A 106,869-nucleotide genomic window follows, 5' to 3' on the forward strand; every position below is an offset into this window, starting at 1 on the left:
TTTCGGTTTTGTTTGGGTTTTTTTGGTTTTTTGGGGGTGGGGGTTTGTGGGGTTTTTTTGTTTGTTTGTTTTGGTTTTGGGGTTTTTTCAGTTGTTGTTGTTTTCTGTGGGCCTGGGGGAATGAAGAGTTTAAATCTAAACTTTCAATTTCTTAAAAGGTAAAAGTAGGCATATATGAGGAGCATGACTCCTGTTTATACCTCAAAGGCTTAAGCTTGTGCAGTAGTGTGAGCTTCAGGGCAAAGCACTGCTGTCTGCAGAATCGAGTTGGGTGTGGGCAGGCAGTAAGCAAATTACAAGACAGACCCTCCTGGCCAAGCTGGCTGTAATTTTTCATCGTGGTAACAGTTCCTTTTCAAAAACAAAGTCCGTGTTTCTGCCACAGTATTTGAGCAGGTTGTGTATGTGGTGAGCAGTCAATGCTTTGCTTTTCAGTAAGTTTACATAGCAAGTTTCTGCTCTGGGTTGAAGCCATCCTAATGCCCCAGGCTAGACTTGGGGAAGCTGCCTTTGCCCAGTTACTTTCTCAAATGTACTCCTGTCCCCTGCATCAGGGCTGGGGAGCAGAGGGGGATTTCTCTGCCCCTCCAGCTCTCTTCCTTCTGGCAATTGTTTCTCCTTCCTGAGGCCAGAATGTCAAGGCCTGGATTAGACAATAATCTTCCATCTTCTTCCTTCTGAATTCACCATGGCTTGCAGTTCATTCTACAGTTTTTGGTTCTGCCCAGATCCTTGCTGCAGTTGGAAAAGCAAATCATACCTAGCTGCTGTTGGAAATACATCCTCAGGTAGGGTAATCAAAGTCACATAGAAATGGTAGTACTTCATAAAAGATATTTATTTGATTAAAACAAGTTATATGACGGGGTTTGGGCAATTTTAGTCACAATATCGTATATCAAACAATGTGAAACTCAACACATTTTTGTTATTAGAAGCTGAATGTGGCATCATGGTTGCAAACATAGCACTGAAAACCTCCTCTGCATTTTTCAAATCATGGATGTATGCTCTAGACAAATTTCAGTTCTGTATTCTGTGGCATTGCTTGGCTGATAATGCAAAATAATTCCACCAAGTGCAGGAATTGTTTGGACTATGAACACATAACAGTGCTTACAACTGATCTTCTACGCAACCCATGACTGCTCACATATCTCTCCACCCCAGCCCAGATATAGATATGTCTAGTAAGGTAATATTTACACAGAGAAGCAGAGAAGGAGTAGGATTCTGCAGAATTTGGGGCCTGTTTTTTATCAGTCTGATTGTGAAGTCAGCCTGAAAATTGCTTCCATACTGACACTGGCTTTGCAGTTGGTAGTTATTTCATACATGGTACATATCGTACTTGCTATTTGGTCCGAGTTCATTTTTCTGTTGCTGATTCAGGAAGAAAAATTTAGTTACACTGTGTCAGGGGATGGAGTGTAAGAAAATAGTGCAGAAGGTAATCTCACCCATGAGGAGTTGCACCTGTACTAACCACCAAAGACTAGGAACAGGCCTGCCCTTAATAGGCCACAGCTGTGTCCAATAAGAAGAGTGCTACAAGAGAGTGGGTTAGCTGGTTCAAGAGTGGGTTGGAGTTTGTTGGCTGTACTGTGTAGAAGAGGGAGTCAGTGCTGTGAGGAGCTGCCCATGAGAAATCACCAAGAAGGTATAAAACTTTTGCAATAAGATGACGATTGGTGACCCCGATGTGATTCTGACATGATCCTGTGGTGGTTTGGGAAAAAGGACTTTAATATTAAAGTGCTGTGATCCCACGATGATTCAGGAGGATGACCACAGACCTAGGAGCAGTAAGATAGTGGAGCCAGGTGGACCAGGAGCCTAGGAGCTGAGCAGGCAGACCAAGAGCCCGAGATCCTAAAAATCCAGATGAGTTACAGCCAGGCAGACCTGGGAGCCTAGAAGTCTGGACAATGTATGAGACACCACCCCCAAGGAGAAGAGTGCTGGATATGAGGAGGGGATGCTACACCCTTTGCTTATTTGGTGCATTGGAGCAAGCCCCGTGCTCCCTGCCAAGGTACGGCCGCAGTCCAGAGGGGACCCAGGATGGTGCCCGGTTCCCCCTGATTGGCAGTGTGTGCAGCAGGACACAGGAGTGGCATCATAGAAGTGGCAAATGGCATGGCCACAGCAGTAGCCGGTGCCTCAGCACTAGCACGGCCCCTGAGGAGTAGAGGGGGAGGTTTGCTAAGTTGCTGCTACGTGAGCACTGGAACAAAAGCAACGTGGAGCTCTGAGAGGCAGAGTCAGAGCTGCCCAGACAACATGTAAGAGAAGCCTTCTAAACTGTATAGTGGCCACCTCCACAGTAACCCGATGTGATTGGGGCTGGGCTGTAGGGCGAGGTGCAGCCGGAGATGGAGCCCAGCATAGCTCTGAGAGCAGCAGGGGATGCTGCCTGGTCCAGACCTGACAGATTTTGACACCTGGAGTACAGGTGAGCCGCTGGGGACACAATGAGAAATAGCGTATCTAGTGAAGAACAGATTGTTTCATCTACATGGAAAACAGAGCAGGGCGGAGAGGCTTCCAGTGACCAACTAATACATCAAAAAACTGTAAAAGGAAGAAGAGAATTTTTAAAACAGCAGTGGGAGTTGGGGACAGAGTAGCTTTATCATTCAGTATGGTATATTTGTTTGCTGATGAAACGTGCATTTTGTTTTTTAATTGCAGCCATTTATCTTTGATTAGACATAAGTGTGAAAGTTTATATTCCATAAGCATAAGTACATTCGACAGATACTGGATCAATGTTGTTCAAGTCATATAGCTATTGATAAAATTATGTAACTGTTGATTTGTTACTAGCCCAATATATAGCCTTTAACTTATTCTTGTGAGTTGCCTTATAAAATTGTACAGCTATTGATATTGTCAATATTCTAGAAGTGTATGTATAAGAGTTTCTGATTATATTCAATGTAAGTTTGAGTACTGAATCAAGGTCAGTGCACAGGCACAATCTGAAGTTAAATAGAGATTACACAAAAGATGTTTGTACTGGGTTTAGTGTCTTTTGCAAAGGGCCCTACAGAAGATAGTAAGCACAACATTAGTTTATGAAAAGCCTTAGGTTGATGTTCTAGACTGTGAAAAGCAAAACTAAATAGTGAACTAAGAAATGTGTGTTCTTGCTGTGATGTGTTGCCTGAGCATTTGTATACTGTTAGTCCTAAGTGAGACATGAATATGTTATAATATTAATTTACTCAAACATATCTTTCTAGAGATGCTGCAACTTTGTAATTAAAAGAAAAGGGGGAATTGTGGAGGGATAGAATGTAAGAAAATAGTGCAGAAAGTAACCTCACCCCTGAGGAGTTGCAGCTGTACTAATCACCAAAGATTAGGAACAGGCCTGCCCTTAATAGGCCACAGCTGTGTCCAATAAGAAGCGTGCTACAAGAGAGTGGGTGAGCTGGTTGAGGAGAGACCTGGAGTTTGTTGGCTGTACTGTGAAGAAGGAGTCAGTGCTGCAAGGAGCTGCCCATGAGAAATCACTAAGAAGGTATGGAACTTTTGCAATAAGATGACAAGAACACTGGACAAATTCTTTTACTGATCAAGACTACGCAGAAATTAACTTAAAATCCTAGTCTGTGGGGTAAGAAGAACCAGATCAGTTGTTGTCTTTGGTTTGAAATCTTGCTTTCTGTAACTCAAAAACACTCAAAGGCTTGGCTCAAAGTTCACTCTACTCATAGTTTAAATTTTTTTGAGTTATTTGGTCGCTATTATAGTTGTTAATTCTGATGTTGCCTGGTAGTTACCCAGGAACAGTCCGCTTTTAGTTTTAAATGTGAGACTGGACCCTTCCAGTGTTGTACCCTCTAAGAGCACAGTGCATACAGTACTGTACTACATACCTTAGGTTCTTTTGATGGCTGGGTCATTTTCAACCGCAACATCGAAAGCAACAAGACCATAAAATGAAAAGCCTAAATAAAAGGTCACATTTTCATTTCCAGCAGGCACTGATTCATGATGGAGTGGCAAGACACGGAGTTCCTTCTTGTGTCCTCGTATAAATAAATTTCTGTCCTTGGACCAGCCAGAAACTCTTTTGAGATTGTCACGAATTTTGGGAATATTCCATACTGTTCCATGCTGCCACTTTGTTCTCCTCTCATCTAAGGATCCCACCATCAATTTGTCAATTTTAGTTTTGTGCACTATCTTACTTAAGCCATAACCCTTTCCCAGAAAAAAATGGGTGTAGATTCTTTTCTTTCTGGTAGGAACATCTTTCCTTTTGATGTCATATAAACGTTTCAGGGTTTGAAGGGCTGAAGTTAAAATTTCATCATTAATGGGATTAGGCTCTTTGTCTAATGCCTCATCTGGCCAGTACAGCAAGGTGAGCAAAAAATAGGCACTTGCTGGAAATTGTCTCTTTCCTTTGAAGAATCTTAGACTGAGCTCACGAAGAGGTGGCAGTGGAAGGAGTTTGGCTGATCCTGGTGCTAAGCAGGCTAATGTGATGTGGCACAAAATAAAATTGATCAAATCATTGTCCTCCAACCTGTTCCTCAGCGGGTTTTCTGGATAGAAACTAAGGATCTTTTCTAGCTTTTCAGCTGACCTGTTCTCTTTCTTATCTGTTAAGAAAGACAGGATATTGGTGACATTTCCTCCACCACTCCCATAAATACTCATCTGTCTCATGAGCTGAGTGTCAGGACCATTGCTGTCATCTATTAATGATGCTGAGATGAAGAATTTAGCGTATACAGCTGCTTGCTTCCTCAGCCATTTTCTGGGATTATGAATTTGTTCTTCCTTATCATCGTTTTCATCATCCTTCTCTTGATTTTTATCTGTTTGGAAGTAACTTAGTTCTTCTGAAATCCATTCCAGAGCATTGTACAGGTTCTGGCGCAAGCCTTTCAAGCGGGAATGAAGCCTTCCCCATGGTCTTTTTATGTCTTCAGGAATGTAATCTGTGGTGAGATATTTCACAAGCTCAGTATGGTCTCCCTCTAGATTTCTGTGGAATACAGGCAGTGTGGACAAAAATCGAAGAAGGCGAAAACCTACTTCTACTTCTCCAAAATAGCCAGCGTTGTTCATACTTTCACGTTCTTCCTTTGCTGCCTGTTGTGCAGCCCTGAAGCATTTCATAGCTTCAAGAGCAAGCAATATCTTCTCAGTGATCCTTTCAGGAGTATCTTCCTCTGTCATTTTATCCACAGTGAAACCAAACCATCTCCTGTAGACTTGACCTTCTGTATCCAAAATAAAAGAATCAGTTGGCAAATGTGATTTTGCAACCTTTGCCCAGTATTCAGCATCTTCAAATTTTTCATTGCTGTAATTTAGTCTGGCAAGCTGCTGGGCAAAAAAAGGATCTTTTCCAAGGAGTTCATATGCAGCTTTTAAAACAGCAATGGCTTTTTCACAGTCTTCAGCTTCACAGACTTGTTCAATGAATGGGGAGAAGAGAGTATCAGTATTGTCACCCCTGCTTCTTTTATCACGTCGAATAAACAGATGTCTGATAAACTTTATAAATTCTTTTTGTCCAAATCTGTTTTCAAAGAGCATCCTTTCCTGAAGAAGATTTGTTGCAAGTTGACTTAGTGATTGATTCCCTGAAAGCTGATGCAGAATTTCTTTTGCAACCAGGCAGTGGATTATCCGAATAGTTGAAATACAAGTGGTGCTTTCCTTTAGCTCAATAAAAATCATTCTTGCTTGTTCACTCAAGTGATATTTGAAATCGTATGCTCTTGCTTTACTCTCTGTATATGCCCCCAGGCCCAGAAAAGCCTCACAGTGTGACAGTGAAAGGTATGAGTTTGGTACATAGCAGTTGAGCAGAGCAATGTAACGCATCAAACAGGTGTCACGAGAGGAAGGGTCGATGCCTTGCAGGATGTGCTCAACCATGTCTGACACATATGTTTTATTGAACTCCTTACACATCAGCACAAACGTAAGTATAAATTCTGGCTCAGGATATTCCTCCTGCAGTTTCCCTAGTTTGGTGTTAAACAGATTTTTCTCTGACTCTGTCAGTTTGTGAGTGACAGCAACTGTGTCCTGTAGCGAAGCCTTGCAAAGCCTTTCAGGGTCATTGTATCGTCTACAGCATATGAGGATGAAGTAAGGCCTGGAGGAATTCATTTTCCTGGCTGCTACAGCCTCCATTAACTCACTCTGTAGTTCATCAAAGTACTCGTCATCGTAATCTTCGATCAGGAGCAGCACCGGAAAACAGTGAGTGATTTCCTTTTCTTCAAAATCTCTAAGGGCGAGCACATGATTACAAACAGTTGAGGGTGGATAGGAGGTCTTGATAACAGCACATCTAAAACGCTTTCTGCTTTTCCACAGAACCTGCCGTGCTATTGTGCTTCCACCACTTCCAGGATGGTGAAATATCTTTAGTTTAGCCACAGGATAATTGTGTCCACCTCCTCGTAAAATACCATCCAGCAGTTTGGTTGCCTCTGCACAGGCTTCACGTTCAATGATGTCCCCACAGAGTTTATTATCAGCAAGCCACAAGTTTTCCCACATGATTTTTCTCCCACGGTAAAAATCTTGTTCTATTTCTTGTTTTTGTTTTTCAGTCCAAAGATTTAATTTGATATCATCACATTGGTCAGCACAAAGGATTTCTAGGGAACACAATTTCTCTTCTTCCCGCAAGGGAAGTGTACACACACCTCCAGTGGAAGCTGGCAGGTGTCTGGGTTGGGCTGTAGAAGGCAGCATTGATTGGATGGTGGCATCTACGTGACTGAGCTTCATACCCACAATACTGCATTGTTCCAGGGTCTCAATGCTGCAGGATTCCTGAGCTAGAGTAGCCCACTTCCTGTAATTGTCTCTGGACTCTGCAATGCAGATGATGTACTCCATGCCATTCATCTCTGTATAGAATTCCTGAAAAGTGTCCACAAGTGGTTTCTGCACTGGTGACAGCAATAGAAAAAGCACAATGAAAGAGCGCTCTGGCAGAATTTCCTCACAGATACAATTAATTACTTTCTTTAGGTGTTTTTTTTTTGTTCTAATCCATGTATTTTCATCACAAGCTTTCTCATCTCCGAGGAAGTCGCTGCGCCCATTGCAGAATATCCAGCTGGTCTGATCAAATAGCTTCTGAGAGGGAGAATTATCAGTCTTCATTTCTTTGAAAAAATCCTCTAAGAAATAAGAACTTGTTTCATGGTGCTCTTTGTATTTGCTGTACAGCCCTGACACATTAGAATGTTCATCAAAGTCAAAGACACAGAAAATGTTCAAGTGCATTAAAAAGTTGATGTAGTTCAAATTATCCTGTTCACATCTGTTTGTGACAAGGATGTACCGTAGAGAATCATCCATGTAGCTTTTGCCATCATTTAATAGAATTGATAACTTTCTTCCTAAATCTTGAGGTATTTCTGTAGGTACTTGTGTGCTGGAGAGCTCAGCTCTTTGTCTTTGAGCATCCCTGTCTGGTATAGCTTGAATGAAAGCAGTGAGTTTGCTGCGCTGCACAGGCTCGGACTTCGCTCCCAGTCGCTGGTAGAGAGCTGGTTCTTTGGTCAGGATCACCTTCTGACTGCTTTCATTGTATTTTGGCAAATAAACTTCAAAACAATTGCTCTTTACCAAGCTGAATGTTGGTTCAATGTCAACCTCCACTACAAATCTTTGTTCTTGAGAGTCTTTTGAAATCACTTCAACAAACACAGGTGGGTGAATACATTTCCTTGCGATTTCTTGTAAATTATTGCAAAAGCACTTTTCTATATAATCCAGTGCATCAACAAAGTCTTCTCGGTTTTTGACCTTTATGCCAACGACCTGTCCGTGTTTCCAGCCCTTGTCCTCAACACTGTCCATGACACCAAAATGGATGGTGCCATTTGTTCGAATGTTCATGCAGGCTGAAGCAAATCTTATCACTTCAGAGGCAAATTTTGATTGCAGCTGATGTTTGTTCAGCTCTGCAGCAGTATCACAGGATTTGTATTCGTGGCAAGGAATGATTAAATCACAGACTCCTGATTCTGGAGCAAGAACTGTGTCCTTCACATACTTGAAATCAGTATCCTGACTTCTAAATGGCCGACAGTTTCTCACTTCTAAAACTTCATCAGCACTTGGAAGCTGGGATTTTTTGCTTCTTTTTGGCTTCTTGCCAGAAGTAGGAGCTGTGCTGTCACTGCTGGTGGTACCCACAGCACCAGAGCTGCCTCCACTCGCCGTGCCCTGAGCAGGGGCGTTGCTGGCTCTGCCTGGGCCTGTTTGTGCCTCCTTTCTGTCGGATGTTTTGCTGCTGGAGTCCTCAGCTTGCTGTGCATTGTCCTGGAGCTGCAGAAGTTCATTTCTGTTGTGGATTAAGATCTGGATTTGGCCTTGCTTCATTCCTATGTTTTTGAGGAAAGACTCATCCAGTTTCATTAATGCTGGACCTGTCACTTCTTCTGCATGTAGTTTATCTACATACTCCTTCTTGATTCCAGTAGATTCCAGCCAGCATTTGACGTGGTTCTCAACCCATTCTCTCACAGGTAATGTTTTGTAATCTAGACATTAAAATCATGTATTACTAATACAAACTAATGTTTGTTTGGCCACACTGAATGTTAGATCTTTTTCTTTCTACCAGTCACAGCAAGAGAGCAGGTCTTAAAAATGTCACTTCTGATGATAAAGTATCCATAAACTTAATCAGAAGCAGTTCTAAATGGTGCAAGACTAATAAATCAGCAAAGTAGGAAACTAGGAAGAAGACTTGGAAATGATCCTCAAAGGGTGTCAAGGAAATAACCCCAAATGTTTTTTGTGGGGAATAACAAGGTTTATGGGAATTGACAGGGCGGGATTCCCTAAACTGGATAGGTTTGGGTAGATCATTTACCACTTGAGTCTGATTATTTTGTCCTAAATAAAGATAGATAGCATCAATACAAACCCTAAGATGATAGGAGTACTAACTAGTTCCCCACTAGAGAGAAATCCTTCAAATGCAGATATGAAAAAGCAAATTGCTACATACAAAGTAGAAATTTTCTGAAAGCAATACATACCCATTGTCTTTGGTGAAGGAAATCCTGCTGTTAATGAACAAAACCCTAGAAGGGGGGAAAAGTAAGTCTTCAGATTTACAGTTCACATTCCTGTGATAGTTCAAGCTGACATTGGTGTTCTATTTTCCCAACTTCCTCCCCACCTTTTTGTCCATGGTCATTTCTGTACCTCTAAAGGCCTGTTCTTGCCAGCTGTGCTGCTGCTGTGTGCCTGTGTGAAGGCAGCTGCTCCTGCCTCTGACACACACGTGGATGTGAAAGAAGTAAGGGGTTGCTGTAGAGGTTTGTGCTGACAGCTGAGCGCAGCAGTTCCTTCTGTTACAAACTGGAGAAAAGGAGGCCCCTCACCACTGTATCCCCCAGGTTCTTATACTTTTTATTGCTTTTTCTCACTTTCCCTGCATTTAGTTCCTTCACACTTGCTTTTTCCCCTGCTCTTTTTTCATGGGTACACTCTCCCCTGCTTCTTCTCTTTTCCCATATCTGTTTTGCTGCTTACCAAAATTTCCAAGAAGCAGTTTGACTCACTGTCCAACCCAGCAGAAGGTTTTCTGTTCAGTGGGGTGTCCTCCCCTGTGTCATGGCATCCTTCCTGTGCCCAGCCTCCGTTCCAGGGGTTCAGAGATGGGTGGCAGCACGGACAGCCTGTTCTGTACTGCAGGAGGAATGGGTTTGTTATGAATGGAGTTCTATATGTCTCATGTAATAAACAACAAAATTTAATTTAGCAGCAATTTTAACTGACCAGCAATTTTATGTAAATGAATACAATCAAGTATATTAAATATAATCAAGCATATACAGAAATTTCACAGTGATTAATTAAGTATGATTAAGGTTCGTATAAAGCATAAGCAAAACCAGCTGAGGTACAGGGAGGCTTTCTCACCCTGCCTCACATATGAAACAAAGGAATCCAAACCCAACTTATCTACTGCATGCTAATACATATTCATCAGTATTTTCCTGTAAATCTCCTCCTATTTTCAAATATTGAAATCTATGTCACTGTACTGCCCAGCACATGCTCCAATTGTTGTTAGGGGGTCTCCTGGCTCTGGTGGTGTTTTCGGAGGAAGGCTCGCTGTCTCCCTCGCTGTCCCCTGAATAACCTTACAGGTTGCACATGCACAATAAGCCTTGTGTTATGTAAGTAAATATTATGTTCCAAATACTCCTTATTATTTCATAGATAAAACCACTACTTTAGATTCCATATCTGAAATCGCCCCAACTTTGCTCATCCCACGGCCAATTCTGCTTTGGGAATCGTCCCAGCTTTGTTCGTCCCAAGGCCAATTATGTTTTGGGATCTTGCTTATCTCAGGACTACAGCCTATATCCTGTTTTTTACATATAACATGTGCAAAGGGACCCATCCGCTTTGTAACACTAATCACATATACTTTTCCTTTTTATTTTATAACAATTATTTTCTAAAATATTGATATAGTTACAATATTGTTAGCAAGAATCATACCCATTAATCACAGGTTAAATACACCTGCTCAGTGTGACATTCACAGTCAGCAGTAACCAGCCACAGCCCGGTCACTGGGATCACAGTAAAAGGTGCACTGTGGTGGTGTTGCTGATTCTTCTCTTACTGTAGTGGGGAGACTCAATCCTCCGGTTTAGCCAGCTCCACCCTGCAGCTCGTGGTGCTAAAACAGTGCTCTCAGCAAGTGTCAAAGGAGCAGCCACCAGTGCAGCTGGTCGAGGTCTCCACAATTTCTGTAGGTGTAATGGTGGTGACTGGGGAAAGGAGAAAACTTGGCAGGAAGTGGGTTCAGCAGCAGGGGGTGGTTTGGGGAGATACCGCTCCGGGAGAACAGGGTATGCTGGAGAAAGCCAACAAGTGCACATTAACCCTTTCTGCATCCGGGCAGCCCTGTGGAAGCCTCGGCTGAGGCACAAACATGGCTGGAGCTCTGGTGTGAGCGGGAGGCTCTGAGAGGGGAACCTGTTACGGGACTGCCCTGATGTGCTGTAGGTGTAAGGCATCCCTCAGAGTAAGTGTAAACAGGCTGGTTATGAAAATGGTGAGAGACGGATTTCCACTGACGCTTGGTGCAGCCTTCCCCGAGAAAGGCGGCTAAAAATGTCCCTGAAATATTGATCTTTCAGTGCCTTTGGCCACGGCCCAGGGCTGGGCTTGTGCTGTGGAATCCCGTCCCGCCCTTGTCTCTGCCCCAGCCCGCGGTGACGTCAGGAAAGCGCTTCAGAACGAAGAGCCTTGCCTGGGAATCGAAACTGGAACGGAGGCTGAGCAGAGCTGGGCAAGGCTGGGGCAGCACGGCTGGAGGGGGCCTGCGGGTCCCTGATCCCTCCTGGATCTAGGAGCAGTCGGGGTTTGTGCTCCAGGGGGCACGGAGGGGGTGCAGCTGCGGGGCTGCGGGCAGAGCTGTCTGCGCCCCGCTCCCGCCTCTCCGAGCTCTCGCACAGTCCCGTGGGTGCTGCCGAGCAGCTCCCAGCCCTGTGGGGCGGCCGGGGGCACAGAACTGGGCGGGCAGTGGAGGCACAGGCTCACTTTTCGTTAAACCAGGTCCTAGTAAAGCAACCCGCCCTGCTGAGAATGAGCCCGCGGGGCGCAGCGCGCGGAGAGCTTACCTTGCAGAGGCCAGTGTCCCCAGTGCGGTCTGCCCGCAGTGAAAAGTTTCCAGAGGAGGAAGGGAGGGAAGGAGCTCCAAGACCTGTGGCGCCAGGCTCGGCACGGGCACACACACTGAGCGCTGTGGGTGTTCTGCAGCTCCTGCGCGTCTCTTGAAAATTCTTCAGGAAATAAAAACGGGGAAACTGCTTTAGACAAATATTGCTGGTTCGAGCTATCAAGTATCCACCCACTTCACAGCAGTGCTGCTGCTGATTGGTGCTGCTGCTACAAGTCCAATAGCCTTAGCCCCACCAAAAATAGGTGTCAAGATGGGTGTGGAATTTATTATTTCTTTGTTTTGTATTTTAAACTTTCAGATCCGTCTCACTGCCCTCTATATGAGCTACCTACTCACTCCAGGCCCCCTCACCAAGCAGTGGAGAGGTTGGGAGAGGCTCCTCGGCCCAGCCCTCTGTGCCACTGGGGCCCAGGAAGGCTGGGCTGCAGCAGAACTGTCTTAGTGGCTTTTGGTTTCCTGTAAATCACGTCATCAGTCACCAGCTCAGTTTCACCAAAACTAATTTATTTAGGGGTATTTCTTTAGCACACAGCAGCACAAAGTGCTGTCATTTTATCTCAGCTGTGCGTGCACCTGCCTCAGCCACCAGGCTGGAGGGGGCTGGTGCCTGGGGACTGTCAGAGTAACCAAGGAGGCTCTTGGGCCTTCAGGGAGGCTCCCCCCGACCTGAACAACTCCTGCAGCCGCTGTTGGGTCAGAGGGCAGGAGATGGTCTGAGCAGGCTCAAAACCAGGCACGTGTGCCTGCCCGAGGGCGGCAGGACCAGGCTGCCTCAGGCCTTGGCCCCTTCCCTGCTCAGCTCTGCCAGCACCAGCCCTGCTGCGTTCCCTGGCCACACAATGGCACTCAAAGCTGTGGGGTTTTAATCTGAGTCTTTATTTAGTAGATTTATAAAAGACCTTTACATGAGAAATATAAAAATATGAAATAGGCTTTGAATCTTTTTAGGTAAAATTACCATTATTTTTTCAAGCTTTAGAACATGTAACCTGCACAGTTTGGCATCTTAGGTCAATTGCTCTCACACATTGTAGAAGTAGGAAAAAAACATCGTGTAAAGTATCTCCAGAAAAATAGCTGTATGTACCCCATCATACATGGGGTATCACTAGCAATAATTTATTTAAGACACAATGGCACAGTCATACAAATTCTCACTTTCTAATTTCTCCTTTAATTAATTCCATTGAAAGATGCAGTATCACTTTCCACTTCCAGTTGTTATCTGATGATTAAATATAAACACAAAACTGATTAAGACTGATTTGGCATGCTTCATACTTGTACCATGTGGATTTGATACCACTTTGTAGTAAAAATTAAATAAATATAAATACATTAAATAAATATATTGTAAAAGAACACCCCAGTTACATTAGAATTCAGCATTTCTTCATCCTAGCACACATGACACTTTGTCACAGCTTCAGGGCCAGTGTAAAGAAATACTGCACCTTTAACCACACAGGCTCCCATGGATGGAATTACCAGCCCCCACACACAGGAAATGGGGTTCTACAGCTCTGTGGCACCCCTTAAACACTGCCCTGATCTCACTGCTCTGAGCAGATCTTGGCTCCTGTGGCTCTGTGCCTGGGGCCTTTTCTTAGTCCTTGAGGGACATTTGCAGTTGATGAGTCTCAGGCAGCTCCCAGCTGCCATTGCTGTTTGCTGCAGGTACTTGAGCAGATCTGTTCTCATATACTGGGAGATAAGTCAAGGATTGTTCAACCTGTTCTGCAAATACTGCACCTGTTCTGCTTCATATTAAACAACAAGACTTATTTTCAGAGTAGGAAAACCTTGAATTGATGTTTCAAGTCCGCATTTTTTAGAACTGTTTCTGCTCAAGTATAAGGGACTAACTTTCCAGAGTAGTACTGGTAAAACAGAAATGGTACTTTCATACCATTTTTAGGATAATCATCAATGATTCCCTTTACAATCACTGGGGTGTGCCTAATGTGGCAGCAGTGCAATGGCAGGTTCAGATAATTTGCTGCAACCAAAGGGCTCCTTTTGCACATCCCAGTCCTGAGTAATTATATGATTTCAATCACTGAATTTGATTTTTTTTGTTGTTGTTGTAAAACACATCTGTTACAAAATCACATACAGTACAGGGATATTGGGTGATGGTTAAATCCAGCTTTTGCTCTTCATGTCCACAGTCCTGAAAACTGCCTTGGAGTCAGTAACTCCATGCCAGGGTTCATCGCTTCACCACTCGTGCCCTGAGCTCCACCATCTCCTGATCCAGCACAGCCACAGGTACAAGGCACTTTTTGGAAGCTTGGTTTCTTCAGAGAGAGAGAATTCAGCTCTTTGATCCCACTTTTCCCTGCTAAGGGTAGGCCTGTGCTTGGAATGTTGGTCCCAGAGAAGAAAGCTCCATCCCTCTCCTCTCAAACCGTGTCTCCTGTAAGGCTCAGCTCTGCAGAGTCCTCAGCATAGTAATGTTGGAAGAGTCTTTCTTGGCAGCAGATGTGCATAGCGTGGTAGGTGTGCAGGAGCAGGCGAGGGAAACGAGCTGTGAAGTAACCCACAAAATCATCTGGGATGGAGCCCAGGGTCTCCTGCACTTCGGGAGGCAGTTCCCTGTAATGGTGCTTCTGTGGAGCAAAACAGAAGAGGGAAAAGCTCAGTCAGAAGGTTCTTTCAGAAGCCTCTTGTAAACAGAGCTGCTGGCGTTCCTGGACACAGTAACCTCCTACTGGACTCTTGTAAAGGAGCTCAGTACCTAAATCAGGGCCTGATACAGGCTGGCAACAACAGCAGCCAGAGGCAGGAAGCCAGAGTGCACGAGGAAAAGACTCCTTTACCTTATTTCTCATTGCCCTCAGAAGGTCCCGGACGGAGCCACCTTTATAGGATCTGAATTTTCGAAGATCTGCAAGAGAAACAAATTGTTTTGTGTGTTGTGATGCAGTTTTAGGTGCTGGGGTGTATGTCTGCAGCCACAGATCCTTGTAGGTGTGTTTCAGTACATAAACATGTACTTCCACCTAAAGAAACACTTTCCTCAGGCAAGTAACAGTGATGTACCAAAACTGAGACAGTGTTAGCCTTACTTTCCTGTCCCAGCAAACTGGGAACAGCAGGTAATTCCCACTCTGTCAAAGTGCTATCCCTTACCTGTCTGAAGAGGAACAGTGATGTGCTCTCTCCAGTCCATTTTCACCACTTCTCTTCCACCTCTTTCTAACTGCTTGACTATTGGACTGTCTAAAGATTCTTTCTCTATCCGGTCACTAACATCCTGGAAGAGACATTCAGATTATTTCTAGTTTTATTTCCAAGTTTTTCCCAGTATTTTCAAATTGCTGCTTCTGGCCCATTACAGCCTGTCCTGGTAGTGAAGTTAAAATTCCATTCCATGACAGCACTTGGGAATAGGATACAGAAGTTTCTGAGATTATTTGTTTCACCCTCTTCCAAAGCTCTTTTAGCACAGAGGAGAAGATAAGGCTGGAAAGGATCTCAAGCCCTCAGCCATTTCCCACCCCACATCGGGATTCAGTGCTTGTTCACTCCTGTCCTTGAAAACCCTCTTGGCCATGTTCTCTGTGGGTACTGCAGCTGTGGGTGCTGCTTCTCCCACCAAGTGACCTTGGTACCATCAGCTCTGGCCCCCTCTGACAGATCTGCTCTAAGACCAAGCCAATTGCTAAGGAGCCCCACCCTGTTTTACAACTGGGCTGCCTCGCTCCTCTCAGTAAGGCTGTGGATTCTGTGACCTCAGGCACAAAAGAGAGACTGAATTCAAGACCAGAAAAAGCCCTGAGAACTGAGAGGAGAGAAAAGGCCATCACAAACCTGAAAGAACTGGAGCTGTTTTTCTAGACTCCAAAAGAAGGGGTGTTTGAGCACACAGCTGGCAGATGGCCGTTTCTGAGGGTCCATGTTTATCATCTGCTCTATTAAATCGCGAGCGACAATGTCTTCTGCAAGGAAATTTACTTCTTTAGTTTTATTTTCTCTACGTTCTTAGGCTGTAGTAAAATGTAAAACTTTGTAATTTTATAATATTTTGTACTTCAGAAATTCATTATGGTCTCTACTTCCTCCTGTCCTGCTAGTCCAAGTGCTGCCCTCACAGATGTGCTGGGCAATCAACAGAAAGACTATTGAAGACTAAGAATATCAAAGTTCAGCTCTCTCTTTCTTTAAATACAGGAAATAACTTCACAGTCAAGACTACAGAGTTGCCCTGGGGCACTAACTCCAAGAACTGCAGGCCCTTTACTTCAGGAGGATCTGAGGAGTACAGCTACCAAGGTCACTGTGGGCCTTGGTCCTGTCACTGGTGCTGGTGTTTAGCAGCCTGGGCCCTCAGTGATCCCTGCAGTGCAGTCCTTACCGTGCCTCCCTGCCTCCAGAGCCTCCAGGCTGTATGCTCCCAGCAGGATGTTGGCTTGCCGCTGCAGGGACTTGCCAAAGGGATGGCCACCTTCAGACACCACGTAATAGAAGACACAGCCAGCTGAAAAGATGTCCACAGTGTATGTCTGCAAAGAAACAGCCTTCACTAGCACTGACATCTTTGCCCCTGAAAGCTCTGATTCTCACAGACGATTATTTTGCATCTGAGAGCAGAAGGAAATTTTCTGACTCGCAGATTTGAGCTGCAAGGCAGCCTGGGGGCCCAGGCACCAGGTGCTGCCTATTTTAGGGTCTGGCCCGGTCCTGGGCAGCCTGGGAAGGGTGAGCACTTACAGGGTTCTCTTTGCAGTCTTCACTCAGCATCTCTGGGGCGATCCAGCCCTCAGTGCCTGGCACGCCCGAGCGGCGGCTGAAGCTGTGCCTGCCCACTGCCAGCTTCTTGCACAGCCCAAAGTCTGAAATCATGGCCTTGACTTTCCCGTGAGCGTTGGGCATCGAGATGAGGATGTTGTGGGGCTTCAGGTCCCTGTGGACTGTTACAAACACCCACTTGTCCACTCAGGCAGTCCCAACAATCTTTGTAAATTTTTAAGTGGACCTTTTATAAGGCTGAACCACCATTGATGAAACCAAAGTCATAACTTCAAATGATTTTCATTGGTAATTTCATTTTTTTTTATTTCCACCATGTTTCATACAACTCCTATCTAAAAACTTCAGCACCCTGCACCAAGAGTAAGGACTTGCTTTAGTACTCCAGGGCTGCAGAATGTTGCAGGGACAGGGCCAGTGTCAAATCATAGAACCACAGAATGGTTTGGGTCCAAAGGGACCTCAAGGATCATCTCATTCCAACACCGCTGCCATAGGCAGGGTCACCGTCCAATAGGCCAGATGAACAGTACCAGATCAATTTCTCTTTATTTTACAGCTAAGAAAATGTAGTTCTCCATCCAGTCTTGAAAGGAGAGGTGTTCTTACCAATATTCAGGGAGTGCAGGTAAGCCAGCCCAGACGTTGTCTGCTGCAGGAGAGTGATGGGTTGTAAGCCATGGTGGCTGAAGACCTTCTGCTCAACATACTGCAACAGAGAACCAGGAGAGTCAGCCACAGCACTGCTTAGAAGCTGCATAAATAATAAATCCATGCACTTCACCCACTAAAAGATAAATGGATAAATTGTGCTATCTGGTAAGACACAGCAAAGAACTTTTTTTGGCTGAAGGTGACGATCTCTAAAGTCTCATTCAGAGCTAGAATTCTGTATAGGACTGTGCTCCAGAAAGAAGAACAGTCTTCAAAGTCTGCATGGTAGGAGAGGGAGGATGACTAGAGGGGAGTCCTTCACAAGAAGTTAAAAATCAAAGCACAGCAGCTTCTCTCCATAAATCAGTCCAGGGTTAGGGATGTCTTTCTACAGGTTTGGAAACTCCCCCGTTCTAGGAACATGGAATTGTCACAGAGGTGACAGTGGGAGTAAATGGAACCTCCCCTGTGTCAGGCACTTCAGCAGCTGAAGCCCAAGGGAAGGGAAGGCCTTGCAGGGAGAGGACGCTCCCAGGCCCGTGGGTCACCTCCTGCAGGGTGGCAGCGCAGAGCTCGATGGCGATGTACTGGAACTGCCGGTCCCGCTCCGTGCAGAAGTAGCGGATCACGTTTGGGTGCTCGTCGGACTCGCGCAGCAGCTGCACCTCCCGGTCTGCGAAGCTGAAGCACTCGGGGAGAATCCTCTTCACTGCCACATCACGGTTGTCAAAGGAGCCCCTGCAGCCAGGGAGGGAAGGCACAACAACCCCTCACACTCTGGAGCCACAGCACGTTCCGAAAACGTGACAACAGAAGCCATTGTAGAGGCCAATGAAAGCAATTCCTGTGCTGGAAACAGGTACATTTGGCCAGTAAACACTTCTTAGGGAAGGAAAGTAGTTTTTGCTGGTGAAGAAAATGCATGAAGATATTCCAGACACATGCAAAAAGTTTCTGTTCATAGTAGATGTGAGGGCTTTTATAAAAAAACAAATTAAAAGGACCTAATTCAAACAAAACATTGGTCTGTTTAGTGCACACATTCTTTTCTACCTGTAAACAATTGTCCCTTCAGCACCATGTCCCAATACATCTTTAGGGTTAAAGGAAATCTTGCCAACAATCACTCGGTTTGCTTCTTCATCTGAACAAGAAAAGAAAAACAAGCACTGGTTTAGGATGGGGCAAGGCAGCCTTTTACAACTGCACAGACCTTGGGGCCAGTCTGTAAAAGTCTTTTAGGTCATGTTCAAATTTAACACACATATGATCAAAAGAAATGAACATGTCCATGTTGGTACTTACTCTGAGTAGGCAAATAGTCTGTGGTGACCCAATGAGCCAACATCAAGAATCTAAACACATTTACACACACCTTATGGCTCATGGCTCTGAGAAATGAGTGGTTCTCAGCAGCCAAACTCTTTCTAAAAGTTGATCTTGCATTTAGGAAATACTGGCTGAGAGTAATGGAAGTGGGTTTAGTAGCCTTTGAAGGGACAATGAGTGCACAGGAAGACCAGGCAGGAAGGTTGTGCTGCCTAATCCCCATTTCTTGAGTCCAGTTAACCATCTTAATATGTGTTTTTATTTAAATGAGTATCTCCCTGGAATGGCTGCAAGTGACAGGAACACACTGCCCCGGGCAGCACAAGGCCACAGCTGGCTGTTACTGTAAAGCAACAATCCTGCTGAGGTGCAGGGCCCAGCCTGAATGGTTCTTTTCATCTTGCTGAGCTATGAAGTATCATCAATAACTGTTCTGCTGTACCATCACACAGAGTGGGGAATAGAAACACAATAAACCACACTGAGTCAACTTTACCTCCCTCTTCTTGCTCAGTGGAGAGGCAGCTCCCAACATCAGATGTGGAGATGTTGGAGTAGGCAGAGTGGTTGGAAGCTCGGGGGGACAGGTTTGGGGTGCTGGCAGCTGAGCTCTCTGTCCGGCCGTACGACGTGTCCAGGAAATCTGCCTCGGGCGGGAGCTCACCGGGAGCACCAAAGGGCAGCTTCTGCTGCTGCAAGAGCTGGATCTTCTCTTCCAGCTGATGCTGCCTCTGCTGCTGCTGGTGCACACTCTGTGAGAAAGGACCTCAGTGAAGATTTGGCAGTCAGGTCACGAAGGGAACGCTACAGCTTCTGGGGAGCTACTCCTAAAAGGTGGGAGCCAAACTCTCCTGCCCTGTCCCTGCCAACCACACAGGCTGGGGAACGTTCACTCACAATTTCTATTTCATTCTGGACTTCCATTGCCAAGATGAGAAATCACATGGCTTGGTTAAAAAAAGCTGTTTCTGGGTTGACCAGGAGTCTTTAAACCACAGAAGGATAAAGGCTTTGATTCAAAACTTGGAAAACCTGATGGTGGTTTCAGGTGAGGAAGAGAGGAGCAAAGCCAATAGTGCTGTGATCATATCCAAAAAGAGTAATACCTACAAGAACCACAACTGGTGGATGGAAAAGAAAACCTCTCTAGAGCTGGCACATATGGCCAGAGAAATCCCTGTTAAGTCAAACCCGTGCCTTTGCTCCCCAGTGCACATCTGTGAAGAGGGAAATATCCCTGGAGTGTGTCACTAACTCCTGTATCATTTCTGGGCTCTACAACATTCCTGATGCCCCCAACACTCAAAAGCACATCAAGCCAGGTCAGCATTACCATTGGGTAGGTGATGATAAAAGCCACCCAGCCCACAAGCAGGAAAGTGCTGAGGATGATCGTGGCCATGTCCTTCAGCATGGAGTCCACTGGAGCCTCTGGCCGCGGGATGGGCCGAGCAGGGGTCTCCTCCATCTCCTTTGGAGCAGCTGGAGGCCCTTCTGTTGAGGAACCTTCAACAATGTCAATGACCTGAGGCAAAGAAAGCTCTGTTAGCTCAGTATCTCTGTGGGTAATGAGGCATTCCTAGCCAGCCTTTCTGCTACATCATTTTTAGTCATTTCTAAACCTACCAAAGTCAAAGTTTGCATGTGGGGAAAACAATGCAGCAGAAAGCCCTAACTCTGAAACAAGGAATGACACTTCCTCATACCAGTGATTCTATGTGATAAGTACATGAACATCTGACACAAAAAATGTGAAGTAATTCCATGCATTTTCCTCCTGTATCCTTCCCCAACTTCCACTCCTTTATATTCTTTTCTCATGCAGTAAGAGAATTATTCTCATCACAAACCTCTTCAATTGTGGCTTTCTCAGAGTCAGCTGGAATCACATTTTCAGGCCTCTTTGGTAAGTTGCTTGGGAATTTCTCCAGGATCTTTGTGGGGGCAGACAATGGTGTTTCATGGTGCCCTTTAAATAAAACACATGTATTGAAACAGAAAGTTGTCCTTTTTTAGGAAAGATATTCTTGATTGCAGCAACTTTGCTGCAGAGTGAGAACATCACAAAACATGATGCTCATGTATAGAGCAGGAAAGAGAAAGGAGAGGGAAAATGGAGGGCAGAGGCCACTGAGAGCTGCAGGGGAACATGAACTGCTTCAGGGAACTGCCTGACATGCAGGAGAGAGGCTATTAGCAAGGAAAGGGATCATGGGAAGAGAAAGATGGCACCTTAAAAAACTGAAAGTTGCACACTGTCCCTGCCCCAGAGCTCCTGTCACATACATCACTCAATTATCACCAGTCATCACTTAAAACTGAACCTCAGACAGTTCCTCATTTTTGAAGCAAAATTATAAATGCACTGAAAATTCAATTCCAAAATTCAGAGACTTGGGACACACAGGACAGGCTGACAATTAATAAACATTACCTTCAGCCTCTGTGTTTTAATCCATTTACAAAATGGAGAAAACATGACTGTCTGATCCATATGATGAGGATTAAGGTAACAGCATGCACAATAAGAAATCCAAACAGACCCAAATACAGTATTTACAGTAAATGATAAATTACTATACTCCTCTCTGAGGGAGAGGGCAAATAAGGAATAAATCACTTTCCACACATGGAGCATTTCACCTCGTCACAGAATAAGGCAGGAGGAGCCTTGGGAAAAACAGAATGCAGGTGGATATATAACACATTATTTTATATGTAAATGGAGATAAATTAGACACTATTCCTAGAATTCAGTAGTAATGGCCAGGCAGGGCCTCCCACACCTATCAGCAGCCAGTCATTCCAGTAGTTGAGCTTGTGCTTTTCCTTCAGCCTGCCCGAAAACTTGACATCGGTGCTGGGCGTGATCACGCACTCGCCGCTGTCTTCAATGGTGACTCCTTCTGTTTTTGGACCCTCCAGCAAGGGAATGGCGCTGCCACGGGGCTGCCGAGAGATCCGTGTTACAATTACTGTTACTGTGACCTTAGAATATTTAAATAGGCAACTAAATTTAAAATCTGGAGGTCAAAATGGGTGGGCAAGCAAAGATTACTGGCAGCAAAGTCACTGTGAGTAAACACGGCCATTACGCCCTCAGCAGCTGCTGCCACAACCTTGGACATTGGACCTTTTCAGGGACATGCTGCCTGGGAGATGAGATTACTCTTTTTTTGTTTTCCCCTACAGTTAAGCAGGATCTGTATTGCCTACCTGGCAGCCACAATGAGCAAAACAGAACTATGAGCTGTCTGTGGGGAGTTACTTTGATGAACAAACCAGCAATTTTAACTTGAACCACAAAGCACCAACAATAGCAGTAACCTCAGGTCTGCTCCTGCTGAGCCTGCCTGGCCCAGTTCCTGGGGAGCTGCAGTTATTGCTTTGCAGCATTGGAAATGATCCTGGAAGTATGGTCATGTATTCTGTGGTTTTTAATTGTTTCAGGAAACAATTAATTTGCTATGCATTTGTTGATAAAAATCTAAAACTCCTCAAATTTCTGTAGATGTACAGTCTTCAGTGTTTTATTTTCTTTTTCAATTTAATATAATTTTATGCACAATTCCATTTCCAGCTTTCTTCCCAGCCCAGGAAAGCACTCATTTCAGAAAGACACTTCCCACCCAGCAGCTCCCCACTCACCACCACAGTGACTCCCTCGTGCACCATGGAGGGCGACGCGTACAAACTCGTGGAGTATTTCCCTACGTACAGGGTCGGGCTGCAGAAACACAGTCACTGTTAGCAGCAGGCAAATGGATGTGTTAACATCTCAGCTAAAACCTGGGCAGCACAGCCCTGCAGAACCAATGCAGGAGCTTCCCAAATCATCAGTATTTGTATCTTGAAAAGCCTCGATCTGTAAAATTATTTTAAGTACTGCTGTACTATGAAGTGCTTTTTTTAATTATGAAAGCATTGTCAGTTCATTATTCACAGCACCATCACTCATTTGACATAACTCATGTCCTATTTCTGCATTTTTCAATAAATGGCATTTGCCAAAATGCTGTGCACCATTTTTATAGTCTGAAAGGCTTCGCATTAGGAAAACCAATTTAATTCCTCATTGTGAGAAACTATTCAACACAGAACATCTGATAAAACTTAGGAATATACACTTCCCAAGTTTATAAGATTTTTGGTTTGGTCTCTGACCTTACAGACTAAAAGATCAAATATTATATAAAAGAACATCTGAAGAACCAGAAATGCTTTTATGCATTCTTTTCACCATGTTGCAACCTGTAGCACAAGCCTTAACTGTTGTGTTTAATGACAAAGCTGTCGAATGGACAGTGAGAAGGGCAGAGTCTCAGGCTCACGTTAGTTTGCTCTTGGTCTCTGTTTCCTTAGGGAAGGGATATTTCCACTTGGTGATGTGTCCAACCTCCCCGGACATGAAGGTCAGGTAGCGCAGGGTCTCGATGCCCACGTTGGTGTGCAGGACTTTCCTCAGCCCCTCTCGCTGCCAGATGTAAAAGGCCACCACGGGGGACGCGTAATTCTGGATCCACAGCACGTCCCCGGACTCGCTGTCCACGGTCACCACCAGCCCGTCCCCGTTGGACACAAAGTGGGACATTTCTGCAATGCACAAACGTGTGGAGCTTCCCTGGATTCTGTAGCTTTAACAATGCACAGGAAGGGCTCTGGAGTGCAGTCACCACCACACCTTTCACTGCACAGCAGCTGAGCAGCAAAGCCTTGGCCAGAACTGGGCAGACACAAGTCCAGCTGCCACTCAAGAGCATTGCAAGCAGGTTGTGCACCAGAGTTCAGATTTGCTGCCTCTCCTGCCATTTCTCACTGATTTTAAGGAATCACACCTTCAAGAGCTGCACCCTGCTGGACTCAGTTTACCTGAAGCTACCTAACAGGCTTTAGATATTGCAGTATGTGATGGATAAAAATGGACAGAAGTACGTGCACCACACAAAAAAATCAGAATATTTTTGCCTATATACAAAACTCCATTGCAGGAGGGAGAAAGCAATTAAATTCTTACTGTATTTTATGTCTTCATCAGGCAAAGTAGCTGCATAATCAAAATAGGTGGCATTCCATCGCAGCTCCTTCTTTTTGGTGTCATACATTGTGATTGTGTACTCTGTTAAAAGATATACAGTCTGTGAAGCAAAAAAACCTATGAGAGAATAGAATCAATCTTCTCAAATCTGAGACACTCCTCAAACACCACACAGCACTCACTGCTGTCAGCATCTCCTTTTTTCCCAACACTATCCCATGTAAAGGGACACACTGATAGAGAGGTTAAAGAACAAGTCTGTAACACTTATTCCTGTTTCTAGTCAGCACCTCCATGGTGTTGGTCTGACTTTACCAGATATTTAGCACACTGCACTTGTGATGTCAGTGGATCTGCTCTATTTCCATCTTCTTTAAACAGTTTTTTAAAAGCTGTATGTTACAGAACAAACAGTTCACAGCTGGTACTGGAATACATCATTAATTACAATACAAATGCCACCTTGTCAACAAAAAGAATAATGGACCTAATGCCAAAGTTTAAAAAACATTATCTCACTGCTGGTAAAGTTAATAATTGTTCTGTGTACAGTCTAAAATCATAATTCAGAGAAGTTTTTCCAAGAAATGAACTTGAAAACCTGAACTGACCACAGGGTCATTTGTTATGAGCCTAAACTTTAAAAATCAGAATTTTCTTTTAAACTACAGTAAAAAAAAGCATATGACCTGTTCTCCCAAGATACAGGAGGGATGTTGATGGGCAAAGACTTTCTGCAAAAGAGGAAGTCAAGGTCTGCTGTTTCTCCCCAGTCATGAGGTCAACCACGTACCAAATATCCTGCTTTTTACCTGAAATCATAATTGAAGTCACATTACCATTCAGTTGGGAAAACTGCACTTTCATTCAGCTTTTCAGTCTTTTTTTTTCTTTAGTAGACTCATGGACTTAGCACAAATAAAGCATTTTTAATAAAACAGTTTTTCACAGTCAGGCTTAAGTTTGTCATTTAGCACTACTGGCCAATCCCAAATACTGACCACAAACCCCAAACCCAAATACAATATTTAGAAGAGTAAGTAATATTGGCTGAATGATTTTTTCACATATAAAATCTAACAGAGCTCTGAGTGCAGCAGATCCCAGGAGCTCTCAGATGAGGAGACTGAAGTGCTCATGGTGATAGACAGGAGGTGGGAAAAAAAAAAGTGAGGGTCAACACCTTACGAATTGCTTAAGGATTGTAATCCAAACATCCCACTCAAGACTATATGAGCCATGGCCTTAGGAATTTCTTTGAAGTTAATACATGTATGGCATGTTTAGAAGCTTCAAATAAACATTTTTCTCTCATTTACTGGCAAGACTTGAAGTGGAGAACCAGAAGGAGCATTGGCCCTTCAGGAGATTTAAAAACTAAGCTCACTCTGATCTTCACATATTTTACTGTTGTGATAAGTAATAGCTGCCCTTTCTTCTCCTTTTCTCCTCCCAAATCCATTTGCAGTTAGAATGAGTCAGGACAGTGAGCAATAAGTTTATTATTTGTACTGTAAATGAACTGACTGTATGTCAGACAATGGAGGATGTCTAACTGTGGTGAAATGGGATTGCTAATTTTATTCTAATTATCAGGCAGTCAATGCCATTTATAATCATAAGAAGATTTTAAGTAGGAGTCATATTTTGTTGAGAGACTGCATCTCAAGAAACAAAAAATCCCCATACAGGCATCTCACTGCTAAGAAAAGGTGTTTATTCCTTCAGGAAAACCAATTGGTTTTAATCATTACACAGGAACTGCATTCTATATTAATCAGATTTTCTGTTATCAAAAGATTTATGAAAGATCATAATTAATACCCAAAATAAGGCCTATTTCCTTCAGTCTGTCTGGGAGTCTCTACATTTTGTAGTTGCTGAACATCTTGCAATGTAAAAGAGATAAAATTTGAGCTCACCCATGTACAGGATCCCATCAGAACTGCGACAGGGAGATGCCTGCACCAGCTCTGGGATAGTAAATGGAAGTTTCTAGGGGAAAAACAAACAAGCAATAATTGCATTGGTTATTTCTATTATTATAATACCTGAGAATTCAGCCAGAGTAAATACTAAAATATTTAACAATGCCCAAGTTCCTAAGGGAAATCATAGCAGCTGAGAAAAAAGTTCTTGTAGTAAGCCAAACATTTTATTTGAGTATCACCACAAAGTTTAAAAATGAAAGTCAAGCATTAAGCAGTAGCTGTGGCCTACATGGATTGGTGACTAATTTGAAAGGTTCAGCATTTTTGTTTGCTTACTAAATACTATAGAGCCCCTCTAAAGGGGTTAGCACCAAGCATTTATTAATCCTGCTTCTGGCAGATGGTTTTAGAAATGTGTTTGGGGAGAGTGACACATCTGATCAATGTTATTTTGGATATGCCTTCCCATCAAATCACACTGAGATTATTCAGAATTTGGATAACAAACCATAAATTTTATTTGTAATTATCATTATTTTAGCAAGTTACAGAAAATTCGTACATGGGGACAAGACGTGGTGTTGATATTTTCAAGTAGAAATCCCTTCCTGACAATCTCAAGGTGGCAACATTCTTCTCTAACAAAATAAAAGTATATTTTCCTTCTGCAAAGGCATGAGGTTGACTGGGGCATTTTTTAGGAGAGAATTTAAAAACATACTTACAGTCAAGCCTTCACTGTTCTTGCCACCAAGTGTGTACAAACTGCCATCATTTGGGTCTGGAAGAAATGCTGGCCTAGGATTTAAGCAGCAATTATAAATGATTAAAATGTACTGTGCTTCTCAGACAGCAGGAAAGAAACTGTGGTCACTGCTGGCTTTACAGAGAAGTTCATCTGACATTGAATTTTTTGAAGTTTAATTTATTAACTGTGAAAATTAAAAAATATAGGGAAGTTTCAGAACTGATAAAACCTAAGACCACTAATGTATTTGAATGCACAAAGATCCAAATGTGGCAGGCAATGACTCAGGTGAAAGCTTTTAAACTTAACCTACAAGCTCTTAAATGACACAGATTTAGAACAAACCTAAACAAAGAAACAAAACCAGAGAGCATAAGGAAGGCAGGAAACAATGAAAGAGTTTCCAGAATTAAGTAAACTTGAGAGGTAAAGGGATCCCTACACCCAAACTACACAAAGACCTCCAAACAAACTCAAACCCTACTGCCTATGGTTCTATCATCAAAAAAAGAAAGAATGTCACCACTGACTTCAGAGACAAAGTTCAAGTCCCAAATTTATTAGCTAAATGTGAGGTTGCTGCAGGGAGCAATCTGAATTCACAGCTCGAGGATGTCATTTGCAGATTCTGGTTGTGGTGGTGGTTGTAGTTTCCTGTGTTTCACTGGTTTAAGTCTCTGTTTGAGGGGGATAAGTACAGAATCCAGAATCAGCCCTGGCTCTGTCACTTCCCACCTGCCACCCCTGGCACAGTTCACAGCCCTGATGTCCAAACCCAGCAAGGGCTGCAGAGAACAGGCTGCAGACAGGATGTTTCTTCTCAGCTATTGTATGTAGCTAATTCTATCCTCTTATCTGTTCCCCATGCCACCTTAAATGGCATTCTGCAAGGTGTGCAGCTTGTCTAGAACACAGATGGGTTTGGTTAAAATTAAACCAAATTTTAAGACGTCAGTGGAAATCGAACAAGCTGTAAATGAGTCAAAGGAAATAGACTTACTCTTCCACATGGATCGGCACCTGGAGGACAGGATCTGCACACACAGAAAAAGAAAAAGTCAAAATCCTAGCAGTTCAATCCCTTGAACTCACCAGATACAGGATCAAGTCAGGCCTGCAACACCTTGCTCCTTTTAGAAAGGCTGAAAGTAAACTCTCAGCAGCCTCCTCTTGTTCCTGGAACTTGGTTCATAAAATGGGAAACTACAAAGCACTTGGGAAAGTCTTCTGAAGTCCTTTGTTCAGTTTTACCAACACTAAATAGCTCAAAATTACTGAGAGCTTACAGAATCACAGGATTTTCATTCCTGATGCCAGCACCACAGAAGTATCCTGATTTATAATACCTACTCTACAATTTCCAAGACAAACGTGTGTTTATTAATGGTATACTGGCAGAAAATACCTCAGAAGGCAAGAGGATGCAATCCTCTAAGTATCTCCACTTCCACAGGGAAAATCAAACTCCACTGGAAGGAGTCTGAGTAAGAAGATGACAAATGACCAAGCAAACAGTGTTTTTCACCTCTTCTGTCTCCATGCAAACATCATGATGCAACAGGAAGGAAATGAGAACAAAAACACTGATGTTTTGACAGCCTTTGACTGGGAAACTGGCACAGGTTGTGGGCAGCCTGAGTGTCCTGGGGTATCTGCAGAGCTAAGCAAGACAAGAACAGGAAATTCAGGGCTCAGTACCCAGGGCTCACAGAGTCTGTACCACTCTGCAGGGCATGGCACCACACCAGAGCTGGCAATGGCCTGCAAGGATGACCTGGTTTACATGGATTAAAAAATCATAACCCCCCAACCAAGCAAATCCCTGGCTGCAACACAGCTGAAAGCAGCAGCCACCCAAAGAAACACATTTAATGCCAGAGACAGAAAGAAAGCAGGAGATGAGGATAACAGTACAGTTATCTTTATTTCATTGATTTCTTCTTACAACAAACACTCTCAGAGCAGCTTTGTTCAGTATATAACTACATGTAATTTTTTTCTCTTCAAGCCTAAAAAATGTTCCAGGATACACTCCCAAAGATGTCAAAATAAATTCTATTTAATTCATTGAGAACCCAAACACACATCAAAGGCCATAAGAATAATTAACATTGGAACAAAGGAGCTTAGTGACTCATCTTCTGTATCTGTCTCTACAGACCAGGCTGCTTAGTCAGACCTTTTCTTGCATCAACTACATCAAGCAATGCATTTCTATCCCTTGTGTGAAGAAACTGGTTTCAGGATATGTTGGGAGGGACGCCCCTCTCATTGATTACATGTCAATTATTTCTCAGTGTTTGCTTGAAGTATTCCACAAGCTTTATAATATCTAATACAACACATGGTGAGTTACATCATCAGCTCTCCACCCCTAGGGAAAAACAAGAAAAAAGCAATTTTTGCCCATCATATACAGTGGATTGACTTGAGCTGAGCTGCTGGGTTGAACTACTAAAGGCAAACTGAGACCAAGTTTATGGACTCAGGGTATCCCTAAATCTGGGTGAAATGACCTAAAAGAAGAGAGACATTAAAATCCAAAGGCAAGAGGTTTTGTAATCACAAATGCTTCATGGGAAGGGAATGCTCAGTTTTGTGAAAGAAACAGCACCATGAATCAGAACAAGTGACACCTGGCTCAGAACAAGCACCACCTGGCTCAGTTAAGTAAGATTTAATGCAAATGCTACAAGCATTGCTAAAGGCAAAAGCCAAATAAACTTTGTAAGTCTCTTGAAGAACTGATTACACAGAGAGTGTCTTACATGGTAAGAAAATAAACTCTCACCTGTGGTGCCAGTGATTATTGTGAGACAACAGCAGCTCCACCAGCAGCACTGGGGCAACTCCTTCCTATTCCTAAAAATGCCCTCAAATGATCACTAGGAGTAACAAAGCTGCACAACCTCTTTTTGAAGTGACTGCATATTTATTATTTCATTGTTAACAATGCAGATTTTCTATAAAATCACTTTCTAGTCAACCTGGGCTAAAGTTAAGACTAACTAACATAAATAGATTATTGTCAGAATAATCTTCAGAAACTTTTAATTTTAATTAGAGGACTATTTCTTCTCTGAATTAAATGGTGGTGTGAAGTTGTTAGATGAAATTACAGTGTAAAACTACTACAATCTGAATAAATCTCCAACTTTGCTAACTGCACTGTTAGTGGCAGGACACCTCAGCAGCCCAGCACAGACTGGGATTGCCTCAAATATCTCAGTATTTCAGGGGCTTTTCAAACACTGCCCAGGAAAACCTGAACAATTACAGGAAATTTCAAAGTAGATTATGTCTTCTAGCAACTGATCCTGGTTTGTCCTTGACATTTGCAGGAGAGCCTGGTTAGTAATGCTTCCCTAGAGCTCCTTCTCTCTCCTGAAAATACAGTGGGGAGTAGTAATACAGCAAAACATTTTTGGGCCAATAGCTTGGTTTTATTTAATTTTCTAAAACTGGGCAATCTATTTTTATCAACCAAAATAAAGCACTCCCCTCTGCTCCAGTTAAAGATCTGAGAATTTTTGCATGGTTTTATTGACCACACAGTATCACAACAGTGAAAGGACACACACACACACATCTCTATGTGCAATGATTATTTGCATTGAGCTTTTGTCCCTCAGCTTATATTTCTGAAAGCTGTTGGGAAAATGTCACTTAAAGCAGTTTCCAATGTCATCAATCAATGTCTTCTACACTTTAATAAACAATGCCAGAAGTCTCATGAATGTCTCTATGTTTTGCAGTGTTTTTCTGAAGCACTGCTGCGTATCAGATGACATGAAGGATTCTTATGGCAAATCTCAAGATATTCAGTGTGTACAGAAGCATCATTGTCATGAAAGTCCTTGAACTTCTCTTTAGTACCATGTCTTCAACATCATGTTCTTCTTCAGAAATGAAAAAATTCCTGCTTTTACTTGATTTCTTAGTAACTGAAACTCGATTTATGAGCAAAGATAAAAAAGTGGTAGATAGAACAGATTAAGAATTTATGACAAAGCAGCAACAATTTTTTAGGTACTTATTGGCACATGAGCCAAAACACTGATTATTCTGATGGCTTCCTGCACACTGAAGTGTTGTGTGTGAATTGTTAGAAAGCATTTATGGATTTCTGATTGATTTCCCCACATGAGGCTCTTCACAAGGATGAAGGAATTAGTTTTCTAAAGTGAAAGGAATGCTCCTGTCACTACTAGCACCATCCACCTGGAAAGACAGACTGTGGAAAGCCATTTTTCTACATTTTTAGTTACTGAGGTGATGTAAATTTTCTCATTTTCTTAACACTTTTATGATCTTGAACCCAGGTTGTGGCTCTGCAGAGACAGATCCTTTGAAGACAGACAATAAACTCTTCACATTCACTTTCGTGTGTTTTGGGACCTGTTCCAACCTCTATTTCAAAGTTTGTTTTGAAATAAGAACTTGCTCTGAGCTAAAAAGAGAATCTCAAGGTGAATTAATTGTTGCCAGTTCTTACAATAGTTTTCATGTGCTTGAACACAGAGCAGTAAAAGAGTGAGCCCTCTTGTGACTGAAGGCACCTTGTGCTCCACAAGGGCTCAAACAGAAAAAGCTCTTGCAAAAGTCAGAGTACTGAGTCCTCCTCTGCAGCTGCTCCCCACTCAAGTGTTGACATGCTGGGACTGCTCCACCTCACTTTCAAAACTGCCTGGCCTGCAGCTCCCTGTAGCTGGGAAAGTCCCTCTAACAGGCCTGATCTGCTCCAATACCAACAGCAGCAGTGACAACCACTGAACAAGGCAGAACTATTCTGTACTGGAATAAAAGCTGGACAGAAAATGTGATAAAACTGAAAAATACATCTCCCTCTCCTCAAGCTTCCATCCATGTAGCAGGGAAAAGCCAAATTCTTGCAAGGTCCTACAGAAAGCTTTTTCCACTTTCTATACTAAGAAAACAAATGTCAAAACAACTCTGGAGCATGGTGGGGGTGAGTTAGGAAGCAGGACACCATTCTGTAAATATCTCCAGTGCTGGAGAGAAGACTGAGTTTTCTATAGATATTTCCAATGGTTTCCAATTTTTTTTTTCCTGCAGCCTCCACTAAGACAGATTATGTTACTGATTCCTACATTAAAAACCTGCAATTCAGCACACACAAGCTTTAGCTTCCTGAACTGGTAACACAGCCTCTATTAGCAAAAAGTTGTAAAATAACCTTGTTAAGAAAAATAATTAAAATGAGATTGATCCTACATTATAAAGATTTATTCTAGAACTCCAAGTGTTTGTTTACAAGTACAGCAGTTATTAGAAATCTGTTAACATAATGTCTGCCCAGTAATTTGGTAAATTATTTGGCTCTATTCCACTTCCCCAAAACGAACATTTTGACCTGGCAGCAGGCAGATGTCCCAATCCAGCTTTGGTTGCATCATGGCCAGAATATATTTGTGAGTGGGCAGAAGTGTGTAACACATTTCAGATGGTTCTGACCCACACTTTGCATACATATATGGAAAAAAGCCTTATGAAACTGTACCCATACACTAAATAGAATGCATTTGACTTTTCTCCATATTTCACAAATAATGTAAAAAAATTAAGATAAATTTGCCTTTTGCCCAAACTCTGAGCATTTTTAACATACAAGATAAAGATAAAGATAAAGATAAAGTTGCATGTTGACATCACTGTAATGTGCCCTTAGAGCCAATGACTGGAAAGGAGAAGTGGGAGGCTGAAACAGTGACTAAGTCACTGCCCCACTGGGATGAGCTGGAAAAACGGTTTCCTGCCCTGAGGCCCTACCACAAGGTTTGGGCTAACGGGCCAATTTAAACCCATCCTCATCTGCTGTGCAGGGACTGCAAGTGAGGCTAGAGACACAAAGTGTGCTCTGAAATTTGCTGACAACAGTACTGTTCTACAACTGTTTTGTTTTGACAATCCTTATTAAGGTACAACTATGCACAAAGATATTATTTCTTGTGTGGGAAAAGCCACTGTTACTAAAGCAGGACCTACAGACCTCAGACTTGCTCTTTAAAATCTGTATATTGGATCCCATAGATAGATAGATAGAATCTTCATCCCTTTGTCTTATCATAAGAGCCCTCTAAAATCTACAGGTTATGAGTGAGGTGTTGGAAATCAAAACCTTTTAAATTGATTGTGGACCATCATTTTTTGACTGCTAGAAAGAACTGAAGATCATAACAAAATTTCTACTGGCTCTAAATGGGGATCCAAATCTGCACATATTAAATGTTTTTCTGGCAAAATACTTTGAATTAGTTCTTAAGGGAAAGCTTTTAAGGAGCTGGTGAATGAAAAAAAAAAAAAAGAGAGATCCTTTGAACAATGTAAGAGGACAGAGAGAAGAGAGGAACACCCTGCCCAAGAGTACAGCTTGAAACACTGCAGCCTTAGCATCTCAAATTCAATCTTGTGTTCAATAAACCCAGCTCTTGAGTTAACAGAGACATACAAGGTGAGTTTTACAAAGATGGGAGGGAACAGCATAGTCTTAAAATCACAGTCTTAAAGCTCACACTGATACCAGAACTGTGAAATGAAGTCTGACAGGAAGGAGGAAAGCTTTCTCCAGATTCTGCCTTGCCAACAGGTTCTCATGACCATCTCTTTCTCTGTCCACTTGCATTGAAACACAAATCTGAAGTGCTGCACCTCTGTACCTTTCAAAGAGGTCTGCAGGAGATGACAGCAGTTGTTTTATTTCCATCAGTTTTGGGAAAGAGGTTTCATCCTAAGGAACCTTAAAAAGGATGCTGAGTAAGTACCTTGCTAGTGGCAAGTGCAGAAAATGTGGGAGCCTACAGGAGCCTGTCCCACTGTCACTCAGGGCTGACAGCTCCTTGTATTGATCAGGGGTGGCACCAAGAGAAATGTGAAATGTGCTGTGAAATGTGAGCCACAGCCTTTCCAACGGGTGCCTTCAACAGCAGCTCTTTGTGTGGGGTCACAGCACAAGCAGAGGAATTACAGGGGAGGAGGTACATGGGTTTTTCTCTAAACTTTCCAACCATTTGCCAGCTTTCCAAGGCCCAGGAAATGAGCAGCAGGAGCTACCTGCTCACTGAAAAATCCTGAGAGCTGCCAGAGAACAAGACCCATTGAAGCCAAAAGGAAATGAAGATTTTAAGCACCCTCAACAAGTCCACAGTCTCATCACATATAACTGCAGGGACACAGCTTATTTCTGGCAGTGGAAAGTCCTATTCCTAACTGACCTAATTTTTTCCTGCTTTATGGGCAGCACAATTATTCTGACTGCCTTTCTTGCCAGCACTGCATGAAGGAAGGAAACCCAAACATGTTATTGTGGTGATAATCATTGGCTCATTTACTCCACACACCTAAGATAAGCTTCAGTGCTAAATGAAAACAAGCCACACATAGCAAGATATTCATGTTTGTTTAAGCACTGCCTGATAATGAACATGGCCTTGTTTTTTTTTTCCCTAATGAAAATAAAATGTACCTGAATTGCCCTTTGTTAAATACCTTGCTGCTCAAGTGCAGTAATAAAATGTTCCCTTCCTGGTGAGTGCCTCTGCAGTGCTCCAGGTGACCTCCACAACTTCTCAAAGCACCTGAGCTACGACACATGGCTTATCTGCTGTAATCAGGGTAAAATGGCACCTGCAAGAGCACGGCTTGCAGTGCAGGCCAGGCAGTCTCTGTTACAGCACCAGCATGTTGCTGACAGGCAGTGCACCCAACTACTGTGTTTATTCACTAATATTAATAATGAATTCTGCACTATTAGGTCTCTCCAGGGCTTCAGCAGAGAAAGCTGAATGGGCTTTCATTTGTTTCCAACACTGTCTTGTCTGTTGGGCCTCCCACCCACAGGGTGACCACCAACAAATACAGATTTGCAAAAATAAATAAACCCCCTCCCATTACAAATTCAGTCACCAATTTATATATAGGCCCTTGTTCCATGTCCACTTAACTCAGTTAACTCAGGAGGTACCTTGGAGCACTGATACCTCCCACTAATTCTTCTTTCATTGACCCCTGTGTGTTGCCCTATTACACAGAAATAAACTAAGGAGCAATAAGTGCTTTGCAAAAATTGAGGGAGCACAATTTTAAGATGCAGAAGTTAGCAGCAGAGAGGAAACAAGATGTTCCATAAAACCAGATTATCCAGTCTGGCAGTTCTACAGAACCAACAAGAGTTTTGCAACAATTCTTTTTTAAACAAGGGAAGTTCCTTGAGCAACACACTCTGATCCAGATCTTTTTTGTTACCAAAGTGTGTTCATTTCTTCTTCAAAAAACCTCTTGCCACTTATAAAGTGTGGCTGCAAAGCAATGCCAGTTGTGATACCCTTCTAGACTAGCACTGGGCAGGGTATGTTTGTGTCACTGGAATGACAAAGAGACCAGCAAGTTCTTCTTAGCCTACAGCAGCACTAAATTGGGAAGCTGACAACCTGCTTTTAGGCAGGGCTGTTCAGGAAAAGGAGGGGCTAAATTTAAACTGGAGATGGGAGAAGACCAAGATGCTTCAAGAAAACACTTGGCTTAGCCCCTTCTACTCTAAGAGCTACAAAAGCCTTTTTTGCTCATTTAAAAAGTTAACTTTTTGTCTGATAGATCTGCTTTCAAATACAAATGCCTTTACAAAGAACAACAACTGGTTGGTACTGCAGACACCAGATAGGCACGATCCATTTCCCACTACTTCAGCTCACCTACTAAACTGACAGGTTTAAAAACAGAGGACAGAATGATGCTGTCACTGACTCCTTCCACTTGACCCTTTAGTTTATTTCCAGAAGTGAAGGTGTTACTATCACCTCTGCCATACATAATCACAGAGCTAGTTCTGCTCTGTCTTGATGAAAAATTACAATTAAAATTACAAAATTACTTCCAGTCACTGAACAATGTTAAATTACTTTATACAAGTGCAGCTCTTTTATTTAAAAGACTGTGTGTTCCTAAACATCTGTTATAGAAAAATCCCTGAGGTTTGCACAATATGCACTGCACCAGAGAATGTGGGGTATTCCAGAGACAGAATCCTGCAATCCCTTTGCCATCAGTTCCACAAGCTGACACATCTGTTCTGTTCTATGCTTGCTTATATTGCAGTCATTCCCATAAAACATGACACCTACCAATTATACCACCACACCTTAAATATCCAGGGGAAAAAACCAACCAAACAAAACCCCCAAAACCCTAAAAACACCTCACATGGAAAATACCTACAAGTGAAATTATGAAGATGAACATGACTCTAGAAACACTGTAGCTTAATTCTGGAACAAGAGCAAAATTAAAAAAGAAAAGAGAGTATTTTCCAGATCTTACAACAGCTGGAATTGCCAATTAATTGGACTGTTATTTCTGCTATTGAGTAGAGGGCATCAGGACACCTCCTGCTCACCTTCTTTTAAAGTCCACTTGATTGCTCCTGTCCTCTTGCTGACAGCATGCAAACTTCCATCCAGTGTTGAAACAAACAACAGTGTTTCTGGCACAGTTACTGAGCTGCTGTTCTGGAAAAGAAAAACCAATAGGATGAGTATGATTATTTACTCCAGAGTTTACTCATAACTGTCAGATAGTACATGGGCTAGAACATCCCTTCTTTTAAATGGACAGACTGAACAATTTTCTTGCCCCTTTGAATTCAGTGATTTTTGGTTTAGTTAATTTGCTGTTAACACTGCAGATGTTACTGTGCTAAGTTCCTCTAGAAACAGACTGGGACATGCTTTAACTCCACCTCCATTTTCAATTTGATATCAAATCTTCTTGCACTAGAACTAGGAGAGACCAGAGGCAGGGCTGATCTAGGAAGGGACTGACAAAAAGAGCATGCAGTAAGTTATGAAGAGTGAGGAAGTTCAGAGCAGCTCAGAGAAGCCCCATGGCAATGCCAAAGGCATTCTCCTCCCAGGCACACAGAACCTGGGTCAGTCCTCTAGAAATGAAGGGACATTGGCTGGGTGGAACCTGGAGAAATACAGTGACCAATAGTCACTGTGGCTGACAGATGGAGCTGCAAGCACTGTCAGCTGCCTCTGAGAAAGGGCAAAATATTCAGGAGAGATGCAGTTTAAAGGCTGGAGAAGATCCATCCTGGTAAATCTTTTAATTGTGGTTTTATACCTCATGTGTCCCAATAGTGCCTTTCTGCAGTACAGAGTAAATAACACTGTTAAGGAATGGGACCCAGAAGCATGGGCACATCCTCAGGGATCTCTGAGAGAGCAGCTGGCTGCAGGGCTCAAGCCTCCATTTCCCACTGCCATCCATTCTGCCCTGGGGAGCAGTTTGGTGCCACTGTCCTTCCTCCAGCCCAAGCAGGTTTTGAGCTTGGCCCTTGTAGGAAAAGGAACTTTATTAAAAGGGCATCCCACAAACACCAAGGACTCAGAACTGTGCAATTATTGTGGGAACTGAGACTAAATCCAAGGTGTTCCATCACACAAAGCAGAGCAAACATGTTAATTTAATGCTTGCTCTTCTCTTCCTGCCTAAAGATGATCCCAGACACCCTAAGATTGACCCATTTCTGTTTTCCAGGGCTCAAGTTTTTGCTCAAGTAACTTTTCACTTGCAGGCTGTATCTGCATTGCTCATCTGTGTGACACCTGCCACGTTTCAAAGTTTCACAATTAAATATAGCTCTTAATCTACCACACAAAATGAAAATGTATTCATTTTACATAATTAATGTCTTCAATGACTTATTGTAAAAAACAATTACTGGTCACGTTAGAATTACTGCAAAGCAAAATACTTAATTGCCAAATTCAAATACAAGGAATAACTTTCTTTGAACAGCTATACATTTTAGTGCAATCCAACTAAAGCATTACACTTTCAGACAAAGCACAGAGCTAAAAGGATAATATAACAGTGCTAACTAGCCAACACTCAGGTTGCACCTATAAATATTGTACAAGCTTCTTTGCAGTTATAATCAGCTGGAGCACACAACTGTAAAACACACAGTGCAGAAAAAAATGGAAGTACAAGTCAACAGTATACCAACCATAGATCAGAAATAATTGCTGGAAGGCCAGAAAAAATGGGAGAAGTATCTTAACACATAAATATAATATTCATTACATGACATTGTTAAATTATGCAGGCTGCACAGCCATCTGCACTTAGATAAAATGTTTACATCTGGGATTAAACTTGGCAGTGTTTGTTCAAACAGGGACAGTGCATAACAGTAGCCCTATAAAAAAAGCACCTCAAGATGTTACTGATCAGAACTGAACTCACAGTACCTTTCAAGCCTAACAACCTGATGGAGTGTAAGAGCAGGGGGGCTCTGATGTAAAGTGAGGAGATCTCAGTCATCTGTATTATTACTTTTGTTAAACTATCATAGCCACTGTATCAAAGTAATTAATGAAAATTTTGTCCCCTAGGTACCACTTCATTTGTACCCAAAACTACACTTAGGATGGTGTACTTGATTAATCACCATTAGTCCAGTCTTCCTTAAACCAGCATTTAAAAAGCCAGAGTCACTAATTCTGCAGTGAGGGGAGAAGACACAGCCCATGCTCCACTATCACAACCCCTCAGGGCTGAAAACCATCCAGTTGTGAGGCTCAGTTTAGTAAACACAGTGAAACTGCACCTAGAGTGAAACAGTAAACTGAGCAAGAAAATACAACTGTTAAAGACAGGAAATTAAAACTATTCGAGTTCCTTTAAATTGCAGGTGGGAATTTGACACCCAGAAAGTAATGACTAGTGTTGAAGTTTAGTTGCAACTAAAATACAACATACAGCAAATCCACAACATTGTCTGCATATACAGGGTAAGATTGGTTTTCTAGGCTACTTCTTATTCTCTGTACAAGTCTTATCTTTTATCTTATCTTACAGCATCAGTATATTCTTCATAAACCATGCTCTCTTCCTGTCTTCTGATTAAGAAATAAATACATGTAACATTTTCACTAAACATCTGCCTGTAAAATAACCACCATGAGTATGGTTGGGTATCACATATCAGGAATACACAGTGTATAGAACTTTATTTGTTGTAGATTGTAGATTTAACACTTTCATATTTAACATTTGAATATTTATTTATTTATTGGGCCATCAAGGATACAGAGATTAAGGAATTAAATGTGAGCTCTGAAACTCTGATCAAAACATCAGTAACCAGTATTATCTTCCAGATTGTTGGTGTTTTAGCAGATTCCTAGGACTTGGGACCAAATAGAAAGTGCAAACATGCAAAGGGTTCCTCTGCACACTGCACTCAGAGCAGGAAAACATTTCTGTGCTTCCCTCCAGTCACAAGCTGAACAACAGAGAAAGAAAACCATAGCTGAAGAAGTGTTCCTGCAAGTTTCAGTGGAAAACCAAATGAACACCTGGCTGTTGCCTAGGCAGTTCTAGACAGTTCTCAGAAAGTTCTTAGACATGACCAAATCATGAAATCCCAACAGCTTTTTCTAAGCTTTTCAGTGTAAGACCCTTGGCGTGGGAGGGGAGAAGCACCACTTCCAGCTACCATCCCATGGTGTCTGGCATGGTGAACAGGGAGATGTGCACTCTCCTGGGGTGGCAAGGACTTGTGGCATGGTGAACAGGGAGATGTGCACTCTCCTGGGGTGCCATGGACTTGTGGCATGGTGAACAGGGAGATGTGCACTCTCCTGGGGTGCCATGGACTTGTGGCATGCTGAACAGGGAGATGTGCACTTTCCTGGGGTGCCATGGACTTGTGGCATGGTGAACAGGGAGATGTGCACTTTCCTGGGGTGCCATGGACTTGTGGCATGGTGAACAGGTGCCTGGCATGGTGAACAGGGAGATGTGCACTCTCCTGGGGTGGCAAGGACTTGTGGCATGGTGAACAGGGAGATGTGCACTCTCCTGGGGTGGCAAGGACTTGTGGCATGGTGAACAGGTGTCTGGCATGGTGAACAGGGAGATGTGCACTTTCCTGGGGTGCCATGGACTTGTGGCATGGTGAACAGGGAGATGTGCACTCTCCTGGGGTGGGAAGGACTTGTGGCATGGTGAACAGGGAGATGTGCACTCTCCTGGGGTGCCATGGACTTGTGGCATGGTGAACAGGGAGATGTGCACTCTCCTGGGGTGGGAAGGACTTGTGGCATGGTGAACAGGGAGATGTGCACTCTCCTGGGGTGCCATGGACTTGTGGCATGGTGAACAGGGAGATGTGCACTCTCCTGGGGTGCCATGGACTTGTGGCATTCACAGGCACCACGGGAACAGCACCCTGGAAGAGCCATCAGGTGTCTCCAGCCAGGGAAGCCACCTGCCCTGGGCCCAGTTCTGCTCCCTGGGAGAGAAACCAGCACTGCAGCCCTGGGGTTCCTGTGATGAGGAGATCCTGCCACATGCATCATCTCCCTGTAAAAGTCACAGCTTTTCTGATGGTCTTCCTCAAAGCCCTTCCCCCCACCAGCTCAGGTCTGTGTTTAAGTTTCACTTCTTCTGAAGGGCTTTCTTATATTCAGCTATCAAAGTCACATTGATGTGGTCACTGCAACCCTGTGTGTTGAAGATAACATCTCCTTTGGGGGAAAGACTGAATATAGGGCAGATTTCATTAGTTCTTCCCTTACTTCTAAATTTGTATTTGAACACAGATGAAATACATAAAATGCCATTATTAAAATCATCCATTCACTCATAATTTTCAAAGCACATGATACCATGCAGTTGACATTACCCAGCTCAGTAGCACACTGACCCTGGTGGAGCATTTGACGTAAATTTTAAAAAATCCCAATGACTCTGGAGATTTTGCTATGCAATATTGCTCATTTATTTTGCTCAGCATCTACAGTAATCACTTGGGGAAGGCTAGGGAGTTAGTATAATATGGAAACAAGGCTTTATTCTTTGAAATTTTATCAAGTGATAGAAAATTGAACAGATTATTTAAATAATTACTTGTGTTTCACCCAGACTGAAAAATTAAAAATACTTTCTCTTGGTTTTATTTGTGACTTTTATCAGTGGCTAGAGACTGAAGTATCAAAGTTGCAAATATTGAATAGATTTTATTTTGAACACAAAGCTTTGTAATTAATTTATTAATGGATTAATTAAAGCCTGGGATAAACACTGCAATTAAAAACTACAAAAATTATAAAAATCTGTATGTACAAGACACACCTGCTTTCATTTTTCTGTGAAATATGTAAGAGCTTTCTCCACCACAGAAAGACATCATAATCTCAGTGCAGAGACAGACTCTATAATAACACAGATCCTGTCCTCCCTCCCTGCAAGGGTGAGGTCCCAACTGTTGTGATGCAATGCAAATTCTTAAGAGACTTTTACCTCATATTGCAGTTCTATTTCTAGGAAGATACATCAACTGACTCCAAGAAAAATATGTCAGGACATGAAGCAACTAAGCAAAAATAACTTCATTTAGTGAACAAAGAAAATGAGACGGAAGGAAAACCTGGTTTGGTTCCTTCTTTCATTTCATCTAAAATTGCAACATCTATTTTAACACCTACCCTCTTTGGAATTCAGTAAGAGCTTCTCTGCCTTGACAGTCTGTACTCATAACAATCTTCCACATCAACAGTGATAAAAGGTTAACAATTTACCATAATTTGAAATTACACGGGTACTGCTTTAGAATTAATTTTAATAATTCAAAAGAGAAAATTTCAAGCTCTCATTGGATTCAAATATGACAAAAGTTTTAAAGCTGACTGCTAATAACCCATAACAGTCTAAAATTTGTGACTAAGCAGAAACCAGCATTTTTAAGCTAGAATAGAAATATACTATCTAAGAGAAAAAGAAATGATATATACTAGTTAAGGTCTCCCATAAGAATCTTCCCCTCAGTCCAGATCTACCATATCTTTAGATAAAATGTTTTAGAAATCCAAGTAACAAAATGACTCAAAACAATTCTGAAGGACCTGGCAGTCAAGTGAAGGTCAGTGAAAGCTGTAGAACAAGTTCTGGTGTGTGTGTGGTGCACTTCAGTGTCAAGGGTGAGAACATCTTCTTTCACCCCAATAGCTCCGATTTTTCTAAGGGTTAGCAAAGCTATGGCTTAGTTTGTTTTATTGTGTTAGAAGAAAACAGATTCCCATGGCAATAATTTTTTTATTAATTCATGTGCTTAAAACCACCATTTTTGAACCGAAGGCCACCAGGAAGGCACAAATCACACTGAAGTCAGTGGGACAAGCAGACAGACAACCAGGCCACTGAGCTCCTTGAGGTCACAGCTCTGCAAACTAGAAATACATTTTGCTGTGGGGGTGATACCACAAGAGGTTCTTCAAGTATGAATAAAGAACAGGAAAACACTTCCCAGTGAGCCCGGATGGGTGACAGTGTGTGCTGATTTCAAGAGCTGTTACTGATTTCATAGAAATAGTTGTGTGCTCACTAGTAAAGAAAACCGTGCCATGTCTTAGCAGGGAAATAATTTTCTTTTCTGAGTCTGAAGTAGGAATACATATGCACCAAACTTAATGTGTTGGATGGATGATAAATGATGGATGCTGTGCTAACTATAACAGACCTCTAATGCCTTGGATAATGCCTGGCTTACCAAACCAAAATGTTGACAAGATACAAATTATCACTCAAGGAAAAAAAAAACCAACCTGATATTCCTCACTCCATACTTAGCCTCATAAACATCAGGCTGTGCATTCCCATTTTACTCAAAAACTATTAAAAACCAGCCTCAGCACTGACAGCACCAGACACTATCCTCACAAGAACAAAAGGCCTATACCATAATTGATGCTACTGGAACCACAGCTGCTAAACCAATAAGGACGCAAAGCAAAATATTTTTAGACATTAGCACACACTGCAAGCACTTGGCATATTCATCACAGATAGCCTGTGAATCATTACCCTGGTTTTGACAGCTATCTCATTACACTGCCAGGCTACAGGCTAAAACTCCCTGTGCATGAGAACACCAGGCCATGAAGAAAGTCTTTGTAAAATTCAGTAAACTACTGGGGGGAGTTTTCCAGTATAACTAATAATGAAGTTAAGATACGAAAGAGAGTTGACAAAAATATGTTTTATCTTCTTTAGAAAGTGAAATCAAATCTGCAGATCTTTTAATCTTTAACTGAATTCTAACATATCTTTGTTAGGCATTTCTCATCACGCTGTAACCCAGTTCAGTGAGTTCTCATCCATACACCCATTCATACACCCACCCCTCCATGCAATGGAAAAACTGAGCAGTACAGGAGATCCACTCCAACTGTTCCTGCCTGGACTCACCTTGGAGTGGTCTCACCAGCTGAGCTTTCACATTTGATTCTCTGTATAGAACCCAAATGTATTTCAATAGCCACAAGAACACCAACAACCCAAATGACAGCAGAGTTATGAACACATCAAATTATACTCCAGGACAGAGTTGTCCATGATAATTTAGGTGTGCAAGACAAATATACATTTCCTTCCCCCACCAAAAAAACCTCTAAACCCTATTATACTATTTTTTGAGCAACTAAGGAGATCTGCAACTCAAAAAAATATTAATTAACTCAGTGCTTGAATATGTCCTCTGTAAACCTTCTGCTGTCTCACATGGGTTTTCACACCTATCAGTTCTCTGGCCAAACACCTCATGCTGAGATAAAGAACACACCAGAAGAAACAACACCTGGCTGAGGCCGGGCTTTTTCCATGTCAGGTGCTGCCTACACGGTGTAAGCCAGCACTGAAACCCGTCCCACCGGCTGCAGGAGGGGACAGAGCCATGCTCCAAATGCCACTTTAATCCCAGAGACGTTGGTATTCTTCAGTTGCACTGACTCCACAAACAAACACAGTTGGGAACATCCCAGGGCTCATAAAAACAAGGGATTTCTCATTCTAAAGAGAGCTGTAAATCATTACTGTATAATATTGATGGCAACAGTAATTTACTGACAGCTCTACTGCATTTCTCATTGTTCTATCTGAGATTTCACCTTTTTAATGTGCTCCCATTCATTGGAGGGCAGTTCCAAGAGCTGTAAACTGTGTCACCCAAACAGCAAAAACAGCATTTTCCTGTCTGTAAAGAAGAGTCAGGAAAGGAAGACCTTTATGAACTTATACAAACTAAAAAAGCAATATTAGAGGTGGGATATTAGGTAACAAAGAGTACATTTATCAGCCAAAGAATTTACAGAACAGCAGATCACCACCACTACTCTTAAAAGAAATCTACAGAAAAAACAATCTGCAAAATCTTTAGGCAACCTCATGTTTTCAAGTTACCTCAACACTGAAATTGTATGCCAGTCTTTCTCATGGGAGTTCATTATTCAAGTGACATGAATAGTTTTAAATAAGCCTCCACAGTTAAATGGGTTATTCACAGGTGAGATGACTGGGACTAAGTTCACAGGAATGAAAACTAATTCCAAAAAGCACCTGAACTACAGAATAGATTTCAACTTGGAGGTCATGGTGAGGATCTACAGCTTGCAGAGCAAAAAGACCAGGGTAAGAGCCAAGAAAAGGAACAGAAATGGAGAACTCAGACACTGATCTGAGGTGAGATGGCAGAGCAGGGAAACCAAGGGAAAAGGGAAATCTAGAGAAAAGATGGGCTGAATTCTACCAGGATATGAGTCCAGTCTCTTGTGATTATGCAAGTAAAATTATATAAAATTTAGCAATAATCTGTTGATTTCAAAACTATTTTAGGTATTTAAAAATATTTCTTAATGTTTTTATTCAGGGCTGTTTTTAAAACTCAGTGAGTTGCAAATCAGTATTTTCCTTGCAAAATCTGAAACCCAAACCTGTGAGCACCTGAGAAGACCTTAGTCCAGCCTTACAGGCCAGTCTAAGACAAACACATTAGCACTCTACAATAAAGATTGTAAAGTAATTTTTGTTGACAGCCTGCATTAATTTTTCCCAGTTTCCTAATGAAGTAACAAGACTAGGTATGTTGCCAGCTTAACTGCTAATGTGTTTACTTTACTTCTAAAGAAGGGGAGTGGAGTTATTATATCGCAGGTGAAAACCAAAACCTTCAGCTTTGCTTAACCTGAACTAGAACCCCATATATTACAGCAGCTTTTTCAGGTAACAATGAACAATCCATCAAAGAACAGAACCTAAAGCTTTCTTGTGCTACATGTGACTATAATGGAAACAGTGAATGCCAGATGGCCTTTTCATTGTCTCCTGATCTGGAGAACCTGCTAACAAGCACACCTTTCAGAAGTGAATATTTGAAGTTAGCTATCCATCTGAGTACACACACAGCACTGTAAAGTACACTGTTTAAAATTATTACCTCTGTAAAAATAATCTGCTCAGCACTCCATCTGCTTTGCACCAGTTTCCCTATTCCATGCACTTTTATTGCTCCACCTATTGCAATACCTTATAACCAACCTGGTTATTTCTTAAGAGGTTTCGTAGGGCAGTGACTCGTGCACTTTGTCTTCCACCTTGGAATTTAAAACTGTGGATTTGGATCCCAACCAACCACATGTATGTTAATGTATATTGCTGCATTTGCTCTGGAAACAGAATGATCAAAATGCCAAGACGGTATAGAAGGTATGTAGGCAGTCACACGTATTTGGTTTTCAATACATATCAATACAATGTATGGGTTTTTTTCCAGAAAAAAAACAAAACCCCATACTGATTAAGGGACAGAGCAGACTTTCTAGTATGTCTCACTGGTTCCCGACACATCTACATAGTTTCAGTTTACAAAAGTTTCTTTGTACTACTGTTTCAAAAGTTTTTCTGTGCTACTTTTTACAACTGTCTCGTGGGAAATGAACTGTTATTTTCATATTGCGAGGATTATGATATACACGTCCAGGTGACATGCCAGGTAGGGCTCAGCTGCAGGTACAGCTCTGTGGGCTGGGACAGCCTGTGGGGCTGCAGTCCCTCAGGGCTGCCTGCGCACACAGGGGCACACGGCGTTAGCGAAGTGGGCAGGAGGTGTGCTGGCTCTGCGGGCACCGCCGGGCTGCGGGCACCCCCGGCAAACCTTCGCTAACCCCGGCGGGACCCCCCCAGCTCTCCTCCCGCGGCCCTCCCCGTGCCCCGGCTGCCCCTGCCGTTCTCCGGCCCAGCGGGCCCGGGCTTACCGCGAGCCTCGGCGGGAGCGGGAGCAGCAGCAGCAGCAGCAGCGCGGCCAGGCTGAGGAGGAGGCGGCGGAGCGGCTCCATAGCTGCACCGCGGGGCCGCTCCCCCCCGCACGGCGCTGCCTCCGGAGCGGCGCGTCCGGCGCTCCCCGCGGCGGGCGGGGCGGGCTCAGGGACCGCCCGGCCGGGACACGCACGTCACCGCGGGCGGACGGGCCGCGCCGGGCACCGCGCTCAGGGACCGCCCGGGCAGCCGCCGGCCCGGGCCCGGGGGCGGCCAGAGATGTTCCGCGGGTTCGCGCCGCTGCCGGAGCCTCCCCGTTCGTGTGAGCCCCGACCGACCCGGCGCCGGGGCTCGGCTGGCAGCCCCATGGGGAGCCGCGGGGTGCGGTGGCAGCTGGCTACTGCTGCTTTGTTTTTATAAAAAAATACCCAAATCCAGGCAGCACCAGCCAGTCGCCTCCCTCCCCCGGCACCACCCTGCCCGGAATAACTGGGTGGTCAGGCACTGGAAGGGGCTGCCCGAGGGAAATAATGGAGTCACCGTACCTGGAGGTGTTTGAGGCATCTGGATCTGCCACTGGGTGATATTTAATGGTTTGGGGGCTACAGTGGCAGTGCTGGGTAGACAGCTGGATTTGATGATCTTAAAGGTCTCTTCCAACCTTGATGACTCTGTGATTCTTGTTTTCCTACGGATTTTGTATTTTCAGAACAGATCATGCCAAATGTATTTGGCATAGCTCCTGCCTTAGACAGACTTAGTTAACCCTGGGCCTTGCAAGGCCTTCAATAAATGCCAAAAAAAAAAAGCCCCTACATGCCCCTTTGAACCAAAAGACTGGTCCAGGCTCCTCTGAACAGATAAAAATAAACACAAAAAGTATTGAACCAGATGGAAGAAGCTTCAAACAGAAGAGAGTAAATTTAGAGTGCCTGGCAAAGGCCCAGCGTTCAGCCACCTATTTATATAACAAAGCCACTTTGTCCTTGTACATATTGTTTGCTTTTTAATGGTGATATCACTAATGGAGCTGCAGGGCACACGGAGTTCTGGGCATGCCATATGCACACACGAGCTCCCACAGTGAGCTGCCTTTGATGGTGGGCAGGAGATGTAATAATCACCCAGAATCACAGAATATCCTGCCCTGGAAGGGACTGAGGATCATCAAGTTCAACTCCTGCTCAGGACACCCCAGCAATCCCAATGCCTCAGAGCCTTGTCCAAATGACGACCTGACCTCTAAGTCTGAATACATAAAAATATACTGGAGCTACAAACCACACCGTGATTCCAGTTCTCTAATGCGCTACTTTATGGGGCCTTGACTTTTAAATATTTGTGCCGTGTGAGAGCAAGCAAATCCCTAAACACACTGTGTGTGCCATGGCAGCAGCACGCTGCTACATTAGAGGAGGAATTTATCAGTTGCTGCATAAATGCTGTAGTGCGTGAGATCCAAGCTGGAGTTATTTCACGCTAGTGTCTCCCATGGCCTCACAGGAGATTTACAAAAAATAAATAAAATAAAACCGGCTGAGGTAGGAGGGGAGCCGGGTGTCGGTGAGCACCCTCAGCTCCCAGCTGCTCCCCTCAGGAGCCACCTCAGCACCCACTCTGCCGGGGCCTCAGCTTTTATATTTTTAATACTGAGCCTTATTCTTCACAGCAACAAAGCGCTAGAGCAAACTAGAAAGAGAAGAGTACTACTGTTCCTGAAAAGGCAAAAAAGTCCCTCACACGGTGGGGGGCGACACGAAACCACCGCGCCCCCTCAGACCCCGCGCTTGACCTCCCTGTGCCGCCCCGCCCGCTGCCCTCACGCGGCTCCGCCCACCCTCGCGCGCAAGAGCAACAAGATCAGCACGTGACCCTGGATTCCAATCCTATTGGGCAAGACGAGGAGGGCGGGGCTAGGCTCTCTATAAAATACAGCGCGGCGAATTGTGGGTCCTTCTCTCTGCGTAGCCAGCGAGGTGAGTGCAGCGGCAGGAGCGGAGTGGGGCGGGTGGGGGGGCGGTGAGGCCGGGCCGCGGTGATGTCTCTTGACACGTGTTAGACTGCTGATATACGTGAAGCAAAACTACTTCTGAGCGCCCCGGCTGCCTCCACCCTGCGGGGCGGCCGGGGTGTAGGGCATCAATAACCTCCCCTTTATTCTCGGTGTTTTGCAGGTCCCTTGCGGCGGCCGGCGGCCGGGAGCGGCGGTAAATAAAGCTTGTGTCACTCAGAGCGTGTCCGGCTGGTTCTTCCGCGCGTGCCGCACTGCCTTTGACCCGGCGGTGCCCGCCTGGCGCCGCCGGCCAAGCAGCGGTGCTACAGCGAAGCGCTTGTTCATAACTGGTGCTGCTCGGCCCGACCCGGGCGGCGCTTTTAAAAGCAAGTGACATTTGTTCGCGAGTGCGTGTCACCCTCGCGGGGACACAGCGGCGGAGGGCGCGGGGCCTGCGGATCCTGCTGCCCGTCCTCCTGCATGGGGAGCCCGTTCCGGCCGGAGGGCGGTGCCATGCCCAAGCAGAGCCGGGTCACTACCGCGGTGCAATGCGACTGAACCCGCCGAGGCAACGGCTGCAGCTTTCCTTCAGTAGTTCAGGGTTTAGTTGTAAAAAGGATTTTAAAAACGGAACAAAAGCCCTGGGATTCCTGCGGAGCTCTTGCAGGAGTAGAGGAGCTGGGTGAACCAGCTTGGAGGCAGGAGAAATGAAACCAGGGCTGGGCGTCATTATGCACGTGGTGCAAAACACCTTAAAAAACTGCCGTGACTGAGCTGCGGCTTCTTAAGGGGGTACTCTCTCATACATGCCAACAGGGGGAGATACAGCACGTTCTGTCAGTACAAAAGACCTGTAACCACACAAGACCACACATACAGGAATCGGGCAGAGCCTAGCCTGACTGTAAGGGATCATTGAGCTCCCAGGGGCTCGTAAAGGTCGCAGAAGTGGATGCATGGCAGCTGTTTTGTAACTGCTGGTAATCCTTTCACAGTTTTACCAGGTATGCAAACATGTTCTTCGAGCATATTCCTCATATGAATACTAGCTGCTGTGATGAACTTGGGCAGTAGAAAAGTCTGCAAAACTAAGGGCACACTCATATTAGGAAGCTGCCTTTCTAATAAAGTTTTTGAAACAACTTGGACTAGATACTAGATTAATGCTGTAGAAATAAAATTTACTGATTTGTTTGACATGGGATAAATTTATTTAATAAAACAAAGCAAGCAGATTGTAGTTACCCACAGTTTATGAAGTGCAGTATGACAATCTTGTGTAATAAGTCTAAATCTGTTTACACATTAGTGCATCTAGTCCTTTGACTTTAGTTATTGCACATAGAAATTAACTCATATAAAAGACCTGCGTACAAGACATGCAGACTTCATGAAAGGCAAATAATGCCTACAAAATCAGCAACCCCAGAATATACACAGCCTGGAATGGTCAAGGAGGAGTTCAGGTAACAAATATAACTACTAATATTTCAATTAAAGGTAACCAAAATAGGTGTTCAAATATAGAATTAATTTTAAATATATTAAATGCTTTTGTTTCAGGCAAGGTGCTGTTTAAAAAACCTTCAATATAATAGCTTCGTTTAGAGATGGTAAATCATCAAGTTATACATGGAAATTTTGATTTACATCAAATGTGACAACACAACATACAAAAAATTTCTTAAAAAATTACTTTGAAAAAAAAAAAGAAAATCATGTTATAAAAGGAGAGCCAAAACTCACCTTCTTTGTAAACGAAAACATTTTCTGACGTCCATGAACAGTTGGCAACACTGAGTATCAGAAAAATATTAAGTGTTAAGGAGTGGATATGTAGTGTTCAAACCTTGAATTTACTGCATATATTTAGCCTTGATTCATTACACCTGACAAATAAAAAGCAGTTCCCCCTTCCCCTTTAGTTTTGGCCACTAATTAGCAGAAAGAGTCTTTAATCATGATCAGCTCAAACAACTGCAATGCTTGAATTCCTATGCCATAAAGTCCAAGAAACCAATGCATGGGGGTCAAAATCTGTCAGCCACAGCTGCTTCCACAAGCAGCAGGTGCTGTCGTGTCTGGGGCTGTAACTGAGGATCCAGGCCCATGCCTTGGGTGTAAACACAGTGCAATGGAAAAGACTCACAGCAATAAACTCCTGTCAGAAAGAACTGGGTGTTTCATCACAGCAAGAGGCTCTATGCACAGTTAGGTCACTACTGGAGATGTGCAGTGTTGACACTTGGTGTGTGTGCTCCTGTCTCTATAAACATTCAGAATTAATCAGAACCAAGGTGATTGTACCTCACTATAAGGCGGCTTGCTATGGTTTGGTCTCATGGCTTTACCAATTTTTTTCCTCACTTACAAAAATCTGACAGTCCCACCTTCACTGATAGTTGTGTGTTTTATGGCTAATTGCTTCCCAAAAAAAGCACAAGTTCTGTATGAAAAAAGTAATGTGTATACAGCACATTGAATCACAATATTACCTATACATCCAATTTACATTCTTTTATCCTGAAAGCATTTCATATTTCGATTGCTTGACACAAGCTATTGACTGCAGAAGTGAAAGAACATAAAACAGTTCATTCTACACCTCCAACTGCCTGAGAAAGAAAAATATTCTTCCAGTTTTATAAATTCATTCCTTATTTAGGATTTTTTCCATTTGGCACGCAGTTCCTTTGCTGCCAAACAACTTTTCAATGCTTTAATGCACATTAACATAGCATGAAAACAAGCTGAACAAAAGGTGCATCAACAAGCTCCTTGATCTGTTACATTTGAGTTCCTCCTCCCTCCCCACAAAGAACAGGTCACCTCAGCCTCCCAGTTAAAATCCTGATGGCAGCCAGTACAAAAATAAATCAACAGCTTAATGGAATGGAACTTCATGTAGCTGAAGTACACAGGAACAATAACCAGGCAAGTGAGCACACAGGAACGGGGAAAGGCAGTCCTTGGGAGGGGGGAGAGTGGCACAAGTTAAGGACAAGAACTACAGCACAGTTTATAAAACCATGAGAGTAACTTTTATAATACTGTAAACTGCAAGAGTCTTCACATGTCATGGTTGATCAGAGGCCTCCGTGCTCAGATCTTGAGGAGGGCACGTGGAGGAGCGGGGATCCATGGCTGAGTGCATTAAAGGAATATAGACATCATCCATGTTTGGCATGACAAAGATTTTCTGGGGAAAAGATGCAATGAAATGAAGTTACATTACATATGTCACTTGAAACCTTGGTTTTCCAATTTTAGTTTAAAAAATGCAACACATTTACAGAGAAAAGGTTCTCAAGCTCAGCATTGTTTGAGTCAGTGCAGTTCCCATTAACTGAAACCATTTTGTTGTGTTACAGTTGTAAATGAAACTCAGAAGTATTAAGATCTCTGCATATTTCATTCAATTAAAATGGGACTACAGGAAACATCACCAACTTTTCCTAACTGCTTTCTCAGCTCTTACCCATCCATATACTTTCAAAATGTACTTTCAGTAAAATAACTGATTTTGATTTCTGGTTGATTGTATAGTTTGGGGTCCAGAATCAAGCTGGTTACTATTCCTATCCTATATGTATTTGGAGAGGGCTTCTTCCTTTTTGCACTATGGTCAACATGATTTTTTTAAAAATTACTTTAAAGGAAGCAGTAAGAGGAAGTAGTGCCTTATCTGTTCTTAATTTTGGGTGAAAGTTTGGCCCCTTATCATTAAGAACATGTAGGACCATGTTCTTATTTGAGTACTGCAAATTTTACCATGGTACCTATTTCAAAGAAATATCATTTTTATCTCTAAAACAGATTTCCATCCTGATCTACATATGAGTCTTGAGACCATCCCAGCAGTCAGTTTCAGCTGAGCTCTCAACATCCATCCCACTGGCTGGGAGCAGTGGAGGACATGACTAGTGATAAATGAAATAGAGGACATGTGAAAATTAAACACCCCAAAACTATCATCAATGAAAGGAGAGTGTAGAGGAAACACACCTGGAACTCCTGTTCCAGTTTCCTTGCTATCCAGTCTGTGACATGAACCAGAGTCACTTCTCTCTCGCCAAGTTTTGGCCGCGCTTTTAACTCCAGGTAGGGAGGCCTTCGGAAGCCGTACCTGGGGAGAGAACACAGAGCAGGATTTACTACAGACACCCCAACAAAATAAGCACTTAACCCTGTAACAATTAGCTCTTAGTAAACAGTTCCTACCTCAGTTACAACTAATTTGTACTGCTCCTTGCCCAGAACCCACTTGTGTCGCTATAGGACACGAAAGGCCACAAGCGCACACCGCTGTTCTCAAGGTGAAGAAAAAAGGGAAGTTTATTTTCTGACTCCAACATTTATAGTTTTCCAAAAGTGACAGTGGATTGGAGGGTGACAGTGCCACCTCTCCAATGACACTGGACAAACCAACAGTCCATCAGCTTTCTCCTCCTCCACAAAGGAATGCAAAACAATGAGTTACTTACAGATAGAGTGTGAGAAAGTTCACTACAAGAATGTCAACATCAGAAGGCTTAGAAAATCTTAAAAAACCAGGGCGACACACTTGAGCCAGGCTTTACTTTTTTTTCTTAGCTGCAACCCCTCACATAGCACACCTGAAACATTGCCCAGCTCTGCTCTGAGCTCCTCTTACCATATTCTGTCAGTGGGTGGAGGTGGAATGTTAATCACTAGTGTTCCTCTGCACTCCTGTACTTCAACTGTTAGCAGCAATGGAGTATTGGAGACCTCTTCAATTTTTTTCTTAATAAACTCAGTCTCTGTTGCTTTCTGAAAGTATTTTGACTTCGTAATTTTATCCACAATTCTCATGATTTTACTTGTCCGATGTCCTCCAACATACCTTTAGATAGAGAATAGAAAAAGGACATCAAGATAATTTTCTTAAACCTAAGAAAATTATTCTTTGCTAAGACAGACATGGATCTTCTATTAAATCATTGAAGTTTTTTGATACAAAAATTCTGAACAGATATGTGGCCAAGCAGTTCATCCTAGGGCCTGCACCCAGCAGCTGTATTCTGTCAGCTACAGGTGTTTGGCAGAAACTCTGTTCAGTCTGAACACTCCTTCCCAGATGGCACTGGAAACACAACAATTTTTAAAACTGCAAATACACTTAGATCACGAATGCCAGCAAGATGGCATGAGAAGTGACAACTTTATTACCATTCCAAAAAAACCGTAGAGACACTGATACATTAAGATGTGCACAAATCATCAGCATGGAAGGCCCAACCATTGTGTCTGATTATTTAACTGTGTGTGCTGAACAAAAATGTTTTAATTTTAAAGTACTGTAGCATTTACAAGTATAAGTATGCTGAAAACGAAGAGGAAAACAGTTTTGGCAGTGGGTGGAATGATATTCCAAAAATGGTTAACTATGTCTGCAGAAAGTGGGCTTTTCCTGGCAATTGTGTTAGACAGCATTCCTGGCTTTTCAAACAGATGCTTTAAGAGCTGAATATGTTTTTTCTTACTCCTATCTCATGTTGGAAATACATACTCCAAAAATAGCACATTTGGTATTTTCCACACATTATATCATGTCTAATTGTGGCTCTTGGTGTTACATAGCAGAGATAACCTTCCTAAGGAAATGACATTTTCTTATCCAGGGCAAAAAAATAAAATTATTCTTACACAAACTTTTACAGTTTTGTTCTTAGCACAACATAAGACAAAAACTGTTCAGTGAAATAAAAAAAGAGAAAATATATTTTGACTTTGGGATTTTATACTAGCTGTATCTTTACCCAGAGAAAGAAGTTATTCTCCCACCAGATTCTATAGTGGTAGCAATGCAGATTTTTAATAGGTGTAAGAAATTTTTTTCAGTATTTTACATTAAGATTCTTCATTCTCCCTCTTTGTCCTCTTGAAAGAGTTCTTTATATGATCCATGAATTTCGAGAAGATACAAAATGCATCAATTGCAGTAATTCAAACAACTCCTCACACAATTTTCAGAAGTGTTCAGGAGTAAAATACTAAAATTCTCTGGAACATTTTGAATAAGTCATGAGTCTGCTGGTATATTCACTGTAAGAATCACTTGGATATGTTCAGACATAGAAAACATTGTGACTGTCTCAGACATTCTGGGCTCAGACATTCAGCTTTCTCATTGCATGGCATAATTGCAATCAGATGCAGAAAGCAAAAAATCAGAGCCACAGCCAAAACAAGGAATGATGTGGCATCACTGATGTTGGGAAATTTTCTTTGAAATCCATGCACAGCATCAGAGGGCAGTATTGCACAGCCCAGACACACAAAATCCTCAAGGGAAAAAAAAAAACCAACGAAACTAAGCAAGAAAAACAAGCTTGAGTAACAGTTGTTTTCTTAAAGAAAAGAAAATGGAACGATGTGAAGGTGTTTGCAGGAGTCTTAGGATGAGGGAAGAGACAAAAATGTTGACTCTGTTTCAGAAGGCCTGATTTATTATTTTATGGTATATATTATATTAACACTGTAGTAAAAGAATAGAAGAAAAGACTTCATCAGAATGCTAGCTAAGAATAGAAAAGGAATGAATAACAAAGGTTTGTGTCTCAGACAGAGAGTCCAAGCCAGCTGACTGTGATTGGCCATTAATTAGAAACAACTACATGAGACCAATCCCAGATGCACCTGTTTCATTCCACAGCAGCAGATAACCATTGGTTACATTTTGTTTTTGAGGCTTCTCAGCTTCTCAAGAGAAGAATCCTAAAGAAAGGATTTTTCATAAAATGTGTCTGTGACAGAACGCCAGCAATAAGGGATCAGCAGGATAAGCACAGGGGTAATACTGCATAGAGAGAATTTCAAGATTTCACACAAAATCCTGTTCTTGGCTCTGCTACCAGGCAGGACACGCTGGGGAAGGTCCCCAGAGCTTCTCTGGCCTCCCAGCAATCCAGCAGAGGAGGGATGGGAGGGGGGTGCCCAGGGCAGCTGGGACAAGTCCCTGCAGGGCTGGGGTGCACAGGGCTCCTCTGCTGCCCTGTGCCCTGGAAATGGGCAGCTGGGGCTGCTTCACTGCTTGGACAGCCTCACACTCTGCCATTCTGGGGGACAGAGAGCATCACAGCACTCACACCACCTATCAGCTGTGGGGGAGGGAAGGATTAACAAACAGCTCACCCTTCTCCTCCTGGGGTCAGCTGCTTCTCTCCTGCCAGCTCAGGAGCATCATCTTCCTCCGAAGAGCCGGCGCTGGAGGATTCCTCATCGCTGTCTGCAAGACAATACGCCCTTGGCCTGAAACTGAAACAAGGCAATTTCCAGGTCAAATGTAATATCCTTAAATAGCTATTCATGCTGTACAGCTTTGGCTGACATTACAGGTTTCTGGACTGTCCCCTCCCCTCTATTATAAATGTTATCTAAAAAGAACAAAACCAAAACCACTCTGAAGCCAGTCTGGCAGAACCAGCTTTCAAAACAGAAATCTGTTTTTCCCAGTGGAACATAATCCTTCATGAAAGAGGCTGGCACGGGGGTGGTATTCTACATACTTAAATCACATGTGGAGATTATTCAAAATACATTTGGAAGCATCTCTGTTGTTGCTCACGGTTTTTCATGAGTTGAGCAGAATTAGGATTGGACAAACCATTTTGTTTGAATGTCATGGGGGAAAAAAGTGAAGTAATAAACAAGTGTTGCCCTTGGGTACACAATACCACACAGTAGTGGCTAATTCCTAGACTTGAACTGTGGAAGATTTTATGTACACAGTCACAAGAAAAATTTCAAATCTTTTAAACGGATTTAAACGAGAGAAGGATACAGTGGATACACTTCAGAATTAACAGATCTTTACTGAATGCAAGAGCTTGAAACAGTTACACAACACAGCCTTGAAAAGTATATGGCTCTAGCCCTAGGGACTATACCCAGGAATATAATACTCTACAGCATGTTCAGAATACACTTTATAGCTGTGCCTTCTTTCTTTGTGTGTGTTCTTGGAAATGTATTTGAAGCATTAATAACCTCAGACAGGGCATGGACTGAGGCCACTGCCTGTTATTCTGTACACAGAACAAACTGGTGGTTACTGCATGAAGTCCTAATGTAAAGGGACAGTTCAGGTGCAGCTCACAGTGCACAAGACTCCTTCCCCACTGGAGCAATAATCCCAGGACCTGTCCATACTGAAGTGTTTCCTACCCAGGCTGTGGAATCACAACTGCAAACCTCTTCCTATCCAGAGCAGCATTTTGTACCTGCAGAGGAGTGAAGGAGCAAACCAAACTGAGCCACCTCCCTGAGGATGTGGGGGTGCTGCTGGGTGCTGCCTGTCACTGGCCCAAATAGCAACGCTGGAGCTGCTCCTCACAGAAATTCATGTTTTCAGGTCAGATTCAAACTGCACATTTTCCACCAGGGTGTGACCTCACTTCTCTTTCCTGTGCACTTTAGCATCCAGCTCAAATGCTCAGGGCATTCTCAGGTCTTTCAAAGGTGTCACCTTCTTACAAGGTGTTTTATTTCCTAGTTGAAGTGGTCCTATGAAGTGCCTCAAGCACCAAGTGGCTCAGACCAGAGGATTTCCTCGCATTAAACAAAGCAACAATAAATAAGCTTGAGTGAGATTTCAGGGAGCTCTGTATACAATGGACCATTTATATGACACAAACATTGGCAGAAAAAAATCACTTTGGAGCTACTGTATTGTTCCTGTAAAGATTGCACAATATTTTATGAATTGCCATTTGTCAGTTTGTTTTTATGTGGTTCAACAAAGCCAAAAGGACTGATGGGTTAAGAAGGTGCAGTAACTTTGAGTTAACCTGCCTGCTTCTGCCTCAACTCCTGTTTAGCAGCATCTGTAATGTATTACTTTTATAAAATTGGCAATTAAATAGTTTCTTATTCTTTCTGAGAGCAGCATTTTCCTGAGAGGGCATGCAAGACAGCATTACCAGACTGTCTCAGCACACTTCACTTCTATTTCAAACAGCAAGTGCAACAGTGACCCACTTGTCTTGCTTTACACTGACAACAGCCACAGACAGTTACACCCCAGAGCTCTCCTCTCTCTGGATGAGTAGGTGCCTTTCTCACACCACTTTGTGGTTACTGCATCTCAAGAGATGGTTTGTTCTGAGCTCCTAAGGGCCAGAAATGAGCTCAGCATCCAGCACACATCATTACTGACTACGTGACCGTGGATGAAAATACATGCAGAGTAATTTGATTTGTCACAGCAATTTTCAACTGATAATTTAAAAAGCCAGTAGAATTAAAATTAACTAACACATTGGAAGGCAGAGATGAGAATCAAACTGTTCTATACTTTTCAGTCCTTAATTTATTTAATATTCATTTTAAGGAAAAAAAAAAAAAACAAGCAACAAAAAAACCCTCATCCAAACTAGAATACATTAGATTGTTCTTTATGTAAAACTGCTACCTGGCCCTGAGCTTTGAAACATCCCAGCCCTGTGCAGGGAGCAATGCAGTCAATGCTGATACCTTCAAGTAACTGGTTGCTTGGCTACAGGCACTTAAATCTGCCTTGCTGGGCGCCTATAGCTCAGCCAGCAGCAACCTGATTTTTAAATATGAATCAGAGTGTTCACTAATTATTTCTGAGGCTGTTCCTGCACTGAACAGATATGAAAATACACAAAGAAAATCCTGAAGGGGTGGGGAAGAAAAGCAAGAATTTGATTTGTATAGACATTTCCTCCTCTATCCCACATTTTTAGGGCAGGCAGGATTAAGCAGATTTTGAAAAATTCACACCTACCAGTTATAGTGATGTAAATTCAGAAATATTTATTTCAAGCAGTGACAATGAGAATCTAGGTCGGTTTAAAATCCTCTGAATTTCTACCAGTGTATGAGATCATTCAGCCATTAGTTTTTTTCACATTTATTTTCTTGTCATGACTGCACTGAAATAGAGTGCTGCTGCAAGTATTACTTCAAGCTATCTCAGAATAAATGGTCAGAGCTATGACATAAGTATACAAAGCATCTACTATCTTAATTGTGAAAGACCATACCATTTTGTTCATAGCTAAACAAATGGCCAGGTTTAGAGACCATTTTCTTGATTTGTAGGCAGTGGCTGTACATTAAATCAGAGACTACCTACTGTTTAGGGCCTGCAGATTTAGGTACAAAGAGAATACAGATCAAAAAAAAAAAATTGGACATCAGAGCTGGGAGTGGATCCATCCAGGGATGGATATTTGATAGGTGCCACTCACTAGGTTAATAAAAATGGACAATGGATGACATTCAAACATGGCCAAAATGAGAGGGAAAACACAAATACAAAGGAGGTAAGTGACGTATGGTGTCTGCTAATTGGAAAAATCTACATAAGGCATTTCACTTAGGCACAGCAGGCAAACAGAAGGTGGCTATGAGGAAAAATCGAGACTAAAGCAGGGATGTGATTACTCCCACAATGCAATAAAGCTTTTGAAAAGGTCTTTACATAACAATTAGAGCCTGTTTATCTTGCAAATTGTTTACTACTCCATGGTTTCCAGCTGCAGCTGTACCATGCTGCAGTAGCCTGTTACACCTGTCTATCTCTATTTCTGCATGTGTTTATCTCCAGTATTTGAGTTTTTTCTGACTAAACCCTAAATCAAGCATAAGACAAAACTAAATTTTAGTCATAGGACATTTTAAAACCCAACTGAAATATATATATATAAAACAATTATACCACAGAAGCCTTTTATTAAAATTATTATCAATAGCATGACCAAACAATAAAGTTGCACAGAAAAGCCACATTCCACATCCACTTGGTATGAAACATCCCAAGAACTCCTTTCAATCTACTGCAGAGCCAGAGCTGCAAATACACAAGGAAAATCCCAGCTTTTCACAATGAAAGCCCCATTGCCATCCCTTACCCTTCCCTGCCGATCTCGCCAACCTTCAACGCCTCCCCAAGCGGCTCTTTACCAAGTTTGGTCAAGTTCATCTTGGTCTCCAGGGTCATTAGAAAAGATCCATTGTAGGACATTTCCAAATCAACCCAAAGTCCTATAATAAACAACAGAAAAAATGTCACTTGAAGAGCAATCACAAAGCAAGCTTTCTGATCACACTATGGAACAAAGCCAGATATAAATCCCAGCCACACTGAAAGAGAGTGGTGAGTACAGCTAAGGGTCTAAAAAAATACTGTGATTTACACACACCTAAACTTCTTAAGAGATGTAAAATGAGATAAAGGAAATAGAATACCATCAGGGATTCACTTCAAAACTATTTACAGCATTGCTCCAAGCCAAGCAGTAACGGGGACGCTCCTCTGCATCACTGACGCTGTCCAAGTGAAGCACAACTTGAAATCCCAGAGCAATATTTGCTTCTCTCACACCACAACCTGCTGCCCCTTGTTTTGCCAGTGGTTTATTGAAGATCTATGACAAGGTTCCCTCAGTAACTGAGCTACAGGCACTCTTTTATGATTCAGTGTAAACAGGGTCATTACTTACACAATTCTAGACGTGCAATATTAAGTTAAATCCTATTGTCTGTGCAATATTGCTTTTTACAATTTCCAAAAGAATTGTCTTGGGAATACCTTAACATTAGCTCAAGCCTTTTAAGTGATACCCTGCACCAAAGCAGCAGGAGGTTAGAAAACAGATGCCAATAAACACAGATTATACTTCTTCCTTTTTCAGATATTGCAGCTGCACAAAACATTCCCTCACCAGTACCTGGCAGATCAACCCATTCCACTTTTATTTACTTATTTGGAAGCAATTAATGGTGAATAAAACTGAAACCAGGACAAATTGTAACTACCCTTTGTGTTTTATTGTTCTAGAAAGTCACACTTTATCAGTTAAAGAACTATTGTTTTCTTTTCTGCAGAAACATATCCTTATCATAATCCCACCCACGTGTGGTAACAGAAACACAGGCAGCTCCCAAAGACCTGGTCCCTGGCACCCTGTGAGGTTACATGCAGGAAGCAGGATTAAGGCAAGCTGGTGCTTTAATAACCCAAATAACTCTTTTCCATCACATTTTTTTCTAACACTGTTCTAAAAACCAAACACAGGAACTCAAACACAAGCTTGTAAGGGTTTTTTTTTTTCTCTTTAGAGTAGGAAAGTATCAGTAAGATCATAAAAACCATGAAAACAGCTCAACAGACTTTTTGGACAATCAATGAGTCAGCAGAACTCAATCATCAATATAGTTTTAACAGTAGATCAAATTAAGCAAAGGATGCCATTACTGAGAGGGAAAATTCCTTCTGACCAGAAAATGTTCATACACTTTTTCCAGAGGGAAAAAGGGAGGGAGAGGGAGTGAAGAACTGGGCAGATGGTACAATTTATTCTGTTTTCTGGTTCCCTAGCCTTGACAGAATTACAGTAAAAGCCACAGCATATGCTGTCACCCAAGCAGGACTGTATTAAAAGAAACAAGACTTTTTTTCTAACATTGTCTGTAAACAAATTTAGCTCATTAGAGAAGGCATATAACAAAAAATGTATTTTCTTTGTAATCGAGCACTGGTAAAAAGAAGTATTGATGAAACAAAGCACATCACAGTTAGTAACTGCACTTTAGAGCCTCACAAAGGGCTACCCCCAATGACTGCCTCAAACACTTACTAATAAAAAAACCCCAGAAACTCAGAAGCATTCATTCTGGATAGTGCCCTGAAACTATAGAGCTTTTTCCCCCACATTTCCCAATAAACTAAGCCATTTACCCATAGGCCAACTTACCAAGAAATACATTTATTCTTATGAAAACAAGCATTTCCAATTATCATCCCCTTGTTTATGTCCTTTTAAGTATAATAAGAGAACAAGTTATTCCAGTAATGACTCATTGCAAGCTCTTTAAAACCCTAAGAGCTCACACATATGTTCACATGTTCACATTCAACAGTATGGAAGAAGTTAAAAGGATTAGAAAGCCTACCATAAATGTTTGCTTGTCACAGTTTAACTGAACAAGAAACTAAAGGAACTAATTGATCTCATTCCTGTTTCAGCAATTAATTGAAGCCAAGTGTTCAGCTCCTAAATCCCATCTCATGACTTAGAACTACAGTCCTTGGTTACAACTGAAGTTATGAGAACAGAGAAAAGAATTCAAAAAATGTTTAAATCAAGACAAAGGAAAACACACTGACAAGAATCCTGATTAAAAAGAAACTATGAAACCACTCCACAAGCCACACACACAAAGATTTTTAAAAGTTTTCCTTTGTTCTGTAACTCCAAATAAAACTTCTACCAATGGTGCAACCACTTAATGGAGAACACTGGAGGACTTCCTAAGTACTGTGGAGAACCTGCTGTGCCACACAGGAAGCATAAGACAAGAAGCAGCAATATGCTTTAGTTCCCCAAATACTGACTGCACTCCAGCTTATTCCACCTATTCAACTCTTATTTCTCTTAAAAAGACAGATTTTGTTCCTCATGACAGCCAAACAGTTTGCTCTTTTCAAACACGCTTTGTTTATAAAGCTCAGTGGAAAATAATCTTTGGAAAAGTTGAGAGCAGAACACCCAATGTTTTATAGATAAGGCTTTTCCCCACGGGGTTGCAAGTCTCAAGCTGATAAGGGCAAACAACAGCATTTGGATACAACAGGCAGCATTAACTAATGTATGTCCAAGAAGATTTTAATATTTCCCCAAAGTCTGCTTTGCTCAGATTTATGAGGGAAAGGTGAGCACTTACTGTCCTCATGCTTTTAGGCAGTGATTTGAATGGCACAAAGTTTTAGTATTAAACTTTATCAATCTCCTCCTAAAGTCCATGCATCTGGTATTCTTGCAAAGGTCAGGTGACACCACACCAGGTCTTCCAAGGAAATATTTCCCTTAAGGCCAATTAGAAATTTCTCCACATTGAGTGGAGAAACTCTGATAAAATTTAAAATTAAAACCTGCTCTGATTACATCTTAGATGGCATCTAGCTCTCCTCAACATGTAGAATAAATGCTTTTGAAGCTAAAAAGCATTATTCCAAGTTTTTACTTTTTGCAAGGCTACTTAAGTGACATGAGCATCCTCAAATATGTGACCATGTGCAAGCCAGAAGGAATAGAAAACAAACAGTTCTAATTCATGAGGCAGCAGTATGAAAGTCATCCAGCTTTAAAAAAAAGCTGTATTTAATATTAAGAACATAAAATGATCCTCTATTTTGAAGTTTATTTCCAAAACAACACTATTCCTGCTTTCCAAGTGATCACAATTATATTTTCTGAATCCCTATTTTCAGAACAGGGCAGCTTCTCTTGGAGAGACAAACCTGTTTTCTGCTATGGTCAGAATCAGATCTGTCCCAAGGAGATGTGCTTTGCCCTCTGCAGTCCCTGACAGTATCAGATAAGTGTCTGCATCTCTGTTGCATGCAAATTTTAGTTTAGTTCAGTAATTATTTCCTATGGAAAGACATGTTCACAGTTCCATATTTACAGAATTACATTTACACCAAGCCTGAGATAAAGACCCCTGAGTATCTCAGAATAAGCTGATATTACATGTACCTAAAACATGCACAAGATAAACAGATCAACATTCTGTTCTCAGATACAAAGGTAATACCAGCACCTGCTATTTTTGTATTTTACCTCTGTGATCAATAGAAGGTTTGAAGGCTTGAAGGATCTTGGGCACTGCTATCCCCATGTCAAGCTCAGTCAGAGTCAGCTCATTCATGAAGTAGGGCAGCTAGAAGGACAGAATATAAAAAATCAAATACTTGTTATGGAACTAGACATCAGTCTCCTGAGAGAAGAAAGCTCATTAAACTTAAGGAATGAACTGAACTGAAGTGTCACCAGTGAAAGAACACAAATATAATTACACAAAATTCTTACAATTCTAGAGTTTCACAGATGCTAGTTTCAGAACTTTTTAGGGAAAGACTGGGCATCTGAACTTATTTTTTAAATTATGCTGAAGTTTAGATGTTGACCTTAAACCATCAGCATGCTTTCTAGTCAAACTATGTAAAAAGCTCAAGAATGAAGTGTAAATCCTATTTCACTGTGAATAAAAATCAAAGACTTCTTTGGATTTTAACTTCATATATTTTATCACTGTTTTATCAACGTCTCAGCTTCTTTTATCTTTGGCAAATTCTTTCATAGAACATTACCTTTTAAATCTGTATCATAATTTTAGTAAAATAGAGGCACAGAAATCATGATTCAGGTATCTTACTCTTCTAATTGACAGAAAACATATCTCCTGTGAATAGACATTGCTTTAACACATCAAAAAATACACCCAGTCCCCACTGCCAGTCTTTCCACTTCAAAAGTTCCCAGTGAGATGTCTGGGTACCCTACTGTCACAATTGTGGAAGCAGACAGGGCAGATTCAGGCTACTGGTGATTTCCCAAAGCAAAGGCAGCACTATCTCACAGCTGGGGCTGGCAGCTAAATTTCTGAGCTTTTGTAAGCAAGACAACAACTTTGCATTTAGGAACAGGCAAACTCCTCCCCAGACACCAGGAGCTGCAGGCTGTGGTGAACTGCTGCTGTTCAGAGGGTTACAGGAGGCAAGGGGAAGACTGAGAAGTCACTCAAAAGCATCACTCCTCCTTTACCCTTGAGATGGGGCAGCTGATGGAAGCTGTGTCCTCTCACCCCACAGAGCTTTTTCCATAACTATTGCTCCCACTGATGACCTCCTGCAAGTAGTTTGTGTCTGAAGTTAACAGGAACACACTACAGTTGTGGTTCCATGATGTCCTCCACCTTAAAAGCAATCTACTATTTCCCAAAGCAATTTCCTCATTTATATGCAGTTCTATCTATCCCTAATGTAAATACAATAATACTTTAATTTTTACATAAAAATTTGACAGATACAAATAGCTAATCCAGCTGTAGATCATTTTAAACAGAAACAGCAAAGTTAACATGCATCAGAAACTGAAGAGCCATTCTTTAGCACATTTATTGTCTTTTACATCTAAGTGTGAAGTAAGTCTTTCTTGTACTATTTTAAAACTCAAAGACTATGTGTTTCACTTCCTTCAAAGGAAAGTATAATGCAAGTCTCCAGATCAGGTACCTTTATTTTGCTAAGTTTCATTTGGATCTTCTTTGACACTAGATCAGACCAATACTTCTCTCCTAAAAAATCCCAAAATATTCTTCCAAGCAGAGCGTTCACCCAGGCCTCCTGTTCTTCCTCTTCAGCTTCCACATTGGCATCTGGCAACTGAAAACATAAAGCAGATTATTCAGCTATAAATTCTATAAAATAAGGAGAGAAAAGGCCTGATTTATATGGGAAGTTCAGTGTTAAGAGCCTGGGTCAACCCAGAACACCAAAAGCTCAGCACAGGGAGCAGCTTTACAAATGCATCAGCTGTGCTGCCACGAGCCTGTCATCATCCTGACATGCAGCAGAGGGAATGAGACCACACAGATATAGATTGACCTCTGGCAATGAAATGAGAAAGTTGTGTGTAATTTAACCTCTGGCAGAAAAAGCAGATAAACCCAGAGTGGGCAGACTTATAAACTGTGTTTGCAGTAAGAGACACTCTCTCTTGCCAGTCAGATCTGGAAGAACAGGTACTCTACTCTTCATTTGTTTTATCAAAAAGTTGGAAAGCAAGACCCAACCTTACATTCTTAAATCAATTCAGAAACACCACAAATAGATGATAAACACAGTACAAGGAATCACACTCCTCCTTCCAGTGTTTGCATATAGGATCCAGGAAACTATATTGTCCCCTCTACTGCATTAAAGGTTTGTTTACAGTCCAAGATAATTCTGTCTTGGTTTCCCTGAGAATCATCTTGAAACACCTGGAAATATTATACATTCAGATGCTGCTTCACTGACTACACACACAAAAGCCAAGGCAGCTGAAATAATTCTGGGTGTGTACACACACTACCCCAAAAACCAGGAAGCTTCCATGAAGGAAACACAACATATTAATTGCCTGCACTGACAGAAGAATTCACCACCTGACATTATTGCAGGCAGAACTCCTGAAGCTAGCAGAAAGGCAGCACTTTCTAAGACAGGCAGGTGGATGCTGCAGCTCTGAACATCATCTCTTGGCAGGCACTGCTCACAAGGGCTGCAGCCAGGCTGTGCCAGGGCGAGGAGCCTCTGCTGTGACGCAGGTTCCCTGCCAGCACTGCTCAGCTATTTATAGCATGGCTCTGACACGTGCCACATTCAGCAGCAAATCCACCACAGCTTCAGGAGTGGTTGGGGGCTGGAATATGTTTTCCTGGGGGAACACAAGATGTGTTTATTCATACATTACACCATGGCCTCCTATTCCCTTTTCTGGTTGTATGAAAGTGGAAACAAAGATGCATGATATGAATTACCACTATTTTAAATAAAAAGTGGTCATGCTTAACATTAAAGATATGCTTATTATGAGTGTTGTACTTAGCATTAAGGTTCTGTTTACTGAGAGTGACTCAAATGCAGGCCAGGAGATCAAAGGATTAGGAAGAGCTACAGAAGCTGTCCACTGTTCCTTTGAAGCACAAGTTACCTTTTTCACAGCTGTAGGGCTGCTGTCTGCACTGACCACTGGGCTACCTGAAGGACTTTTCTTTTCTTGTGGAATACACTTTGCCATATAAATATTGTAGTCCAGAAGCATTTTCTGCCTCATGTTGCCAGCCAGGTCCTTGTGCTTTGGCTGGGATGTGATTTCTTCTGCGCTTCCCTTGCTGCTGCTCCGGCTGTGCGTGAGAACTCCAGACTGGCTATCAGTTCTGCTGTGTGCTGGCAGTACCCCTAAATACAAAGGAATAATACCTGTTAAACAGAGAACAATCTGACAGCCAAATCCCACAGTGTATCATCAAACTTTAAAGGAACATGTTTATTCCACAGATATTTCTCCTGAAAAAAGACCAGCATGGTGCTTTCTTATTTTAAAGGCTAAAAGCAAATTCTACTGCTGTGTGTTTAGGTGGTCCTAAACTCAAATTAGTCAGTATTTGCTATGATTCAGCACTCAGCAGGGTGTGGGACTGGAGGAGTCAGCTGATCAATAGCATATTTAAATATGGACACTCACATATGTATAACACATGGCAAAATTCCCAACAGCCCTGCTGGAGAATGCCTAAAATAACAGTCAGGTGATTGAAATGCACCTATGACTAGTGTTTTTTTTTTACTAATCTAATTATAGACTGTTACAATTAGAAGGACTGTGAAAAGCATGTAACTATTTGAATTTTAATTAGCTATTAATTTTGCATTTGCATTTCAAGAAGTTATGTCCCAGAAACAATACTGTTAACTAATTTTTAAAAAGCTTCTCAGAGAATAAAGGCAGAAAAGCATGAGTCATTCAGGTTTAAAATCATATCAGAGGATGGGTTTAAATTGATATTCCAACAATTGATACTATAGACTAATGTTTGTTGGTTCAGATAGATATATAGCTATTCATATATATATTCATGCAGGATGTTTCATTTAAACAGAGAAATGTGTTTTCTTGTGACACTAACCCATGAGAAAGCTCTATCCTTTACAGGGGACTAGAGTGGAAGGAAGGGTGGAGGAGGAAAAACAGGTGATGAGAGAACTGAGTCTAATACTGCAAATGTTGACACCAGTTCCAACATACAGAAAAAGATGAGACTGAACAATTCCTCCTTAAAAATATGACAGGAGTTATTACAGTCACTGAAAAACAGTGTGTAATAGTATTTGAAAGCATAGCGCCAAGAGGGAAAAAGTGGGGGTAAGGTGGCAATGGGAGGCCAAGGTAAGGAGAAGAGTATCTTTGGTATTATTTTTTTTTTTTGCTTGTAAAGATCACTGTGGCACCAGCAAAACATGACTTTGGTTTGTTTCTTTTAACAGACTTCTACAAGAATACAAAATCTGAGTACCTGGCTTGCTCCCACTGGGTGGCTTCTTTACTTCAGACTTGAGCTTTGATGCAAGAAGGAACCTTCTGAACCACTCCTCCTTCTCCCTCCCTGTCCTTCCAAAGAGGTAAAGCACTTGATCCTTTTGGCAAGTGGATTTCACTCCATCCTGAGGCTTCTTGGATTCCTCATTGTTCAAGTCCCCTTTCTCAGCAGGTTTCTCCTCTGCAGTCTCCTTCTCAGTCTGGGCCTTGGCCATGAAGTCCTCCTGTTTGGCCAGTTCAATGCAAATCGGGTATTTCTTATTCCAAATGCGTTTCCGTGCCAGGCTCTTAGGAACCAGGGAAATCTGAAGGACACATGAAAGGGTTAAATAAACTTACTTTTCACTTGTATCCTCCATGTTTCTATACTCAAGTAAAGAACACAAGAATGCAAGAGATAAAGATCCCACACTGAAGCTGCCAGTTTAACTGACTCAAAATTGCTGGATGTCCAACCCAGTGCTATCACTAAGTCTTTGGTGAGCCAAGCCTTGGAATTAAAACAAAGGCCATTTAAGCAGATTATACCACGTGGATTAGAAACTCTGTTTTCATTTACATGATCTTATTCTCATGGATTTGCAGAAATAATAGAAAACCCAAGAATTTTACTTCTGGGACCACAGGGAGATAAATAGATAAGATAAAATAATCAGAGTCCGAACTGAGTTTTGAACACAATTTTTCATGCCCACCTTATGAAATAGAGCTATTGAAGTTGGTGACAGCCACATCAAATACATAAGAGTCAAGCCATAAGACTGATTTGCAGATAATTATATTCTAAACTCAGTATATTTATATCAAATTAAGACAATGCAAGTGATTAGAGGAGTGGTTTTAAAAAAAGAGTTAAAAAATCTTGTGTGGGGGTGTGTACTCAGCAGTGTTCTCCAAAACCTCTGGGCAAGTACCTTGAAGAATAGGCATCCTTTGTTTATTACAGTCAGGGCACTTGGCCCTTCTGTAGTCAATTGGGGCTGGGTGGGGGGAAGTACTGGAAATTTTTCTAAGATACCATGGGGAACCACCATCAGTCAAGTGCTCCCACATGACAGCTTTACTTGTCTTCATGATGGGAAAACAAATCTGCAAAAGGCAGGAATCTAATTTTTTCTTTATCTTTTTCACTGTCTAAAGGAAGGCAGAGCTGACAGCACACTCCTTTCCCATACAGACTCAGAGCAAAGGAGGGAGGTTTTCCTCACTATTCCCTTAATCCCTCTCTCCCTCTCACTTCCAGTCAAGTGAAGTGTGGTTGCCTCCTACATCTGTACTGCCAAGGCCCTCGACTGATGCAGCACATTAAAAAAATCCATTCCCTTAATAATTAGGTATTGATGTATTATTTAAAACAATGCCAATGGAATCAACTTCACATGGCGACTCTTGACATATCTGAGGGAGGCAAACAACATGTAGGAACACTGTCCTAGCATTATTGTTGATGCACTCTTCCAACTGCAAAAACCCCCATCTCCTTCCCTGGGCTGGGGGCACCTGGAGCAGGTCACATTACAGACATTTCTCACTGTCCTCCTTCACATATTATGTACATTCCCTCTTTGAGTGAAATACAAATGTTCTCTCAGCTGCATTGGGGCAGAGACAACCACCAAAGATGAGGCATTTTGGTGTAACCTTCAGAACAGTCACTCATGCATTGGGAACAGGTCTCAGAGCTCCCATGAGTTAACTCTGCTCTCAACTGCCAGAGGAAAATCATGCCTTTCCCTTATTGTGTAAGTATGTACTTTCTTCCAAATCCTGCTCAATCTTCCTCCCCAGCACAATCTTTTGCAAGTTAGTCACGACAACAGTTTTGTTTAAATAATGACAAAACGTGAAAATAGAGGAATGAAAAAATAAAATTCAGAGTTAAAAAGAATTTGCAAAGTATTCTTTGTCAAAATCAGATATAAGTGAAACACTCACCTTGCTGTCTGTTAGTTCATAAATTTTTTGACTGACATATGTGACTTCAGGCTTTGGCTCATTGTACATAGCTCTTCTAGAAATATTTTTATTGGGTTTTGAAAGTCGTAGGGTGCTGCCTTCGAGTCGCACATAGACAGAGTGAGTCAACGTAGCATGGTACGTTTCTGGATCATAATTATAAATTTCATTCATCCATCCCTAGAGAAGAAGACACCGTTAACAGGCTTTTTAAGCTGCTGGAAAACCAAGTACAGTACATACCTAAAACTTTAAATTATTATCCAAGCTTTTGCCAAAGTTATTTCACTCGGTGGACAAACAGGCAATAAATGCCCTAAACGAGGTAGCACCAAACTAACAGAGCAGGAGGTGAGGATGAGATCTCAAGCATACCAGGAGTTTTTTCTGACTCAGTCACGTTGTTTATGTAGCACAGGGTGCTCTCACCTCCTCCCCAGAGCCATGGTGGGATCTGCAGATGCAGGATGCCAGAAGTGTAGGGGGATACAATATAAGAAATTAAAGGTAGTACAGAAAGTAATCTTACCCCTAAGGAGTTGCAGCTGACCCAATTATTAGAGATTAGGAACAGGCCTGACTTTAACAGGCCACAGCTATAGCCAATAAGAAGAAGAGTGTTATAAAAGAGTGGATTGGTTGGTTGAAAGGGAACTGGAGTTAGTTGGCTGTTGTGAGAAGTTTTTTATTATTTTTTTAATTATTATTTTTGTTGCAATATAATGACAGCAAGGAAGAGCCACAGGGCAGGAGAGCTGAGCAGCCCAGCAAGCTCAGACACTTTAATCACCCAGAGCCCAGGCAAACAGCCTGTGTGCTCACAGACAGCACTGATACTGTAATCACCACAATTAAGGACTCACTGGAAGACCACAAAGGAGTTTGCTTTCATGCACCATCACTGTTTGAGATCATTTAGCATGTTGTGTAACTGCTCAGCTACAACACGGGAGTCATACATGTGGATTAAAGTCAATTAATTTCTGTGCTGTAAAAGAAACACAAAACAAACCAGCCAGTCCTGCTGTAACAAGCCTCTAAGCGCTGACTCTGACCAGGGGGGTGATGTTGCTTCTCTTCTCCAGTATCTGATTACAGAAGTAGAGATGATAAATGGGGTAGAAGGTAGGCAGAATACTCATTCAAGGAGAAGTTTTCCTTCTCTTAACCTGCCATGCAACATTCTTTGATCTTGTTTTTATCTGCACATCAGAACCTTAAATTCAGTGTACTCAATATTCATCAATGTCAAAGTGAAGGGGAGCAGAAAGTCAAATGGCAACTTTACAAACACCTGTGTGATTACAGTGGGGGGAAGTGGGGAGAGCTGAATGAGCACCCCAGTATTTCTCAAAACAAAAAGTCTTAACTACCTCATGCAAAACATCCCTAAAATTACTGCAAGATTTCAACTTAAAGAAGTTTCCACCACACAAAGAAATGTAAAATTTACTTTTATGCTAATTTTCTTCAGTTTCAGTGCCACATAATTTCCCACAGTAGACAGCATACACTTTCTTAGGTGCCATAGTAACAGTGATATCTGTTTTGCTTACTCCAACATCTAGCTCCATTTCCACTACAAACCCTGAAAAAAACTAGATAAATTAGCATTTCTTTTATGTTCAGGAAAGATTAAGTCATTCATCTTTGCTCAGCTCCAAAGCAGATCATGTCTTTTATTAATAGAAATGCCTTTATCAGGACCTACTCTTTGAAGAAGCTTTATGGTTGTTTTTTTGCTTACAGTGGGTTATGCACAACTCCCAAATAGGAAATACAATGCACAAGGAAGAGTTTTCTACAAGCCATCAAACTGCACAGCAGGGATGACGTAGGTTTGAGGCACATCCCATCTCCTTCCTAGAAATTATTTAGCCAAGACATCTTTGAGCAGACAGCAATTAATTTTCAGCCAGGAACTCCAGCTGGACGTACTGAAGCACAAGAACATCACATGAGCTGCCCAAAGCCACCGTGTGCAGGAACTGCAATATCCATATGGCCCACAGATCTCTGGAGCAACTCCCACCTGCCCCCATCAGATCTCCAAGCTATTTCTAGCTCAGACAAAGTCTGGAGCCTGCAGCCAGGCAAATGTACAGATGGGAATTTGCTGCCTCAGAAGTTTCTTGCCTTCTCCTGGAAGGCCATTCAGCCAATACCACCCCAGCTGGCACAGAGCAAAGGGCTGCTTGGAGAGTGGGTCATTATGGGAAGCTTAGTCACATGAGCCCTTTCTCTAAGTCTAATAAGCTTTCTATTTTCAGTAGAAAGGCTGGAAACTTATGGGTACATGTGGTACCCAGGAAGGAAGGTCAGACTGCACCTGACATTCCTTTAACTGCCTGCTGGAGATGGAACTGTGATGAAAACAAGGAGTGATTTACCCATCAAAATCTTGACTTCCCTGTGCCAAAGTAAGTAAAAATCCCTCCTGCTTTTCTGACCCCTACCATGTGCCCAGGCCTGCCAGTTCAAACCAACTGATTAGCTGTACAGTCTGCCAAACACACAATTCTCACACCTGTTCACCCACAACCCAACAGAAGTGCAAACACAGCACAACCACCATGTTAGCAGCAACTGGAGAACCAAGCTCAGGTTTAAGTATTTGGGGTTTTATTTTCAGACAACAGTCAGGATAAAAGAGACAGAACATTACTACAATCCCTCCTTCTACACAAAATTTTAGTTTTCTAATTTCTAAGGATGAAGTTTCTTCTTTGCACTTAATTTTCATGTTATTTTGTTACAGAGATACACTGCATGGCTGACAGTAAAATGTTAATGCTTCACTAAATGGTGATTCTTTGCTCCATTAATGAATCTGAAAATCTGTGGCAACTGCAGGAATTTTATCTAACAGTGTTAAAGGAGGTAACACCACCACCTGCCTTCTCACTTCAGTAATCTTCAGTTCTCTAAGTTGTTTCACCTAGCTTAAAAAACACTGAGAAGTTTATCCAAGAAGCCCCTAGAGTCATTCCAAAGTTCCTGCACTTTAAGAACAATTTCAGCAGAATTACCTCTGCCTCTCTTTTTGCAAAACCAAGTGGGAACAAAAGACTCACAGCCCATGGAAACAGTTTTGCAATGCACCCAAACAGAGAAATTGTGTTACCATAACGTGCTAGCAACAGATAAATTCTCCCAAACTACTGAAGCAACAATGGATTTCCTTGTGTAGGAGAGGAGTGACTGTAGGATAGGTCTTCTCTGTTCCAGCAAAGTTGTTAAAATAAGAAATTTAGTAATTCTGGGAGGACAATGACCATAGTCATATGCCACTGTGCAGCTGCTGGCCATTTACACTGATCCTGTGATCTCCATTTCTAAAGGTCAGCAGTTGCTCCACACTCCCAGCTGAAAGCAGAACGTGCCTGACCACGGGGCTGCTCCTTGGGCTGGGCAGCACCACGGCTTTCCCAGCTCAGGTGCAGCTCCAACCCACAGCTGCTGCCACTGCTCCAGACCTGGGAACACTCGGCTCATGGGACATGGCAAAAAGAGCTTTAAAAACCCCCTCAGTTTAGTTTTCCATTCTCCTGACTCCAGGCTCCAAATATTTTATTCAAACTGCAGTTCAACAGAATAATTCATGTAAAAGGCCTTGTAGGTACCAACTTTTTAGTGTTACTTATTTAAGGTCTCAGGTGTGTTACAACATAACCTGAGAGGGGAGGATAGGGAGAACTGCAAAAGATCCTTATGAAGGACCCAGAGGGCTGGGGGCACCTAGCCTGGCCTGTGGGTAAAAATAAATTAAAATCATTACTTATGATACTTTCAAATACATAAATACAAGAATCACCAAATGCCACTTTCACAATACAAGCCCAAATCTGGATTAAAACTGTCCCTAAAGTTTCTTAGTGATATTAACTGGTTAATAGCCATTATTATTAAATTATATAATCAAATGCTTTAGCACCAAAATGTTTTCAAGACTGTTGATCACTCAAATCACACAATTGTATTACTACCCCTCTTACTACCACTATCTTATAATACTTCAATAGTATTTTGCTTCATAAATGAGGGGAAAATAGAATGCATTTCTTGAGCTTCTTTCACAGGGAATCCAAAGGCACAAAAAAGGTCTGAGGTAGGAGAAGCAACCATCACCTTAACTGGAAGAAACATTTGTCTGCCAGAGGCCACTCTCAAACATGAAATCCCTTGGATGGTGGTCAGGAATAGCACGCTGATAAAAAGCCTCCTCTTTCTGTACACTGTGGCTCAAAGCCTCCCATTTCTCCAGCAGGCACTGCCACTGTGTTCTCCTAAAAGTTCTTTCTAATAGAAAGGGTAAATATATAATTTCCATTTTAGCTGTTACTTAAAACCTTTCGTATCAGTCAGCACGACACAAGAGAATGCAGAGCTGAAGGGCCAAGAAGGAAGTTAGAAAAGACTAATGGATTAAAGAAGGAAAAAATGTGGGCAGGGAAAGAAAAATAAAAAGATAAGAAGGAAGCCAGAGAACTGAAAACGAAGGGAATAGGCAGATACAAAAACATGCAATGAAGATGCAGGGGTTTTGTGCATTTTCTGGCTGGAGGGATGTTCTTCCCCAGTACCAAGGACATTTGACTGAAGTAAGTACAGACACCTATGGAAACACACACTTACCAGCACAAGTGGCATTTACTTTTTCCCACTGGCAAGAACAGTTTTGTGGGAGACAATAATCTGTTCAAGTATTTCAGCAATTGCTGAGGGGAATTTTGCTCTAGTTTTTGAAACCTAGGAAATGCAAACTTCTCAAACAACGTTTACATGGGAAGAATGCACACATACTTGTACAAAAATAACTTGACAGCAGTTTGGCAGAATCCCAACTCTGGGAGCCCCATATGAAGGCATCTTACTCAGAGCATTTATCATAATTGCACAACAGCAGTCCAGGCCAGAATACCAGACCAACAAGTTCTGAAGAGAACATCTTTAAGCAAGAGCATCAGGTTTGATTTTCCTACATTCCCCTGATTTTTGTCACAGATTAAGTCTTGAGCTGCCTTTTCAGATCCCTTCCAGAGGATCTAAGCTGTCCAGTACTCATTTTGATAGATGCAAACAGAAGACAGTTGTCTGAAGTGGGAATAATAACTTGCAATCTGCTAAATCATATTACATCATGTTCCACTACAATATGGGCATTGAGCTGGTTTGTAAACTCCTGAAGCATTTACATATTAAAGACAATTACTTTGTGTTATGAGCACAAGAAATACTCATCAGGTCATAAAAACCATTAATCTACATTTATGCAGACTTCTCTGCACTGTTCATTTCTTGCCTACAGCCATTTTCATAAGATGTAAATCCTCAACAAAAGCATTAAAATATAGTTTAAATGTTCCTGAATAAGAGCTGACGTCTCAGAGACAGCCTAACACCAGCCGATAATGAACATCAGGATCTCTATCAGCTATCAAGTATGGAGGAAGGGTCTTGGCTCCAAACTGAAGTGAAAGTTTGTAACAATTTGTCCGTGGGAGTAGCAGGTAATTCAACTGGGCAGAGAGGAGTGCTCAGTCTGAATTCACTACAGCAAATAATAACCACAACTCGTCTCATTCACAAAAAAAAAAGGAACACCAAGGTAGAATAAGGGCTAGACATGCAATTACCACTGTTTATGCAACAAAAGTAATGTTTTATATTCTGTTTTTCTAACTTTTCAGTTACCTAAAGATACATGAAATTAGCCATCAATACATTATAGATTCTACAGTATATACCCATCTGAATTGAAACTCATGAAACCTTTGTGCTGTTACAATTGGGGATGCACCTTCAAAAAAGCTCAGTTGAATATTTACACAAATACAAAGAATGCCTCCACAAATACCCTGATCAGCATGTGCTATCAAGTGAAGGTTACACCACCAGCACTCAGAAATGCTTCTGCTGCACATCAGAAACCAGTAGATGTTTTATTGCTTGGAATTCTGCAATTGGGAAAATATTACTTGAATTCATCACAGATGGAGATTAGGAGGGCAGGACAGGGACCAGAGGCACTGAAGGAACAGAGGGGTTGGGTGGATCACAGCTGGACAGGCAGCAAAGTGGCACACAAAGTGACAGCAAACTTGAAATATCTCAGCAACAGCAACTGGAGGGCAGAGAGCAGGGAGGACAAACTTTCATTCAAAACCCAGCTCTCAGACACATTTTGCTGAACTGCAGTTCCTCCTCCCTTTTCAATTAGCTCATGTTTGAGGATGACCCATACGCTCTCCAACTCTACGCTCTACTTGAACACAATGCTTTTGTCTCTGCTTATGAACAGACCAGACAAATTACTGCCTAGACAAAATATCCCAGAAACAAAATACATCTCCCAAGACACAGCTTCAAGCACAAATGTTATTTTACACACTAAACTTTGACACTGCTTGCTCTCAGTATTTCAGTTGGATTGTTTCAAATCTATCAGCAAAGCCATTTGCCCTTTTACTTTGAAGAAATTCCATTTTCTACTAATCCCTAAAGACACCAAAGTCTTACATATTCTTGGATACTAAACCATTTGTGCCCCTGCCAAAGTGAGTTGACCCTAAAAAACTATTTACAAGTGGGGACATTTCAGCTCATTTACACCCTCAGGATAAATCTAGTTTACTCCTTCTACCCAAAATAATGCACACAGACACACACACAAAATGCCAGGACCTCACCTTCAGTATTTCAGGTTCTTTGATGTCCAGAGCTCCTGTATTCCATCGCTTTTTCATGCTTTTATGCAATTTGAGATACTCATGAGAACGTGGAATAAGAAGCCAAATCACACAGACAGCTACCATAAATCCAAGGGCCATTCCAAGTAAAAGTCCACTTAAATAGCCAGGGAGAGGGATAATAAGGTAAGCATAGACTAACAGTATTAATAAGTATAAAGTTTTCACTGGTATTTCAGACTGTTGCACATCCAGAGTATTTTCATCTTCGCTACTGAGCATAGTAACAGTTTCCTCAGTCATCTCAGGCTCCACCACAGTTTCAGCAGGTTTATCAGTTTTGCTTTCTTCCTCTAGCAAGAAAAAGTCTTCAGAATACAGTTCACAAAACTCCTCATCCTCCCTGCTCACTAGTGCAGACAACAAACATTTTTCAAGTACAAGTGAAGGTTTTGACCCCACATCCTTTGTGCTTGCAGACTGAGAGCTTTTGGTCTCCATCCCTTTTGCATGTTCTTCTGCCCCTCTTGAGTGATTGCTCTTAGTCAAGTTAAAGTCACCCCCAGAGAAATCCCCTTCAGAATCACACTCCTCTTCCTTAATGCTGTAGTTGTTATTGCTTTCCAAATGGCCATTCAAACTGGAAAGGTTTGAGAGTTCTGAAGCACTTGAAGATAAGGCTTTGGGCCTGTGGCTACTACTTTCATCACCCATTATTTTGCTGAGCAGCTGAAGAGGCTCATAAATTACCTCAGAAAGGCGTCTTTTCGTATCTTCAATTTTAGCCTCCATTTCAGGTACTTTAAAAAAGGAACGAGTGTCGGAGGGGGATGTTAATGGAGAGGAGGGGGCAGTTTTAGAATCACCACCTGTAGCTCGAGGTTGAGTGAACTGTTTGAACAGATGCAAGTTCAGTTTTGAGTCAGGTGGCCTGTAAGACACAGCTTCAGAGTCCTGTTTAGAAGTGTCTGTAGACAGAGATTTCACCAAGGTTTTCATTAAGTGTCTGTGTCGCATCGGTGGGGTGGGTTCTTTTGGTTCCACTTCTGTTGAAAAGGACTTGACTAACCCCTTAAAAGGCTTTGAACTAGAAACTGTGGATGAGCCACTAGAGCAGGCAACTGACCTGGAAGGGGATGACGATGGGGAAGACAGACTGGATTTCTGTTCCACAGGTGGTGCTGGTGCACCTGATGAGCCAAATGTGTGACACGAGTGTGACGATGGCGACAGGACCGGTGGCACTGCACTGAGTATTTGGGATGGGGAAGAAGAGTCCAACAGCTTCACAGTTTCTGCAGCTGGCAGAACTGCAGGCGATGAGGACAGCGGTGATGCAGAGTTGGCCATGTTAAGCGAGGTAGCTGGACCAAAAAGGTCATGGCCGGTATGCTCAAAGCAGAGGTCTTCCTTGGCTTCAAGTGCTGTTACAATGCTTTGGTCATCTAGTTCCTCATCAAGAAACTCTTTAAACTCCTCTTCCTCCTCTTCTTCCTCCTTCCCAAATGCAGAGAAATGAATTGTGATGGTTTCTCGGGAGACAGATCGTTGGACCTGCACTTTGGGTGTTGACTGCTTTGAGGACATTTCACCAGTTTTGTCTGCATGGCTACTGTTCCGACTTGTCATTGCAGGTTCCAGAGATGTGTCAGAGTCTGGCAAGAAAACACAACACCACGTTAAATGCACTTTCCCCCATTTCAAATATCCTTATTTTCAAGCATTAAGTCAAACACAATTTTATGTAGGAAAAAATCCCAAATCAACTTACACCAAAAAATAAAACAAGAAGCAGGAGAAGCCTATGCTGAAAATTACAGATGTAGGTTGCTGTGTGCTACATAAGATATTTCCACATACCACAAAATGGCAATATTAAAACATACCAGGCTGTTAAAATTATCTTCAAGTACCCTGAAATTACAGTTCATCTCTGAAGCACCACCTTTCTATTTTCCCTGCCAGATGTACCTCTGAGTTCCAGAGCCCCATCCCACCCCAACACACTGAAATATTTCACTCCTAACCCTTCTACATGCAATACTTAATGTTTTATACCTTATAAATAAAGAAAATTTGAAACTCAAAGCAGGGTCATAAATATGTAAAGGTCATAGTGTGGGGAGCACATTATTTAAGCATTTTATTGACCCATGAAAGTGAACTTAGCATATATTTACATGGAGAGGAAATAGCATGCAATTAAACCAAAGCACTGGCGACCATACACAGAGATGGACCAGGAATTACAGGATTAGCTCTGCCTCTCCAGCTGGGAGGCAGCACTTTATCTCCACTGCCAAGACATCAAGTTTACCACTTCAGTAACTGAATTATTTTTCAGAAGCTGTTAAAATGCTGTAATCAAACTGTCAAGCTGAATTAATGCGAGGCCTTTGCTGACGTTTAAAGAGCAGTTCAGAAGAATGATTATGTGGTGGTGAAGAAATTGCACTTCACAAACAGTTGTGATATCAGATTGTATTATCCAGCAAGCTGGTGCCACCTGCTCGGCATCATCATCCTGCTGAAGGTTGTAGCCCTTTCTACTTCCTAGCAGAGCTGCTCATGTAAACATTTTTTAACCTGTCACTAAACTAAGCTGGGTTAAACATTTTAAACCAGCAGATCTTTGCTATGCAGATTATTCAGAGCAAGTATCTGTCCACAACCTCCTACACACTACAGTTGTCCATTTTATGGCTCCTAAATTGCTGACAATTCCTTGCTTCTTCCAGCATTTGTGAACTTCCCCAGCAGGCTGTACAGAAGGGGCTGGATGTTAACCTGCTTCGTGCAAAGCCTTCAGAAATTCCATTTGCAGGGTTTGGTTGTTTGTTGTTTTAAGTCTCATTTCTGCTGCATATGACCTGAAGCCAGTTTGGGTTCAAACAACCAAAAGAAACATTCAGACCCTGATCAAGCTTTCACTTGACATCTCACCCTTGCTCAGATGACTGCTTAGGAAACAAAAATTCTTTCTAAAGGTCACTTCTGACTACAGCTTTTACCATGGAACAGTTTTCTTCTGTCCTCCCCAAAATCCATCTGACCCATCCAAGCAGCAGCATTAACAGAGTTCCTTTCAGTGATGGAATTGTGTCTCCAGCCCACCTGGGGCTCAGTAGGTTGCTCCCTTTCTTACTACATCTGTGGATCAAGTAGTTATTTACCCAAATATTAAGAACCCTCAGTTACCTGAGGTTTACATGTACAGTTATCAGTCACCTGTATGTATAACTTGGTGAGTGCTAAGGTTGCTAAGAAATCTGGTGTCTCATTTCCCTGTTGGATTAGCACACCTGGGAACCAGCAGCAGACAGAATCCATGCTTCTGTCTGCTGTCCACCACAGACATGGTTCTGTTTCACACAGGTCAGACTGCAAAATACCAGATTTTTTGGACAAACACACCCTAATTTATTTTGGAGAGGGGGAAAAAATACTACTGGACAAGATACCTATCCAACCTCATTTCCATAGTGCTGGGCCATCAGCTATCACACATGTTTAATATTTTGGCCCAGTTGTGAAACTGCAAAATGAAAACATCAAAATTTGAAAGTACAAAAACCCTACACATTTTCCAGGTCACTGAGCCATCACAGCTCAGTGATGGAAGGAAAGGAAGGAAAAAACAAAATAACATCAAAACCCCCCAAATGACAAAATCCCCCTTGCACACAATGCTGTTGGCATCAGTTTGACCCTTTCTCTTCTGCTGTTCAGCCTTAATCATTTATCAATAATCTAGGAAAGCAGGAGAAAAAGATTAGCAATTCCTCCCATCCCCCAACGGCATTTTCACTGTGGCATTTTGTATCAGCTAGAACTCCATGGGTTTGGATAGCTCTTTAGCACACTGTGTTTACACTGAACATTAATTAGCTGGTGTTTAAACACCAGTTGCCATGCTGTGCTAATGCAGTGCTAATGACCTGAAACAGATGAACTTCACTTGCACACACCAAATGTACTGAAAAGAGATTTTACTGCTTACTGAACAAGCAAGATTTTCCTAACATCATGATTAACTTAACAGAGAAAGGAAGGAAATTCTTGATTAACCAGTATTTGCCTATCTCAAGCACGTTACTGTACCACAAATTATGTCATATAAAAGAGCATGTTTTCAATCCATTCCTGAACACAATCTCTGTTTTACAGTAGAGGATTTGGGCTTTTGTTTTGTTTTTTCTTCTCAAAGCAGATGCTGAGAAGTTTTTCCTTGACAGGTCTTTCTGTAGTTGCTAGGTTTTGATAAAGCTACTTCATCAGGCTCTTGAACCATACATTTTCAACTCTTGTATCATTTTAACAGATTCACTTCTTACTCATTTCTGGCTACATTTTCCTCACTCATTTCCTTCCCCTACTCCTCAGCTCCTCTCCCAGCTGTTTGAAGACCTGATATTCTAGCCTCACTATCTGAAGTGGCACAATTCCAAACTGATTGTTTGCAGATTATATTGGTACTTGAAGATACACAGGTTCTCACTGGTCCTTCTTTTGAAGGCCACACTGTTCCCCATTCTCTGCCTGCCTCTTCAAGGTTTTTCTGTTGATTCTCAAGATGCAAGGTATCAGTTTTATTTATGTGGCAGGCAGATCTGAGTAACAGTCTTACATTCTCAGGCTTCCAATGATCCAAAAAATGAACTTCTACCCGGAAGGGAAGAAGGCTGCTCAGAAAATAATTCCTTTCCCCCAGAGGTTTGAATTTTGAATGCTGTTGCAGGGTGGAATGAGATAGCTGCCAACCAACTGCTGCCATTTCCACTTCTGACCTCAAGGCACTGCATCCCCATCTCCCACAGAAGAGCAGTTTATAATCCTCACCTACAGGCATTGCTTTTAAAGCTCCATCAACAGGAAGCCCTGAGCCAGGCAAACAGGGAGTGCAGCTGCCTGGGACAGACAACATTGCTCCCCCTGCCCTTTCCTGTGAGCAGGCAGGCAGCAGGGCTGGAGCTGAGGATGTCTCTGCCTGGGTGACAACACCGTGATGCACCTGGTGACAAACAGGGACACCCAGGGTGCGGGTTAGGCCATGGCACTCTAAGTGTCACTGCAGTAGCTGTGCTCCTTCCCTGGAATGACTGATTGGGAGTTCACAGGAAGAGCCAAGCACCCAGCAATGTGTGGGTGCCACATAAACACCCCCCTGTTCCCTTCTCCTGCAGGACAAACACACCCCAGAAAGCCCCTGCTCACAGCCCTGAGAAAACACACAGCCCATCCAAGAGCCTCAGACAATTACCCACCAACTTTACACAGCAAAGCAATTCTTTTCACATTAACAATGGAGAAAGTGATTGAAACAACAAAGCAGCAAACTAGGAACTAACTTAGAAGGTCAAAGTTGCATATACCACACTTAGTCATAATCATTTAGTTGGAGAAACAGGCTGGATTGGGTAACTAAATTCACATGTTTTGCAGCAGCCAACTACTCCCATCACATTGCTATTACTTATTACAACATCTTCATGAGGGGGAAACGGTACACAGCACACTGTATTAGCAAAATGCTTTCAGAAAAATGTGCAACAAGGTTCAACACTTGCATTTTTGTTGCTACTAAACACAGACCAAAAAAATGTGTTTTCCACAAAACAGAAATTCCTTTCCTCCTAAGTAAAGGAAAAGCCTCACAGGTTACTAAACAGCACTGCAATACTTTCCCCTGTATCTGTCAGTTGCACCAGAAGTCCAAGTCCTAAATGCTGTTTAGGAAACAATGAATTTCATTACTGATAATGCTACAGTTCAACTTCATGCAGATTGCCACAGCTGCTCACAGGAAAGATGTTTCTCACTGGTTATGCCTCTGTTTCCCCAGTAACCTTTCTGGGCCATCACTCATCCAACTGCTTTGGCAGACTGGGAAAAACACCCAGTTGTTCTTCAGGATTCATGGGGCCTTTTTTATCATTTTGGGTTACAGGACAGTAATTTTCAAGTGCCAGACTCAAAACTTCATACTCTAAATCTACCCTTCATTTGGCAGGAAGAAGCAGCAGTATTTTTGTTTTAGACAATCTCTGCAGCCTCCTTATGGAGTGAGAGATTTTATTTTAACAGAAAAAGGACCCCACTAACACATTACAGCCATGTTCCAAACCAGGCCAGCAGCACATTAAATCTCTCTCAGACAGGGAACACCTACACAAGGCAGTATGATCTGAAATTCATATTTTCTCCCAGAAATTCTAGATTCTGTTTGATTTACTAGAGACTCAAGCAGTATCTGCCTTCCAACACTGAGATATGTGGGAGAACTGCTGCAATTCTTTGTACTTCATTAAAATAAGTAACAGAGCTCTCAGCATCAGACACAATTTTCTGTTAAGAGCAAGAAGTCTTCATTTCAGGTCCTTCAAAACGAAGCACAATATTAGTGAAAAGTACTGCTTTGCCACAGAAGTAAAGCCAATTCCCATTTAGCCCAGAATGCCCTCCCTGAAGCAGAGAGCACAGCTGCTGGGACATTATCTGTCACATGGACTTCATCTCATTCAGCAGATCTATATCATAAGAGACAAAAAAAGGAAGGGATACAAAATGCAAAATTCAACGTTCGTTCCTATCCCCATTCAAATTTCTAATTATGATCAATTAAATTCCCCTGGCATCTCCATGAGTTAATGTATTCCATAGTTAACATCTATTGTTCCTTTTACATCCACTAGTCATTACTTTTAAATGAACTACAGAGCCAGGGTTGGTAATTACTATCACACAATAGCCCTGTGAAACCTTCCTGTCAGGGATCCAGTTACCCAGCCTGGATGGAGATAAGGCTTCAGAGCTCAGCTTCCATCAGGAACAAGAAGGAAGTTCCCTTCCCTTTCCAAGTTCATGCAACTGGATTTGAGATACAGAGGTGGGGGAAAAACAAAAGCAACAAAACCTGTTTTAAATCCAAGGGCAGAAATGACAAAGTTGATACCAACATCAAGTACTAAGACTGTGTTTTAAATGTGCTGAGCAGAAGCCAATCCCAGGTCATGGCCAAAACTGATGGTGCCACCCACCAGGGATCACAACACACACAGACAGCACATACCCTGAGAGAGAAACCCAGGTTAGCACAACGAAGCTGGTGAGAGCTAAAACATTCCAGCAGGAGCTCTCTGAGCACCATTAAAAAAACCCAAATATGTTTGTGAAAATGCTTTTAAGTTCAGAAAAATTTAAGTTAAATAATCTCCATTTAAGTATGCTTAGTTATACTTAAAAAGAGAATCCTAGGCAAAATGTTAAAGTCTTATCAATGAGATTATACATTTAATGAAAACTATAAACCTATCAAAGAGATGAGTAAGAGTCATTTTAAGTCCAGGACAGAAAAGTCAAGTAAAATTGCAATGGCAAATAAGGAGTCCTCAAAACTACTGGAATTTTGTTGCAGACAAAATTACTGGAATTTTGTTGCTGCTGCTGAGGTCCCCAAGCTCATCTTTACAACACTTCAAAAATAATCAAGCAAAAATTGTTTAATGTTAGCTAAGTGAGTGTATTCTATATGAACATTTTCCCCAAAGACCTAAGAAAGGTCAGCTACCACATTAGCTCCCCTGCCTTTACTGATAAAAGAATAATAATAATTATTTCCTATTCTCCTTCCATGACACACCACTTACCAAAAACTTTAACATTTTCACTACAGTCCCATTTTAACAAACACAGAAAGCTAAGCAGTTAAAGGTTCTCCAGAAACTCAGAAAAATCTAATTTCTTCTTATTTAATGTTTTTTTCTGAAGGCTGAAGCGAAGCAGTATTTTTAAGAAATCCAACACTTTCCCTAACAGAAGAAATAAAAGAAGTTTTTAGACAAAGCTCTGCTCTTTGGAACACATTCAAACTGCACCAGAGTATAATTATATTAAAGAACATTTACTCCCAGTTGGCACAATAAGAATGAATAAAAATTCTAGTACATACATAATACTTTCTCCATTCACATGTTCCCCTCCTATGAACTATATTCTTGTTTATTATTTGTAATTGCAAGCAACAGGTAGCACCTTTTCCTTCCAAAGCACTCCACAATGAACAGGTCAAAGGGACCTTTCATTAGTTTCTAGAACAAAATAAAATTGTAACCAACCACCACCATATCCCACCCTCTCACCCTCCACCACAGATTTTGGGGTTTTAGTCATTTCCTATAACAAATATTGCTGTCCTTAAAATTATGTTAAAATATGTGGTTTTTCCAGGTAGCTAGTTGCTGGCATCAAAATTACCTAAAAAATTAATTTGGCCATAAGTGAGAAGAGAAATGCCCCAGAAAAAGACAAGTTTACAGACCTAGATCTGAAATTTCTGCAGCGAGGGATTCAGAAATAGACACATTAAAACAAGGGCAAACTCAGGGCCAGCCTAAAGCCAGCCTTTCCCACCCTCCTCAAACTGCTGGGCTCTCAAAACCCAACAATGCTCTGACAGTTCTGAGCAATAAATACATAACTGCTGCATCTGCTCTCTGCTAAAAGGGAGGAGAGTCTACATCAGAATCTTGTGGTGCTGCACAAGTTCTACATCTCAGCAGAACATGTTGGATTTCTATAATAATAATAACGCATCAAAAGTCTACATGTAAAAAATGACACCCAGTGGAAAGGGTAAATGGTGAGGTTAAACTGTGCAGAATTGTAACTTGCTCTCTTATCTCAGTAAAAAAAAAAATCACCTCCTCATTAATCTGATAAAAGATTATCTAAAACCTCTGTGGATTTATCCACAGCTGAAAACTCTGCCCACATCTCTGATTAAATTAAAGGTCACTATGAAATCTTTAGGGGAAATTCTGACCGAGTGACTTAGAGAAAAGCCTGTTTCCAAATTAAGTACAAGAAGGTGCCCCGAATCCTAAATTAAAAAGGGCTTATCAGAATTGTCTTTCAGCCTCTTTTTTCCCAGTGCAAATGCACATCAATAGGTAGAACTGCCTACAGGTAGCACGTGAGTATTCAAAGACTTCTTCTTACATTTACATTCATTTCCTTAACAAAAAAATTACAGCACTAGCCACAGTACCTGCCAAGGTAAAACAACCATTACACACCTTCATATGAAATGATTTTTTAAAAATAAACAGGTTTGTCCACATGAGGCTGAACTCAGATACACAGAGGAGCAGCACCAATTAGTAACTCAACCTCTAGGTCCCCATGTAAAATGTACTTATGAGAGATTAGTAAAAAAGAAATGGAATCTACAGATTTACCCATAGATATCAAAAGACACCTTTTTTTATCAGGGGATTTTGAATGATCAATCAAATTTCATATTTCTTAGGTACAGCCTTCATTTTAATTTCATGTTCTGCAGAGGATTAGCATGCAAGGTGCCTCATGGCTTTTTAAGCTGACAGGACAAAACACAGTACACAATCATGGTCTCCTCAGGTCTCAGAGATGCTTTCAAAATTACAGAAGGGGATATTCTCTGGTGTTATTAAATAGCACTCAAGCTTTTAATACTTAGAAGTATTTAGTTTCAGACCTAGCACATCCCTAAGAAGCAAGGTAATAACTCTTCAAATAAAATAAACAATTAGCAAAAACAGGCAAAAATCTGCAGAGCAGGCAGCTGGCACAAACCGAAACAAGAACAACAAAGCAAAGCAAGGCTATTTTCAGAAAGCTTAAATTGTCTAGGGAAGGGAGGAGGGCTACATTGAACACAAATAAAGTATTCACACCTAACTAGAAGGGCAGTTGTACTTAAAACATGAGAATTAATTATCTGAAGGCAGCTGAAGTACAGAGCAAGCTGCAAACAGTAACATGGGGAGCTAACTGCTGTTAGAGGCACACTGATTACAGTTCTTCACCTCCTTGCATCTCAGCTACCCAAGGAAAAGTGTCTTTGATAAATGCAGAAAATGCATTTATGGCAGATCAGGATTTCTCAGAAGCTTCTGCAAGCATACTCCCCAGAAGGTCCAAAGGACAGGAAAGGTTAGGACAAGGCCAATAAACAGGACTTCAAAACATGCAAGTTTTTTTAAGAGTTGCCATCAAGTTTGAGTTAGGTGAGACAAAAGTAATTCAACCCAAAAGTCAAACTTCTCTGCAAAGTTTCTTTAAAATAATTGTTCCCAGCACCTAAGAGAGGCAGTCCTGCCAATCACTCCATGCCATGCAATGGTCTCTCCTGTCACTGGATTCCATGAAAAATGAATGGAGAAAGGTATTACCAGCATTTCCTGCTACCTGGAAACTACAAAAGAAACATAAATCAGCACCACAAGAACAGAAAAGCTCTTTGTGATCTAATTTTGGAAGAAAATGGACTAGAATTCCTGACTTCTCTGAGAGCCCTGTGCAGGTAATCATGTTATTTTTAGTTTCAGTATTATTAGGAGGGTTAGAAAAATTTTGCTCTGATTTACCTGACTGAAGAGCAGTGCTCACACAGATTATGGAACAAGATCATCAAGAGTCACTAACACCTAAAAGCAGCAACAGCAAAAGTGTGAACCACATTAATGCAGCTCTAGAATCACACATCTTCTAGCAAGAACTGTGCAGATATAAACTACTGATGACAGCTTCAGTGCACAAAATACTTCAACTTCTAATTCATAGAAAGATCCATAGAAGGGTAACAAAACAAACTCTAAAGAATCCTTGTGCTAAGAGTAGCCAGAAAATAAAATGTCAGATTTGGAATTGGCGAGTAGCAGACATTTCTCTCACTGCTTAAGGCAACACTCATCTCATTCAGATTTATGTTCAACTCAGATATCTAGAAACGAAAATGCAAAAGTTCAGCACCACTGTGGCTTTTCAGCTGGAGGACAGTGATGAGCACAGGGGAACATCCAAGACACTGAAATGGAACTCAGATGGCCCCAAACGACCTGAATTTTACCATGCTAAGAACAAAGCATTTTGCTTATTAAAAAAAGCCAAAAATCCAAGAAAACAAACAACACAAAACCACTGTAGACCCTCAATGAGCACAGATATTAAGTGAGGCTCAATATAAGCATTAGGACAGGCAACTCAGAGCTCCCCAGCTTCCCAACTGGCTGTCATGACATAAAGGCTCTGGGGAGATGTCAAAAGCCTCTAGAGCCTTGCAACTGTTACAAACATTTCAAATCCCTCAATGACTAATTTTGAATTAAAGAGTGGCTTAAGTATTTTATGATTAAAAACACTGGACTGTGAGACAGACACAAAAACACTCACTCAAGTGCACAGGACTGAAGCACCTATACAATTCCTAGTTATTCTATTACAGTACATTCTACTATTTCACAAAATCCACAAAAGCATTAAGGCAAAAAACAGTATGTGGCAAAAGCATTCCCACATGTGTTTTCATGTAAATACATTTTCTTAGTTTTCCCACAGTATTTATAACTCTGAGCATTTCAAGGTGTAAACTTATTGACTGACAGACATTGGCAAGAATTTCCCCTGGACTTTGTAATTCAGAACATGAAAGAGGCCTTGCCACAAACAGCACTGAAAGCAAAGGCAGCAGCTCCATCTGCATTCCCCTCTGTTTCTTGCATTACACACAGAAGAGAGCAGTACTCAATGAATCACTGAAATATATGAAAGCTTTCTGGTGGTTTGGTTTTGGGCAGCTTTTTGGTTTTTTTTCACGAGCAATGGAGGTAACTCCTATTTCTAACAGCTGCAATACACTTTAATTGCAACATCTGACAGGTCAATTACAGATTGCCTGACCTTAACAGCTGCTTTACAGGCCTGACTCCCATTGAAACCAACTGAGTCAGAAAATTATGAGCACCTCCCACAACATATTTTTTTTATGCCTAATTGCTAAGAAACCATGGGAGATAGATGGAAAAAAAATCCCCAGCTTTGCTGGCATTCTGAATTTAAATGATCATTTCACAGGAATGTAAAGGCACGTATTGCTCCTAAGGAGAAAGGAAGTCAGTACACTGAGAGGGTAAAGTGAGGTCCTTGGGCATATGGGGATCCTTCCCACTCTGTTTTTCTTCTCAAAATGTGGCACTGATAACAAGCCTGGAAGGATCATTTGTCATGTGAATACTCAAAACAAACAAACAAACAAAATAAGATTGGGAAGAACATAAACAGAGCTCTCCTCTCTTCTTTTTTCAGCAGCATGGATCTACCCCAACACAGTCATTCCCTGTGTGAACCAGGCCACCAGTGTGAAATTAAAGAAAAATAAAATTTTCCCTAAAAGGTTTAAGTTCATTAAAGGTTTTCTGAACTTTTCAGCACTCCTTGAGAAGTGCTCTCACCCATTACTCATTTTCTCTCAACATTTGCTCCTCTATGGTATAATTCAGTCATACCACACAGACACAGGTCCTTAACTTAGTGGAAGGCAGACCAGTACAATGGGACTTCTGTAAATGAAATCATTCCTCCAAAACTCTATTTCAGAGAAGCACATACTGAATTTTGACCAGCTACATAGGGAGCTGTAAAACACACACACAGATCTCACTTCTGAGAACATTAATCAGCAGAGCTGTCTGCAGGAATTTCATGACAACTCCACAAGCTGAAAAGTAAAAAAGTCAGCAGGTGGGTGTCTTGTAGCAATACACACCAAAATTCACCAGTTACCTGCTGAATCCACAGTGCAATATGAACAGCTTAAAAAAATTTTAGTGAATTTTTAAGAACTCCAGTTCTACTTTACATTCAAGCTGTATTAATGCAAACTCTCTGTTGTCATTCTCCTTTGGGGTTACTTCCTTGTAAAAAAAGAGCTAAAGTCTTCCCTTTCTTATCCTATATTTTTTACTCAAGAAAAAGGTGTCATCAGTGTAATTTGTCCAGGAAATGCCTTCAACACCATCAAAATTTCTACTACTGCATTTAGAAATAATTTCTACAGTCTCAACCAGCTAAAAAACAGTTAAGGGTGAATGCACTCCCCTCTATGTGGGTTACATTTTGTGCACACACATACACAGAAAGTGAAGTGTCATTAAAGCAGCTTCAAGGAAATTAATTTTAGGTCATCAATTTTAAGGTCTTGATTTGCTGGGAGATAAAAGAACAGCAAAAGCCACCAGATGGATTCAAAAGGGCAAAGGGAAATAAGTGTCTTTGAGCCATATCCTGCCTTGTCCAATTACAGAATTATGCAGGCAAGTCTAATTTCAGGCATGGGGCAATGTTCCTATATCCATGCTGAATTCATCCACCAGGCATTTGTTTACCAAAGAGAGCCAAGCTCTGAATTACAAGCACCATGAGCAGGTTTGTGGGTATGCACAGCACATACCCAGGGTGTGGGTGTGTAAACGAGGCTTTTAATTGCTCAGAGAGGTCAGGGCTGAGAAGCCAAGCAGGAGTGGCAGCTCAGGCTGTCTTCCAGGATAAGGTGACAAAATAGTGAGGACTGCAGGGTGAGGAAGGTGCTCCCATCCCTGCAGAGCTGCCTCTGCTGTGCTCTGCACAACAAAGGCTTCAGACAACATTGGTCACTCGTTTGGGGAAGCTGAACTGAGCAGTGCAAGTGGAAATGCACACATGGGATGGAAATCTCTCACCTCCACTCCCCACCACGAGCTCCTCTCTGTGCAAATGAGGAACAGCCTCCACACCCCCTCCAAAGCTCTCCCAGCTCCATGAAGGATCAGAAGTGTTATGCCAATAACATTCCCTTCTCCAGCAGCCCGAGATCAGAACAGAGCACACAAACCAGCATTGATCTGGCTGGGGTTATGGAGGAGGAGGCTCCAGGAGCCACTGATCACACCTCACCCATTTTTGTCCATAAAGACGTTTCCAGAGTAGTCAGTCCAAGGTATTTTCATTGGTAAATGCACTGCTTAGGGCAGCTGGATGGAAGAAGCAGACACATCCCGAGAAAGCAAAAAAAAACCACATCCCGAGAAAGCAAAACCACCATAGGGCAGCAACACTATTTACTCATTTTTATCATTTCAATTGTGAAGTTTTAACATGGAAGAAAGAATGATAGCTAGGATGTAGGCAGGATTTAAAAGTAAAACTGGAAAGTTGGCCCAACTCATCAGAAAAGCAAAAGTTCGTAAAATCTGTTTAATGCTCCAAAACCATTGCCAATCCACATCTTAAAGTTGCAGGACAAAAGAAATGGAGAGCCACACAACTGAATGTTTACACTTTTAAATATAACACACCTCTTAATGCACATTTTCAGACACTCAGAGTTTTCTGAAACTGTCAGGCACTGCTTTTGGCTTGCCTGAAATCTCTCAGCAGTGTTAAGGCTTCTGGGAACACTCAACCTGTTCTCAAAAAGGGAATGATAAAAGGGAATAAAGGGAATTACAAAACAGGAGAAAGTTTGTATGCACAGCTGGTCCGTTCTCCATCCACATCTCTTGCTACTCACTAAAAATAACATATAAATAGAAGAGTAACACTTTTTTCTTTTCTATAAAAAGACTTTAGTAAAGTTGTCACACATCTGCTCAGAAGGTTTATTCAAAACCTGGCAGAGTGTTTATTAACTAGCACGCTTCTGAACTGACAGACATTCAGGATTATCTCCCCCTTAGTTCTTTCCACTTCTCCTAATTCCTTTGTTTAATACTTCAAGTTAAGTTGAAAAGGAAGAAGTGTGGAAATGATTAGACAAAAAGAAATGCTACTGAGGAGGTCCTACAAAGATAAGCCTTATCAAACGTCACAGCAGCTCCAAACACGTCAAGAGTTGTACAGATCACTTCCATTTCCCACCAAAGTACATTTATTTATGTGACCAACCCCAAGTATTACACAAGAGTATGAGGAAAAAAGCGAAGCCACTCCAGGCAACAGGGATGACAGATACATATTAAGCAAGCAGAATGGCAAAGCCTGGCTTGGAAAGCACCCAGGGAGAATCTCCACCTTGCCCTGGCCACAGTGGGGCAGGGAGATGGGAACAAGCAGGGGGAGGTGCCAGCAGGCAGGGCTGTGGGAACGATGCTCTGCAATGCTCTGCTCCTGCAGGGCATCACTCCTTGGGATGGAGCCCTGGCACAGCCCAGCCAGGCAGGCTCTGGGTACCTGGGGGCTGCAGAGAACAAGGAGGCAGAACAGCTGCAGCTCCCAGGCAGGAGACAGCCAGCACAACTCGGGCAGCTTCCACTGCCTCTCCCTGTCACATGTTGGGTGACATTTCCTACCCAAGCTCCCACAACACAGGCGTGTGAGCACCACCAGCTCCTTCCCCACACAGAACCCTCATTCTTCCAGCCTGTCTGGGCTCATAAAAACAGTTTTCTTTTCTCAGCCTTAATGCTGACCTCCAGGGAAATAGCATGTTTTTACATATCTCTTTTTAATTTCAGATCAGTACTTTACTGCAGTCATGACAGGTCACATTCACATTTCACTCCTCTGCCATCTGCTTTGAAATTCCCAGTATCAAAGGAGTCCATAACTTGGTGCTTATAATTTTGCAGTCCTATTTTACAACAAAAGTGTAATTCAAACAAAACACATGAAATCCAGAGTAAGATTTAAAGTCTTGTAGCTCTGTCTTCTATTTCCACTAATAAAACCCAATATAGCAATTTTTTGGACCAAAGAGATCCTTTAAAAGAGCACTCCAATGCCTGAATAACTATTTTCATACTCCTGAAAGAGATCCTGTTCTAAGCTTGAGCATCCCATATTCTCACAGCTCCAGGAAAACAATTCTGCAGGCCAACAGCACAGTCACAGCACTAAGGGACATTCTCCTGCAATATTCCTGTCATCCAACACCAGCAGGGTCAGAGGGCACAACACTTTATAAACCACTGAGACACAGGGTAATGAATATTAAAGCCTGGTTCACACAACGATTCATTTCTGCTGCCCTCCTGGCCTTTATGGGGAAACACCACTGTTTACCATGTTTATTGATCTTCTGTTATCCATTGTCCATCAGTCCTCTTCCCTTTTAGAACCCCAACTGCACTGGGTATTGATTTGGACTTTGCACAGCAGAGTAACACACTTTACTGTCAGGAGAGGAGAGAGTTAACACAAATAGGAAAGATAATGAACAGAGAAGTGGGAGTTTTGAGGAGCAGAAAGGCAAATTCAGAGAATAAACCCTGTTTTATCATTATATTCTCATGTCCCTGCACAGACACTAACAATTGTCTTCAACAGAGACAACAGTACCCAGAGAATAAATATGACTGGTAAGTAACACAACACCCTGGAACTTCTCTCCTCCCAGAGGGTGAAGCAGGAAATAAAAACACCAGCAAAACTCACAGGGATTACTGCACACTGCAGGCACCTCAGTCACTCTGACCTACTCTACCATCAAAACTTGCTCCTCTGCTTCCTTTCCCTCACCACTTCCAACAGAAGCAAGATGGACCGTGGCTAACACAGGAAGTCTTCAAGCAAAGCCTCTCAGATGCTTCAATTGAGCAGTTCCAACTTAAGACACTTGGGTTTTATTTTTCAGAGATAATGGTCATCAAGGAGTCCATTAAAGGAAATGATGAAAGAGGCAGATTCTGCATTACTGAACTGGTCTGACTGGGAGTCCTGCACTACACTGGTTGCATTGTTACTGTGCTGACCAAGGAAAGGAGATTTTGCTCTGTACAGACTCAAACTCATGAAACCAAGTCAGCACAAGGCAGCTTCCAGGGCAAAACTCCAGTAAGGACTTGTGTTAAAGAGCATAAAAATCACCTTAAAAGACTTAAAATTCCATTTGTCAAGTATGTAAATACTTTAGGAGCTGTGATACACAAAGCTTGGCCCAAATCCAAGCAAATCCATTCACTCACAGCTCTTCTGAAGAGGATACTACTTCAGTGCTATCTCTGCAGGAGGTGAACCCTCATCCCTCACAATGCTCTGAGGAACAGGGCCTGAGGCTGCTGGGCAAGGATAAATCCTCCCAGCCAATGCACAACCTTCAGCTCTTGTTGTCTTTAGCTGGAAACGGGATTTTGATCAATTATTATTAACTTTCTGTCTTCAAACTTCTGTGCTTGCCATGTTAACAGAAGCTTCATAGAAGCGACCTCCAAGAAGAGATAATTCACCATTCTGTCAAGAACAGCTGATCATATATTTTTATGACATATTATTTGGGATTTTTGTCCAGCAGAGATGCTTGATTCACCACTTGCAGTACAAACCCCCCCCAAAACAAACCCTTTACTTTGTGAATCTGAACCATTTAGCACAATCCTCTACAATAAGGAGCAGTACACTTTTTTTTTTTGTATCAACAGTTCTGATATGATATTGTTCTCTCAGTAGCTCAGTGTTCCACCCTCCTCCGCCTTGAAAGCACAAGACATCCTTTCAAGTGTCCACTTTGCATTACTTAAAAATGTTCATGCCCTTTATCAGGCACATGTGGAACCCTTGTGCACTTCCAGAGTTGGTTTCTACTCTGAACACATCTCTTCTAATACAAAGTACACACTCATGACAGCTCACAGTATTAACTCTTATCTTTTTTTCTCTAATCTCTAAGCCTACATTACGCTCTCATTTTCCAGCATACATTGTCATCTGACTGTTTCATTTAGGGCAGTAAGGGTTTCTAGAACATGAGGCCTTTATTCATGGATAAATGTTTTAGAGCACACTGAATTAGCATTACTACTGTGGACATCTGATACCACAGTTTCTAGCTTACCAAAGAAAAATAATAAAAATCCAGAGATTTGAGGGACTTTTCCAAGCTCCAAGACTGTGTTTAAGACCAGAATTTAGTAACCCTCCCCTCCATTCTTTTGGAACCTAGTTTATCCTAATAAACATCCTTCATTGTCCTCAGCTCCCGGGCAGGTGTCAGTTACACTCTGCACACTCAGCACCACAATTTCTTCATCTCACGGGCAGAAACTGCTAAAGCTCAGCCCTGGAGAGCAGGACAGGGGAACATGTCCCTACCTATGGCCACTGCCATGCCTGTGCCTGGTCACCTTCACCCACACAATGGAACTCTGGTGGCCTTCCAGATGTGGTACAGGAGAAACTCTGATTTCATCACAGAGAATTGGTTGAGTTGGCACAAAAGGTAGGGGTAGAGCAGCACAGTCCCCAAATGGATCAACTAAAAAGCTCTTTGAATGCCACAATGCATCCTCAGTCCTCCAGCTCTGTGATTTTAAATGCATTTCAGTTATATTAGCCTTGTATTTGCTAAGTAAGTTTCATTAACTCCCATTACTTTGTTTACACACCTACCACAACAGAGAAATTACTGGCATTACCCATTATATCCAGGCTTCCTGCTCCACATTCTTTACTCTGAAAAACAACTGGATTAGAAGTTCTTTAGTTAGAAACAACTAAATATTTGGTATTTAAAGCTGGAAGTCTTAAGAGTTGTTATCACACAAAAAGAAGTATGTAATTAATACACACTATTGGGCCATGTCCTTCCTCAAGTTTTAACTTTGGATTTTTTTTTTTTCCTGAAATAGGTCATTTCAATAAGGTCTTTGCATGGACCAGAAGTGTTGTTCACAAGAGAAGCATTCAGCTTGCCAGTACAACTCCCAGGCTATATCATACCCCAGCAAACTCCAGTGTAAGACACCTCTGAGCACAGAATCAACTTCTTGGTCTTTTACTCAAGGGAGAAAGCACCTGCACTGCTTGAGAAACACCACCTCAAGCCTCAGCACCTACTTGGAGCACAATTAATGTGCCACCCACAACACAGCACCTCGTTGGATCAGCTCTGAAGTCAGAGTAGTAACCTCTCATAAATCATAAAACAGCATCACGTCAGAGTCTTTAAAAGTCAATTTTAACATCCCAAGTCACTAATTTATCATTTTACGCTTAAGGTAAAGTCCTTTTACCTCTCATTTAGCAAATTTTCAGTTCCAAGAAAATCAAAACAGAGAACTCACACTGCCTGAATTTTATTCAATTTAGGAATATTAAGTTATTTCAGCACTAAAATGACAACATCTTCTCGTAAAAATATACACCCCTGAAATTGCAACCCCTTATTTTTCCTGAGTTGCACAGGCAATATCATCTTAAAAGAGGAGTATGACAAAGCATCTTAACAGAAGATAATCTCACAGCACTGAAGACTTACGCTAATTTATCTTATGGTTATAATACTTAAGTGGCATACAAAAGTTTCAATTAACCTCCACTGTATACTTCATTTCCCAAAATTATGATCAGGAGCTCCTCAAGACATTTGCTGACAGACACAAATCACCAAGAAGTTCAGCACAAACATTCAGGAGGAACTTTAGCACACGCTGAAGAGACACAGTATACGGGTTTAGCCCCTGAACTGCAATGAAGATAACACAGATGACACTGAAAATTACAAGAGAAGCAGAAACCAAGGAGCCGACAGCTGGGGCAAGAGAGAGGAAACAATTTTAGTAGACAGGAAACCTCTCGCCTTTGGTGGCAAAAGCCAACTGAAAAATTTTCCCCCTGTTTCAGCAGAAGCGACCGCTGCCGCCTCCTCTGTCGTTTGTTTTTAAGGTGCCGCTCGTACTCCGGCAGCTCCTGCTCAGCGGCAGCCCCGGCTCGGCAAACCCGGCTCCCGCGCCGAGCAGCGGCGGCTCCATCCCGCCCAGCCCCGCACCGGCCCCGCTGCCCGCGGGCTCCCGGCTCTCCCCCGGCCGCCATCCGCGCTGCCCGGCCCCGGGAGCCGCCCGCGGCCCGGCCCGACCGCCGCCCTCGGCCCCTGCGCTCCTCCCTGCCCGCAGCCCGCGGGGACCGGCGGGCGCTGCCGGCCGCCCTCACGGCACTGCCCGGCCCCCACCTCAGCCGCGGCTCTCGGCACTGCCCGGCCCCCTCACCTCAGCCGCGGCTCTCGGCACTGCCCCAGCCCCTCGCCTCAGCCCCGGCTCATGGCACTGCCCGCTCCTGCCCGCGCCGGGCGGCGGCAGCGGCGGGGAGGCGGCGGCGCCGCCAATCCGGGCCCCGCGGGGGGACGGGCCTGCCCGAGCCGCCGCAGCGCCGGCCCGAGGGGCGGGACGGGGCGGGACGGAGCGGGGCGGGCGGGGGCGGGGACGAGGACAGGGACAGGGACAGGGACAGGGACTGGGGGATAGGGACAGGGGCACCCCTGGCAGCCGGAGCGGCCCTGTCCGTCCCTCGGGCGCTGCCGGTGTTCCAGCGGCCGGTGGTGGTGACGCTCAGAACGGCCCCCGGGGTGAGGAGCCGCTCGGGCCCGCGGCCGGCGCGGGTGCGGAGCTGCGGCCGCTCCCGGCTCCAGCCGCTCCCGGGCGTGCCGAGCCTCCCGCGCCCCGTGCGGGCCGCCCCGGTAATCCGCCCGTTCCAGGAACGCGGCGCTCGGTGCGGGTCTGTGGCACGGCTCGGTGCGGGGCATCGCCGGGGGAGCGGCTGCGGCAGGAAGCGTGTGCGCGACCAGGCACAGAGAAAGGAGCTGGTTGGGATCTAAACAGTGCAGAAAAGGCCAAAAATTATCGGCTCCCTCACCGAGCAGGCACTTATCCCAGGAAACCTGCCCTGGCAGAGGTCATTTTATTTACCCTTCATATTTCCCAATTTGCAGCAGACAGAGGAAAAAAAAAATTAATTCTCTGTGTCAAAAGGTTGTTTTCTCAATAATGGTCTTATGCAACAAATTACAGCCTTTCTACTGCTTTTACCCTTTACTTAATTGCTCTTGCCTTTGAAGGCAATTAATGATGACATTACAGCATTACACCGGGTCAGGCTGATGCTGGCCCAGGTTTCTTTAGTCAACCCTTGGGTTAATTTGGCTGTGCCAATTATCTTCTCTTTAATAATTTCAGTTTGAATTAAAACATAAAGAATCCTGCAAGATCTTTCAGACTCTTTATTTCATACCAGCTTTTAAATTTATGATACTTTATGAGGTGATGGGACAAAATTTATTTACTAACCAATATTTAGTGAGATGTGTGAGCAGAATTCAAATTATTCCAAACTAGCCATTGTGAAGAGTTAAATATAAATTATTAATTTTCAAACAGTTTCCTATGTTACCTGCAGCTGTAGCTGTGCTGAGGTCAGGGGTGCTGTTGCACCAGGCATTACACACATGGCACATAGAGGGGTTGCAGTCTAGGTCAGAAGTAGATGCAGGTAGCACTCAGACTGCTTCTCTCAATAAATGGCAGCAATAGTTCAGTGCTTGTGGAAGTGAATTATTCACAGGCATCTCTGAGTTCTGTTTTTAAAAGCAGGATTCCTGCATGTAATGGAAAAATCAGAGTTACTGGGAGCAGCCAGCACCTGCCAAAATCTGCTTCAGCAAGGAATGGCCTGAGTTCACCAAATGGATGGTCAGAGGCTTCAAGCTGTTGGATGTCCAAGCAATAAACTCAGCAGTCTGAAGGGTCACAGCTGAAGGAACTGATGGAACCCAGCAAAAGACTGCACTGTGTGAGTGTACTGCAGAACCTCCATTTAGTCTTAATTTTTTTAATGAAAAAGACAACATTCTATTTGAAATACAGATACACATATTCATCTCAGACATGGTTCTGTTCATGGCTGTCCTTGTATATAGGAAGAACTTTGAATCCTTATACAAAGCTGATGTTAATGTTTCCAGAGTCTGGAGATAAGATAATGGTTGTTTCCTTAACAACAGGTTTTCCCTGCAGGACAGAGCCTACAGCTGAAGCTGTGGCTTACAGGTTGGTTTTGGCTGTATTAAACTACAATCAACTCACTGGAATCTCTGAAGCTTTTCCTGCCCTCTCTTTGCATGTAACTTAGGCAACACATGGACTAAAACTCCTGACCTCAAGATAAATATTTGTGCACCTGGAGTTAGGCCCTCAGCAGAGGCTTCTTCCATAGCATGGTACATGCTGAGCAAAGGCTGGAGCAGCCACTGGGAAAAACTGGGCACAAGCTGTGCCTGACCAGGGTAGCACACTCTGGGCTTCATGGGAATCCTCTTCTAAAGGCAAGTTCCAGTCTGGTGGAAGGGAGGCAAAAGGAAAAACCTCAGAATATTTGAATCACTCAGAGCTGTAAGAGTAAATCCTTTTGTTGGATTATCTACCTTCCACCTATCCTACAAAAAGACAAGAGAAAAAAATAATGCTTATTTATTTTTAATATTTCAGTATCCCATGTATACAGTCATTCTGAGAAGCAGCAGCCTGCCGGCTCCAGAAACAGGTATCTACAGTCAGGAGCTGCTTTTGAAAAGAATTACTTTAATCTTTTGGAATATGTGAAGGAGACATTAAAAACCTTTCAAAGCAGTGCTTGAGCAGGCTGTAAAATAATAGGTGGTAGTATTTCTCCCCCAGAACTACTGTGAAGCTCAGTTCATTTCTCTATAATACCCCCATCAGTATTTCACAGCTCAGGGCAGTTTAAAGCCTCTACTTTTGTGAGAAAAGAACATTACATGAGCTTTGGGGTTCCACATGGTTTTCACAAATCCCGTTGCCGTCAGATCCTGGGGAAGAGCTGCAGGACAGCCCTGCTTGCAATTCTATGCTGAGAAGCTTTAAGAGGAATGAGGCAGCAGCTGAGCCTGAACGTGTGAATCTTGGCAAACACAGGGTTGTGTGTGTGAGAGCAGCTTTACTGTTGGTTTGTTTGGTTGTTACCAGTGCAACATCAAACACAACGGAAAGAAGCTTAGCATAGAAAACCCAAGCAAGGCTCCAGCCCACCCAGTGTGTACAGAGCCCAACAAGGCCTGGCAATGCTGGGGCTTCCCAGTGCTTCAGCTGGCTCTGACTGAGGGTGTGGGGAGCAGTATGAGCTTCCTGACAGCCACATTCCTTCCACAGCTCTTGTGGGCCCATCTTCTACTTCTCAAATGAGTGAGAGTGTTCTCAGCACCTCCCAGACTCTGCCAGTGGCTTCCCTGCTGTCTTTGGATCTGAACTGTCTAACTTGCAAATTGCCCATTCTGTCCTCCACCCCATCCCTTCTCCCCACTGATCCCAGCCCCTGGGCCTGGCTCCTTGCTGGCACAAAGGGGCACAGCCTGGACATGCCCTCCCCATTCAGCTCCCCAAGCCTGCCTCCAAATCTGCTACTCTGTTTCTAAAATCCCCTGGGAACTGCAGAAATTCTGAGCTCTTGTTGCTTCCTGTGCTAAAGCACCTTATTCTGGGGTTTGAGTTTTTTTATTGCTGCTTCATGTTTAAAGCTGATCACAGAATCATTAAGGTTGGAAAAGACATCCAAGATTATTGAGTCCAACCTTTGATCATCACCTTGTCAGCTAGACCAGAGCATTCATAACTCCTCAATTACAAAAGCAGGCAGGTCTCAAATCCAGCTGTAAAATAAAATATCCAAAGGAATGGTGGAGAGAAACAACATTAAAAAATTACAGGAATTTCGTGTTTGTTTGCCCTTGTGATCTTCTTATTTCCCTCTTTTTTTCCTTTTTAAAATTTTTTAAAATTTTATTTATTTAAGACATCTAGACTCTCAAGTATCTGTGGAGGAACAGCTCTATGCAGCTGCTCAAGTCTTTGCACTCAGAGAAGACACATTGCCAGAGCCAGAGGAGGTTCCAAATTGCACTCATGTCCAGCACAGCCTCTGGTGCTGCCAGGAGCTCAGGTGGAGTCACAGGACAGGCCAAAGCAGGGCCAGGCAGGTGTGCAGAGCCTGTCAGGGTGTGCTGGTGCTGCCAAGGTGACCCCCAGAGGCAGAGCAGCTCCCAGGGAAGGTGCTTGCAGGGCAGCCTGGATCTGGCGGTTTCAGTGCTGGGAATTTGCACCGGCTTCTCTCAGACCTGCAAAACATTCTGGATGGTTCTCACGTGGGTTTGTCTCTCCCTGACACTGAATCCAGACTGGGGAAATGGCCAGAGCACCCCTGCAGTGATGCCACCCATCACAGGGGAAGGGACAGGTCCCCGGGCCACCCAGAACAGCCACGTGCCTGCTGCCAAAGTCACAGCAAGGTTGTAGGAGCTGGTGTCTGTATTTCAGTGTACCTGGCAAATGTACAAAACTCTAAAAGCCTGAAATCTGATCTGTACGTGGTGGAGAAGTCAATACTCCTCCCTCCACCGAGACCTTGGTGAGAGAGGATATTGTGGCTGAGCACTGGAGCGCTCCAGAGTGCAACTGTGGCAAAATCCAAAGCTGGGGGAAGGCTGGGGATACAGAGGCACCAGGGCTGCAGTTTGTCTGTGCAGGTATTGCACCACAGGGCCTTGGCAACAATGTCAGGTGCTACACACCATTTTCTGGTAATCAGGACAAGCAAAGCACAAAATAAACAGCATGTCCTGACCTTTCAGCTGCCAAATCATTCACCTATTTTAAATCTACAAGTAAATTTAGTTCTGACATTACAGAACAGCTGAAGATACATGTTTAAATCAGCCACATACACTGCAAGTTTTCCACACGCACAGGAGCATTAACACCAGGCAGCAGCACCTCCTGCTCCTGCCTGGACAGATGCTGTGGTTCTACACTGATGGGCCTAATTTAAATGGTTAGTTAAGGGAAAGGAGCATTGACTATAGACTAGAAATGAACAGCAGCCTTTAAATCCACAAGTCAAACCAACTGTCAGGAGGTCCATAATGTTTTTTTGGGGGGCAGAAGGAGAACACATGGTCTGGCTGTCTCTGGTGATGTTATTGCCCCTTGTTTTCACAGGGAAAGTAAGAGAAATTAATCTGAATTAATAACACCTGTGACTTGAAAGTTACATGAGTGAGTTTTGTTACTCAAAGTGGCCTTCATTTGATTTAGCTTTCTTCATTTTCCAAGTAAAGTACACTAAATCAGATTAATGCCACTTAATTCTGAATATGAATATCTGCATAGGTCTTAATAGAATTTAACTAATCTACTTTAAAATATAATTCAGCTCAGGTTCCCTGAGTGTCCCCTTCAAGGAAAAACTCACATCAATAGACTTAATGGGAATTGTTCCTCGATTGTGCTGGCATGAGATCAAAACATCACTCTCATAAAAACAGCCACATCTTGCTTAGCTGTTTTTGTTCTGAGAGCATTAACACCCAACCCAGAGCTGAATGTATACCCACTGAAATGGAATCAGAAATGGCAGCATGGAGTGAACTCTTAGTTACAAAAGAGTGATAAAACACTGACCTTGATTTTTCCAGCTGAGATGGAGAACAGGCATAGGTGGTCAGGGTCATTTCCCTGTTCTGAAGGTGTAAACAGTATGCATTGTTTTCATAAGGCTGATATAATTTAGGCTGTTGTGCAGTTCTAATTTCAAACCTGAAAGTTGCTAGAACCTTTATTTACATGAACTTCAGAGGTGGGAGGAACTGCTGTCTCTGTGACAGTAACTTATAACCTTCCACTGAGCATCCCCATGGCCCATATCTGCACATCTTCTTTTTCCAGTTGAGCTTTGCTGGGTAGGCTGGGCTTGAACAATGAGAACATGAAGGTGCAGTCACACCCTGGAACAAACAAGAGCCCAGCTTTGAAAGCAAACACAGGACTGGTGTTTTCCCAGGTTAAAGAACTGCCTCTGACAGAGCACTCAGTGCCTGTCCAGTCACACAAAATGACCACAGCCAAGACTCAATCCTTCCCTGCTCTCCCTACAGCCAACCACCAGTGGCAGCTCCATCCTGGCCCATTTCTCCAACAGATCTTGACCCAGCCTCCAAAGCCAAAAGCTCTCAGTGCCTCCTGTCACAACTGGATTCTTGTTCTGGACTTCACATCCTCTTTTAGCACTTTAGCAGGAAGATCTCAGCACACAGATTTATTAAATAACATCCCACTGTGCTAATCATTCATGTGGCTAAATAAGGAACCTGTGCTCCTTAGGATATCTGTTATAGGCAATGAAAAGGGACAGGTTCCAAACAGGACTCTCAGTGGCAGGACTGGAGAGCAGAGCAGCCTCTTAGCTCAGATATGCTCTTGTGAGGCACTGAGAATATTCTGCTCACCTTCCCTGTGTAATTTTCATGACCTGATGCATAATCCAGTCTCCAAACCTGCCCAGGTGCCCTGACCCTTCTGTCCAGCTCCTGCAGCCATCCCCTATTGCCACTTTCTGCAAACAGCATCACACTGAGCAGGGCAGCATCTGGTTCCATGTGACCTTGGGGTTTTCTCAGAGTGCCATTAAATCTTTCAATAACATTGCTCAGTAATCTATCCAGCAATAATTCCTGAGTCAAAATTTCAGGTGCTGATGGATAATGTAGTATGTTTTCCACAAAAATCCAATGAGATATACTAAGGAATCTGATATGTACATGCAGAGTCTGCCCTGGAATAAAAAGTAAACTAAACACATCTAAGCTTTTGGAACTTCCAGATTCCAGACAATATTCAAACCTTACAGATTTGAGTAAGAATCACCAGTCCATGCTGCCTTCCACTGCATTTAGAGACAGAATTAATCTTGATATTCAAAGCTTTCCAAAACCTGCATGTTTCAAAAATAGCAAAATTTATTTCTCTTGAAGTATAGGCCTGTTACAGCTATTTAGGAACCTCTTACTGAAGTCAGATGGATCTTGAACCTCCCCTGGGGATGGTTTAGATGTCAGTGTTCATCCATTAACAGATTGGAAGATGTCCAGGGCAATATTGCAAGAAAACACACCATGCCCAGGCTTTCTTCCGGTTTCTTCCTCTGTTAAACAAGACTCTCTGAGCAGTTCTCTACAAATAAACCCAAGGTTAAATATGATAAATAGGGCAAGAAATGCAGAGAAATTCAAATGGCTATTAGCAATGCATCCTGCTCGTTGGTCAGAGGGGTATTTCTCTCTTTTGGAAGGGGAGTATGGAGCAAAAACACTTGGGCAGTGAGAACCTCATCTTGCCCTAGTTCCATCACTTATTCCTGCTCCTTGTCACTGACAATAAGTGTGCAAAGTTCTTACTCTTCATCAGCACAATGCCAACCACACACTGCCTGTGTAACCCCCATTAACAGAGTCAGGCAAAGGTGCCCAGGCCCAAACAGGTTTAATGTTGCCTTTCACTGGATATTCTTTTGCATAAAAAACAACCAAGTTCTCATAGACAGGCAGGCAGCTGAAAGAGGAACAGCCATCCTTAGGCAAAAGGGCAAATCTGGAGGGGGAGCTGGTGCATTCAAGGTTTCTGCCAGCTGGAAAATGCAGGCTTGGGAGATGCAGGGAGGAGGGCAGTGCTTGGGGTGACACGGAGCCCCCAGCTCCTACAGGAGCAGCCTTCTCTCCAAACCAGCAGAACCAGATGAGCCCTACAAGAATGACCTTGAGAATAAAAAAGTGCTTCTGGATAAGTGCTGGCTAAAATGATTGAAATTGCATGCAGAGAAAGAGAATATTGTCTGATTCCTCTGATTTTAGAGGAAACAGAGTTTCGTACTTTCTTTGTTAATAAAAGGGCTGCATCAAAGTACTTGAGTGATCAATTTTCCCTGCTATTAGAAACAATCTACTGGGCATAAAACCTTTTAAGTGCTTTGGTCAAAGATGGGACATAAAAGCTCCATTCATTTCCTCATGGAAAGGCAGCAACTTCATCCCTTTGACTGCAAATGCACAGATCTTGAAAAGCCAGGGATGCATGAAGGGGACATGTGCTGGGACCATGATGATGCTGACACTCCTCTGCCCTCAGCCTCCTCTTTCAGTGACAGAAGGACAAAGCAGGTGTAAAGCAGCTTTGTGATTTGTGCTTTGTGAAAAGCACCAAGTGATTTTGGACCAGTGAAATTACTCCAGAAGACACAGCAGTGAGGAGCACACAGCCCTCTCCATGTTTGTATGCAATGAAGAAAACACAGATGTGACCTTTGTCAGCAGTCAGTGCACTCATTAGTGTGTCAGAGATAATAACTTATGCATGAAAATCTGACCTACATATGCTACAAAAGAGGCAAAAGCAACAATTTACTAAAGTCTCTATTATGCTCTTAATGATTATAAGCTGAAAAACTAGACCCTAATGCAGGAAACTTGTAATTAAAAAGCATCAATTATCATTTTCTCCTTGCAGGGGACATTAGTCAGGTCTGCTTTCCACCATCCCCTTGGGAATACAGATAGACATGTAGGGCTGTGTGATTCATTCTGGAACAGTCAGAAAGGAAGCAACTCAGTGGGAAAAGATTAGCTTCAAGAAAAAAAAGGAAAAGGAAATGATAGTTAAAACACCCCTTTCAGTGTTTCTTGTTTGACAAAGCACAGGTGTGTGTCAGGTTGTTTCTAACAGACCAGGCCTTGCCTCCCTCCAGCCATGACTAAACTGCAGTGCACACAATGTTCTGAGCCTCCAGGGCTGAGCCAGCTGATACCTTCAGTCATGCTGAACATACCATCCTTCTGCAGAGATCAACTGGTCCCCAGCTCCTGGCAGGAATGTGAATCTCTCTTCAGAGGCTGCAAATTTCCCCTCTCTGCTGCCTGAAGGTCCCTGACTCTCAGCCAGGGTGAACAGATCATCTGGAGGCTGTTTCAGACTCAGCATTCACAGGTAGAACCAGTTTTTCAACAGTGCCAGTGTGTGCTGTAAGCCCATTTAGAGTGGTTTTTGCCACCCTGAGGAAGTGCCAGAAATGTGATCCATCACTTTGTGTGCAAGGACTGCATTCACCCTGGGCTTTCTGTGCTTGCAGCTCTGCCATGGATCACACTGCAGAATCACAGCTCACCTCCAGCCACCCCTGAGCTTCTGCCTCCTAACAGCTCTGGCAGCTCTCAGCATTCCTAATAAGAATGCTCTGCAAAACTCCTGTTCCTTCAATCAGCATGAAGTTGAAGCAAAAATATTTTTTAAAAATCAGTAATAAAATCAAACCTAAGCTTTGCATTATGGGAGACTGTGAGATTTTCATCATGCTTTAAATAATTTAAAATTATTCAAAAGCAATCTATATCCCCTATTGACAATCTCATGTTAATTTAATAACCTGTATGGCTGTAATTTTCATTAATTGACTTACACTCTGACCATATCTTAATAGACTTGACAATTTTTTCTCCTATTACACTCTCACAGCCAAGGAGGGATGCCAAGTTCACTCCTTGCAGTAATACCATGATTTGGCCCACTTAAGCCAAAGCTCTCATCTCTGTCCTATCTTTGACAACTTCTCTGTCCCCTCTGCTCCTGGGACAGACCAGCAGCCCTCTTTATCAGGCCTTGAAGCACTTCTCCCCACACAAGGCAGAGTTTCCTAAGCTGGTTGGAGCTTGAGCCACTGCAGAAGGTCCCACAGTGAGACAGGCTGGGAGAGCCCAGGGAGCTCAGGAGTTTGCCTCAGGTGAATTCCATGAGGAATGCACTCACTCAGGGCTCTGAGCAGCACCAGCTCTCAGGACAGACTCTTCTGCCCTTGTGGTGCTGTCTCATTGATTTGCAAAGTGGAATTGTGTCAGTCACAGTGGAGACTTGGCCCTGCATGCAGTTAAGCAAGGAATAAACAACAAGGCAGTGCACAGGATTTAAAGCCAAGCTCTCCCTCTGAGGAGCTGACAGTGCTTTGTGGGAACAGGTGATTTCAGCAGTCACAGCTCCTCTGCAAGCACCCAGCAGGGCTTGGATTATGCCAGCAGTGGAATAGGATGTTTTCTCTTGAAGCCCAGGCTGGTGCATCACACAGGCCCCTCAGAGCCTCAGGACTGCACATTCCCACCCAGGAGCAGAAACCTGGGTCAGTGGTGCCAAACTGGGCTTTTTGTTAACAAATTTATTTTCTGCTTCTCCTAGTGGTCACCTGACAATGATAAACACAGGAATATTTGGGACAAGCCACCTCCACAGTGCTGATTCTGTCACAGCCTGTTCCCCAGAGCAGCACCAACACCATGGAGTGTGGAGCTGTTAAGGTAACTGGACTGATGGGTTGTTTCTTCCAAACCTTCCACAGTCTGGAGGATTTCTCTTCACCAGCCCTGCTCATTCCCCTCTGTCTTTTCTTTCATCTCTTTCTTATTTTCTTTCTTCACTGTACTGAGCCTTCATGCTGAGATCTTCTTTTATCTCCTGAGTAAAATATTAAAACAAAAAGACAACTACAGAAAAATCAGGGCAGTAACCAGAGGACAATGAACTGTCACACTGGTCATTTCTGATTTTTGTTCAGTGAAAAAATTGTTACATTTTTTATCATTTCCCCAAAGGATACCCTGATTTCATCTCCCACTCTTACACCTTCAGGATTACATAGAAATATATTGGTAATTATTCATTTCAGAGGCAGAATCCATCTTTTCAAACTATGACTAACAGTTTAGTTGTGGAATTTCTTCTCAAACAATACCTGTTGGATCTGAATTCCTCTTAACCATGGGAACGTGGTCCAAGCAGTGTGAGGTCCATTTCTAACAATCAGCATTAGTTCAAATCCAGGCTGATGGGGGCAGAGCCTGAGAGCCTTTGCAGTGACAGCTTTGCCTTTTGCTGCTTTGTGCCCAATCTTTCATTTCAGCTTCATGCTGCTGTTCTATCAGACTTTGCTGTGACTCCTTCCCCAAGGAAACTGTGATTTCTTTTGCTATTACATTTAGAATTTAACTACAGTGATTATTTTCTGCAATGGTGAGGATTTTTTTCAGCCTTCCCACTCAGCATGTTTGTGGCTGGTGAAAAAATAAATTACCTATATAAATAAATGCTCACATTTAGCTGAAACCTCCCATGCAAGTGACATTCTCATGACTGCTCAGCTCTCTAATGGGAGCATTTGTGATTTGCAGTGGAACATTTCATAGCATGAAGGCAATAAGCCCCACTTTTTGTGATTCCTTAGATATGTCAAATTGCTTATTACCTCCCAAATAACTGCAGAAGTGATGTTTGTTCTGCTTTCACCTATTCAGAAAGGCCTCGAAATTCTAAACAACAAAATGTGCTAGCATTTTAAATCTGTACTGATACTGTATTGCGTTCAGTTTAATTGGTGGGGGGGTTTTCCATTTGATACATCTGTTTTACTCAAACTTTGTTACATTTCCTTGTGCCTGCCCCCTCCTGGAACAACATGGGCTGTACTCAGTTTGGCAGTGTCACCTCTCCAAAAGCTGGGCTCAGTACGGCTCAGTGATGAACTGCAGCACAAAGAACTTGAACCGAACCAAGCTCACAGAGCAGCAGGTGGAACACAGCAGAAAAGTAAATAAATGCTGAGATTTATCAGGAGCTGCTCAAAGCAGCGCCCCGGCATTCACAAACAATTCACTACCCTGCGGGACAGGGGAAGAAGCCACGGTGGGCAGGTTTACACTGAATTTAGGCCAGCGTTCCTTAGGTGGGTGGGGAGGCGGGCAGGCGCTGTGGGAGCAGAAATTCCGCGCTTCCATTTCCAGCTCCACGGGAAAGGGCCGGGGCGGGCCCTGCCCCTGCAGTGCCCCCGCAGCCCACCGGGGGGCGCCCCGGCACCGCCGCGGCTCCGGCACCGCCCGGCCCCGCGGAGCGACCGCGGCCCGCGCGGAGCGCGCGTTAGAGCCGCGTTACACCGGGGAACTCCTGTTACACCCGCGTTACACCGGGGAACTCCTGTTACACCGGGGAACTCCTGTTACACCCGCGTTACACCGGGGAGCTCACTCCTGTTACGCCCACGTTACACCGGGGAACTCCTGTTACACCCGCGTTACACCGGGGAACTCACTCCTGTTACACCCGGGAACTCCTGTTACACCGGGGAACTCCTGTTACACCCGCGTTACACTGGGGAGCTCACTCCTGTTACACCCGCGTTACACTGGAGAGCTCACTCCTGTTACACCCGCGTTACACCGGAGAGCTCACTCCTGTTACACCCGCGTTACACCGGGGAGCTCACTCCTGTTACACCCGCGTTACACCGGGGAACTCCTGTTACATCCGCGTTACACCGGGGAGCTCACTCCTGTTACACCCGGGAACTCCCGTTACACCCGCGTTACACCGGGGAACTCGCGTTACACCGGGGAACTGCCGGTACACCCGCGTTACACCGGGGAACGCCCGTTACATCGGGAACTGCCGTTAGACCCACGTTACACCGGGGAACTCCCGTTACACCGGGGAACGCCCGGTACGCCCACGTTACACCGGGAACTGCCGGTACACCCGCGTTACACCGGGGAACTCCTGTTACACCGGGGAACTCCCGTTACACCCGCGTTACACCGG

General features: G+C 42.7%; 3 protein-coding genes and 2 non-coding genes across 8 annotated transcripts; 2 read left to right on the plus strand and 3 right to left on the minus strand.

Moving 5' to 3' along the window:
- Positions 1–820: 820 nt before the first annotated feature.
- LOC129127889 (sterile alpha motif domain-containing protein 9-like) lies at positions 821–12,059 on the minus strand. Of its 2 annotated transcripts, none has more exons than XM_054644790.2 (4): positions 11,661–12,059; positions 9,550–9,705; positions 9,051–9,095; positions 821–8,546 (listed from the first exon to the last, which is right to left on the minus strand). In XM_054644790.2, exons 3-4 carry the CDS (start codon positions 9,052–9,054, stop codon positions 3,889–3,891), a joined length of 4,662 nt encoding a protein of 1,553 aa, XP_054500765.2. In that variant the 5' UTR covers positions 9,055–9,095; positions 9,550–9,705; positions 11,661–12,059; the 3' UTR covers positions 821–3,888. The 2 variants fall into 2 exon arrangements, with proteins under 2 accessions (XP_054500765.2, XP_054500766.2); XM_054644791.2 differs by lacking the exon at positions 11,661–12,059 and adding an exon at positions 10,531–11,203.
- Positions 12,060–12,577: 518 nt separating this feature from the next.
- Positions 12,578–45,442, minus strand: ERN1 (endoplasmic reticulum to nucleus signaling 1). Of its 2 annotated transcripts, XM_054644792.2 has the most exons (22): positions 45,287–45,442; positions 35,584–35,695; positions 27,175–27,208; positions 26,152–26,224; positions 25,418–25,490; positions 24,185–24,307; positions 23,475–23,576; positions 22,792–23,053; positions 22,109–22,187; positions 21,247–21,409; positions 20,311–20,429; positions 19,794–19,985; positions 18,957–19,212; positions 18,185–18,275; positions 17,680–17,869; positions 17,087–17,186; positions 16,439–16,638; positions 16,083–16,230; positions 15,539–15,666; positions 14,858–14,981; positions 14,545–14,612; positions 12,578–14,334 (listed from the first exon to the last, which is right to left on the minus strand). In XM_054644792.2, exons 1-22 carry the CDS (start codon positions 45,365–45,367, stop codon positions 14,128–14,130), a joined length of 2,925 nt encoding a protein of 974 aa, XP_054500767.2. In that variant the 5' UTR covers positions 45,368–45,442; the 3' UTR covers positions 12,578–14,127. The 2 variants fall into 2 exon arrangements, with proteins under 2 accessions (XP_054500767.2, XP_077044529.1); XM_077188414.1 differs by lacking the exons at positions 25,418–25,490; positions 26,152–26,224; positions 27,175–27,208; positions 35,584–35,695; positions 45,287–45,442 and having other exon boundaries at positions 23,475–23,595; positions 24,185–24,302.
- A 1,877-nt stretch (positions 45,443–47,319) lies between these two features.
- LOC129128256 (small nucleolar RNA SNORD104) lies at positions 47,320–47,382 on the plus strand. The gene has a single exon (XR_008535258.1). It is a non-coding gene; the product is annotated as a small nucleolar RNA SNORD104 (small nucleolar RNA).
- Positions 47,383–47,549: 167 nt separating this feature from the next.
- On the plus strand, positions 47,550–47,679 carry LOC129128259 (small nucleolar RNA SNORA76). The gene has a single exon (XR_008535260.1). It is a non-coding gene; the product is annotated as a small nucleolar RNA SNORA76 (small nucleolar RNA).
- A 789-nt stretch (positions 47,680–48,468) lies between these two features.
- On the minus strand, positions 48,469–94,781 carry TEX2 (testis expressed 2). Of its 2 annotated transcripts, none has more exons than XM_054645016.2 (12): positions 94,615–94,781; positions 74,843–76,497; positions 68,133–68,333; positions 66,175–66,502; positions 64,812–65,059; positions 63,350–63,499; positions 61,896–61,995; positions 58,182–58,314; positions 54,436–54,558; positions 51,935–52,144; positions 51,286–51,406; positions 48,469–50,479 (listed from the first exon to the last, which is right to left on the minus strand). In XM_054645016.2, exons 2-12 carry the CDS (start codon positions 76,469–76,471, stop codon positions 50,357–50,359), a joined length of 3,366 nt encoding a protein of 1,121 aa, XP_054500991.2. In that variant the 5' UTR covers positions 76,472–76,497; positions 94,615–94,781; the 3' UTR covers positions 48,469–50,356. The 2 variants fall into 2 exon arrangements, with proteins under 2 accessions (XP_054500991.2, XP_054500992.2); XM_054645017.2 differs by having other exon boundaries at positions 94,578–94,781.
- Between the last annotated feature and the right edge of the window lie 12,088 nt (positions 94,782–106,869).

The sequence above is a fragment of the Agelaius phoeniceus genome, chromosome 19 (genome assembly GCF_051311805.1).
Source record: "Agelaius phoeniceus isolate bAgePho1 chromosome 19, bAgePho1.hap1, whole genome shotgun sequence".
NCBI classification, from domain to species: domain Eukaryota; kingdom Metazoa; phylum Chordata; class Aves; order Passeriformes; family Icteridae; genus Agelaius; species Agelaius phoeniceus.

What these genes read in the sequence shown, in the direction of transcription:
- TEX2 (XM_054645016.2), bottom strand. Translation starts at nt 76,471, where the DNA reads ATGACAAGTCGGAACAGTAGCCATGCAGACAAAACTGGTGAAATGTCC. An exon ending in ATGAACTAACAGACAGCAAG is followed by an intron (nt 66,503 to 68,132) that starts GTGAGTGTTTCA and finishes TGTGTCCTTCAG; the next exon opens with ATTTCCCTGGTTCCTAAGAG. An exon ending in GGCGAGATCGGCAGGGAAGG is followed by an intron (nt 54,559 to 58,181) that starts GTAAGGGATGGC and finishes GCCTTGTTTCAG; the next exon opens with TTTCAGGCCAAGGGCGTATT.
- ERN1 (XM_054644792.2), bottom strand. Translation starts at nt 45,367, where the DNA reads ATGGAGCCGCTCCGCCGCCTCCTCCTCAGCCTGGCCGCGCTGCTGCTG. An exon ending in GAATGACTGGCTGCTGATAG is followed by an intron (nt 20,430 to 21,246) that starts GTGTGGGAGGCC and finishes TTTTATTTAAAG; the next exon opens with GGCACCATGAAACACCATTG. An exon ending in TTATCATCACCTACCCAATG is followed by an intron (nt 19,213 to 19,793) that starts GTAATGCTGACC and finishes CCTTTCTCACAG; the next exon opens with AGTGTGCACCAGCAGCAGCA.